At 34.7% G+C, this 126,467-nt stretch overlaps 11 protein-coding genes, 1 non-coding gene and 1 pseudogene across 20 annotated transcripts; 2 read left to right on the top strand and 11 right to left on the bottom strand.

The window, feature by feature from the left end:
• Positions 1–25,892: 25,892 nt before the first annotated feature.
• LOC129888796 (FAM10 family protein At4g22670-like) lies at positions 25,893–31,762 on the bottom strand. The gene is made up of 11 exons (XM_055963811.1): positions 31,544–31,762; positions 31,357–31,408; positions 29,114–29,275; positions 28,938–29,025; positions 28,753–28,833; positions 28,578–28,642; positions 27,886–28,026; positions 27,623–27,739; positions 27,228–27,539; positions 26,963–27,020; positions 25,893–26,226 (listed from the first exon to the last, which is right to left on the bottom strand). The coding sequence occupies exons 1-11, from the start codon at positions 31,651–31,653 to the stop codon at positions 26,129–26,131; spliced, it is 1,284 nt and encodes a 427-aa protein (XP_055819786.1). The 5' UTR covers positions 31,654–31,762; the 3' UTR covers positions 25,893–26,128.
• Positions 31,763–34,296: 2,534 nt separating this feature from the next.
• LOC129890334 (F-box protein At5g03100-like) lies at positions 34,297–38,161 on the bottom strand. Its single transcript, XM_055965899.1, is given in 4 exon segments — positions 34,297–35,106; positions 36,599–36,769; positions 37,163–37,852; positions 37,854–38,161. Coding segments are annotated over 4 exon segments (1,407 nt in total). The 5' UTR covers positions 38,094–38,161; the 3' UTR covers positions 34,297–34,800.
• A 1,950-nt stretch (positions 38,162–40,111) lies between these two features.
• On the bottom strand, positions 40,112–41,996 carry LOC129890332 (uncharacterized). The gene is made up of 2 exons (XM_055965898.1): positions 41,691–41,996; positions 40,112–40,390 (listed from the first exon to the last, which is right to left on the bottom strand). Exons 1-2 carry the CDS (start codon positions 41,957–41,959, stop codon positions 40,339–40,341), a joined length of 321 nt encoding a protein of 106 aa, XP_055821873.1. The 5' UTR covers positions 41,960–41,996; the 3' UTR covers positions 40,112–40,338.
• Positions 41,997–42,256: 260 nt separating this feature from the next.
• On the bottom strand, positions 42,257–54,921 carry LOC129888795 (uncharacterized; annotated as a pseudogene).
• A 2,872-nt stretch (positions 54,922–57,793) lies between these two features.
• Positions 57,794–60,765, bottom strand: LOC129888794 (F-box protein At5g03100-like). Its single transcript, XM_055963810.1, has 3 exons — positions 59,772–60,765; positions 58,780–58,950; positions 57,794–58,306 (listed from the first exon to the last, which is right to left on the bottom strand). Exons 1-3 carry the CDS (start codon positions 60,714–60,716, stop codon positions 58,088–58,090), a joined length of 1,335 nt encoding a protein of 444 aa, XP_055819785.1. The 5' UTR covers positions 60,717–60,765; the 3' UTR covers positions 57,794–58,087.
• A 1,626-nt stretch (positions 60,766–62,391) lies between these two features.
• Positions 62,392–65,468, bottom strand: LOC129889836 (F-box/LRR-repeat protein At3g03360-like). The gene is made up of 4 exons (XM_055965293.1): positions 65,312–65,468; positions 64,263–65,158; positions 63,656–63,826; positions 62,392–62,897 (listed from the first exon to the last, which is right to left on the bottom strand). The coding sequence occupies exons 1-4, from the start codon at positions 65,466–65,468 to the stop codon at positions 62,553–62,555; spliced, it is 1,569 nt and encodes a 522-aa protein (XP_055821268.1). The 3' UTR covers positions 62,392–62,552.
• Positions 65,469–68,339: 2,871 nt separating this feature from the next.
• LOC129888793 (extra-large guanine nucleotide-binding protein 3-like) lies at positions 68,340–76,421 on the bottom strand. Of its 3 annotated transcripts, none has more exons than XM_055963807.1 (9): positions 76,058–76,421; positions 74,218–75,293; positions 73,986–74,123; positions 73,013–73,117; positions 72,742–72,921; positions 71,714–71,864; positions 70,439–70,686; positions 69,837–70,009; positions 68,340–69,165 (listed from the first exon to the last, which is right to left on the bottom strand). In XM_055963807.1, the coding sequence occupies exons 2-9, from the start codon at positions 75,169–75,171 to the stop codon at positions 68,562–68,564; spliced, it is 2,553 nt and encodes an 850-aa protein (XP_055819782.1). In that variant the 5' UTR covers positions 75,172–75,293; positions 76,058–76,421; the 3' UTR covers positions 68,340–68,561. The 3 variants fall into 3 exon arrangements, with proteins under 3 accessions (XP_055819782.1, XP_055819783.1, XP_055819784.1); XM_055963808.1 differs by having other exon boundaries at positions 74,218–75,277; XM_055963809.1 differs by lacking the exon at positions 76,058–76,421 and adding an exon at positions 75,390–75,916.
• Positions 76,422–78,201: 1,780 nt separating this feature from the next.
• On the bottom strand, positions 78,202–83,954 carry LOC129888791 (uncharacterized). Of its 5 annotated transcripts, none has more exons than XM_055963804.1 (5): positions 81,030–83,954; positions 80,027–80,150; positions 79,825–79,858; positions 78,675–79,717; positions 78,202–78,458 (listed from the first exon to the last, which is right to left on the bottom strand). In XM_055963804.1, the coding sequence occupies exon 1, from the start codon at positions 83,839–83,841 to the stop codon at positions 81,097–81,099; it is 2,745 nt and encodes a 914-aa protein (XP_055819779.1). In that variant the 5' UTR covers positions 83,842–83,954; the 3' UTR covers positions 78,202–78,458; positions 78,675–79,717; positions 79,825–79,858; positions 80,027–80,150; positions 81,030–81,096. The 5 variants fall into 5 exon arrangements, with proteins under 5 accessions (XP_055819779.1, XP_055819780.1, XP_055819778.1 ...); XM_055963805.1 differs by having other exon boundaries at positions 78,202–78,796; positions 79,605–79,717; XM_055963803.1 differs by having other exon boundaries at positions 78,202–78,796; positions 79,647–79,717.
• A 669-nt stretch (positions 83,955–84,623) lies between these two features.
• Positions 84,624–92,054, bottom strand: LOC129888790 (protein IWS1 homolog 1-like). Of its 2 annotated transcripts, none has more exons than XM_055963800.1 (11): positions 90,703–90,735; positions 88,356–88,866; positions 88,023–88,142; positions 87,613–87,833; positions 87,369–87,498; positions 87,219–87,281; positions 87,052–87,129; positions 86,204–86,298; positions 86,049–86,114; positions 85,811–85,964; positions 84,624–85,157 (listed from the first exon to the last, which is right to left on the bottom strand). In XM_055963800.1, exons 1-11 carry the CDS (start codon positions 90,720–90,722, stop codon positions 85,059–85,061), a joined length of 1,557 nt encoding a protein of 518 aa, XP_055819775.1. In that variant the 5' UTR covers positions 90,723–90,735; the 3' UTR covers positions 84,624–85,058. The 2 variants fall into 2 exon arrangements, with proteins under 2 accessions (XP_055819775.1, XP_055819776.1); XM_055963801.1 differs by lacking the exon at positions 90,703–90,735 and adding an exon at positions 91,878–92,054 and having other exon boundaries at positions 84,625–85,157.
• A 3,443-nt stretch (positions 92,055–95,497) lies between these two features.
• On the top strand, positions 95,498–107,575 carry LOC129888789 (bZIP transcription factor 16). Its single transcript, XM_055963799.1, has 13 exons — positions 95,498–95,871; positions 96,975–97,087; positions 97,337–97,393; positions 97,489–97,563; positions 98,697–98,786; positions 98,879–98,938; positions 99,038–99,207; positions 101,977–102,031; positions 104,414–104,450; positions 104,542–104,819; positions 105,541–105,618; positions 105,690–105,815; positions 107,036–107,575. Exons 2-13 carry the CDS (start codon positions 97,013–97,015, stop codon positions 107,138–107,140), a joined length of 1,206 nt encoding a protein of 401 aa, XP_055819774.1. The 5' UTR covers positions 95,498–95,871; positions 96,975–97,012; the 3' UTR covers positions 107,141–107,575.
• A 1,595-nt stretch (positions 107,576–109,170) lies between these two features.
• On the bottom strand, positions 109,171–115,741 carry LOC129888788 (cellulose synthase-like protein D2). 2 transcript variants are annotated; one of them, XM_055963797.1, is made up of 4 exons: positions 114,443–115,741; positions 113,160–114,052; positions 111,386–112,193; positions 109,171–111,237 (listed from the first exon to the last, which is right to left on the bottom strand). In XM_055963797.1, the coding sequence occupies exons 2-4, from the start codon at positions 114,014–114,016 to the stop codon at positions 109,492–109,494; spliced, it is 3,411 nt and encodes a 1,136-aa protein (XP_055819772.1). In that variant the 5' UTR covers positions 114,017–114,052; positions 114,443–115,741; the 3' UTR covers positions 109,171–109,491. The 2 variants fall into 2 exon arrangements, with proteins under 2 accessions (XP_055819772.1, XP_055819773.1); XM_055963798.1 differs by having other exon boundaries at positions 114,678–115,741.
• Positions 115,742–118,041: 2,300 nt separating this feature from the next.
• On the top strand, positions 118,042–118,115 carry TRNAT-AGU (transfer RNA threonine (anticodon AGU)). Its single transcript has one exon. It is a non-coding gene; the product is annotated as a tRNA-Thr (tRNA).
• A 3,523-nt stretch (positions 118,116–121,638) lies between these two features.
• LOC129888786 (dolichyl-diphosphooligosaccharide--protein glycosyltransferase subunit DAD1-like) lies at positions 121,639–126,324 on the bottom strand. Its single transcript, XM_055963796.1, has 5 exons — positions 126,075–126,324; positions 125,833–125,880; positions 123,305–123,392; positions 123,180–123,223; positions 121,639–122,570 (listed from the first exon to the last, which is right to left on the bottom strand). The coding sequence occupies exons 1-5, from the start codon at positions 126,159–126,161 to the stop codon at positions 122,487–122,489; spliced, it is 351 nt and encodes a 116-aa protein (XP_055819771.1). The 5' UTR covers positions 126,162–126,324; the 3' UTR covers positions 121,639–122,486.
• Between the last annotated feature and the right edge of the window lie 143 nt (positions 126,325–126,467).

The raw sequence follows: 126,467 nt of genomic DNA, 5'->3' as shown, positions 1-126,467 counted from the left end.
GAGATTGATAACAAATTTATTTTTCTGATTAAGTTTTGGTGAAGAGATTGATAACTCGTGCGGAAAAGATTGATATCACGTGTATTATTATTATGATGATGATTATTTGTTGTTACATTCCGTATTTTTGCATTTTGGATTATTCGTAAGCTAATGATTATAAATTCAAGGACTTTTAATTTTGAATTTTAAAATGACATGATTCGTTGTAGATGCCAAGTTATATGAATAATTTATGTGTAGTAAAATACATCTCAAGAAGGACCCTTAAGCCAAATCAAAATAGAAGCCATCAAATATGTTTTTCTTAAAGTCACGTTTCGGGTAAGCTGACTTCGGGAGGCCATAACCTCTTTATAATTTGAGAATTTGGGAAAACTCTCAACATGAAAGTTGTAGATAATTAAAATATCTTTCCAACCATAGGTCGTGGGACGAAATGTGATATCGGAGTAATAAGATATAGACGTTTTAAGTCTGACAGGCCAAACTAAATAGTGAATTCGGCCCAACCCAATTCTAATTCGGGTCAGGCCCAATACCTACGAAATTAGATCTGATTTTTTGTAACTATTCCTTCAAACTTTAGACCAACATAATTCTGGAAATTTCCAGAGAGAGAGAGAAAGGGAGTTCTTGAGAGAAATCCCAAATCCGACCAAAATTCAAGTCCCGAAATCCGAAGCTCATGAAGAGAAAATTGTTGTACGTCGCGTTGGCTTCAATTTGAGCTAGAAATCAGCCAATAAGGAGAAGATTTTATGTGGTGCTGCAAATTTAAGGTAATATTAAAGTCTCCTTTTCATTGTTAACAAGTTTAGTTAGAGTTTTAACGGATTAGAACGGAGAAAATAGTGTTATAAACTAGTTTGGTGATTTGTTGAGAGTTATGGGTTAAAGGGTTGTTTTAGGTAGATTAAATAGATGGAATTATCTTAGTGATGATGTATAATAATGGTTGATATTGTTTTGATGTTGTTGATGAGTTGTTGTTCTTGAATTTGGAGGAAAAAGGTGTATGAAGATTGTGAATGTTCAAACCCGTTTTTGGAATTGAGTAGCTGGTAGTAATTCTGGAATATCTCATTGTGTAGACCTTCGATTTTAGATATTAAACATGTTTTGGAAAGCTAATACACGTACCTACAACTCTTATGTTTATGTCTTAGTCTATATCTGCTGTTATTATGTCGAAAACTGAGCATGAATCATAAGACAAATTCTGTCCAGATTCTGGATTGAAAATTCCTTCATGTATAGCTGTTCGTATTTTGATGATATCTCTTTGTAGAAAATGAATTTTGAGTTGATTTCTTTTGCATTGGAAACTTAAGACAGAGATATAAATGTTTCATGAAGGTTATAAAGTCCAGTTTTGCCGTTTTCATTTTCAAAATTTAGATACAACGTGAGGTACTTGACTTTCCGAATTTACTGCTTTGGTAACATGAATAATAAATCTTATTTTGTGTCAATATTTTGGATTGTTGATGTTGGTTGATGATTATATGGCTGGTTTGAAAGTGGGAAAAGTGAGCGGTATAGGGGAGGTGCTGTCCAATTTTTTTTAGAAATAACCTACTAACGATAGACTACATTTTATTCTTGTCCATAGCTTAATCATAGTGCTTAACGTTTTAATATAGGTTGAGACAATATTGGACAACATATACGTATAAACGCTAAAGGTATGTAAAGTTAACATCTTCTTCTTTTGGCATGATCCATATGAAACGAACGAATGACGTATGCTTAAATTCCAAAGAAACTCGTATTCGTAGATATACTCGGATGGCTACCGTTCTTGATTTTCAAAATTTATATTGTTATGTCTTGACTCATGTGTATGATTCCAGCCATCCTAGTTGGTATAACTCATATTGTGGTATAATTCATATTTTAGTATAATCCATAATTGATGTGATTCATAATGACTATTGTCTTGGTTTTCAAATGATGGACTATTTTGCTTATTCTATTAAGTCTCCGATAATGATCAAATTTCGCAAGGTTGCTAATGATACCTTATTCGTGCATATTGTTATGGTATTATTCACCGAGTCCTACGATAGGCCGGGTATGTTATCATGTATGGATTCCACTACATTATTCACCGAGTCCCTTCCTAGAGGGCCGGGTACGTGATATGATAATATGATATTATGATGATATGACGATATGATTATGGCACCGAGTCCCATAATGGGCCGGGTACGGTATCAGTGTACACTACTCTATTCACCGAGTCCCTTGCTAGAGGGCCGGGTATGGTATATATATACATATGACGATATATTGATATAATTGTGACACCGAGTCCCATAACGGGCTAGGTACGATATATGATGATATGCATGTCTTCATTTTATAAGACACAGGTACAGTGATTTATTGATTATGATACTTGACTCCTGAATCTTTATTTCAGATGTGATCTCCTTTACGGTATTTTATGCTTTATATACTCAGTACATAGTTCGTACTGACCCCCTTTTGTTCGGGGGGCTGCATTTCATGCCTGCAGGTACAAATACTCATTTTGGAGAGCCGCCAACTTAGGATTCTACTCAACGAGTTTGAAGTGCTCCATTGTCTCGGAGCCCAAACTTTGGGTACTAATCCTTATAATGTATATATTTGTGTATTTAGGGGTACGACGGGGCCCTGTCCCGTCATATGCTATTGTTAATTCTCTTAGAGGTCTGTAGACATATGAGTGGGTTGTATATAGATGTTGTCCGGTGTACTAGTATGACTTATGTTTTTGGACGTTTACATTCAGAATGGAAGCCTTGTCGGCTTACATATTATGTTATCTTATTTTTGACAATTAAGACTCCCCAAGAAATAGGTGATTTTAGTATATATATAAGTAACAGTTTGAGACAACGTGCTACCCATATAAATCCTTTATCATGCTTAATTGCCGATTGACTATAGATAATATGTGTGTATACGAGGGTCCAATTTGGACACTAGTCACGGGGCTAGGTCGTGACAAAAGTGGTATCAGAGCAGTTCATCCTCGGAGTGTCTACAGACCGTGTCTAGTAGAGTCTTGTTTATCGGTGTGTTGTGCACCACATCTATAAACAGGAGGCTACAGGACATTTAGGACGTTGCCTTTCTTTCATATCTAAGATCGTGCGATAGAGCCCAGCCGTAGGACATGAAATTCTTTTTTTCTATCTTTTGATTTCAGCTGAAGAACGACATCGATAGAAGAAAACGATTGATGATATTGGAAGCTACACAATATACGGGTAAGTAATGATGCGAAAGAGGTATGGTGGATAAGGTAAGCATATTGAAGTATGATTGAAATGTAAAGTTGAAAATTGAAAGAAAAAGTAGACATGAAAGTGTAACAGGTGCAGTTCGAGTCGGACATAAGACGTAAGTCCATCATTTTCATACTGTTGTTGATATTGGGTGCCCTGTGTGGCTGCGATATGATATGAATATATATATGTTGAACCTGTGAGGCATTGTTGGTATTTTCTGCATGCAGATTTTGAGATAGTAAGAAATACAGAGGAAACTCTGCCCATTTTTTTTTCAGAAAAAAAAAAAGAAGAGAAAGTGGGACATAAGTTCATAATATATTTTGAAGGTTGATAACCATGAGGTAAATTTATTGTGTTGTAGTAAAGAGTTAAGAAATACCCCAATGTCATCATTAAGGGACACCATTTTTATTTGGGAAATTTTATTTCGGAAAAAGCCTATTTAGAATTGATTTAAACGAACCAAGATAACTTCCAATCGCATGTTTTCCTTAAAAGAAGCTTTTGTTGAAGGAAAAAAAAATACGTCTCATAATTAAGTTTTACTTCCATTGAGAAGTACAAGGCACTCAACAATTAGTTTGTGAATTAAATAATTCATTCAAAATTTAAGAATAACCTTGGAGGTAAACCAGGTGCATCAAGCACTAAGAGGTCCGGTAGTGCTCGTTGGATTCTAGCTTACTTTTGGTGGTGGTTGAAGAATGTCTTATGATAACATTTTATTAGTCCTTAACCAATTAATTGGAGATGGAACTGGTGAATGGAAAACATAAACTTGTGGAATATTCAGGATCATGTATTTCATGTGTTGTTCATGAAATGCTAGGATGATTCGAAAGGGGTTTTGATACTAAGGGATAATTTACAAAAAGGTTAAGTACGCTTACTCCACCGAGTATAATTGACCCTTAGTAAGAATCGTGAATAAGGTTAAAAAGTGTTACACTATGGGATTGAGTAAGAACAGAATATAATGTGAGTATGATGAGAATCGTTATGAAAATAAGTAAAGTCTAGCGGAAAAGTGGCTAATGGATATGATTTTGAGTAAGATTAAAAGTTAGTATTGGGTACACGACAAGGGTGAAAGCGTATAAGGCATAAAGGAGTATTGTGTATATGTGACTTCACCTCGAAAAATAGTGAAATCCTTAAATGATAGGAAATGTAGATTTGCAAAAATAACGGATGTATTGTGAGTTTACTAGAGGAACATGTGATATCTATTGAGATAAAGATAGCGTTATAAGAAAGCTTGGAACACTGATCACTAGAATATAAGTGCTACCGAATAGAGAATTTAAAATGATTATAAACACTAGCTAATTACTGATTAGAATAAATGGAATGTGGCTTTGAATGAATTGCTACATTAATTATATCATTTGAGTACCATTTATCAGACGAGATTTTGTACTATATATCGGGAATTCTCATCACCTTGTGATTGTGTTAATGTTTCGTACATGGGTAATCTAAGTTATTGATGATATAAAGAAAGACAGAGATAATGTATTGGAAAAGAATCGCATGAATTTGAAAATTTGAAATGGGGACATAGAGTAGAATATAAATAGATAATGATATGAGTACACCCTAAAGGGGGGAAGTGGATGAGAAAAATATAACTGTAAGATGAAATTAACTGACACTGCAACACGTTAAGGTGAACACCTAAACTTCATATGAGATCCCATGCTGGAACAAGTTAGAAAAATTTGAAAGTCAGCAATAAATGGAAAAATAAAACCAAGATGATATTTGAGACGGTGCTCAGAATTATTGGTAAAGATCTTGGATAGTGTGACATCAAAAGATGGATGCTTATAAAAAGGACGAATACAACATGAGAATAGTAACAAGTAGCTCGAAGATATTATAAATGATAGCAAGGTTATACTGGATTAGAGGTTGAGATGTTGGCAACGTAATTATCGGCTAATAAGATTGGGATATACAAGTAGCAAAGGAGAGAAATCTCTCATATGGTAGAATATGAGAAAACTTAATAGTAAGTAAAGGAAGGGATGCAAGTATGACAAAATAGACAGCAAGTGAGTGTTAGTACAATAAGAAATTTATAGCAGAATAAGCCAAGAGAAGGAAAGACTATGATTAGAATTGAATACACGTTGTACAAATTCTACAAGATTGGTTATGCAGCCTATGAATATTGGTATGCTAAGGGTGATATCAAGTGATTACTTGATAAGCAGAATAAGAATTTAGTAACCACAATGCGATTGCAATATTCCGGATACATCAAAGAAAAGTATAAGATGGTTTGAGGAAAAACTATAGAGATATAATTAGTATTGGGGGCAAAAGCCATAGGTGAGTCCTGATATCAACTGAAAGAGGTAAGAGAAAATATAGGGACTGCATAAAGACTAACGTGGAGACATTTAGGTATTTTCTGGGCTGATTTAAGCACCTACACATATTCGTATAAAGATTGCAATAGTATGTGTGGTAAGAGAAGTAAGAGAAAATTAGAGTAAAGGGGCAATAGAAAAGTTTGAGTCAAAAATAGAGAAATGACTCAAGATATTATGCCTAAAATATTGCCAGTTAGGGTAAAGGAAATTATGAAATGACTTAACCGAGACAATCAGAATAGGCGGTTTACTGGTTACTGGATGACGGTAAGGTTATAAGATGAAGGAACCTTAACACTAATTGATAACCAACCCAAAAGATCAAGATCAATAGGTAAAAACAAATGATAGTTAAAGACCTTCAAGTCAAAGTCAGAAAGTTACACATGATGCCGAGGATTCCAGAATACGGATTGTCATAGTAGGGTAAAGAAAGAATATTGGAGTACCAAAATATTACCCTAGTGAAATTTCGATTTACTAGTAGAACTTGGAGTGCGTTATAATGAACTAAAGCGAGTCGACAAACGGAGGAGGTCTATGAACGACATAATTAACTAAGAGAACACTTGAGAAAATATTGGGAAGCAATTAATGTGATTTTTTTTACAGGCTTACCTAGCACTCCACAGAAGTATGATTCCATATGGGTGATTGTAGATAGGCTGACAAAATCAACCCACTTTCTTTCAGTTAGAACTACATATTCAATAGAGGACTATGCGAGGTTATTTATCAAAGAGATAGTAAGACTTCATGGGATTCCCATATCTATTATCTTAGACAGAGGGGCTTAATTTATAGCTAGCTTCTGGAGATCATTTCAGAAGGGATTGGGAACACAAATAAATCTTAGTACAACATTTCACCCTCAGACTAATGGGCAAGCTGAACGCACTATTCAGACGCTAGAAAATATGTTACGGGCCTGTATTATTGACTTTAGAGGTACTTGGGATGACCATTTGCCACTTATTGAGTTTGCCTATAATAACAGCTACCATTCTAGCATTCAGATGGCACCGTATGAGGCTTTATATGGCAGAAAGTGCAGGTCACCTATTGGTTGGTTTGATGTTGGTAAGGTTAAGTTAATCGGACCTGATATGATTCAACAAGCTGTTGATAAGGTCAAGCTTATTCGGGAAAGGTTATTAGCAGCCCAGAGTCGACAGAAATCATATGCAGATAATCGACGTCGACCCTTAGAGTTTCAGGTTAGTGATTGGGTGTTTTTGAAGGTGTCACCCATGAAGGGGGTAATGAGATTCGGTAAGAAAGGAAAGCTTAGCCCGCGCTACATTGGCCCTTATCAGGTTACTCGTAGAATAGGCAAGGTTGCATATGAGTTGGACCTACCATCTGATTTGGAAGCAGTGCACCCTTTTTTTCATGTGTCGATGCTTCGCAAATGCATTGGTGATCCTTCTAAAGTATTCCCCATGGATGATATCCAGGTGACGGAGGAGCTTTCTTATGAGGAAAACCCTATAGCTATACTTGATCGCCAAGTCAGAAGGTTACGTACTAAGGATGTGGCTTCCGTCAAAGTATTATGGCAAAATAACAATAGAGAAGAGATGACCTGGGAAGCCGAGGAAGAGATGAAGGATAAGTATCCTCACTTGTTTTCTACGCCTACAGGTAATCTAAACCTCTCGATTAATTATATTGATTGACATATGAAACTATTTGTTGTTGCAAAAAAAAAAAGAAAAAAAAAAGACTATTCCCCCAAATCTCTTATAAGACTTTATGAGGCGGGTTTAACATTCGAGGACGAATGTTCTAAAGGGGGGAAGAATGTTACATTCCGTATTTTTGCATTTTGGATTATTCGTAAGCTAATGATTATAAATTCAAGGACTTTTAATTTTGAATTTTAAAATGACATGATTCGTTGTAGATGCCAAGTTATATGAATAATTTATGTGTAGTAAAATACATCTCAAGAAGGACCCTTAAGCCAAATCAAAATAGAAGCCATCAAATATGTTTTTCTTAAAGTCACGTTTCGGGTAAGCTGACTTCGGGAGGCCATAACCTCTTTATAATTTGAGAATTTGGGAAAACTCTCAACATGAAAGTTGTAGATAATTAAAATATCTTTCCAACCATAGGTCGTGGGACGAAATGTGATATCGGAGTAATAAGATATAGACGTTTTAAGTCTGACAGGCCAAACTAAATAGTGAATTCGGCCCAACCCAATTCTAATTCGGGTCAGGCCCAATACCTACGAAATTAGATCTGATTTTTTGTAACTATTCCTTCAAACTTTAGACCAACATAATTCTGGAAATTTCCAGAGAGAGAGAGAAAGGGAGTTCTTGAGAGAAATCCCAAATCCGACCAAAATTCAAGTCCCGAAATCCGAAGCTCATGAAGAGAAAATTGTTGTACGTCGCGTTGGCTTCAATTTGAGCTAGAAATCAGCCAATAAGGAGAAGATTTTATGTGGTGCTGCAAATTTAAGGTAATATTAAAGTCTCCTTTTCATTGTTAACAAGTTTAGTTAGAGTTTTAACGGATTAGAACGGAGAAAATAGTGTTATAAACTAGTTTGGTGATTTGTTGAGAGTTATGGGTTAAAGGGTTGTTTTAGGTAGATTAAATAGATGGAATTATCTTAGTGATGATGTATAATAATGGTTGATATTGTTTTGATGTTGTTGATGAGTTGTTGTTCTTGAATTTGGAGGAAAAAGGTGTATGAAGATTGTGAATGTTCAAACCCGTTTTTGGAATTGAGTAGCTGGTAGTAATTCTGGAATATCTCATTGTGTAGACCTTCGATTTTAGATATTAAACATGTTTTGGAAAGCTAATACACGTACCTACAACTCTTATGTTTATGTCTTAGTCTATATCTGCTGTTATTATGTCGAAAACTGAGCATGAATCATAAGACAAATTCTGTCCAGATTCTGGATTGAAAATTCCTTCATGTATAGCTGTTCGTATTTTGATGATATCTCTTTGTAGAAAATGAATTTTGAGTTGATTTCTTTTGCATTGGAAACTTAAGACAGAGATATAAATGTTTCATGAAGGTTATAAAGTCCAGTTTTGCCGTTTTCATTTTCAAAATTTAGATACAACGTGAGGTACTTGACTTTCCGAATTTACTGCTTTGGTAACATGAATAATAAATCTTATTTTGTGTCAATATTTTGGATTGTTGATGTTGGTTGATGATTATATGGCTGGTTTGAAAGTGGGAAAAGTGAGCGGTATAGGGGAGGTGCTGTCCAATTTTTTTTAGAAATAACCTACTAACGATAGACTACATTTTATTCTTGTCCATAGCTTAATCATAGTGCTTAACGTTTTAATATAGGTTGAGACAATATTGGACAACATATACGTATAAACGCTAAAGGTATGTAAAGTTAACATCTTCTTCTTTTGGCATGATCCATATGAAACGAACGAATGACGTATGCTTAAATTCCAAAGAAACTCGTATTCGTAGATATACTCGGATGGCTACCGTTCTTGATTTTCAAAATTTATATTGTTATGTCTTGACTCATGTGTATGATTCCAGCCATCCTAGTTGGTATAACTCATATTGTGGTATAATTCATATTTTAGTATAATCCATAATTGATGTGATTCATAATGACTATTGTCTTGGTTTTCAAATGATGGACTATTTTGCTTATTCTATTAAGTCTCCGATAATGATCAAATTTCGCAAGGTTGCTAATGATACCTTATTCGTGCATATTGTTATGGTATTATTCACCGAGTCCTACGATAGGCCGGGTATGTTATCATGTATGGATTCCACTACATTATTCACCGAGTCCCTTCCTAGAGGGCCGGGTACGTGATATGATAATATGATATTATGATGATATGACGATATGATTATGGCACCGAGTCCCATAATGGGCCGGGTACGGTATCAGTGTACACTACTCTATTCACCGAGTCCCTTGCTAGAGGGCCGGGTATGGTATATATATACATATGACGATATATTGATATAATTGTGACACCGAGTCCCATAACGGGCTAGGTACGATATATGATGATATGCATGTCTTCATTTTATAAGACACAGGTACAGTGATTTATTGATTATGATACTTGACTCCTGAATCTTTATTTCAGATGTGATCTCCTTTACGGTATTTTATGCTTTATATACTCAGTACATAGTTCGTACTGACCCCCTTTTGTTCGGGGGGGGCTGCATTTCATGCCTGCAGGTACAAATACTCATTTTGGAGAGCCGCCAACTTAGGATTCTACTCAACGAGTTTGAAGTGCTCCATTGTCTCGGAGCCCAAACTTTGGGTACTAATCCTTATAATGTATATATTTGTGTATTTAGGGGTACGACGGGGCCCTGTCCCGTCATATGCTATTGTTAATTCTCTTAGAGGTCTGTAGACATATGAGTGGGTTGTATATAGATGTTGTCCGGTGTACTAGTATGACTTATGTTTTTGGACGTTTACATTCAGAATGGAAGCCTTGTCGGCTTACATATTATGTTATCTTATTTTTGACAATTAAGACTCCCCAAGAAATAGGTGATTTTAGTATATATATAAGTAACAGTTTGAGACAACGTGCTACCCATATAAATCCTTTATCATGCTTAATTGCCGATTGACTATAGATAATATGTGTGTATACGAGGGTCCAATTTGGACACTAGTCACGGGGCTAGGTCGTGACATTTGTGTTGTTAGTGAAGATATTGATAACACGTGTTTTTCTGATTATTTGAGTTGTTAGTGAAGATATTGATAACACGTGATTTTTATATTATTGAATTTGTTACTAAAGATATTGAAAATACGTGTATTTTTTGAATTATTCGAGTTGTTTGTGAAGAGATAGATAATACATGTATTGTCAGATTATTTAAATTATTGATGAATTGATTGATAATCCGTGTATTTTTTGATTGTTTGAGTTATTAGTGAAGAGATTCTTTTTTTCGTGACTATTTGAGTTGTTAGTGAAAATATTGATTAAACGTGTATTTTTTTATGTATTATCGGATTATTTAAATTATTGGTGAAGAGATTGATAATTCGTGTATTTTTTTTATTATTTAAGTTATTAGTAAAGAGATCCGTGTTTTTTTTTGTGACTATTTGAGTTGTTAGTGAAAAGATTAATTACACATGCATTTTTTTATTATTCAAATTGTTAGTGAAGAGATTGATAACAAGTTTATTTTTTTGATTAGTTAAGTTATAGTGATGAGATTGATAACACGTGCAGAAGGGATTGATAACACGTGCAATTTTTTATTAGTGAAGTTGTTATTCAAAAGATTGATAACACATATTTTTTTTTGATTATTTGTATAACATGTATTTTTATTATTATTTGAGTTGTTAGTGAAGATATCGATAACATGTGTATTTTTTCATTATTGAATTTGTTATTGAAGAGACTGAAATCTGATTAGTTCAGTTTTGGTGAAGAGATTGATAACACGTGCAATTTTTTATTAGGGAAGTTGTTATTGAAAAGATTTATAACACATGTATTATTATTTTTGATTATTTGTGTTGCTAGTGAAGAGATCGATAACATGTGTTTTCTGATTATTTGAGTTGTTAGTGAAGATATTAATAGTACGTGTATTTTTGTATTATTAAATTTGCTACTAAAGAGATTGATAATATGTGTATTTTTTAAATTATTTGAGTTGTTGGTGAAGAGATAGATAATACGTGTATTATTGAATTATTTGAGTTGTTAGTAAAGAGATTGATAATTCGTGTATTTTTTTATTATTAATTTGAATTGTTAATGAAGAAATTGATAACACATGTTTTTTTGTGATTATTTGAATTGTTAGTGAAAAGATTGATTACACATGCATTTTTTAATTATATGAATTGTTAGTGAAGAGATTGACAACAAATTTATTTTTCAAATTAGTTATGTTTTAGTGAAGAGATTGATAACACGTGCAATTTTTTATTAGTGAAGTTGTTACTGAAAAGATTGATAATACGTGTATTATTTGTTTTGATTATTTGTGTTGTTAGTGAAGAGATTGATAACACATGTTTTTATTATTATTTGAGTTGTTAGTGAAGATATTGATAACACGTGTATTTTTGTATTATTGAATTTGTTATTGAAGATATTGAAATCTGATTAGTTCAGTTTTAATGAAGAGATTCATAACACGTGCATTTTTTTTATTAGTGAAGTAGTTATTGAAAAAATTGATAATATGTGTATTTATTTATTTATTTTGATTATTTGTGTTGTTAGTGAAGATTGATAACACGTGTACTTTTGTATTATTGAATTTGTTATTGAATAGATTGAAAATACGTGTATTTTTTTGAATTATTCGAGTTGTTAGTGAAGAGATAGATGATACGTTATTGTTGAATTATTTGAGTTGTTAGTGAGAGATTGATAATTCGTATAATTTTAGACTGTTTGAGTTATTATTGAAGAGATTGATGATCGGTGCATTTTTGTGACTATTTGAGATGTTAGTGAAGAGATTGATTACACGTGCATTTTTTTATTATTTCAATTGTTAGTGAAGAGATTAATAACATATGTATTTTTATTTATTATTTGAGTTGTTAATGAAGAGATTAATAACATGTGTATTGTCTGATTATTTGAGTTGTTAATGAAGAGATTAATAACATGTGTATTGTCTGATTATTTGAGTTGTTAATGAAGAGATTAATAACATGTGTATTTTTTGACTACTTGAAGTGAAAGCAAGACCCGACATAATTTAATTATTATGAACAAATTTAAAATTTTTATAGATAGAGTCAACATTAATTCTCAATTGTGGGGTGAATGAAATCCGATACATAAATCAGTTAACAAAAATATGCTTTGACTAAAGAAGATCGATTCCCAAAGTAATTAAAGTGCCATGGTTGTTGGTGAAGAATTAATAACACATGTATGTTTTAATTATTTGAGAAAAGTGGAGAGATAGATAATGCGTGTATTTTTTTAATTAGTTGAGTTGTTAGTGAAGAGATTGATTACATGTGCATTTTTTTATTATTTCAATTGTTAGTGAAAAGATTGATAACATGTGTATTTTTTTTTATTATTTGAGTTGTTAATGAAGAGATTAATAACATGTGTATTGTCTGATTGTTTAAGCTGTTAGTAAGAGATTAATAACATATCTATTTTTCGACTACTTGAAGTGAAAGCAAGATCAGACATAATTTGGTCATTATAAACAAATCTAAAATCTTTATAAATAGAGTCAACATTAATTCTCAACCGTGGGTGAATGAAATCCGATACATAAATCAGTTAACAAAAAATGCTTTGACTAAAGAAGACCGATTCTCAAAGCAATTGAAGTGCTATGGTTGTTGGTGAAGAATTAATAACACATGTATGTTTTAATTATTTGAGAAAAGTGGAGAGATAGATAATGCGTGTATTTTTTTAATTAGTTGAGTTGTTAGTGAAGAGATTGATTATGCGTGCATTTTTTTATTATTTCAATTGTTAGTAAAACGATTGATAATATGTGTATTTTTTTTATTGTTTGAGTTGTTAATGAAGAAATTAATAACATGTGTATTGTCTGATTGTTTGTGCTGTAAGTAAAGAGATTAAAAACATGTCTATTTTTTTATTGTCTGATTGTTTGAGTTGTTAGTAAAGAGATTACTAACGTGTCTATTTTTTGACTACTTGAAGTGAAAGCAAGATCAGACATAATTTAATCATTATGAACAAATCCAAAATCTTTATAGATAGAGCCAACATTAATTCTCAATCGTGGGTGAATGAAATACGATACATGAATCAGTTAACAAAAAATATTTTGATTAAAGAAGACCGATTTCCAAAACAATTAAAGTGCTATGGTTGTTGGTGAAGAATTAATAACACATGTATGTTTTAATTATTTGAGAAAAGTGGAGAGATAGATAATGCGTGTATTTTTCTAATTAGTTGAGTTATTAGTGAAGAGATTAATTACACGTGCATTTTTTTATTATTTCAATTGTAGTGAAGAGATTGATAACATGTGTATTTTTATTATTATTTAAGTTGTCAGTGAAGAGATTGATAACACTTGTATTTTTTAATTGCTTGAGTCGTAAGTGAGGAGATTGATAAAAACATATTTTTATTATTATTTGAATTGTTGGTGAAGAGATTGATAAGACAATTATTTGTATTGCTAATGAAAATGATGATGACATGTGTATTTTGAGAATAAAATCCATATGTCGTTTACGAATCTCTTGCACCTGTAAAGCTAAGTGAAAGAATGCGTTGTTTAATATAAAAAATATTAATATTATTCTTAATATTATTATTAAATAAATATTTAGTAATAATTACTAATCACTCTATTTGGTACCTACGAATTTAAGCTTAATTTATATTATACTAAAAACATGAAGATTCTTTAGAAATGTTGTTTGAATTTTTTGCCACATTAAAAAATTATATTTTAGAAAAAAATCATCTTTTATCCTATTTTTTAAAATTGATTAAAATTATAATTCAGACTTAAAAATCAACTAAAATTGATAAAGACTTATATATCATATACAATTAGATCTCTAAAATTACCTTAGGTGGGTTGTCTTCTTCTTAGTCAACCAATACATATAGTCCATATAAGTCAACCAACACATATAGTCCATATAGGATTATGTTGGAGTATTTTTTTTTTCATAACATAGCTTTATTTTACTTTTTTTTCTTCTTTTCATTACATAACTTTGTTTTTGTTTTTTGAACAGATATACGTATTTTGCATGTGTGTATCATGTTAATTATTATTAGTTGTACATAAGAACAAATTATCATGTGCACGCTATATTATTATGTACAAAACTTTTTAAAAAATAAAGTACAATTTTAAGCTAAAAAGTCTATTTAAAGAGGAACACGATAGCTACACTAAACAATTAAGGAGCAAAATCAATTAGAGTGAATAAAATTTTGCATACCTATATGGAATTCTTATCATTGAGATTGATATAACATTTATTGTCAATTGCTATTTTTAATAATTTTGTTCTTCTTATATATTTTCCGACAAACTTCTTCTCCCTCGCCTCCTTCTTGTGTTTGCCGGAAGATCTGTCTCTTTGGTTTTCGGTAAGTTTTTTTTTTTTGGGCGAAACTTCTCTTTTTCTCTTTTTCATTATTTTCCGGCGAAGTTTCCTTCTTGTGTTTTCCGGTGAAATAGGTTTGTCCAGATCGTTCAAGATCTAAACTTGAGCTTTCACTGCCCGACAGCTTCAAACAGTTTACGGCAGCGTTCAAACGTTTACGGCGACGCTTCTTTGTCACATTTTTCTTCGGGCTGGGTTTTATCTCTCCTTTATTTAATGATTATTTGTGCTCCGATTTATATTTAGTATCACTTTCTTATCATTTTGCTTACGGTTCTAGTTTCTTAGTTCCTACCATTACTGTTTTATATTGTTCTTCATTTTATTTCATCGCTTAGTGATTAGTTCACACTGTTTTGCCTATTAGTTAGTGTGTATAGTCTCTAGTATACATCCTATACTGTCAATTATTATCTCGTTGCCTGTTTGTATTCTCTGGATTTATTTGTTCTCAGTTTATCACTTTTGTAGTTCATATCTTTTTAATGGCTTCGGTAATTAATGGTGGACTAGGGTCATGACCTCGATTGGGGCTGACGGCGAGGGGAAGTAGTGGTAAGAGGGGGACAAATTCTCTGAAGTTGAGAATAGGATCGTAGAACATAGGGTCGCTTACAGGGAAGTCCATAGAACTAGTGAAGAGTCTTAAGAGGAGAAAGACTAATATAGATTGTGTTCAGGAGACTAGATGGGTAGGCACCAAAGCTCGAAATGTGGACGGGTTTAAATTATGGTACTCAGGAAGCTCTAGAGATAGGAATAAAGTAAGTATTCTAGTTGACGCGGATCTTAGGAAATGTGTAGTAGAGGTAAAGAGTATCAATGATAAGATGATGTTTATTAAGCTAGTTATAGGCAGGCTTATTGTGAACGTTGTTAGTGCATATGCACCCATCATTGGTGGAGATTTCAATGATCATATCGGTACAAATTCTAGTGGCTTTGATGATGTCCACAGAGGCTTTGGTTTTGGGGAAAGGAATGATGATGGGGCATCTCTACTGGACTTTACTAAAGCTTTTGAGTTGGCTATTGCTAACTCGTATTTTCTGAAGAGGGAAAATCAATTGATCACCTTTACCAGCTCGGTAGCTAGGCTCAGATTGATTACTTACTCCTCCGAAAGGGTGATAGAGGCATTTGTAAGGATTGCAAGGTCATTCCAAGTGAAAATATTATGGTGATGGACTTGAAGATTAACAAATATAGGAGAAAGAAGACCCTTTATGACCGACCAAGGATTAGATGGGGGCCCCTAACTCCCTCCCTTTCTCAAGAGATGGGGTAGAATTTGATTGATTTGGGGGCCTAGAGTAATAGCAAGGAGGTGAACAACATATGGGACATGACTGCTGGTAATATTAGAAAAATAGTTATCGAGGTTCTAGGGTTTCGAGAGGAATTTTTAGTGGTCGTCAAGGAGATTGGTGGTGGAATGGAGAAGTTCAAGACAAAGTAAAAGTTAGGAAGGTTATGTATACTGAGTGGTTGGAGTTTTGGAGTGCGTAGATGAGGATGAGAAGTGTAGGCTTAAAGATATCTATAAGAGGGCCAAGACGAAAGCGAAATCGGCAGTCACCAGTGGAAAGACAGTAGCTTTTGAACGCCTATATAACGAGTTAGGAGATAATAGATTGTATAGGCTCGCCAAAGCGAGAGAGAGAAAATCCCGCGATTTGGATCTAGTAAAATGCATCAAGGACAAGGAAGGCGAAGTGCTAGTAGATGAGACATCTATCAAGCAAAGGTGACAAACTTACTTCCATGGACTCTTAAATGAAAAAGGAGACAAAGACATTGTATTAGGTGATTTGGCATACTCTCATAGTCTTCAGGACTTTGGGTATTACAGGTGTTTTAGGGTTGAGGAGGTTAGACGTGTCATTAGCAGAATAAAGAGGAGGAGAGCGATCGAGCCAGATGAGATTCTGATAGACTTTTGGAAGAGCACTGACAAGGCAGGTTTGGAGTGGTTGACTAGATTGTTTAATATGATTTTGAATAAGGCTAAGATTCCCGATGAATGGAGGTGGATATAACATCCCCTAAAAATATTGTATATGATGTTCCAATTCTCGATGAAAATGATACAACTTCTGTATTTTGGGCATAACTTTTCGTAGAATGGTCCAAATTAGGTGATTCAAATTTTTAAATAACCTAACATCATTACCTACAACTTTTGTGAAGACCATATGTTAAGTTTTGGAGGTTAAGTAGAGCAAATAAATTAATTGTAAGACAGGGTGTTGTGATGAAATGAAGTATTTGTAAAAGAAAAATTATATCTCATTGTAGGATTCTCCAAATCAGTTAATTCTTGAACAACATGAAAGTAGACTTCTAGAGCAACAATTCATGTGAAGACACCAAATCCTAATGAGAAAGTTATCTTATCCAAATGCTGCTCCAAAAAAGGGTATTTCGTTAAAAGAAAATTTATCTCACCAACCATGAAAAGATCTAGATACATTTGACATCATTCACGACATCAATAATCCTCCATTTGACATCACCCATGACATCACAATCTTCCATTAAATTTTTATATTTTTCTTTATAATTATTTCAATTATTGTTAGGTCCGTCTTTTACACCTATAAATACCACCTGAATTCATCATTTGTTCATCAAGCTTTCTCAAGCAACTCTTCTCTCTATACACTTCTTTACTCATTCTCAAAATATAGTTTTAGTTCTTAGTAGTGTAGAAATACTATTTTGGTGATTGATATATTTCGGATAGTACACAAAATACTCTGGCAAGGAGAAAAGGCTAGGATTCAAGTGTATTCATTAAATCCTTCGATTCTAAGTAACGCTTCGGATTCAAGGTATGTAAGGTTTCAATGAGAGTATTCCTTCCACTCTCATGCCTAAATTATTTTGATTATATGATAATTATGTTTATTTTCTTTAAGCTTTACTCTAAGTTATATGCGTGTTTATCAATGGGTTCTTCGACCCATGTAGTCCAAAAACTCTTTCAATTAAGTCTCTTGATTTCAAGTAATATTTTTTATGGATAATTCTTATTTTTAATTAATAGCATGAATCATGGTTAAACTAATGATTATTGGTCTATTTTGATGCAACATAATTTCAAATATATGAATTGATGGTTTGCAAGTAATTTCTCTATTTATGTCTTTAAACGTTCTTGAAATTCATGGTGGGTTATTTAAAGCATAATTTTTAATTAATGGATTTTAAAGTATTTATGTATATTTATTTACATACATGTTTGCAAGTTGAAGTGATTTGAACCCACCTAGTTTTACTATGTTTTCAATGAAGTTTGACTTGAAACCTTTGAATCCAAATAAATGTTTATGAAAGCAATGTCTATGATCAAAAGGGACTCTTATGAAATAAAAAAATGATGAAATGCTATTGATGATAGATTCTTTATGCTATAAGGAAAATTCTTGCATATTTGAATCACCAAAAGGTTTTAATGAGCTATTCCACCGAATGTGATGTTTTGAATTTTAAAGCTATATGCTATGACTATTTTGAAGTATTAAACTATTCTGAGGGATTAAATTAGCATCGAATGGGTAATTGAGGTGGGATTCAGTAAGAGAATCCTAGTAGCAACCCCTTGTCTCATTAACTATGTGCCAACATAGGAGCCCTTGTAGGCTTAGGCTAATGGATCCATGAAAGCCCTTAAAGTTAAAGTTAAAAAAATGAATAAAGTTGACGGAGTTCTACCTGGCAAGTAGTCTCCCCGGCCAATGTAGGGGGTTATGTTGGATTTTATGTAATAGCTCGCATGGTCTTAAATGTCGGTTATGGTCATTTTTCCACAAAATAAATATTTTAAAGGATATCTATATGATTGATTATGCATGCATTACATTTTGTTCCATATTACATAAATATTTTAATGTTTTCTCAATGTTCATGCATCCTTACATACTTAGTACATTTAAAGTACTAACGCATACTCTTTTGTCTACATGATATCACCATGTAGGGATCGGTGCTCCTCCTCGTTCTTCTCCACGTGGCTAGTTGAGATTTCATTTGAAGACTACTTTTAGTGAGTTCCCATGTTCCGGGAATAATACTCTTTTATATTTCTGGCTTATGATATATTGAGATTTTTTACTATGACATTTCTTCTATTATGATTGAGGGTGAGCTAGAGACTTTTCTTAGCCCCGTTAAATCTAAAAGTTAGAGGTATTGTTGGACATATGTTAGTTGAATATTTACTATTATGATTTTCGCTTGTTCATTTATCGTCATTACCTATGAAAGGCTAAAAGAATTCTAAGAGGCTTGTTTGAGGTACTTTTGGGTTTCTCATTCGCTATGTCACATCTAGACCCTAGGCTCGAGTGATGACAGTGGAGTACTATGGTTCTATTGTATAATAACAAGGGTGATATCTAAAATTATAATAATTACAGGGGCATCAGATTGTTAAGCCACACGATGAAGATATGAGAGAGAGTGGTGGAGATGAGGGTGAGAAGATGAGTGTCAATCTCGGAGAATCAGTTTGGTTCAGGCCGAGGAGTCAACTAATGAAGCAATTCATCTTATGCGGAGCCTGATGGAGAAATTTAGAGAAAGAAAAAGGATCTTCAATGGTATTCATTGATCTTGAAAAGACCTATGAAAAAGTTTCAAGGGATGTTCTCTAGAGGTGTCTGGAGGCTAAAGGTGTCCCGATGGTGTATATTAGGGCGATAAAGGACATGTATGCTGGAGTCAAGACTCGGGTTAGGATGGTGGGAGGTGACTCAGAGCACTTTCCTGTTGAGATGGGACTACATTAGGGATCTGTGCTGAGTTCGTTTCTTTTTGCCTTGGTGTTGGATGAGCTGATCTATTCAAGATAAGGTTTCATGGTGTATGCTATTTGCAGATGATATAGTATTGGGAGATTTGGAACATACGGGTAGGCTTCACGATTTTGGGTATTGCAGGAGTATTACGGTCAAAGAGGTTAAGGGTGTTGTGTGTATGATGCGCTAGAAAAGAGCGACTGGACCTGATGAGATTCTTGGGGAATTTTAGAAGAGTGCGAGCTCGGTAGGTTTGGAGTGGCTGAATAGGTTATTTAATGTCATCTTTAAGACAGCAACGATGCCCGAAGAATGGAGGTCGAGTGTTAATGATCCCTCTATACAAAAATAAGAGGGATATCCACAACAGCAACAACTATAGAGGTATCAAGCTTCTAAGCCATATTATGAAAGTATGGGAAAGAGTAGTGGAGATGAGGGTTAGGAGAGACATGTTTATTTCAGAGAACCAGTTCAAATTTATGTTGGGACGCTCAACTACAGAAGCCATCCATCTTATGAGAAGACTGGTGGAGCAGTATAGGGAGAGGAAGAGGGACTTGCATATGATATTCATCGATCTAGAAAAGGCTTATGATAAAGTTCCATGAGAGATACTATGAAGATGTTTGGAGGCTAAATATGTACATGTGGCGTACATTAGGGTGATCAAGGACATATATGAGGGTGCCAAAACTAGGGTAAGGACAATAGGAGGGGACTCAGAGCACTTCACAGTTGTGATGGAGTTGTATCAAGGATCAACCCTTAGTCCATTTTTATTTGCCTTGGTGATGGATGGATTGACGCGACAAATTCAAGGTGAGGTGCCATGGTATATGCTTTTCACGGATGACATAGTACTGATCGATGAGACTCGTAACAGATTTAACGCTAAGCTGGAGGATTTGAGACATACCTTGGAGTCTAAAGGGTTTAAGTTGAGTAGAACCAAGACAGAGTACTTAGAGTGCAAGTTCAGTGAGACACCTCAGGAGGTTGGCGCGGAAGTTAGGCTTGGTGACCAGGCCATCCAAAAGAAAAGTAGTTTTAAGTACCTTGGGTCTATCATGCAAGGTAGTTGAGAGATTGATGAGGATGTCACACATCATATTAGGGCAGGGTGGATGAAATAGAGGCTCGCTTCCGGTGTGCTATGTGACAAGAATGTGCCACCACAACTTAAGGGTAAGTTCTATAAAGTGGTGGTTAGACTGGCTATGTTATATGGGGCGGAGTGTTGGCCAGTTAAAGTATCTCACATTCAAAAGATGAAAGTAGTCGAGATGAGAATGTTGAGATAGATGTGTGGACATATCAGGAGTGACAGGATTAGAAATGAGGCTATTCAGGATAAGGTAGGAGTGGCCTCAGTGGAAGATAAGATGCTGGAAATGCGACTGAGATGGTTTGGGCATATGAAGAGGAGAGACACAGATGCCCTAGTGCGGAGGTGTGAGAGGTTGTCCATGGATGGTTTCAGAAGAGGTAGGGGTAGACTAAAAAAATATTGGGAAGAGGTGATTTGACAGGAAATGATACAGTTACATCTTAACGAGGACATGACGTTAGATAAGAGGGTGTGGAGGACTCATATTAGGGTAGAATGCTAGTACATAGTCTCATTATTCTTCCGTATTCTCTCGTTATTCTTCCGTATTAGTAGGCGCATCAACGCATTATAATTTTTTGTGTTCTGACTTCTGTTAGTATCTCTCTATTACTTTCTGTACTTTGATTACTCTATTTTATCTGTGTCGCTTTCGTTATTTGCATTGTTAGTTATTTGCATTCCCATATCGCTTTGAACTTCTTAGCCCTATCTAACCTCTTTTTATGCTTATTTTGAGCCGAGGGTCTCTCGGAAACAATCGTCCTACCTTGGTAGGAGTAAGGTCTGCGTACACTTTACCCTCCCTAGACCTCACATTGTGGGATTTCACTGGGTTATTGTTGTTGTATAGTGTTGATTGAAGACACTTGGGACAGAGTTAATGATAGGTTGGAGGTTTAGAGACAAGCTATGAAGTCCAAAAGATTCAAATTGAGCAGGACCAAAATAGAATATTTGGAGTGCAAATTCAGTGTTGCGATGAATGAAGAGGGCATGAAAGTGAGGTTTGCCAATCAACCTATCCCTAAGAGAGAAAACTTTAAATATCTGAGATCCATCATCCAGAGTAGTGGAGACATCGATGATAATGTCAAGCATCATATTGGGGCAGCATGGATGAAATGGAGACTTGCCTCTCGAGTCCTGTGTGATAATAAGGTACCACCTAAACTTAAAGATAAGTTCTACAGAATAGTAGTTAGACCGACATTGCTATATGGAGTGGAATGCTGACCAATCAAGAAATTACATGTTCAGAAGGTGCATGTATGGTTACACTAGGAGTGATGGGATTAGGAATGAGGTTATTCGGGAGATGGTGAGAGTGGCCCCTGTAGTAGACAAGATGAGAGAATCGAGGCTGAGATGGTTTGCGTATGTGCGAAAGAAGGGTGCCGATACCCCAGTTAGGAGGTCTAAGGGATTGGATTTGGAGGTTATGCAGAGGGGAGGGGTAGGTCGAAAAAGTATTGGGGAGAGGTGATTATATAAGATATAGCGCTACTTTATTTCACCGAGTACATGACCTTAAATAGAAAAGAGTGAAGGTTGTGGATTAGAGTAAAAGGTTAGTAGGAGTAAAAGGCTAGTGGGGATAGACTAATGTCTCGCATTGTGACAGTTTAGAATTGGTCATAGGTCTAGGCGTGTCATTGTAGCTGTGTTGTTATTGCCTTTTGAGTATCTGTCACATCCCGAAAGAGTACCCTAGGTGTGGCCAGCACTCGGAGACCATTGCTGGCCCCAAGAGAACCACTTAGTCTGATCACTTATTCAATCACTCAACAAAAGACTTAGATATCAAAATGAGACACTCAAGTGGGCTAATAGCTCAACAACTCAATAAGTGAATAGTTTTTAAGTAAAAAATTTTAAAAGTCAACTCAATCTCATAAATAATAGTATTTGCAAAAACAGACTCAAAAGGGACATCAACTCCAATCTACTCAATCTATGTCTATGAAGCCTTTATAAATTATCATTAAGGTGTCGAGACAAGCTCACGACTACCTCAAAAGAAACAACTCATGAGCAATGAATGAAATAATTATGATTCCTCTGAAAGTAAGGAGGTCTCACCACTATCAGGAAGGAAATGGATCTTCAACGGTACTTCTGTCGAGGATCTCTAATACCTGTGTTTGTATCATAAAATGATGCAGGCCAAATAGAGTCAATACATAAAATGTAGGGTATGTAAAATAGCTTAAAGGAAATTTACTCAAAGATACTCAACTCAGCTCAACTCAATAAAACTTGCAATATGTGTAAAAGAATATTTTATAAATCATAAGTAAGTGAATGCAACTCAATATATAAAAATATAATGCTTTACTTCTTGGAATTTCTCTAACCGACAACCATCACTTATGAGCTAGTGATGATACAATGAACTGCTGTCATTGCCACAACCGCCTATTACTTTGCCAGGTAAGGGACACAAACTCAATGGATTCAAAATTTACTCAAAGTCTATCATTTTGGAACTTAGAAGGCATAGCCTTCATCCTACGCTGGCTATGTAGTTTATGAGATCACCCCATATCGGTGCTCAATATTACTCCCAAAATATTGTATTGTGCTCATATACATCAAGTCAGAAAATACTCAAAATACATCATTTAGTCAAAATTTACTCAAAGTCTATCATTTTGGAACTTAGAAGGCATAGCCTTCATCCTACGCTGGCTATGTAGTTTATGAATTTAAAATAAAAATATAATTTAACTTCTCAACTCAATCTCAAAATAGATGTTTAATGTAATAATGCTCAACTCATTTATACTTAAAAATACTCGTGCTCAAGATAATAATTAAGGGATTCCTCAAACTCATGCTAAAAATAATAATTAAGAGACTTCTCATGGTTAAACTTTTTCTCAATCAAAGATGAAAATAGTGATTCTTTAAACTCAAAATAGTGCATAAAATAATTAATGCAAAGCGTTCCCAAATCATTCTAAAAAGAAACTCTATTAATGCATAAAATATAAATGAAATCTCAATTAGAGTTCATGTGAATGCAAACACGAATCCATACTCTCAACAAGACTCAACTCAAGAAACTCACCAAGAAATATTATAGTATATACAAGAACACAATGTAATTTATATGCAAAACTCAATGGGGATTATAATTGATTCAAGAACTCAAGAAACTAGGGCTAGAACTCAACTCAACTATTTAACGATAGAATTTAGATGTAGGGTGCGTGGACGAACTCAATCCAACATTATGATTAGCCTTACGTACCTTAAAAGCTCCACAAATCTTGATGAAAAATCTTAACTTGAAGAAGAACAATCAAGAGACCCTTTCTTGAAATTCTTGGATTTGTATTCTTGGAAACCCTATGATTAGGATTTAAGATTTCTCTTAGCGATTCATGAATAGATGAAGAAGTTTGGTTTGAACAGCTTGAAATCTATGAAGAAGGACTTACCTTGTTGAAAAATCTTGAAAAAGAACCCTAACTTGATGTTTTCTTGAAAATTCTTTAATTAACGTACACGCACCCTAAACTAGTGTTATTATAAATATAAATACTATATTTATGTAGTAGAAATTGATAATTTAGTTCTCTACCTATTTTTAACAGGAGCATTGAACATTGCATATTCTATTTACACAAAATAATACATAAATTCTATCATAATTTATACACATACTAATTTTATATATTACTTGTATAAGATTTAATATATGCATAGCTCACATTCAAATCAGTTATTAAACGACCCCTAAGTATATATAATAGATACGGTCCATATGGCATCAGTCACCTATGGTTGTTAACCGAGGCTACTAAGCAAGGGCGTATGCAAGGGGGTCACCGGATTCACGTGAATCCATGCTTCTCTCCCGAGATCATATATAGAAGTGCTATATTTTTTTTAAAATATTAAAACATAGATGTGTGAACCCACGCTCGGAGTATCATATAATGCGATGAAAATTGGGCGCACCTCTCTAAGTGAGGTTAGAAATTTGAAATCTTATATCTATCTTGTTTTATTTTTCTTTCTAAAATTAGGTAACACCACTCTAATTGGTAGCTTTTTTGGCATTTTAATATATATATATATATAAAAATTAATTTTGGACCTATAATTTTAAAATTTTAATGATTTTCAGTGATAAGAATCTAAATATCAAACCGATCAAATTTATATTTTAAATCCGCCTTTTTGTAATAGTGCACCCATCATCTACAAATCCTGGATACGCCTCAGTTGCTACTGAGCATACCTACATCACTAGTATTAATTTTATTTTTCAGCTAAACTAATCAAGATCAGAGTTATGTAATGCTCATTTAAAGAAAAATATTTTTTTTAATATGATTTCTTTTTTTTATTTAGGTCCTGAACTCCAAATCTTTGATGACGAATGGTGTAACGATTACTCCGCTGTCTCCGACATGGATCCGGTGAAATTGATGAGAGAATTTTATTTATCTCACCATAATTGTTATTAGTATATAATTGTATATTCGGTCTGAATATACAATTACAATTACATTTTTATCAAATGCTAAAGTTTTGAAATTCTAGACGATAAGAACACACCTTAAATTCTGCTAATTTTATTGGAAGGATAAATTCATTAAAATACATTCTTATCTAACCTTAAAAATACTAAAGGGTGAATTATTTATTCATCTTAAAATTTGTGAAAGTGATAATTTATATGATATTTTATAATTATTTAAACACTTGAACCATGTCATGTTTCAATTAAACACCACAACGCTTAGAAAAGTGTTCCAATTAGACATTTTCTGGTCAATTTCAACAAAACTTTTGTGCATATTTTCATTTGTCTATAAGATAATTAAGTTAACCACATAAAATATGTTATCTCCTTTAATTATACACATCAACCTCAAGTATTAAATGTCTGAGTTTTATGACTTATTGAGGCAAATACATATAATTTAAGGATACTTTATATTTTATGATTAGCTTAACTACCTAATAGACGAATGATAACACACAAAAAAAATTCAAATTTGAACCGAAAGTATCTAGTTAAAATACTTTATTAAAAATTGAAGTGTTATATTGAAATTCGAATGTCTAAATAAAATATCGTACAAATTTAGTGGCCATGTATTAAGCCTTACAAGATAAAGGATGAGATATATAGTTGGAAAAATGAGAACACATGAATAAAGCAATAAGAAACAGAAATTAAACCAATTTCAATTGACCAGCAATGCACAACAACTAGTTTGAACCTGAACTTGGATTAGACACAATCTTGGGGCATGACCTTGTACTCAATAAAATCAAGCTCACGATAAATTACATGTTCTCTATCAAGATTCGTCAATCCAAGCTGAAAATACATGCATAGATAGTGGTTTAATGCCAAGGCCGACGACGGTATCTAGAAATTCCCACTGACAAAAACTCACTTATTTCCAGCAAATTTGCCCATCATTTTTGCAATAATAGGAGCAACCTTAGGATTTGCTTGATGCTTGGCCAAATTAGCCGGGTTCTTCATCACTGCAAAATACAAGTCACATTCAGTAAGAGAAAACAATGAAACTAGTACATCTGAAAACACTCATAGTATGTGCAACATTGAAGTCAATTTTTCTTTGTTTGTCTGTAATTGATATGCATACTTAACCCTCTGCTGTTGCTAATTAATTAGATTTTCGTATAGGAGATACAGAACATTCAAGCAGCCTGTGGATGTTTTCCTTTTGTTTTCTCTACCTTTTGATATGGACCTTACAGATACTATCAAGTGGCATAGATGTATTAAGGTAACACAGTGAAGAATAAATTTATCGGAGGTGCTTAATTTTTTAGCTAGAAAAAAAAAAAGGCGATGTTTTGAATAGACTTCCACTGATTGAACTGGTAGTTAATAAGCTGCTGGTGAGAGCACCAATTTCCCTTACCATGTTTATACCGTGTTGATACATCACACGTGGTATTTAACCATCAGACACCAACGGACATAATAAGGAGATGTTCCAAAATAGTCAAATCTTCCAAAATATAAAGCATATATATTTGTTATTCAACTCAAAATGAAATTGATATATGTTGCAATTTGCAAAGCTATTTGAAGTTTAGAGCATATAGTAAATATGTGATAATTGATAATCATCTTCAAGTAAAACAGCTGGATGACTTATCAAGAAATGAAATGCCTTACTTATCAAAGCAAAACCATGTGAGAGACAACTCGAATAGACAGGCTAAAAGGTTAGGACAAAAAGGAAAGTACCATCTTGCAGTGCAGCCATGACATCTGGATCCTTGAATGCCGCCATTAATTCAGGGTCCTGCTCCAGCCAAAAATATAAAGGATATTTTAGTTTCCCTGCTATCGACAAACAGTGACTTAAAAGATTCATTTTCTATAAAGCAATACAAGATTTTTCTTTTTTATTTGAAATTGATCTTCACCTAAGATAATACCTTTGTTCAAACATTTGTACTAAGACCATAATTTGCTGCAAAAGCAAACATACAAAAGTAGATTTACTTACATTCAGTATTTTGCTGTAGTCCATGTTACCGGGCATACCCCCAGGAAAGCCTCCGGGCATTCCTCCGGGTGCGGACCCAGGCATACCCCCTGAAAAGCCTCCGGGCATGCCCCCAGGGAAGCCTCCGGGCATGCCCCCAGGGAAGCCTCCGGGCATGCCCCCAGGGAAGCCTCCGGGCATGCCCCCAGGGAAGCCTCCGGGCATGCCCCCAGGGAAGCCTCCGGGCATGCCACCAGGGAAGCCTCCGGGCATGCCACCAGCTCTCCTACTTGATGAGGATTCTTCTTGCTTCTTGGCCTTTTCATAAGCAGCCTGAGATATAAGGCATAACCAAATATTAACATGCAGAAAAGGTGCCACACGAGCATAAAACCAAAAAAGTAATTAAGGGTTACCTGGGCTTCAGCCTTTCTTTGTTGTCTCTCACGTTCAATCTTTCTATCTTCTCGTTCTTTGCGCAGCCTATCATACTTCCTGTGGTGTTCTTCAATTCTATGTGCATTTGGCTCAACCTGTGAGAGACAACACATAATCACTTGCAAGTAATGACCATTGCCCCTTAAACAAGATAACAGGGGGCCTGCTAGTATCATACAAAGAAAAGGCCACCTAGCACTACAACTTATCACTGTTATGAGGTTATATCACAGCAAGCAACCTTCTTAAGCACAACACTTATTTCCTCATCATAGTCCAGCTTCGAAGCCACATGAAGATCCTTAGCAGCTGCCTCCCATTGTCCCAGCATGGCTCTGGCAATACCACGTGATTTGTAACCTTTAGCAGAATCTGGGTTTATCTGCAAGAACAGCCAAGTTTCCATGATATATTGAACATGAAATTGATTTGATTTTTCTTTCCATTGTGATGCAGGACAAAGAAAACTGCTTTCTCAAAAATCATGTTATCTACTTTTTGAAATTGTTAACGATATTAATACATTGTTTGACAAAAGTATTTAACCGGGGGTTAAAACATGAATAATTTGTGTAGTCACCACATTACGACATTCAAAACAGGAAAATGAAAAACAATTTGGGAAGACTAATGTATTCAACCAGATGATAGAAAAATGGATTAACTAGGAAACATGCAAATTTGATGCCTACATGACTCCATATCTGCCTCAAGAATGGAAGAGCACGTAAAGAGGATATGTCTGCTAAATTATTCAGGGTAATTTCCATATAAATCCCGCAAGAAATATTACTCAGTCAATGGAATTTATTTTTTTGGATAAATCCATCCACTGCAATTATAGAGTGACCTTATCAAAAATTAATTGTATTATTAGAAACGTATATAGAACAGAGAGAAATTCAGGTAAGCAAATCTAATAGCAAGACCAACCTCCAATGCTGCAGTTGCATCTCTTATGGCAGCATTTGGCTTCTTCATCTTGATATAAACACTTGCTGTGTAAGACAAAAGCAAACAAACAGTAATTCGTTGAATGCAAATGAATACTCGAATTACAAAAAATCAACATCAGTAAATCCACTTTGAAAGCAGATGGTAAATGTACCTCTAGTAGCATACATAATTGCTGATTTAGGATTGAGGAGAACTGCCTTTGTAAGATGCTCAATTGCATCTTCTAGCTTACCTGATGAACACAAACAACAAAAGTGAGAGACATGATGCCACTGATTTTGTGAAAACACAGACAGGCATACCAACAGGCAACATATAGACATTGAACAGCATCACCTTCAGAAATTGCTTCCATGGCCTGAGATTTGGACTCCTGAGAAGCATCACGGCTTTCTTCAGTCACCTCAACGGAAGGATCTCCCATCTAGAAAAACAGATTTGTAATGTTAAAAATAAACATTAACCTTTGAACCCAAAACAGGAAAAAATTGTTAATCAATCGGACAGCATACCTTCTGTGGCTCATCATTGTCAGGTTCCACAGCGTCACTCTCATCAAGCTCAACATCAGATTCAATTATCTCAGGCTCCTCCTCCTCTTCAACTGTCTCTTTCGTATTAGCATCATTCTCAACATCATCTATCTCTTCATCACTCTCATCCACCACATGAGACTTATGCATAGAAAATGTTAGATCAATAGGACCATATGGAATCCAAGGAAGGCGTATAACTTTCCCATTAACCCATATTTAATGAGAAGCCATAGACCATACCAATACAGTAATTAATGAAACTGTATAAAGTGGAAACTTGCAGATATGTAAAGAAAACCATAATCAAATCAGTTAATCAATCAACTTCACCTCAATCCCATGCTAGTTGTGTTCCGCATCTATAGATATTCAGTCTATTCTATAACCCATTTCACTACAATAATAGTCAGTAATTTACCTTCCAAGGCATATCAGAAGTTTTATAAACCTCACACTTGTCTAGCTGGAGCTAAGTCAGTCTAAAACTCAGCCTTACTCCCAACTGGTTGGAAATTGGAATCCCTTGCTTCCATTATATCATTCTCAATTCCTAGAGTTTTTTTTAGACAACTTCCTTTCATATGATTTTAGGACTAAATTGTTCGGAAAATAATTGGACATAGTTTATCTATGTTCAGAAGTATCCACTCACACAAATCTAAGAGCCAAAGATTTTACTCTCTCTATTTGTGCTTGTACAGGTCACTTTACTCAACATTAACAATAATCTTAAGATTTTACAGAAAAATAATATCTTTATATTTCTTTTATAACCTCGACTAATTTCACGAGATACCTGCCACCTCCTACCAGCAACAAGTACCAAGTAAACTCTGTTCACTAAAACTAGGACAGATTAGAAGAAATCACCCAGTGTTAAGATTTGAACCTCATGGTTCTAACAACTCAGCCTTACTCCCAACTGGTTGGAAATTGGAATCCCTTGCTTTCATTATATCATTCCTAATTCCTAGAGTTTCTTTTAGACAACTTCCTTTCATGTGATTTTAGAACTAAATTGTTCGGAAAATAATTGGACATAGGTTATCTGTGTTCAGTAGTATCCACTCGCAGAAATTTAAAGGCCAAAGATTTTACTCTCTCTATTTGTGATTGTACAGGTCACTTTACTCAACATTAACAATAATCTTAAGATTTTACAGAAAAATAATATCTTTATATTTCTTTTATAACCTCGACTAATTCCACGAGATACCTGTCACCTCCTACCAGCAACAAGTACCAAGTAAACTCTGTTCACTAAAACTAGGATAGATTAGAAGAAATCACCCAGTGTTAAGATTTGAACCTCATGGTTCTAACAACTCAGCCTTACTCCCAACTGGTTGGAAATTGGAATCCCTTGCTTTCATTATATCATTCCTAATTCCTAGAGTTTCTTTTAGACAACTTCCTTTCATGTGATTTTAGAACTAAATTGTTCGGAAAATAATTGGACATAGGTTATCTGTGTTCAGTAGTATCCACTCGCAGAAATTTAAAGGCCAAAGATTTTACTCTTTCCCTATTTGTGTTTGTACAGATCACTATACTCATCAGTAACAATAATATTAAAACTTTACAGGAAAATAATATTTTTATATTTCTTTTATAACCTCGACTAATTCCACGAGATACCTGTCACCTCCTACCAGCAACAAGTACCAAGTAAACTCTGTTCACTAAAACTAGGATAGATTAGAAGAAATCACCCAGTGTTAAGATTTGAACCTCATGGTTCTAACAACTCAGCCTTACTCCCAACTGGTTGGAAATTGGAATCCCTTGCTTTCATTATATCATTCCTAATTCCTAGAGTTTCTTTTAGACAACTTCCTTTCATATGATTTTAGAACTAAATTGTTCAGAAAATAATTGGACATAGGTTATCTATGTTCAGTAATATCCACTCGCAGAAATTTAAAGGCCAAAGATTTTACTCTTTCCCTATTTGTGTTTGTACAGATCACTATACTCATCAGTAACAATAATATTAAAACTTTACAGGAAAATAATATTTTTATATCTTTGTGATAATCTCTAAGTCCACGGAATACCTGTTGCCATTTAACTCTGTCCACTAAAACTGGGACAAATTAGAAGAAATCAGCTAGCATTTTTGTCTGTATTGAGATTTGAGCCTCATGGTTCTCATCCCACATCATTGACCATTACGCAATTCTAAACAACTAAAAAGGTTTTAAAAAAATTAATCCTACCGCTTTGTAATCGCCGGTATCGTAAGCAGACGGAGGAAGTTTAGCACCGAGACTGCAAAAAAATCAAACAAATAAGTCAGCTCATCCAACAACAATACAGTAACTGAAAGCAAAGCAGCTATACATCTCCATAATAATTTAATCATTGAAAAAATTACTATTTTCAAAATGGAATTAAGAAACATACCTTTCAATGTAGTCACGGAAAAAGGAAAGAGAAGAATCGGAGAGAATAGAAGGATTGGATTTGCACTGTTCGACGAATTGCTTCAGTTGATTCAACTTCGTTGGGTCCATAGCTTTTTCCGATTACCTTCAAAAATGCGATTTCTACAGATCCAAAATTGCAGAAAACTGTAAACCCTTGCTTTCCGTGGTAAGGTTCTTCTACTAGAAGAAATTGGAGAGAAAAAGTTATAAATAATGAAATAGGTCTAAAATGGTCCATTAATTATATACTAATCGATTTTAGTCCTTTTAATTAGGGTTATTTAAAATCGAATCGAAATTGAAAAACTTAATAAAAGAAAGTTATTGATTTATCGATAATGGGTTATTGATTTAGCGGTTTCGGTAATGATTTTATTTTATTTTTTATTATCATGTTATCGATTTTTAATGATTTATGCTTTTTTCTTAGCGAGTTAACTGATAAATCGATAGTAACTGAATAATTTATATTTATTACCATTCGGTATATAAATTCCTTCACTTAAGATTTAGCTTTCATACTTTTATTTCTTGGTGTCAAACTCTTGGTTTTTATACAATGTTTTTATTTGGTTTGTCACCTTGTTTCCAAGTGATTTTTATTTATTTTTTAATCAAATCTTAACGGTTAAATCGATGATCGAACCGATAAATGATTAATAACTGATAAATTGATAATCGATAAGCCAGTATCTTAATGATTCTACAACGGTTTGGCATGTCTATAAACCAATAATCGATAAGTCAAACCGATAAATTTCAAAACCGGATCAAACCGATCGATACGTAGCCCTACTTTAAATATTCAAAAGACATGATACATAAATATATCATTTAATTGGACCGCAACTAATATCTATGTTCTTCAACTTTAAATATGCACATAGACACACGTATTCTACATGACGTAATAAACACAAAATGCCACGTAGGATGCAATTTGATCATACAGAACGCTACATAGGATGCATATGTGTACTTGTTCAACATTACACAAATTTTAGAAGTCGTTTGATGTGAGGTATAAGGTAATAATAATTTGGGAATAAAATATATGATTATTTTACCTTGTGTTTGGTTGGAGGTATTAGGTAGTTAATTAATAGATTATTTATCCCGTCATTTATATCATATTGATAGGATAACTAATTTTGCGATAACTTGTTCCCAACCAGACGACCCCTAAGTGTTTACTTATGCACACCAAAAATTGGAGGACATAGATATAAACTGAAGTTAAGTTAAATAACATATTTATGTATTATGCCTATTCAAAAACTTATCATGTTTGGTTCATTAACTATACATTTATTTTGGTTTGGTTTCTTAACTATACACGTACCAGTTTAATCCTTTAAGTATTCAAAAATTTATCAGGTTTGATCTTTGTCCATTTTCTATACAAATAGCTTAAGTTTATATTAACTAAACTCATGTCTCCGTTAAATTAAATCTTTAATCCATCTTTTGAGTTGTTTCTCTCTCTCCGCTACTTTTTCTTCAAATTACTATTATGAAAAGAACTCAAATCTCAACTAATTAAAGTAAAATTCACAAGAAAAGAAGATATAAGTCATAATATTATTCAATGGAGAATGAAGTCAAAGCATATTATTGTTTTTAATGACTTGAATATGCTATGTTCCCTTCTCTAGTGGTTCATAATCATCGTGAATTTTTTTAAATTTATTTTTTATACAAAAGAAAAATAAGAGTTTGATCCCATTACTCAAATTTTTCTATATAAAATAAAACAAACAGAAAAATAAAGTAAATCTATTTCATAATTAAAAAAATCTAAAAAAAGCTGCAAATGTATTACAAATTTAAACAAATTCCCTTTAATAAAGTCGTTTGAATACAAAATTTGAAATCAAAACATGAGTAAATAAGTTTAATTTTATGTTCATGACATAACACTCATTTCTATTAAATATAAATAAATGTCTCCTCACATCATTCATTAATTTATTTATTTTATAAAAAGAAACAACCAAATTTCTAAAACATTCGAATTTTTAAGAAAATCAGCCAAATTTCAAATAGCCAATCCCATTTTGTAGAGCACCAACATTTCGATAAATATAGATATAATATTAGAGTGGAGACTAGAGAAGATAAATAAACTAGACTATATTTTTCGATAAGTAAAGAGAATTTATTTGTTTATGAATATAACTGGTCGAGCACCAAGACCATGCTTGTGAGTAAGACTGTACAGGGCAAACCGATAAACCGCACCAAACCGACAAATCGAACCAAATCGGAAAAAAAACCCGACTAGTGGTTTGATTTGACTTGATTTGGTGTTTGAAAAAAAAACCCGACCATTATAAGATTGATTTGGTTTTAACTAAAAAAAATCAAACCGAACCCAAACCAACCCGATTATAGATATACTACTTTTAAATTATGTTATACATAAAAATATTTATTAAAATGTAATTTATAAATATTTTTTAAATTTTTTTCATAATTTTTGTTTTTTTTCTTACATTTAGATTTGGATTTGAGAAGCTCATCTAAATAATATGCAAAAAAAGCTCATCTTATAAATTATATTATAAAGTTAAAACTTCAAACAATGTTCTGCCTCCATCTTATATGTTGATATTTTGTACTAGAACTCTTTTTAAGAAGTACTGCTCTGTGTTTTTTATTAGATACTATGAAAAACCCAAGAAACCCCAAAAAATCCGAAAAAACCCGAGAAAAATTGATATCGAAAAACCCGACTTTTATTGGTTTGGTTTGGTTTATAGATTTAATAACCCGACACAAATGGTTTGGTTTGATTTGTAAAAAATCCGAACCAACCCGGTCCATGTACACCCCTACTTGTGAGTACAAAAATTATATCACAATTCACAACAATACACTTCTTAGTTTGCTTAAAAATGTGATATCTGGGCCGAACTCAATCCTAAAAACTAACTCATGAAGAAATGATTGTCCAAGTCCATATAAGGAGACCACCAATCCATTTCCCAATCAATGTGAGACATTTTACCCACTCTAACACCCCTTCACGCCCAGGCCCAACTGGAGTGTGAACAGAGAGCCCAAACGGAATGGACCTGGCTACAAAACGCTTTACCTTCAAAGCACCAACTATTTCTTTCCTTCTGTAATAACCCCAGCATACACGATGGGCCAAGGTTCCACTGCTTAGCTTCCTTCACAAAATTAGTTTGATATGTTGCAACTGGTTCAAACGATAGGGGCCAAAGGTTATCAATAAGAAAAGACAACTGAAATGTGCGGAGATGATCTTGGAAAGCTTAGGAACTCCTGTGTCATTTTAGCATGATCCGGAAACAAATCACTCCCTACGAATGATGTACCAATGACAAACTTTTCTAGTACGATCGCATGCTTGAGCAAATATTTCACCAATGGCAGCACAAATTTATTTTCACTTAGTAGTCCCCAAAGGTTATCGATCTTGATGGTTTTCAGATGTGGAAATGAGCCGTTAAAATTATGTGTCTCGAACCTCCTCGTCTGTTTATCCTCATTTGTGTAACTTGATAGGAAGTCCTGTAGGAAAGAATCCGATATGTTAACCAGTTACTCTCCTTAGATGGAAAGAGGAAGCCAAAGAGTTGATTGTCGATAATTAAAAAAGGTCAGGAATTTTAAAATTCAAGGAACATCTCAAGTGCTCAACAAATGTTACAATGTGGTACATGCAAACTACAACAAAAATGTTTCAAAGCTTCGTCAAATCTGATCATTTTACCCCCTAGCATGCAGGTGAGAACAATCCCTTGTTAAGCTTCTTTTTCCAACAACTACCAAAAGTTTACTCAGAAATCAATTTTGATAGCGACAACGTGAAGTTTCAGTCAAGGCAACTCAAGCTGAACCATTTTCTTGACAAAAATAAATTGTGAGCACGAGAGAGTTCCTCTAAACATCTTACACAAAAACAGAATAATAAGCAAAGCAGAGTTAGCAAAGAGACATCATCCACTTTCCAGACTAAAAGGCAGATTCTGAAATTCAAAGAAAGCAACATTGAAATGAAACTTTCAGAAATTGAACTAGGCCTTCCCTGGAGCAATATCTGTGAATACATTGAAAAATACACACCTCGATGGACAAGCACTGTAAAATGGTGTAAACCTCATCTAGGATGGGCAAAACTGATTAAACACAGATGGCAGTTGCGAACAAGGACGATGTCGACCAAGTGATATTATTATGGCACTTTACATAATAAGACTGCAGCATTTACTTTCCTATGGGCTTAAATGGTGTCTTGAACATTGTATTAGAAACATTTGGGTGGAAGACCACCCTAATTTATTGTGAATGTTGTCAAGTGAGTTACAAAAACTTTTTGGCACTATTAACCTATTATTGAAGATATTAAAGAGTGGATTCAAAGTGACACAATATTACAGAGAAGTATATGTGTGGCTGATTCTTTAGCTGGGATGCAATCACCTATTGAAGGTAAGGAAGAAAATTTTCGGCTTTAACTCACTACCAAGAGAAGCTAGAGGGAACTTAATAATTGACAAGTGGAACCTCCCTTATTTCAGAATTCGAAAGAAAACCCAAAGCTTATCTCCAATAATGCAACAAGATGAATTTCCTAGTTTGATCCTTCTGTCAGCTCACATGTTACTTGTCTCACTTTTTTCTCTTTTTTAGTTCTTGTGAAAACAACATACACGGGAGCAATCTCCACAAGTCAGAAGATATTGTTGTGAAACTCTTTTTTTTTTGATGAAGTAATTGGTTTAATCATAGAAGGCATCAAGAAGATGCAGAGATATACAAATAGAGAGTAAGGCTACATTGTAGCCGCAAAAAGCAAAAGTGAGCGCCTGTTAGCAACATTACTTGTGAAGCTCATTAAGCACTTAAACTAGTTATGTTTCAAATTGCAAATGGGAGTCTCCCTCCTACACAGAAACCTCTTTTTGCTTACACATTAGAGGCTTATCTTTTTTGTAAAAATAAGGAAGTCACGTCCCCCCTCTTCGTAACAAAAACAAATAAAGGTCTAAAAGAAACTTACTCTTGGTGCATCCTCAAACCAGTCAATGACCAATGTCTCAAGATCCAATGAGCTCTGTAGAAAGCTGCAAATTCCAGGGAAGTCCAATTGGTCGCCGGCTACGTTAAGTTCTAACAATTTCCGACTTGATGGTGGAGACTGCCACCCTTTTAACTCCAGAATGGACAAGCACTTATAAACCAAAAAGATAAACCAGAATATATCAAAACAAGGAAATCTGACAATTGATAAATGAGATGCAAATTGTTGAATAATTCATAAAAAATAGCTTGGACTATATGAGTGTGATTTTCCACATCAAAGTGTTCATGGTTGGTTTGAAAATCCAAAGATGGACCTCCAAGCACTTAAAAACTCATCAACGTGACTTAAAAGTAAGATCAATGTAAATCAAACTAAATTTACAAGTTGTTTTATCAATTGCAAACTCTTTACTCTTTAGTACGTAGCAACCTAGTTATCAAATTATCCTAAGTAGTGGCACTATTAGTGTTACTAAAGTGATGATTCAATAGCAAATAAAAAAAGATTCTGAATTTTGAATAGTGAAGAGTATGAATAAACCTCAATGCACCAGCTACCCAATTCAAGATTCTCGACATGGGCAACACTTTGAAGAAGTTCCTTCAAGCACCTAAACTCCTTCTCCAAGTTGCTTTCCTCATCCTCAAAATCAAAATTTAAACGAATGATTGCATAAACAAGCGAAGCCACATTTCCCTGCTCGATGCGTATCTCACTGCTCAATCCCAAAATTTCCAAATGCTTAATATGCGGGGCTATTATTTCGAGCCAAATATCTTGATTCTTATCATAGTACTCTTCTAATGTCAATTCTCTCAACTTCACAGATTTAGTTTCTAAACGATGTATGCCCGAAACTTTTTGTAGTTCCAAGCGTTCTAAGTTAGGGCAACCAGATAATACCTTTTCCATAGCATCATCAGTCAATTCCACGTACCCAATTGAAAGAGAAACGAGATTACTCCAATTAACACTACTACCACAAGGATTCAATTGGCAATGCTGTAAATCCAATTCCCTTAACGAAGAATTTTTATAACCAAACTGAGGAAACTCATATTTTTGTTGATTTACAGAAATAATTGAAAGTGTAAATACTTCAACATTAGCAACTTTCATAGCAAAATGTATCCATAAATCAACGTCTTTAGCATAAATCTCGTCGTACCTAAGGCGCCACACACGGAATCTCTTGATTTTCTCGCAAGACTTCCAATAATAAAGTTCTCCCGTTGATGCAAGCCAGGTAAGCAAGAGTGAAATTTTGATTTTCACTATCGGGGAAGGTGAAACAGAGTGATAATGGAACGGACATCCAAAGAAATCGCCATCGTGTAGAGAGTATGCTGGTTCGCACAACTTGTTTTTCGTCCCACAACTTAGAGAGGATGTGGTGTAGAATCGGCTCCGGCAGATCACTCAGCCGGTCTCCTCCTCCGGCCGCCGCCATGATTTTCTTCTGCTTTTCCATGGAGACTTGGAGTATAAACCTTCAATTGCAGATTTGGTAAAGTTGGCGGGAAATGTAAAACCAAAGAAAACAACGTAGACACGAAAGGAAATATCTCTCTAATCAATATTTTGGTCCAAAAATATAAATTTCGTTAATATTTTGGTTCAAAAATTCATCCACCTCGATCCAAGCAAATTAAGAAGGGGTTGCAACCATAAATTTAACTCAGTTTGATATTCTTAGGCCTTATTTATTCTGAATACATTAACATTGTTTGTTTTTCAACATAATATACATAATCATTTTATATGTACATAATAAATATACAAGTTAAATAAAAATTAATTAAATATTAAAAAGAATTAACTGAAAAAAATCATTGATTTAAAAAAATGAAACACTTATATCTGCTAGTGATGGTGCAAATAGTTTATAGTGGTGATGGTGATGGTAATAGTTGTTGTTAGTGGCCAGAAATGATGGTGGTGATAGTTGTGACGGTGAAGGTGGTTGGTGTTATGCTGACTATTATAATAGTGACGATTGATAATAGTGTTGATGGTTGTAATAATGAAGTTGGTTGATGTTAGTAGTTGGTGTTTACGGTGATGGTTGAGGAATGTGTGGTGATTGGTAATATGTTTGTGGTAGTTGGTGGTGGTGCTAGTTATAAACTTATAATGATGAAGGTGGTTGGTAGTAGAGATTGACCACATTGATAGTAGTGAGTGATAGTAATGGTGACGATGGCAGTGGTGGAGGTGGCGGTAGTGGTGGTGGTGATCGAAAAATGTAAGGTGATAGTTGGCGACGGTGCTAAATGTGATGGCGGAGTTTGTTGGTTGTAGAAATTGATTATGGTGGTGATAGAGGTTGATAGTGGTGGTGGAGGTGGTGGCGACTACAAACACGGTAGTGGTGGCGGCAATGGATATAATCATAACAATAGAGAAGGTAAGTATGGTAACAACTGATAGTATTAGTTAGCAATGGTGGTAGTTGTAATGTCATAAGTGGTTGGTGGTAGACGACGATAATGATGACTTATAATGGTAGTAGTTGTGGTTGTGATGACAGAGGTGGTTGACAATTGTGGATAGAGTGATAGTGAATATTATCCATACAAGAGTACCTCTTAATGATATTAAGACTATGTTCTAAATCTTAATGATTAAGACCTATTCTGACTCATAACTCCATTAAGTGCAAACAAATAAGACCGTAGTTAGAAACTGTATTTAGGTGGTCATTGATTAAAATGAAATATAATTTTTGCCAATTGTATATTCAAGTAGACTACTCATTCAATTCATATACATAATATAAACTTTTCAGTTTATTATATAGATTGTTGTACACTATACAAGACAATTTTGTGTAGGAATTTTGCATAGGTCATGAATGCATGTTGTCTCAAAAGGATAATTGAGTTGAACAATTTGGTTCCTTTCCATTCAAGTTTCATAAGAAAAATTACGTGAAAAATTAGGATACATACCAAGAAAGTCAAAACTTCCATCGAAGAGAAACAAATGAAAGGTTTTCAATGAAATTCAGGGACAAACAATTCTTTTCAACGATCAACTTCTCCAACAATGATATCTATGCTTCCCTTTTTCTTTGCCATATCTACAAATATCAAGATGTCTAAAACTAATTTACTCCTGACGGATAATAAATGGAGAAGAGCTAACATCAGTTGTACAGTCTCTTGCCCGAGCTTACCACACAAATAGCTTTCTACCGGTGAGAGAAGCATAGAGGTCTTTAAACTTCATCGCGACATAATAATATGATTGGTTTGCTAGTGACTGCTTACTATGGTGAGTCTGCACTGGACTGGAATCGCTGAACCACTCACAAGAGTCCAGTGGTACAAGAGCGACCTTCTCCTCAAACAGAACAAGATATGCTTGGTTTGCTAGTGACTGCTTACTATGGTGAGTCTGCACTGGACTGGAATCGCTGAACCACTCACAAGAGTCCAGTGGTACAAGAGCAACCTTCTCCTCAAACAGAACAAGATATGCTTGGTTTGCTAGTGACTGCTTACTATGGTGAGTCTGCACTGGACTGGAATTGCTGAACCACTCACAAGAGTCCAGTGGTACAAGAGCGACCTTCTCCACAAACAGACATACTTGTTCGAGATTAAAACAAATGGGGTCTCTTTGAAACATGGATGTCTGACCATTTTTTAGAGAGTTCTTTGACATGAATCAGGGCCACACAAAATACTACAACACGAACATCTTCAAAAATCTCATCCATTGCCATGCTTCATTCCATTGGCATTTACTCTAATTAGCTGGTGCCTGTCAGGAAATGATATTAGTCAATGTCACACAGACTCGAGTAAATTATTTGGATGAGTACATAATGTATTTTCAATTTTTAGCAAGTGTTTGAATATACACAAGGTTCTAATTCTTATGTAGGTAGCTTCCTGTATAATGGAAACAACCTCTACCACAAGTAACGAAGTTGTCAATCAAGTTTAGCAACTCTTACAAGTTGGTACATGGTTGGAGTTTCTCTATTCTTTCGGTTGGAGAGAAAGCAGCTATAAATCCTATCGAAAAAGAAGACATTGTGGAGTTTTAAAATACACTTTCAGTTTCCCCCTTTTAACTACAGAAAGTGGACCATCTAAACCTTGTGCTGAATTGTACCTTTCAAGAAGGAGAGTAAGAGGCTTCAGGTAGGAAGACATCCGGCTCTTGTTGCACACTGGATAACAGATTTTACTTTTCGGTCTGAGTATTAGTTCTTTCTCAACAATGATGTTCGACTAGACACAAAGAATGGAAGAAAATAACGAAATAATAGTTGAGAAGTTCATTCAACAGAGAAACATCATATCAAAGTTCAAATTTCGAATAGTCAAAAGAAGTGAAGTCTAGAAAGTTTTATAGATAACATTATCATCATAAGAATAGTGAACATATCTTGGGAGTTGGGATATATTCCAAGATGCAAGAGTCATATAAATAAGGTGAAGGGATAAAAGCTCCATGATTATTTCACCTGTCAATCGCTTAAATTAAAAGTAGCCAGAATATGATAGATATGATTTAATGTCTTATACTTCTCATGTTTTTGGTTAGAAGGAATATTGAGCAGATGCAAAAACAGCCAGCTTCAATATGATGTAAAAAAATGTGTCCATCAAAGCAGTTTCTATTCACTTAAACAAATAACAAGAGTTAACAGACAAATGATCTTCTTTGTGTGAGGAGTCAGAGAGCAATAATCATCTTTTTTTGCATTGTGTGAGAAGGAATCAACATCCAGCTATGGAATTTTCTCTTAAAAAATGAAAAACATTAAGCATCAAACGGGACATGCTAAGGTCTGTTGTGGAGCTATTAGTTTGCTAAGGGAACCTGTCGGGCAGAAAAGCATCAAATGGGACATGCAACAGGCATTTCCAAATGTTTGTGGATATATAGAAACACCCAATAAGTTTCCAGGAAAATTTCTTAGGGTGCCATAAATAGAAGCTTTGACTTCAGCTATAAAATTGTTAATGAAGAACAAACAAATTAACAAATGTTCTATCAGGTGACATGCAATAAATAAGTCGGACAGATCACAGATTCAAAAAGGCAATACCTGATGCTTGTTCCGGAGCTTTCAAGTCCAAGTAAAAGTAGCTTTTGAACCATTTTTTTTTTCTGAATGATTTGGAACAGTAGTATAATTGTTAGGTTCATCCCTCTGTCCATGGGGCTGACCATGAGGTATGGGCAACGATAGCAGAGAGCAGATAAACTGTCACAAGGACATTGCACATTTTGCAAGCTGAAATAAAAGATAAGAATGATCTGCTGAAGGAACAGCTGATGAAGACAAGTAGGAAGTTCCATCTTTACAAGAGCCATTTAGCTAAGAGCCTTCGCTGAATGTAACATAGACACATGCACACTTTGTCAAGTAAACCATCTCATATCAGTATTACAGTTGATGGTAATTTTTGCCTAATCTTCATATAAGTTCTCGTGCAAACCGGAGCTTTTTCTTAATGGATTTCTCATGAACATATCCGATACAATGTAGTAATCAACAGTTAGCCCATGTCTTAATTCAATAAGATCTTGCCAATGCAGGATCTCTTCAAGTGGCAGGTCCTCAATTTTTCACCAATAAAAAAACAACACATGCCGAAAGAAAAAAGCCCATTGAGTCGTAATGAATCTAGAAATACTATTTCTGCAAAATGACATTCAACCTTAGAGCAAGCTTTCTTACATGATTATCAAAGAAAAAATACATTGTTCTTTAGCCATGAAGAACTACAAACAACTACTTCGATACTGATTAGAAGAATCCAAACCTTGTCAATCAACTACAAACCAATTTCAAACCGAAAGTAAAAGGTTGTTATGTATGTTGCGATCACTACAAAAGAGAGTGGCGTAAGATTATCAACAAGGAAAGAAAACTGAAGCATGCGGAGAGGATCTTGGAAAGCTTAGGAGCTCCTGATGACATGATTCAGAGACACATCACTTCCCTCTGGTTTTGCAATCAATGACAAACTTTTTTAGTGCTGTTGCATTCTTTTGCAAGTATTTCAACAATGGGAATACAAATTTATTTTCACTTGGTTTTACATAAAAGTTAATGAACTTGATGGTCTATAGATGTGGCAATGAGCAGTTAAAACAATGTGTCTCGAATCTCCTCCGACGTTCATCCTCATTTGTGTACTTTGACAGCAGTTTCTGTAGGAAAAAATCCAATATATTAACCAGTTATTCTCCTTTAGGTAGAAAGCAAAGGAGTGTTACCTAACTGTATTGAAAAAATATTAAACAGTAACAATAACTTCTGAAAGTAATAAAAGACAGAATCTGACTGGAAATAATAACAATATATGAAAAATTATTATAAGAACAAAATCGAGCCCACTGAATACACAGTGTGTCCTTAAGGAAATTATTTCCCTCAACGTATCCGAGATTTTGGAATCTTTCCTCCCAGGATAGAATGAGTTACTCACCAAAATAGAGGTACTCCAAATTCTGGTGACTGCGAACCACTCGAAGGTTGTATATCACACGATTTTTAGGAAGTGCAGAAAGAAGAAGAAGGAGATGTTATTTCAGAAATTTCGTATTGAATATTCTGAGGATTAACATATATATATATATCCGGTTTCCAGACAAATTGAAAAGGTGATAAATTTTGCAAAAGATAAGCCATCCTCCTACCCAGAAACACCATTTCTACTTACACATTGTCTATGAAATTTTGCAAAAGATTGAGTCGCCGTCGTAGTCAATAGTGATAACACCACTAGAGAGTAGTTGTCTAACATTATTGTGTCGCCGTCGAATGTGACGCGATTTCCCGTTATACATAACGCTTCCTGCCCTCCGTATTGCCGCTTGGCTATCACAATGTATGCATATGGGTGCCAAAGGTTTGGGCCAAAATGGAATATCTTCCAAAAAATTTCGGAGCCATTCAGCTTCTTCACCGGCCTTGTCTAAAGCTATAAATTCAGACTCCATTGTAGAGCGGCAATGCATGTCTGTTTTGATGATTTCCGAGACACTGCTCCTCCACCAATGGTGAAAACATATCCACTTGTGGATTTAACTTCAGATGATCCGATGATCCAGTTTGCATCACTATATCCCTCAATTACTACGGGATATTTATTATAATGCAAAGCATAGTTTTGGGTGTGTTTCAAATACCCTAGGACTCTTTTCATTGTCATCCAATGAGTTTGATTTGGATTATTCGTGAATCGACTCAACTTGCTAATAGCACATGCTATATATGGTCGTGTACAATTCATAATATACATCAAACTTTCCAAAACTCGTGCATAGTCCAATTGAGAGTCACTTTCACCTTCATTCTTTTAAAGTGCAAAACTTACATCAATTGGAGTTTTTGCAACATTAAAATTTAAATACTTGAACTTATCAAGTATGTTTTCAATATAATGTGATTGTGACAATGCTAAACCTTGTGGAGTTTTATGGATCCTAATTCCTAAGATCAAGTTAGCAACCCCTAAGTCTTTCATGTCAAATTTGCTAGCAAGCATACGCTTCGTAGCATTTACATCGTCAATGTCTTTACTTATTATCAACATGTCATCAACATATAAAAAAACAACGACTTCATGATTTGGAGTATTTTTAATGTAAACACATTTGTCACACTTATTAATCTTAAATCCATTTGCCAACATAGTTTGGTCAAATTTTGCATGCCATTGTTTAGGTGCTTGTTTAAGTCCATAAAGTGACTTAACAAGTTTGCACACTTTCCCTTCTTTACCTGGAACTACAAACCCTCAGGTTGTTCCATGTAAATTTCTTCCTCCAATTCTCCATTTAAGAAAGCTGTCTTAACATCCATTTGATGGATTTCAAGACCATATACAGCTGCCAGTGCCATTAACAACCGAATAAATGTTATCCTTATAACTGGCGAGTATGTGTCAAAGGAATCAAGACCTTCTTTTTGTCTATAACCTTTGACCACAAGTCTTGCCTTATATTTATCAATAGTGCCATCAACTTTTATTTTCCTTTTAAAAATCCATTTTGATTCTAAAGGTTTATTTCCAGGAGAAAGATCAACCAATTCCCATGTATGGTTATTCAAAATTGATTGAATCTCACTATTGATTGCCTCTTTCCAAAATGCTGAATCAGAAGAAAACATTACAACTTTAAATGTTTGAGGCTCATTTTCAAGCAAGAATGTCACAAAATCTGGTCCAAAGGAAGTAGATATCCTTTAGCGTTTGCTATGCCTTGGATCTTCTTCGGTTGGTTTACTTTCATTTGGTTCTTCTCGTGGTCGTTTAGATCTTTCGCTTGAGGACTCACATTCAGTTTTATACGGATAAATATTTTCAAAGAATTCAACATTATTTGATTCAATTACCGTAGTAACATGAATTTCAGGATTGTCCGATTTGTGAATCAAAAATCGACAAGCTTTGCTGTTTGTAGCATAGCCAATAAAAACACAATCCACGGTCTTTGGTCCGATTTTTACCCTTTTGGGCAAAGGAACTTGGACCTTTGCTAAACAACCCCACACTTTGAAATATTTCAACTTGGGTTTTCTTCCTTTCCATAGTTCATATGGAATAGATTGTGTTTTGCTGTGGGGCACCCTGTTGAGTATTCGATTAACTGTAAGGATAGCTTCCCTCTACAAGTTCTGCGGTAAACCAAAACTTATTAATAAAGCATTCATCATTTCTTTTAATGTTCGGTTTTTCCTTTCCGCAATTCCATTTGATTGTGGTGTGTAAGGGACAGTAGTTTGATGAATAATTTCATATTCTAAACATATCTCTTCAAAAGGAGATTCGTATTCTCCACCCCTATCACTTCTAATCATTTTTATATTTTTGTTCAATTGATTTTCCACTTCGTTCTTGTATTGCTTAAATGCATCAATTGCTTCATCCTTACTATTAAGCAAATACACATAACAATATCGAGTGCAATCGTCAATAAAAGTTATAAAATATTTTTTTCCACCACGAGTTGGTGTAAACTTCATATCACAAATGTCTGTGTGAATCAATTCTAAGGGACTAGAATTCCTTTCAATAGATTTATAAGGATGCTTAGCATACTTAGATTGAACACATACTTGACATTTTGATTTATTTCAATCAAAGTTAGGTAATATATTTAAGTTAATCAGTTTTTGCAAGGTTTTATGATTGACATGTCCTAAACGTGAATGCCATAAATTATTTGACTCAAGTAAATAAGAAGAAGTTTGAACTTTATTATCATCAACAACCATTACATTTAGTTTGAAAAGACCCTCAGTGAGGTAGCCTTTTCCTAGATACATTTCATTCTTACTGACAACTACTTTGTCTGAAACTAGAACACACTTGAATTCATTCTTGATAAGAAGACCAGCAGACACCAAGTTCTTTTGCATTTCTGGAACATGATAAACTTTGTTCAGCGTCACCACCTTGTTGGATGTCATTTTCAGAAATACTCTACCATATCCTTCAATCTTAGCCGTTGCAGAATTTTTCATGTAGATAGTCGCATTAGGTGCTGCAGGGGAATAAGTAGAGAAGGCTTCGCGTACTGCACAAATATGTGACGTAGCTCCCGAATCAAGCCACCATTCTTTGAGATTTCCTACCAGGTTGCATTCTGATAGCATTGCACACAGATCATCCATACCTTCTTTATTTTCCACCATATTGGCTTGTCCCTTTCCTTTGTCCTTTTTCGGAAGACGACAATTTGGAGCTTTGTGGCCAACTTTCCCACAATTATAACAATTGCCCTTGAACTTTTTCTTGTTCTGCTCCTCATTCTTTCCAAAAGGTTTCTTCCTTTTCTTATTCTTTGGAGCAGTATCTTCAACGATGTTCACTCCCAGGATCGTTGAATTTCCGCGCAACTTCTTTTTTGTTATTTTGTTATCTTCCTCAATCTTGAGACGAATCACAAGATCTTCCAACTTCATTTCCTTGCGCTTGTGCTTTAGATAATTTTTGAAATCTCTCCACGAAGGAGACAACTTTTCTATCATTGCAGCCACTTGAAATGCAATGCTTCATTAACTACCATACCTTCAGCAATAAGGTCATGATAAATAAGTTGTAGTTCTTGAACTTGGGTTCCAACAGTTCTACTATCTATCATTTTATAGTCTAGAAACTTAGCAACCACAAAATTTTTCAAGCATGCATCTTCAGTCTTATACTTCTTCTCAAGTGCATCCCACAATTCTTTAGAAATTTTTACAGCACTGTAGATATTGTACAAGTCATCATCCAAAGCACTTAGGATGTAGCCCTTGCATAGAAAATCTGCCTCTGTCCATGCCTCAGTAATTATAAATTTTTCATTGGCCGGCATATCAGCAGCAGGCATAGGAGGGTCTTCGTTGGTGAACTTCTGCATACCAATAGTGGTAAGTCAAAAGAACACCCTTTGCTGCCATCCTTTGAAGTTGGCTCTAGAAAATTTTTCGTCGGTGCCACAAAAGTGCAGCTTATTGCAGCAACAGTCGCAGAAGTAGTAGCAGTATAACTTGTCATTTTTTTTCACTGTCAAAATAGACAAACTGTCTTAATATTTCAGAATATCAGACATTTTACAACAACAACGATGAAGTTTTTATACTCTTCAAATCGTTATACAAGTATGAACTTTAATATTTCAACGAAGTTTTTATACTCTTCAAGTCAGAATATTTATTTCATACGGAGTAGAAAACCACACAGGTTTTAGTCTCCAAAACAGAATACAGTTTAAAAATAAATAAATAAAAAACAGTAATTTCCTTAAGATTGTTACCTAATTGTATTGAAAAATATTAAACAGTAACAATAACTTCTGAAAGTAATAAAAGACAGAATCTGACTGGAAATAATAACAGTATATGAAAAATTATTATAAGAACAAAATCGAGCCCACTGAATACACAGTGTGTCTTTAAGGAAATTATTTCCCTCAACGTATCCGAGATTTTGGAATCTTTCCTCCCAGGATAGAACGAGTTACTCACCAAAATAGAGGTACTCCAAATTCTGGTGACTGCGAACCATTCGAAGGCTGTATATCACACGATTTTTAGGAAGTGCAGAAAGAAGAAGAAGAAGATATTATTTCAGAAATTCCGTATTGAATATTCTGAGGATTAACAGATATATATAGCCTGTTTGCGGACAAATTAAAAAGGTGATAAATTTTGCAAAAGATAAGCCATCCTCCTACCCAGAAACACCATTTCTGCTTACACATTGTCTATGAAATTTTGCAAAAGATTGAGCCTTCCCAATCTTCTCTTTACTTGAGGATTCAGTTCTTGCCCCTTTTTTGAAGAGGTAAGGCTGTCAACTCCCCTCTTAGTAACCTTTGATCATTCTCTATGAGACATACCAGCGAGATGGTTCAATTTAAAAGAAAAACAAAAATAAAGTTTAATGATTTTTTCCTCGAGCACTTAAGATCAGAAATATATTGACATATATCATCTTTCACTATAGTTTTTTTTATATTAATTACATTAAGTAACAAAAATAAAGATCTAAAAGAAACTTACTCTTGGTTTGCGATTGCACCAGTCAATGATCAATGTCTCAAGATTTGATAAACTCGATAGAAAGCTGCAAATTCCAGGGTAGTCCAACTGTTCTAAGGTTGCGTTAAGTTTTAAGAATTTCCAGTTTGATGGTGGAACAGGCCACCCTTTCTACTCCAATATGGACAGGCACTTATGAACCAAATAGATAAACCAAAATACGTCAAAATAAGGAAATGCAACATACTTAACCAATGACATGAAAATTGTTCAATAATCTGTAAAAACAGCTTCAACAGTATGAGTGTATTTTGCCACCAGCCACATCGAAATGTTGAAGATTGGCTTGGAAATCTACAGATTGATTTTTAAACACTTGTAGAAAACCACAACGATAGGGGTAAGATTTGCCTACACCACACCCCCTCCCTAGACCACAAGTTGTGGGATTACACTAAATATGTTATTGTTTGGAAAGAATATTCACACGACTTTTTTTTATGGTAACTGTTAGAGGTTAAGCAAGCTAGGGACTGTTTGGTCATTTGACCAAGGTCTGTTAAAATGCTAATTAGGCAGTTAGTTAGTTGAGTTGGTTATAACTAATTGGTGGATTGTTGTTTTGAGTGTTGGTCAAGTGTATAAGTATATGGATATATACACTCATAAAAAGTGTGTGTAAAATATACACAGTATCAGAAAATGTAAGAAAGATATTTTTCTTTCCTTCTTCTTCTCTCTCTTCTCTCTCTTCTCTCTCTTCTCGCTTCTGCTTCTTCTTCTTCAATCTTCTGTGTGTGCCTTCATGTTTTCTCTGATTTGTACTTCCACAAGAAGGTTCTAAGCTCACTGAAGCTCAGAACCAATTTGTACATGGTATCAGAGCAAGTATCACAGTTGTTCATTGTGGTAGCTGTTAAATTTTTCGGAGTCAAAGAATCAGTCAGATTCATAGATTCGTCAAAAATCTTTGGTCGATCTACAGATCGAAGTTAAGATCGTTCATACAACTACAACAAACAGGAAGAAAGGTTGAAAATGACGGGTGAAGAAAACCTAGGTCAACGAGTCCAGCTGAATCAGTCCATGTCTGGGCAAGGTATCGATTACAACCATCCACTGTTCTTAAGCCCTACAGATGTAAGTGGAATTAGTATTATTTCGTTTCAATTGATTGGTGTGGAGAACTACACTTTATGGAATCGGTCGGTCAAACTAGCTCTATTAGGAAGGAACAAATTAGGGCTAGTTGATGGCACATGTAGAAAGGAGATGTATGGCGAGGAATTATGGAGTCAATGGGAGAGGGTAAATGCTATAGTTTTGTCATGGCTGATGAACTCAGTGTCAAAAAGTCTACTGAGTGGAATTGCGTTTGCTTCAAGCGCAATGGATGTATGGAGTGACCTACAAGAGAGATTTGATAGAGTAGATGGTTCAAGGACTTACAGTCTACACAAAGAAATCACAACTCTGCAGCAGGGGACAACTTCAGTTTCTGCATATTATACAAAGCTAAAAGCTCTATGGGATGAATTTGAGGTGCTAGTACCTTCTCCTTGTTGTAACTGTGAAAAATCCAGAGGCTTTGTTGTTCACATGAACAGACAAAAGTTATATCAATTCTTAATGGGGCTAAATGATTCGTATCATCAGGCTAGGAGTCAGATACTCATGATAGATCCATTACCAACTGTTAATCAGGCCTATGCCATGGTAGTAGGAGATGAGAGTCAAAAGTCTGTTATTACAGGCATCAATACCTTGGGCCTAAATGCATCCACCTTAGAGTCAGCAGCAATGTATTCTAGAGGTGTGATTAACTCAGGTGCAAATCACAAGTTCAAGAAAAATACACTGCTCGTATGTGATTTTTGCAAGTGTAGAGGTCACACTAAGGAATACTGTTACAGAGTTGTTGGCTATCCACCAGACTTTAAGTCAAAGAAGAAGATGCAAAGTGCCTCCAGTTCGAGTCATGCTAATTTCTCTTATGGTTTGAACACCAATGTGCATGAAAAATCAGTTGAGGGCAGCACATCTGTCATCACTACTAGTCAAGCTGAAAAAGATGTCAAACAATTACTTCAAGGCTGCACATTCACAAAAGAGCAGTATGATCAAATTTTAAAAATGCTGAGTCAACAGTCACAAGCAAGAGTTACTACATCTGATGACAATAAGGCAAATACTGCAGGTAAAGCTCTGTTTGTCACTGAAAATAGTGATGTCTGGATTATAGACACAGGTGCAACAAACCATATGGTATCAAATTTGAATATGCTGGAAAAGAAGTCTCTGCTAAAGCTAGATATTCCTAAGGAAGTGTCCTTACCAAATGGTAGCACTACACAAGTAACACACATTGGTTCATGTAGTCTATCAACTAGAAGTCTTATCACTAATGTGTTTCACATTCCAGAGTTCAAATATAATCTGATGTCAGTCAGCAAACTAACAAAGGAATTAGGATGCTCAGTGTCCTTCTTCCCTGACTTTTGTGTTTTCCAGGAGCTTTACACTGGGAAGGTGAAGGAGGTTGGTAGAGAAGAAGGAGGCTTATATCTGTTGTGGAGACAATTATCTCAAAGCACTAGTAGAGAGTCTGCTCTTGTTGTTGATTCAAATCATCTCACAGACAAGGATTCAACTGCAGAAGTGGAGTTATGGCATCAAAGGCTTGGACATGTCTCTTCAACATTACTTGCTAAAATGTTTACTATGACTAAACACACTATGTGTCAAATTTCTCAATGTCTTGTTTGTCCAATGGCTAAGCAAACCAGGTCTATATTTCCTTCTAGTAGTATCAAAAGTAGTGGCTGTTTTGCCTTGTTACATATTGACCTTTGGGGTCCTTACAAAACAGCTACCTTTGATGGCAACAAATATTTTCTTACAGTAGTTGATGATTTCTCAAGGATGACTTGGTTATTCTTGCTTAAACAGAAATCAAATGTTTGTGTGTCTCTTCCATTGTTTCTGAAGTATGTTAAGAATCAGTTTGGGAAAACTGTCAAAGCTATAAGGACTGATAATGGTACAGAGTTTGTTAACTCAGTTTGTGTTGATCTGTTTAAAGAATTAGGTATCATACACCAGAAATCCTGTCCTTACACCCCTCAACAAAATGGTGTTGCTGAAAGGAAACATAGACATTTACTTGAAGTAACAAGAGCACTAAGATTTCAAGGTAAAATTCCCATTAAGTTCTGGGGTCACTGTGTACTGGCTGCCACTTATCTTATTAACAGGCTTCCTAGCAGTGTTCTTGGTTTCAAATCCCCTTATGAAAGACTCTATGGTGCCAAACCAGGATTGTCTCACTTAAGGACAATTGGCTGCTTGGTTTTTGCAAAAAATCTTACTGAACATGACAAACTTATGTCTAGATCAAGGTCTGCTGTCCACATGGGATACTCTGAAGTGCATAAAGGATACATCTTATTTGATTTGTCTAACAGATCATTCTTTGTGAGTAGGGATGTTCTCTTCAGAGAAGATATTTTTCCATTTGCCACAGATAACAGGTCATCTTATCAGCAGCTGTTTCTGGACACCCTGCAAGGATCAGTGCTCTCTACACTTGATCATGTGATCTCACCAGGTTCTGACCAGGCTGCACTATCACCTGATGATGACCAGACTTCTATATCTGCAGATGTTGAGCATATTGAGGCCACTCAGCCCTTCCCTGAAGTGCAGCTACAGGATGATCTGATTATTCCTGAGGGGCCTCCTGTTGCAGTGATTCCTAGACAGTCAACAAGACCTAAACATCCTCCTGCTTGGCTGAAGGATTTTGTCTCCTTCAATACACTTAAAGATGTTCCTTATCCTATCTCTAATTATGTCACCTATTCTCATCTGTCCCCCTCTTATCAGTGCTACATTGCAGCTACATCCACTGTGTCTGAACCTTCCACATATGCTGAAGCCATAAAAGATTCAAGATGGATTGAGGCCATGCAAGCAGAGATTCAGGCTCTGGAGAGTAATCATACCTGGGAGGTTACACCTCTACCTGCTGGCAAAAAGGCTATTGGCTGCAGGTGGGTATATAAAGTCAAGTATAAATCTACAGGGGAGATAGACAGATTCAAAGCCAGACTTGTTGCAATGGGGTATAGCCAGCAAGAAGGCATTGATTACACAGAAACTTTTTCTCCAGTGGTTAAAATGGTAACTGTGAGAACTATTCTGTCTATTGCTGCAGCCAAACACTGGCACATCCATCAGATGGATGTCTTTAATGCCTTCTTGCATGGAGATTTGACAGATGAAATATATATGCAGCTTCCTCCAAGTTTTGTCAGTCAAGGGGAGAATGTGTGCAGACTGACAAAGTCTTTGTATGGCCTCAAACAAGCCCCAAGACAGTGGAATCAAAAACTCACTGAAGCCCTTCTGAAAATGAAGTTTACACAGAGCCAATATGACTACTCCTTGTTTATTAACAAGTCATCAGAAGGAATTGCAATAGTACTTGTGTATGTAGATGACATGTTGATCACTGGCAGCAGCTTGAAGCTAATAGAAGAAACCAAGGAAGCTCTACAAAAGGCTTTCAAAATGAAAGACTTAGGGGAGCTCAAGTATTTTCTTGGAATTGAATTTACAAGATCTGCAGAAGGAATACTTATGCATCAGAGGAAGTATACACTTGAACTCATTTCAGGAATGGGAATGACAGCAGCCAAACCAGCAAGCACTCCAATGGATGTAAATGTCAAGTTGACATCCAAACAGTATGATGATGTGAACAAAAGTCAAGAAGAATCAGATGATCCCCTGATAAATCAATCAGCATATCAAAGGCTTATAGGTAAGCTACTATATCTCAACATGACAAGGCCAGACATAGCCTTTAGCACTCAGACATTGAGTCAATTCATGAATCAACCAAAAAAGTCCCACATGGATGCTGCACTAAGAGTAGTCAGGTATCTAAAGAGACAACCTGGACAGGGCATACTACTCTCAAGCCACTCAGACAACCAAGTTAGTGCTTATTGTGATGCAGATTGGGCTGCTTGCCCCCTAACCAGAAAATCAGTCACTGGATACATGATAAAAGTTGGAGAGTCACTGATATCATGGAAGGCCAAGAAGCAGTCCACAGTGTCAAGAAGCTCAGCTGAATCTGAATACAGAAGCATGGCCTCAACTGTGTCAGAGTTAGTCTGGTTGCTAGGTTTGTTGAAGGAAGTAGAAGCTGAAGTAGAGTTGCCAGTGCAGGTGTATAGTGATAGCAAAGCTGCAATCCAGATTGCTGCAAATCCAGTGTATCATGAAAGAACAAAGCATATAGAAATAGACTGTCACTTCATTAGAGAGAAGCTGCAACAAGGTCTACTTGAAGTACACTATCTTTCAACTAAAGAGCAACCAGCAGATATACTAACAAAAGGGTTGTCTAAAGCTCAGCATGAATATCTTCTTTCCAAACTAGGGGTGCTGAACATTTTTACCCCACCTAGCTTGAAGGGGAGTGTCAGAGGTTAAGCAAGCTAGGGACTGTTTGGTCATTTGACCAAGGTCTGTTAAAATGCTAATTAGGCAGTTAGTTAGTTGAGTTGGTTATAACTAATTGGTGGATTGTTGTTTTGAGTGTTGGTCAAGTGTATAAGTATATGGATATATACACTCATAAAAAGTGTGTGTAGAATATACACAGTATCAGAAAATGTAAGAAAGATATTTTTCTTTCCTTCTTCTTCTCTCTCTTCTCTCTCTTCTCTCTCTTCTCGCTTCTGCTTCTTCTTCTTCAATCTTCTGTGTGTGCCTTCATGTTTTCTCTGATTTGTACTTCCACAAGAAGGTTCTAAGCTCACTGAAGCTCAGAACCAATTTGTACAGTAACTATGCTGTCTAGACCAGCTTGCACGCACCTCAACTAATTTCACGGAGCTTCTGTGCACCTCAACTAATTCCACGGGATACTTGCACCTCCCACCAACAACAAGTACTAGGCAACTTTGTCAACCAAGGCTAGAACAAATGGAAAAAAATCACCTAATATTTTTGTTTCTCTTGGAAATTGATACTCATGGTGCTCAACTCACTTCATTGATCACTAGGCCAACACTCATTCACATGACTTCAAGAGTATGATCACTGTAAACCGATCCAAATTTTAAACGTTATATATCCTATTGTGTAAACTCTTTATTCTCACAATTTCTTTCCATTATAATTTTTTTTGTTCAATAGTCCTTGGTTCACTCACCTGTCACTGTCCAACAAAAATTGGCCATGAGAATGTTATTCTTTAGTACTTACAAACATAGTTATAATATTATCCTAAGTAGTGATATTGTTAATGCTACTAAACTGATGAATTCAATATATAATAAGTCGCAAAATGAAAAAACAAAATCTGAATTTGATAGCCAAGAGTAACAATAAACCTCGATGCATGGGCGACCCAATTCAAGATTCTCGACATGGGCAACGTGGTGAAGAAGTTCCTGCAAATATCTACACCCCTTCTTCGAATTCTCTTACGGTCAGAAAAATCAATATGTAAGGAAAGGACTGCAGTGACAAGTGAAGCCACATTTCTCAGCTGAAAGTGTACTTCATCGCAGCAGGATCCCCAGAGTTCCAAATGTTGAATATACGGGGCATGAATTTCGAGGCAATAGTATTCATCAGCATGACAATCTGGTTCATAAATCGTTACAATCAGTTTTCTCAGCTTCACAGAGCTGATTTCCAGACGACGAATACCAACAACTTCTTCTAATTCCAAGCACTCCAAATTAGGACAACCTGACAATACTTTTTCCATAAATGCTCTATTAATGCATTACATAGTTCAAAATAAGCTTCTTTTTTGGTGGATCTAGAAATAATCTGATGTTTGTTCAATGTTTATTATTTTTGATAATTCTAAAGTACTTTGTATTATTTATTCACCGATTTATATTTTGCATATTTAATTTTTGTCAGGATTAATTATACTTATATCCAATTCAAATTTATAGTATAATTAACATAAATTTAATTTCAAAAAAATTCAAGTAAAGGAAAATAATTTATAAAAAAAATAAAATTTTTAATTTAAAATTAATATTATAAAAATATTACATAAAACTAATAAAATATTTTAATTAAAACATACCAAATTTATATAATATTTAATTAAAAGTATGATATAATAAAATAATAATAAATGACAATTGGTAATTTGGTGCTACACTATTCACACACCAAATTTGGTGCAAAATTTGGCATGAGTTGGAGCAACTTTGTACCAAATTTTGCTTCAAATATAGCATTTGGTACAAAATTTGACATGAATTGGAGATGGCCTTGGGATTTAAAAAGGCATAATATACAATTATGTGATTTAACTTGACTTGTGACATTTATTTTCTCCACCTTTGAGTTAAATATATATAAAAATTGAATAAGTACATATATGCATCCCACGTGACATAATATACTTAGAACTTCGGACACCACATAGGATGTATGTGTCTATTTGTTCAATTTTATTCAAGTTATAAAATATCTACTTATGCACGTCCAAAATTGAAGGATATAGATGTCAGCTGAGATTAGGGGTGTTCATGGTTCGGTTTGGGTCGGTTATTGATTAAAACCATAATCAAACCAATTTAATCGGTTATTAAATGTCTAAAATCATAACCAAACCAAGTAAAATAATAACCACGGGTTTGGTTATTGTCGGTTTGGTTCGATTCGGTTATTCAGTTTATGACTAGCCGAGACAATTCAAATATTCTCTCTCTACATTCTTCAAATTCTTATGAAGCTCTTTTTTCCTCACGACCCACAGAGGTTCAAAACAGAAAATGAAACAACTTAAACATTCGGAAAAAAAAGAAAACAACTTAAAATCAATTTAAAATTTGAAAAACTCCTTACAAACCTTCTCAAAATTTGACAATCTTATACTTGGGGTTGAGGAGTTGAGGTTGCTCTTGAGCCTTCACTGTTAGTCTATGACTGTGAGTCTGTGACTTTGTGAGAAACCAACGTGAGAGGAACAAAAATGTAAAAGGAAAACAGATACTAGGGTTTTAAAGTTTTAACTTTTACTTTATGTTGGTGCCTACTGCTCAAGTGCTTAGTGCTTATTAGAAATTTAGGATTTAGAATTTAGGATTTAGAATTGGGCTTGAGAGTTGGGCTAATGAGGTTGGATTGTTGGACTTGGACCGCTGTTTAGTGTTTATTAGAATTTATAATTGGGCTTGAGAGTTGAGTTTGGATTGTTGGGCCTTAAAAATAAGTATATTAATATTAAATTAATAATTAAAACGTATAAAATATCTTTAATTATTTATGAAAAACTAATATTATACATATAAATAATTATAAATTTTAAGTATATAATTATCGGTTTGGTTCGGTTATTTATTCGGTTATTTTTTTCTATAACCATAACCAAACCAAATATTATCGGTTCTTCAAATTTAAAACCAAACCAAACCAAACCAAACTGAATGTCGGTTTTTTTATTCGGTTTGGTTAAATTTTCGGTTTGATTTTGGTTTTAACCAAAACTGTGAACAGCCCTAGCTGAGATAATATTAAAAAGCACATTTATATATTATGCCTTTAAAATGTATAAAATTAAAAAAAATGACTTAAATAAGAAGCAAAACCTCAAACATATTTCAATTGAAATCGATAGGGATAATAAAGGGAAAATGCACAAATATAACTCTCAATTTTGTGGTTTAGAGCATAAGTCCTATTACAAAAGTGGTTCATATATATAATCAGCGTCCAACAAATTATGCATATATAACAATGGCGTCTAATAAATAATATAGCTCTTGACAAGTAAGGTTTTTGGAAATTTTCGACTCGTATCTAATTTTTATTCATATATTGCTAAATTTTACCAAAAAAATAATATTATATTGTCATCTAACTTTTGTAATAACTTACAAAGTTTTAGTTCATGATCTAATTTTCGCTTGGTCAAAAAGAGTTTTTAGATCTTAGATATGTAATGAATCTTGAAATAGAATTTTCAGTCATAATTTTTCACAATATAAGAATAAAAAGGGGCAGCCCGGTGCACTTAAGCTCCCGCTATGCGCAGGGTCCGGGGAAGGGCCCGACCACAAGGGTCTATTGTACGCAGCCTTACCTTGCATTTCTGCCAGAGGCTGTTTCCAAGGCTTGAACCCGTGACCTCCTGGTCACATGGCAGCAACTTTACCAGTTACTCCAAGGCTCCCCTTCTTTCACAATATAAGAATACGATGACAATTTACAATTAAATAATACAAATAGAAATCATAAAATATTTTTTTATTCTTTTATCTTTTTTTTTTGGTTAAAAATTCTGAAAGCATTATATTGAGTCACTTTAAGAGTAGAATCAACAGCTCACCTCACGTTTGAGGAACCAAATGAGGATTCATACAAATTTCATTATATATCTTACAACTAATATCTATCCTCTTCTTTTTTTTAAAAAAGTTCCTCCACCATTCACCAACACGAACCCTAGTTAAATTTAGACATGCAACACTTTTTACTTATCGGGAGAACCCAAGTATTCTCTTTCGGATTCAACAAACAACTCTCTAAGTACAACATTAGTTGGAAATGAAAAACTATTAACAACTCCTTCGACACTGACAAGTACAATCAATAGAAATGAAATACTATTTCCGCAAAATGACATTCAACCTTAGAGCAAGCTTTTTTACATGATTATCAGAGGAAAAAAATACATTGTGCTTAGACATGAAGAACTACAAACAACTACTTGGATACTGATAAGTAGAATCCAAACCTCATCTATCAACTACAAACCAGTTTCAAACCAAAAGTAAAAGGTTATTATGTATGTCACTATCACTACAAAAGAGAGTCGCGTAAGATTATCAACAAGGAAAGACAACTGAAGTGTGCGGCCATCTTGGAAAGCTTAAGAACTCCTGACGACATAATTCTGAGACACAACATCACTTCACTCTGAATTTGCAAGCAATGACAAACTTCTCTAGCGCTGTTGCATTCTTGCGCAAACATTTAAGCAATGGCAGTACAAACTTATTTTCACTTACTTTTCCATAGAAGTTAACGAACTTGATGGTCTTTAGATGTGGCAATGAGCAGTTAAAGCTATGTGTCACGAATCTCCTCCATCGTTCATCAACATTTGTGTACTTTGACAACAGGTTCTGCAGGAAAAAATCCGATATATTAACCAGTTATTCTCCTTTAGGTAGAAAGCAAATGAGTTGATTGCAGACAAATTAAAAAGGTGATAAATTCTGCCAAAGATAAGTCCTCCTATCCAGAAACACCATTTTTGCTTACACATTAGAGGCTTATCTCCTAAAATTTTGCAAAAGATTGAACCTCCTCAATCTTCTCTTTACTTGAGGGTTCAAGTCATGCCCCTTTTCTGAAGAGGTAAGGCTGTCAAATCCCCTCTTTGTAACCTTTTATAATTGTCTACAAACCAGTAAGGTGGTTTCAATTTAGAAGAAAAACAAAAAGAAAGTTCAATGATTTTTTTCCTAAAGCACTTAAGATCAGAAATATATTGACATATATCGTCTTTCACTGATAGTTTCTTATATTACTTCACTGATAGTTTCTTATATTACTTACACTAAGCAACAAAAACAAGGATCTAAAAGAAACTTACCCTTGGTTTGCGATTGCACCAGTCAATGATCAATGTCTCAAGATTTGATGAACTCGATAGAAAGCTGCAAATTCCAGGGTAGTCCAACTGTTCTAAGGCTGCATTAAGTTTTAAGAATTTCCAGCGTGATGGTGGAACAGGCCACCCTTTCAACTCCAGTATGGACAAGCACTTATGAACCAAATAGAGAAACCAAAATAATACGTCAAAAACAAGGAAATGCAACATACTTCATAAATGACATGAAAATTGTTCAATAATTCGTAAAAACAGCTTCAACTATAGGACTGTTTTGCCACAAGCCACATCAAGTGTTCAAGGTTGGCTTGGAAATCTACGGATTGGTTTTTAAACACTTGGAAAACCCCCACAAAGGTAAGGGTAAGGTTTGCCTACACCCACCCCATATCCAGAATACAAGTAGTGGGACTACACTTACACTAAGCATGCTGTGGTTTGGAAAAACACATTCACATGACCTTTTTTTATATAACCGTGGTGTCCGGACCAGCTTGCGCGCACCTTTGACTAATTCCACGGAAACTTGCCACCTCCCACAAGCAATAGGTACTAGGTAACTTTGTCAACCAAGGCTAGAACAGGTGGAAAGAAATCATCTAATGTTTTTGTCTTGAACTGCTCAACCCACTTCATTGATCACTAGGCCAACACCCATTCACATGACTTCAAGAGTATGATCACTGTAAACCAATCCAAATTTTAAATGTTTTCTATCCTATTGTAAACTCTTTATCCTCACAATTTTCATCATATTTATTTTTTGTTCAATAGGCCTTGTTTCACTCACATGCCACTGTCCAACAAAAATTGGCCAAGAGAATGTTATTCTTTAGTACTTACAAACATAGTTATAATATTATAGTAAGCAGTGATATTGTTAATGTAACTAAACTGATGAATTCAATAACAAATAATAAGTTGCAAAATGAAAAATCAAAATCTTAATTGGATAGTCAAGGGTATGAACAAACCTCGATGCACCAGGGACCCAATTCAAGATTCTCGACATGGGCAACTTTGTGAAGAAGTTCCTGCAAATATCTACACTCCTCCAATTTATCACTTTTACGGTCAGAAAAATCAATATGTAAGGAAAGGACTGCAGTGACAAGTGAAGCCACATTTCTCAGCTGAAAGTGTATATCATCGCAGCACAATCCCCAGAGTTCCAAATGTCGAATATACGGGGCATGAATTTCGAGGCAATAGTATTCATCATCAGCATTTTCTGTTTCATAAATCGTTACAATCAATTTTCTCAGCTTCACAGAGCTGATTTCCAGACGACGAATACCAATAACTTTATCCAATTCCAAGCATTCCAAATTAGGGCAACCTGATAATACTTTTTCCATTACAGCCTCGTTCATACCCGCATCCCCAATCGAAAGAGAAACCAAATTACTCCACTTCACATTACCAGAAGGTCTCAACTGGCAACTCCCTAACACCAATTTCCTCAAAACCGTATTCCTATAAGCAAATTCAGGAAACTCATACCCAAAATCTGGAAAAGTCATAATACGAAATTTCAACGTAAACTCTTCAACCTTACCAATATTAGTAGCAAAGTGCACCCACAAATCAACATCATGATCAATAAACACCACGTATTTTTGAGGAAAAACCCTAAATGATTTAATTTTCTCGCAAGAACTCCAATAATGAAGCTCTCTATTAACAGAAGCTATGTAAGCGAAAAGAATTTTCGTTTTGTTTATTTTTCTATCATCAAAGGGGAATCCTGGGAAGTTGAAATTGAGTGATGCTGGAACAGATTTCCAAAGAAATCGCCATTGCGATGATACTACGCTGGTTTGAACAACTTGTTTACGGTTAGGTAACATAGAGAGGATGTGTAGTAGAATCGGCTCCGGCAGATCACTCAGCCGGTCTCCTCCTCCGGCCGCCGCCATGATTATCTCCTGCCTGAGTGTATTTAACCTTCAATTGCAGTTTAGAGCATATATCAGTTTAAAAACTACTTTATATATATTTCTGTAGTTATTGAAATGATATATATATATATATATATATATATATACCTTTTTCACCATTACAAATTATTTTTTATTAAATTAGAATTATTTTTTTTACTAATCTATATATAAGTTTTTTCACAAATGAATTATTTTTGAAATATATATATATATATACATACATATAACCTTTTCTTCTAATGAAAGTGAAAAAATTATTTTTAAAATTATTTTTTAAAGTTTTTTATTAAAAAAAATAATACATATAAGGATATATTTGATCTTTTTCACACATAATTTATTTTTTTGATTCAACGGCTAATTTAAATTTATTATTTAGATGGTCAAGTTTATTTTTCTCACTACTTTTAATGTAAAATTTATTATACATGCCCTCATTTTTTTATAGATACAAAAACTAAATTACAATTTAACATCAAAAAAATTAGTTTTAAATTACAATATAGCTGCAGAATAGTTTTAAATATTTATTTATTTTTTTCTCTTTTTTTCATTCACACTTTTTTTATTTCTCTTATATTTACACCAAAGAATGAAAAAATGAAAGTAAAAAAAGAATTAGAAACTCAAATAATAATAATTAAAGAAGTCAAAAAAAAAATTGTGTGAAAAAGATTATATATACCCCTAAACTTTGTTAAAAAAATTTCTTACATGTATGGGTATATAAAATTTAATTTTTTATTTTTTTACTTTCTCAAAAAAGATATATACCCATACATGAATTTTTTAAAAATTAAAAATCAAAAAATTATTTTTTTTCACTTCCTTAAGATGAAAGGGGTATATGTGAGGTATTTTTAATTTGTAACGGTGGGGTATATATGTGTCATTTCAATAACGGCAAGAGTATATATAAACTAATTTTTAAACGGAGAATATATCAACTCCATATCATAAAATTCAGGGTAAATCAGACCCTTTGCCCTAATAATAATGCATATATACCATAGATGTCTCACAAACTATGTATATATAAAAATGGCGTCTAATGAATAATATAGCCGTCGAAAAGTTAGTTTTTGGATAATTTTAGACTTGGGTCTAATTTTTGTTCACATATTGCTAAATTTGAAAAAAATAATATTATATTATCATCTAACATTTGCAATAACTTAAAAAGTTTTAGTTCGTAATCTAATCTAATGTTTTCCCCTAAATTTTCAGTTTGGCGAAAAAGAGTTTTTAGATCTTAGACATGTAATGAATCTTGAAATACTTTTGCTCGCAAGAGGATTTTCAGCCTTAATTTTTCATAATACAAGAATACGATGACAATTCACAATTAAACAATATGAATAAAAATAAAAAAAAACATTTTTTAAAATTCTTTATCTTATTTCTGATTAAAAATTTTGAAAACATTATGTTGAATCACTTCAAGAGTAGCATCAGCAACTCACCTCACGTTTTAGGAACCAAATGAGTTTCACACAAGTTTCATTAAATATCTTACAACTAAAATCCCTTTTTCTTCTAATACATTTCCTCCACCTTTTACCAACGCGAAGCCTAGTTAGATTCAGACATGCTACAGTTTTTACTTATCGGGAAAACCCAAGTACTCTCTTTCGGACTCAAGAAACAACTCTCAAGTACAATATTAGTTAGACATGAAAAACTATTAATAACTCCTTCAACACTGACAAGTACAATCAATTGTAACCTTGTTTATCAGCAACAATAGTTTTCATCAAAAATAGGAAGTTGTTAGGTCTGTTGCAAATCAATTGAAACAACAGGGACCAAAGTTTATGAAGAAGAAAATACAACGGAAGCGTTCGGAGAAGATCTTGGAAACCTCATGAACTCCTGTTTCATTTTAACATAATCCTGAGACGTATCGCTCCCTTCTAATATGGCTGCAATGGCGAATTTTTCTAGCATTGTTGCATTCTCGAGCAAACATTTTACCAATGACAGTATGGACTTATTTTCACTTAGTGCACCATAAAAGTTCATAAAGTTGATGGTCTTGAGATGTTGCAATGAGCAATTAAAATGTGTCTCAAACCTCCTGTTATGTGCATCTTCATCTGCATAACTCGACAACACCTTCTGCAGGAAAGGATCCGCTAATATGTATCCTTTATTCTCCTTAAATGGAAGTAAAATGTCAAGGAGTTGATTGTGGATAAACATAATAATAAGCAAGCTGATTCAACAAAGAGAAATCATCAACTTTCAAGATTAAAGCAGATTCTGAAATCCTTACAAAGCAGCAGCATTCAAACAAATTTCCAGAATTCAAACTATGCATTCCTGGGAGAAATTTCTGTGAACACATTAAAAAATACTCATCTTAACAGACAAGCATTATTGTAAAATGGTCCAAACCTAATCTAGGATTGGTAAAACTAAACATGGAGGACAGTTTCAAACTAGAACAATGTGGACCAGGTGGCATAGTGAGGAACTTTTCTCTGATATCATTATGGCATATGCAGTCCCGCTAGGCCATGGAACAAACATTACGGCTGATGCATTTGCACTTTCCTATAGGCTTAAATGGTGTCTTGAAACGGTATTAGAAATATTTGGGTGGAAGCTGACTATTTACTTAGTGAATGTTGTCAAGGGAGTTGCCAAACCTTCTCTTTACTTGATGATTGAACCGGTTCAAGATTTTTTTTTGAAGATGTAAGGCAGTCAAGTCCCAACTATTTGTAACCTTTTATCATTATCTTTGAAATATAGCACTAAGGTTGTTTGGCAGAAAAAAGTTTTATGATCTTTTTCTTAATTAACGTAAGATTACATATGTTGATATATATTGTCTTCTTCTTTCACTGATAGTTGTTTGATAGGGAGAACATGAAGTATAACAAAAAGAAAAGGGTATAAAGCAAACTTACTCTTGGTTCGTAATTGTACCAGTCAATCACTAGTGTCTCAAGATCCACTGAACTCTGTAAAAAGCTGTAAATTCCGGGGAAGTCCAGCGATTCTAAGCCAGCGTTAAGTTTTAACAATTTTCGGCTTGATGGTGGAGACTGCCAGCCTTCCAACTCCAGCATTGACATGCACTTGTAAACAAAATAGATAAATCAAAATACGTCGAAACAAGGAAATGTGACATACTTAAAATATGACATGAAAATTGTTGAATAATTCGTAAAACAACTTGGACTATAGGATGGGGTTTTGTCACATCAAAGTGATTAAAGTTGGTTTGGAAATCCAAAGATGGACTATTAAAGACTTAGAAAAACCCATTCCCGTAACTTAAAGAGTATGATCAATGTAAATCAATCCAAATTTTACATGCTGCTCTGTCCAAAATTTAATTCAAAAAGGTTTCTCTCACCTGCCACTGACCAACCAAATTGGCCAAGAGAATGTAATTCTTTAGTACTACTTGGTTATCAGATTATTCTAAGTAGTCAAACTATTAAGGTTAGTAAGCTAATGAAAATAGCAACAAGAAAAAAAAACTGAATTTTGGATAGAATATGAGTAAACCTGGATGCACCACGGACACAATTCAAGTTTCTCCACATGACCAACACCGTGAAGAAGTTCCTTAAAATAGCTACATTCCTCCTCCAAGTTGCGTTCTTCATCTAGCGAATCCTCATATTCTAAACATATGCTTGTACTGACAAGTGAGGCCACATTTCTCGGCTGCAAGCATATCTCATTGCAACACCCCAAAAGTTCAAAATATTTCAGATGAGGGGCTAATATTTCGAGGCGAATGTCATCATTCCCATTTTGGTAATCTTTTATGCTCAAATATGTCAGCTTCACAGAGCTAACTTCCAGACGACTAATCCCCAAAACATTTTCCAGTTCCAAATGCTCCAAATTAGGACAACCAGATAATACCTTTTCCAATACACCATCCGTCAAATTTAAAGACGCGATTGAAAGAAAATTAAGACGACTCCAGTTAATACTACCAAAAGGGTTCAATTCACATTTCGTTAAAATCAAACTCTTCAAATACTTATTCTTATATGCAAACTGAGGAAACTCATATCTCGGAATACTTCCCCAACCAAATCCAAGTGTAAAACATTCAACCTTAGCAACTTTAGTAGCAAAATGTACCCATAAATCAACATCTTTAACATAACTCTTGTCGTACCTAAAGAGAAATCCAAGAGTTAACTCGTCAACATTAGCAACTTTACACTCTGTTTGGATGGTTGTTACGTACTGTATTGTTTTAATTAATATAATGTTTGGATAGATTGTATCTTTCTTTGCCGTCACATAATACCTAAGTAGGCTAAAGGATAAAATATGATTATCATAAAAATGAGAAGAAAATATTAAGCCAATTACACAAAATCGATTTGGTACCAACCATCCAAACAAGGTGTAATTAGTAGCAAAATGTAGCCATAAATCAACTTATTTAACGTAACTTTTGTCATACCTAGGGAGAACGACTATGAACTTTACGATTTTCTCGGACGATCTCCAATAATAAAGGTCTCTATTAACGGAAGCTATGAAATCGGAAACTTCCGTTTCGGTGTTATGATTGAGGGAATGAGGGAGACTGTAGAATAGTGACAGTGGAACGGACATCCAAAGAAATCGCCATCGCGTAGACAATACGCTGGTTCTCACAACTGATTTATTTTCGTCCCAGACCTTAGAGAGAATGTGGAGAAGGATCGAGTCCGGCAAATCGCTGAGTCGATCTTCCGACGCCATGATTTTCTTCTGCATTTCCATGGAAGTACAAGTTTCACTCGCAATTTGGTGAAGTTGAAGGAGCTCAGGCTTTTGAAGAGCTCATGAAAACATCCTACCATATATACTAATTTTTATCCATGGAATGTTGTTATTAATTCAAAATTTTCTACCATATATTATATTGAAAAATATATACTTAAATATATGTATTTTTATATACTAAAAATAGAAAAAGAGGCGAGAGAGATGGAGAAGAAGGCGACCGATATAGTCATATATTCTAAATACATGTGAATCACATTGGATACACACTAAATACATGTATTTGTATGTATCTAGTGTGATTCACATATGTAGTGGTGAAATTTATCTATGTAGTCTTGAGGGTGTAAATCTGTCGGTTTGGTTTTAAATATTATTGGTTTTATTTTTTATTTTTAAATATACTAAATCGATAACTAAATCAATATGATATTTATTTCAAATTTTTTTTGATGTATAGGCTTTTGATCTTTAACGGTTCGATTTTCGATTTAACCAATAAGAAAATATTTTCAAAAATAATATACGAAGTTCTCCAACAATTTGACGCGATATAGGCATATAACGAAACAAACAAATCAGACGTTATTATTGTGAATACTCACAATTCACAACCCTAGCCATTTCCTAACTCTTGCCGTTGTCATTACAAAGCGTAGTCGTTGTTGTTCTTAATTCTTAATATTTTAACGTTGTGAACCTAAAGTAATATTAAAGCCTAAAGGGTAAATACAGTATGAACGTTGAAGTAATATGAATTGTGAATTGCGTAAGGTATTAATAGTCTGATATAGTAATTATATTAATATCTTTTATTTGATACTTTAATATTTATGTATGAGTAAAAATTAAAATAGTAAATTATTATACTTTTAATGAATTATTGACTTTGTAAATTTTGAGATATATGTATTAAATGCACCAAAATCTAATAAGATTCATAATATTGCAAACTAGAATGTCCTAACACGATTCCAAATAGAAAAACTCCAATCATTTTTATTTATTTGAAAGGAGAAAAAAAAGTATCTACGTAATTAACTTTTAAACTAATGAAATTTTTATAAATTTCCCGAAATTATCCGAACTAGTCATCTAGGTCCTCATGCGCTGTAACCTGTCTCTCCATATGCTCTAAATGTTCAAGTTCTTTGAATTTAAAAGGGTAACTGTTCCAAGTGTTCTTAATTCATTGATTAAGAATCATAAATGATCTTCAAATTTATTAATGTAACATTTTTTGTAGTATGTGGAAAGTTTTATGTTACAGTTTTGGAAAATATTACTACTAATTATTAAATTAATTTAGTTTATAAAGGTTATAATTTATTTATTGATTGATAATATTTAATTAATTATGTGTTTGATTTAATGTAGAGATAGCTTTTCACTTTTAATAATATATATATATGATATATGATATATGATATGATTTTGACTTGACAGTCGAATTGATGGAATGGGTCGGTATTTCAGAAATATGTGAAAAAAATATAGTTAATACCAATGGCCTGGGTCAATATTTCAGAAATATAGATAAAAAATATTCTACTACTCGTTCTTTGATGAATATTTCCAGCATTTTTATTTATTTATACTTTTCAATTATAATTTTGCACTCCATATACCGCTGGAGTCCCTCGATTTTCGTAAAATATAATCAAAAATTGAGGGACTGCTTTCCTTTTAAAAAATACAATATTTATAGTATTCGCGCATTTTTGCGTGAAAACAAATCGACAACGTCCATTGATTTTCTTTTAAAACAAACTTAGAAAGAGAACAAAAACTAACATAGTGGATCAATTTTATCTTTGGACCGACTGAATCATGAATTTTCAACCCTTGATTTTTGCATTATTTTTAATAGTGTAAGTTGAATATTCCGATTCCCTCCCTTTCAAGTTTCATTAGAAAAATTAGGTCAAAAATTAGGATACATACAAATAAAATTTTCTACTTTTATTGTATCAAATTGTTGTTCCGACTATCAACTTCTCCCATAATGATATCTTTGCTACCTTAAGTATGACTCGACGATCAAAACATATGTCGCTAGAACTAGAGTTAATAGATTATATGGATATTGTCTAATATTTTCATGTCGAAACAGATTCTTTATTTGTACATTGAGCCTGTTTGGATTGGCTTTAAGTTGGTCAAAACCAACTTAAAGCTCCTTTTCAGCTTTTGGACGTGTTTGCCTAATGCTAACTTTAAGCCAGAAAGTTCTTAAAGTCAGTCAAAAATGAAAAGTTAGGATTCCTAACTTTTTTTTTCTAAGTGCTTAAAGTCATTTTCTTTGACCATGGAAATTACTTTTATATCCCTTATATTTTAACTAAATTCCCAAACTACCATTTTTATTCTTTTAACCCTAAAATTCACATAATTTTCCTCATTTAAGCACTTTTATCCAAACACTCAACTGCTTATTTATAAAAATAACTTTCAGCACTTTAAAGTTCTAAAAGCACTTCGTACATAAAAGTTACTTTTTTTAAGCCCATCCAAACGAGCTCATTGACTCCTCTTGCAAATTTGACTTGACTTAAGTTTTAAGGGGTCATTTCATACCAACAATAAGAATAATAATCCCAAAATAAATTTTGAAATTAACTTTATTCCATACTTGATTTAAGGTATTAGCTAATCTCAAATCTATTTATACTGAAATGGTGGGATTATCATCCCATATAAAACGTGGAAACTCATAAAATATCACAACAAAAAATATCCTTGTTTATCACATCCCGCGTACTAAACGAACCCTAACTCTCTTTCTTATATGCATGGTAATCTTGAGAATACATTTTTGAGGCTATAAATTGGAAAATTTCAGCAAAGGAATAAAAAGCAAACAAGGTAACCACTAAGTTGCTACTTACAAGTTACAACAAAGATCATACAACAGGATGATACAAGTATTGAATTCCCCAAAACTTCCAATGCCATCAAAGAAACTTTCACTATTAATTTACACCATAGTGAAAATAGATTGATTAGAACTTATTTGACCTCACTTCCTTTTTTCGTTGTCAAATCTACAAACGTTAAGATATGTCTAAGCTAATTCATTCCCTGTTGGATAAATGGTGAAGAACTAACATCAGTTGTGCTGTAAAATGAGTCCTCAGCTCCACCATAGTAGGTGTCTTCCTTTTCCTCGTCCCACTTCACGACCTCTCTTATATACTTGAATGCCTCATCAACTGTAACTCGGTCTCTTGCCCGAGCTTGCCACACAAATAGTTTTCTACCAGTGATAGAAGTATAAAGGTCTTTAAACTTCATTGCGACATAATAATATGCTTGGTTTGCTAGTGATAGGTTATTATGGAGAGCCCACATTGGACTGAAATCGCTGAACCACTCGCAAGAGTCCAATGGTACACGAAGGATCTTCTCCTCGAACAGATCATACTTGTTCAAGATTAAAACGAATGGGATTTCTTTGAAACAGGGATGTCTGACCATTGTTTCAAAGAGTTCTTTGATATGCACCATCTTGTTCTGAACAAGTGTACCGCTACCACAGTCCTCCTGAGAAAGCCACATCTGATCATAGTCACTCAGGGCCACACAAAATACTACAACGCGAACATCTTCAAACATCTCCAACCATTTGCAACCTTCATTCATTCCGTTGGCATTTACTCTAATTAGTTGGTACCTGGCAGGAAAAGCGATTAGTCTATGTCACCTAGACTCAGATTATTTGGATGAGTACATGATATATGTTTAACATTTAGCAAGTTTTCAGCATGTTTGAACAATCCATACAAAATGCTCATGTCTCCAAACAAGTAGATTACTTGGATGAGTACTTAACAATAGTTTAATTTTTACTAAGTCTGTATAATGTGCATAGCATAGCATATCTTTAGGGATCAATAGAATTCTTTTTGATCATTTCGTTAATTAGCATAGCAATGTAAATGTATATGTACTCACAAGTTATGGAATAGAATACAAAGAAATTCCTCCATTGTCTTGTTTATTTACACTTCTCTTCGTTAAGGAAAGATTTCACTAATATAACTGGCCGAGCACCAAGACTGCTGGTGAGTACAAAATCTTTGTACAACTACTGAACCAGAAGGTAAACTATATCACACCAATAGCTTTGTCAACATCTATCATTTCACACCAAAAAGCATTTCTCAGATACGTTTTAATTATCATGAGGTGTCATGCATGCAATAAGGAAAATTATACGCTGCCCATCAGAAATATGCATCAAGCTAGAGTACATCTAGTGAATTCTCAACATCTAAAACTAAAAAGATAATTATCTCTTAACGCCACAAAATGTAATTGTCCTAGTAGGAGGAGAATAGTTACCTAGTCAGAGGCGGTGCAGGAGCATCCAGATTGTCTCCATAGGTTTCAGACATTGGACTACGATCATCCAAGGAGAACTCCATAAAAGCCAAACCATTGCCTTGGGTAACTCCTTCAGCATACAGTATATCTCGCTCTGAAGGTTCATACTCATTGCTTGATACCTCAACAGCCTACAAGACCAGGAAAAAAACAATTTAGTACCCGTTATCCATCTTCTGTGGTTGGCATTAATCAAATTAAAAATCTGTTCATTAGTAGGTATACTCCAGAAAACAAAGTAAAATGGGTCTTACGTCCACCTGTAATAACCTGTCTAAAGAAAGGATCTAGATTCTATATTACTCAATTAAATAAATAACAGTCTATAGCTGAACCATGAGGGCACTACAGATCTTTAGAGAGATATGTTACCAGGAGAGCATAGCCAAATGCATATACACGACATATGGTCGACAACTCAGATCTACTAGATAAGCGAAACAACTCATTACCACCCATGTACATTTAAGATAGTGCAAAAATGAGTTATGTAACTACATTGCTCGAGAGACTTTTGACAAATTGATTCAATAAGACTACTCCTATGCTCCAAAAAGTACCTTGCTCAAGAAGTAATCTGCTACATCTGGAAGGAAATGAAGTTCATTTCTTCTCTTGTATGTTTCCTGTAAAGCAGGATCCTTCCACACCTCTTCAACCAGAGGAGCATATTCACGTGTTGCTGCAGGGAAAAATGCATCTAAATCTCCGGTGGCAATGATGTCCAGTAGCCAATCTGAGAAATGCTTCAACCTTGGGTTCAGGGAATAGATGCACTGGTTAGTTTCGGCGGATCCCATGACACCACCTATAAAGTTGAACTTAGTTACTAAATTGCAGCCATTAGTTCCTTTGACCACGACAATGTGGATCATCATTGAAATTTGAAACTATATAATCGATACAATTCCAAATAATGAAGGTTATTAATGTACCAACTAGGATATCTCTGACCTTAGTAAAGTTGTAGTATCTTTTTAGTAAGTGGCGCGCAGCATTTAAACTCCATATAATAAGACTCTATGAGACTTCACGTCTTTGAAATCGGTCAAAGGTGAAACAAGTAAATAACTGAAAATTGACAACGAAATAACTCCATTGAAGATTTCTCTCTGTGACTTCATTTTACCACACTACATTGAAACTTTACTCTTTACTAACATCAAGAATTAAAAAGAACTGCTCTGTCTTTATATATTTTCATAGCAAAGAGACATCCTAAAGAGAAATCCGTGACAAAAGCTATCAATTCTAGACAAAATTGCCATAATGACATTGCTACTTTATGGAAACCAGTGTAACTCAATTTCACTTCTCGCAAATCTAATAGAAGAAAAATCCAATAAATTTGTTTAGAGACTTTACTATTTGAGTATGGGTGAAACTTTAAAGCAGTAAAAAAGGGCAGCCCGGTGCACTTAAGCTCCCGCTATGCGCAGGGTCCGGGGAAGGGCCCGACCACAAGGGGTCTATTGTACGCAGCCTTACCTTGCATTTCTGCCAGAGGCTGTTTCCAAGGCTTGAACCCGTGACCTCCTGGTCACATGGCAGCAACTTTATCAGTTACTCCAAGGCTCCCCTGAAACTTTAAAGCAGTAAAGTATAATATTTCTGCAGTACTTTCATTTCTTCTTCCTCCGCATTTTGTTAAGTAGGACAGGGATTTCACTACAGACAAACTATCACTAGTGGAATAAAGCAATCGTCGCAGAGGCAAAGGGGTCCAAAGCTCCAAGTCCAACGGTATGACCACTAATCTACCCGACTGGTGCAAATACTTTGTAAATTTACAGAGCACTTCTTATCACTAATTTTAGAGATTGATTTGAAAGAACCTTCAGCCTCTATTCTTGACAAAGCCTCCTCTTCAAACCACTCCCTTCCATCAAGAAGAATGCTCAGATATTTGTACATGTTGCTTTGAATCATCAGCTTGATATCTTGAACTTCTTCAGCAGTGAACTTGTTCCCATACAAAAATTTTGCCTGCTCAGAAGGTTGTAGAAAATGAGTATAACAACAGAAAGCAAGGAAGTACAACTAATCACTTAAAGACTAAGAAAAGTCAATTTCCTTTGTTGATAACTGAGGAATCCCCTAGAGTAATTGACGCACAATTCGAAACTCGGTGGATAATGGATTTGCACAGACAGAGTTAGGAAGGAGAAGAGAACTGAAATCCATACAAACAAGTACATAGCCAATTGCCATGAACTCATTTTGTCTCAAGCTTGGATCTTCAGCTTTCTTCTTTGTTCTATCCCAAAACTATACACCATAAGATTCCTGGATTTCAATTCATTTTGGGTTGCCTGTGGAAGCACTTCTTTCAAGCTTCCCAACGATAAGTTTCCATAAAACTGTTATCTCTATTAAAGCCGAAAGAAGCATAGTATTGAGAAAGAAGTGAGGAAGCTGTCAATCATGATTAGATGGACCAAACCGGCCAACACTGCTCATCACACTTTCAGACCAATCTTTCTATATGGCCGATAAAATTGCATCAATTAATGAAACAAAGGGCATACAACAACAACCCCTGATTAGTTTGATTAGAGATAGTTTAGGTAGGTAAATAGAATAATGGATAGTTGAGGTATGAAACTTGTGAAAAAGTGATAGTTTAGTTGTGTTTCTTTACCATTAACTCTTACATAAATGAAAAGAACAGACAAATGAGCAAGCTGTATACAAAAAAAATTAGAACATTTATACAAATGCAGAGACACCTGGAAGATTCCATGTATAGAAGCTCGACTTCAGATTATTTTTTTTAAAAAAAAAAACACTAACTTAAGAAAAAGCATTTCCCCTAACAAGCGGTATGCAGCATATAACTTGGACAAATCCAATACGGCAATACCTGTTTGAAAATAGTGCTTGTTCCGGAACTTTCAAGACCAAGTAAAAGTAGCTTCTGAACCCTTTTTTGCTCTATATAATTTGTCACAGTAGTATAATTGCTAGGTTCATCTCTCTGTCCATGGGGCTGACCGGAAGGTACTGGCAGCGACAACAGGGAGCAGATAAACCGCGTAAACGCCTGTATAACAAACAAATATTAGATATTTAAGAACCAACAAGTCCTACTAACAGAGTCAAAGATGCTTTGTAAATCAACTTCTTTTTGCTACCTTTTCCCATATGTTACCCCGAATATTGTTTTGACCTTCTTCCTCATAGCGACCATCATCATATACCCAAAAATGAGTGTCACGGGGACATTGCACATTTGCAAGCTGAAATAAGAGATAAGAATGATTCACTGCAGAAAAGCTGTTTAGGACATAATAACAGTTCCATTTTAATAAGATTCATTTTCCCAAGAGCCTTAATGTGACATAGACAAGTGCACAATTTGTCAAATAAACATCTCATAACAGTATCACTGGACTCTGCTTTTCCAAATATACATTTTTTACAGTTCTATTTCCCTATTGATTTTCTGTTTTCTGGTAAATTAGTTAAAATCACAAACATTATAAATCCTTAAAGAATTTCAGAACAGCAAAGACTTGGGTAATAAGAGACTTTCCGCGTCAATTAGTGCAATCTACTGTTCATGAAAAGAATAACTGCAGCCTACTAAAACGTGTATCAGATTCCTGACCAATATGCAGCCAGTGGTCTCAAAGTAAGGATAGCAAACTTACAACCAATTACGAGTGGGGACCCACTTTATAGTTTGACAATTGTAGAAGACAACAACAGATATAAACATAAGGCACACTCATTACCAAATCTCTCTTAGAACAGTAATCTCAGAGCTATAAGTGATTACTTGGATGTAAATTTTATTTAACTTCACAGTATATCAGTAAAATGATTGCAGTGGTAATAGGGTCAGAAAAAATCAATGCTGGAGGCAACATTTGGTGAAAGAAATCCCTAAAGGAAACAGCATATCAATAAGTGACAGAATTGACCAAAAAAGAGGAGATATCATTCACTACCTACAAACAGGAAAACTTCAAGTGAAAAGACATAAACTGTGGCTGGTAAATAGAAAGTAACCATTAGCTTGGCATTTTAGTGCACAGTAATTATTCTACGATAAGTTATTGCCCCCACAATATGAATAGGAACTTTGTCGTACAAACAACATACCTTCAGCACCTTGAGTTCCAGTTTAGTTATCTCTCGGCCATTAATATAGACCTGTGTGGTTCCATTGCTTGCATGTGGACTAAGTTTCCCAGTAAAATTCAGGTTTGAACTCACAATTCTGTCAGGCTTTTCTCCTTCCTGTTAAATTAAGAAGCCAAATCTGCATTAATCTTCTCACTTCCCAATAGGGATTACAATGAATGATTAGTTAAACTTCAATAAACAAAATTACCTTTCCCCAAAGTCCAGATTCCTTGTCATACCAATAACTTCCAGGCTTCAACTTCTGAGGCGGTAAAGAGCACCCAAAGAGTTCTGCCATCTCATCAGGCTTCAAAGGAAATCCATTAATAATCAACTGCTCCGGTCGGAGCTGATTAGCAGCACATTCTTTTTCTGCTTTCATTATTTGCTTGACTTCCAAGGGACTAAGCAAACGTGATAATACTCTTGAATGTTTGCCAAGCTTGAACCTCTTTGACTCATCAATTGGTTCACTGATGCAGCTTACACATTTACGCCCCTCAGGCATTGAACCCATTGCTCTGAGCACACAATTGATGCAATACTTTGCATCACAAACCAAGCATGACTCTTTGTTTTCCCACTTCCCTTTCCCACACCTACAGCAGAATCTTGATTTCTTTTTCTTCTTTCTTTCCTTGGAAACTCCAACATATTCCGGAAAGACTCGGTTCTCAATGTCCACCACTTTTCTTTCAGCTCTATTAATAGTATTGAAAGTGACCATATGGGTTCTTCTCCCTTCATTGTGCTTTGCAGCATTCTCAGAGGGATTATGCTCGGACCCAGGGGATGCCGAGGGAGAACCTGAAGAAGAATCAGGGCTCTGCAGAACAGACACCTGGGACTCTGAACTACCTGAAATCCTTGGACCTTGACTTGGTTGCTGAGACACGTGCAATGGAATTGGCTCTATAACAGGTGCAACATCCTGGCCTACGGATCTTCTTGATTCTGAAAGAAGTTCAGCTGTAGATGCTGTGGGAGTTGAACCTGATTTCACATCAACGGGTTCTACTCTAGGAAGCTCATATGATATTGGAGGACCAGTATACTCTGATGCTATTGAGTAATTCATCGCATCCTCCTCAGGGAGGGGAACTCCTGGAGGAAGCATCCTCCTCACCATCTCCCTCCAATTCTCTCCACTATTCTTTTCCATCTTTATTTAAACGCAAAAATCACCAATCCGTAAGTGTTGTTTCCCAATTGCAGACTCAATTTCTCACACATCTATCACTTCTTAATGCCGCTGATTCCACCATCATCTAGTAAACAGGACATCTAAGTCAAACACGACAAATAACAATGTTATAATTACTCTCTAAGGAACTATTGCTAAGCATTCAACTCAGGCTGATTTTACATAGTCACAATTACCCCAAAACACATTCATCTGGAGAAGTCCAATCACACCTTTTGATCAAAAGTTCAACACTTTGAAATCTTACAACCAAACAATCCAAGCACAAAGCTTGACTAGCCAAACAACTAGACAAGACCCACAAACACATTTTATTTGAACAAAAACAAAAATCAAAGCTTTTCAACTCGCAAGGATGTGGCCTAGTGGTGAATGAAGTGAGTAGAAAACCATGAGGTCTCAAGACAAAACACTATGTGATTATTTCTCATCTATCTTAACATTGGTGAACAAAGTTAGCGCTAGTGGGAAGTGGCAGGTATGTCGTGGAACTAATGGAGGTGGGCGAAAGCTGGCCTACACAACATGGTTAAAAAAAAATAAAAAAAATCAAAGCTTTTCATGAAAATTAAAACCAAAGTTCATATCTTCAAGTGGGAAACCAACAACTTTGAACATTGAAGTAATGAAAGTTTCAGAATCAAACTTAACCAGAGCTAATATACAGTTTCCAACCCTAAACTACTTTGCAACAATTTCAACCCAAAGCATACAGAAATACATACACACAAACTAATAAAAAAAGGGTATGCAAAAATGTCAAGAAAAGAGGTGAAATGAATAAAGTTTTTACCTTTAAAGTTAAAAAGAAGAAGAAAAATGAAAAGGGATTGAGTAACTTTACCTGTGAAAGTGACTAGCAAGCTGAAAATATGAATCTTGATTAGAGATGATTAAAAATTGCTTTCACTTTTTAATTGAGCTCCAAAAGGACTGAAAAAATCATAAGGGGTTAATTCTTAAAGCCTAATTTTTGGGGGAATCAACCCTTTTGAACAAGAAGAAAGAAACTTGCAAAAAGAAAGATATAGAAAGAGTGAAAAAGACTGGTGAATATGCTGAATACAACCAAGATAGAGAGTTGGGGTGGGTGGGATGGAAGGGGGTGTTGGGTTGAGTAGTGGGGTCCATATGGAGAGTGCACGGTTTGGACTGTGTTAAAGAAGGTGATGATGATGAAGATGGACAAAGGGGCAGGTGAGATAGTGTCAGTGCAGGGAGCGTGAATACACGCTCTTCTAGTAGAGAGTGGGATTTCGTTCTTTTCGTTTGTTGCACTTGTTTTATGTACTTGATTTTTGTATTATTTTACTCGATTCGAGAGTCTATTAAAAATTGTCACTCTACTTTTATAAAATTATGTAAATATTATATTTTATAGATTTTGCTTATGAAGTTATAATAAATATATTGTTATTATTGTATTATGTGATTTTGCTTATAAAGTTATACTGAATATGTTGTTATTATTGTATTATGCGATTTATAAATATTATTATCAACTTTCAAAAATATTTTTTATCACCTTAAACTCTCGTTACATATATAAACTAGCAATGAAAGAGATTTTATACTCATGTAGTTAAATTTTTTTTATAACCATATCGTATCTGATTATCAAACTACATCAAATTCACATTACGAAAATTATATTAAAGAAGATTTGTTTCTTATCAAAAAATTATTTATTCAACGAATTCAACTCTATAAATAGAGAAATTATTAATGTCTAATTACAATATTTATATTCAAAAAATAAATAATTTATTATTTTTTAAAAAGAATAAACAAAAAAAAAACTAATTCAGTTCATCAAAACAACTAATATTTGTGACTATTAAATATTAGGGGTACTAATAAAGAAATCATTTATGTTTTTGTCTAAACTTAAATATTGTATTAATTTCCAAATTGATCTCATAACTAATATAGACAAAATATCAATGGATTAACAATCTTTTCCCCATTAGATCGGACAAAGCCTACTATTTGGGCAGTTACAAGATCTCGATGATCATTTATAATACATGTGCTCTGTGTACTTTATTATTGTGTGGGTTAAAAAGAAATACTTTCTCCATTTTAAAATTTTTGAATTTTTAAATCTAATTTAGATTTAACTAAAATTTAAATATACAAAAGGTACTATAAATTATAATATTTTTTATATCAATACGATAAAAAAAATATATCTTAAAAAAGTGGTATCAAAGTTCATATGATTTGACTCTAAAAAAAAAGTAACAAGTATTTTATTACCATTGTTATTTTCTTATTTGGATTATTTTCAATATTTTGATCGTAACTTTTATTATTGTATTTATTTCAAATTATTTTATGAGAAACAAATTTCTCATAAATCAAGAATCTTTCGAAAACAATCTCTCCATCCTATAATGATATAGGTAAGATCTACGTACACTCCAGCCCACTTCACTCTGCCCCTACTTGCTACTATGTTGCAATTGTTTCATTGTCATGGAATTTCAAATTCCATATATGAAATTTCACCAGTAAAATTTGAAATTTTATGAAATCATGACCGTGATTAACTTTCATTTACTAAAGGCTGAAAAATTAGCTATTAATATAATTTTCACATATGACGATTTACAATTTTTGAATGGAAAGAAGGATAATCCTAGTATCTTATAACACATCTTATGAGTTATTATTATTTTTTATCTCTCTTGTGGAAAGTCATATAGCTAAAATAAATATTTGTAACGGATTACAAAATCAAATCTAACAGAGAAAGTAAAGGGGTGGACTCATTATTCACCGAGTTTCAAACTCTGAGTCACTGACCCTCGGGAATTTCTCAGTTAAGAAAAAACTCATTCAGAAGGTTCTTTCATGACTGCTTACTTCCAGTTTTCTCAACCAGAGCTCAATATGAAAAAGGTGGAGAATTTGCAGCCCATGAAGATCCAACTGACAAATTGAGCATTCAACATATACTTAACGGGATCAACAGAACTCGATACCTTAAAGATACAAACATAGCAATATATGTGTGTTAACTTGTAACATTTCAACAAACATTCATTTTTGAACACATAATTTCAAATGTACAATGCGTTATGTGCTAAGAACCAGAAATGTTGAACTGGTCAAGTCTAAACCTTGAATCCGCCTCTGGTTGTGTAACATTTCCATCTAAGGAAGAGAAACTCTACCTTGCTTTTGCAACATAGGATACTAGTATTATATTCAGTCCTATTCTGCTAAGAGAATACCAAAATCTGCAGACATGTACAATTGCAAGTACTTAAATGTCACAAATGCTCCTATATAAGAATCAACTTTTAACAATCAAAAAAATAAAGATGCAACTGTATAGCAGGTTATATGCTCTTTGATGTTATCTTATGTTAAATTGTTACTCTAATGTTATATTAAGTGCTGTTTGTCTATTCTTAGCAAATTATTAGTGTTTTGATGATAATTATTAGTTCAACCTGTAGTAATTGGAGAATAGTTTCCAATGTAGAATGTACATAACATCAGTATGGCTGGTAAGACGCCTTCTTGTTGAATTCAACTTCTCAATATCTATCGCTGATTGCCTCGGAGGAGGTCTCTGCAAATACCCAGTAAAACATAAATCATATGTGTTGGGTTTTCCCCAGAACATAGATCATCTCTAAATAAAGAAAACTTCACTCCCATCAGACTGTCTGGTGGGTAACATATAATTTATATGTTGTAGTGCACCTCACCAGCAATAACTAAATTGTATTTCTATATGAGGCAAGTTGCCGAAGCTAATAATTAGCACATCCAGACACAACTAAAAATCGCCTATGCACAAAGACCAAGTTAGTTATATTCCGATCACACAAGTGGATGATCGAGGAATAGATACTGCAGCAATTACAAATCAAACACCATATTTAATATGGAAAAAGATGCATGTGAGCATGAATGATGCAACAGTAGTCAACTATAGACAAATTGGACCTGCTACCATTATTATTTGGTAAGTAGTTGAGCTAAACTTCACCAACTTAAATTTAGTCAAATATTGAAAGAGCTTCAAGGTTAGAGAACATGCGCTATACTACCATAGGAGCGGAAAGTACTCATTCATCTCATTATTAATCAACATACTATAACTAGCAGTAAATTAGCAAAATCTAGCAAGAGACAATGTCGTGTTGCTGGTAACTGGTAAAGTTGCTGTCATGTGACCAGGAGGTCACGGATTCAAGCCTTGAAAACAGCCTCTGACAGAAATGCAAGGTAAGGCTGCGTACAACAGACTCTTGTGGTCGGGCCCTTCCTCGGACCCTGCGCATAGCGGGAGCTTAAGTGCACCGAGCTGCCCTTTTTAGCAAGAGACAATGTCGTATTAAACCATGCAAGTATACAAGAGTTAAGCATTATACACTAGGAGGAGGAGCAGACTGCAGCGGTCTAGTAGGGATTACATTTCATTGGGGAACTGGTTTAGGTTTGTACTCTGATTCTGAATAATTCCTGTCTGAGCTAGAACTCCCATCTAAAAGGAAAAGGATTCATCAAAGACGATCAAATGCATACCAAAGTAAGTATTACGCAAAAGGACCAAATTGACAAATTAGAATCAGATTCCAGTCTGATACTCACTTTGAGGATTTGGTGAGTATGCGAAGTCAGGAACCTATAAAATTCAAAAAGAAAAAAAAAAAAGTTAATACAGAATGTCAAACTTAACATCCACAACAAATGGTCCTCCGACCATACACTCTTTCTTTCAATCTGCCCTCCGCACGCTTTCCTTGTACACCCAAGAAAACAGACCAGACACTAGTGAATTCCTTAGATTTACCTGATGATTACCATTCTCTTGATTCTTTGGTACATTCTGTTGGGGTGAGTCTGCATCTTACCTGATGCTGCATCTTACGCTTCCCAGACTACCTTGACACACTTAACTCGGACATCTTTGCCAACTACAATTAACATCAACAGGGAGTTAAACATGAAGGTGGAGAGTGTCTTGAATATCAAGAAAACTCATTATTTTTTTACAAGGAATACACTAAAATGTTCTACTGAAAATAGAACCTTCCTTGTATAATTTCATGTGCTTGGTTTGGAGAGAAAGAGAGATGTGTGGCCCCCTTCCCCGAAAGAAAATATAATTATGATTGTTCAGGGATAACAACCTCGAGCTAATTATCTTCTGGGGGTTGATAGCCTCATTGTGTTTCAGACATCTATCCATAGTGCTCTAAACAAAAGAGCTACTCAAAGAAGGAAACGACTCCAATTCAATTATTAAGCATAGAGTAATAATCTATAACTAGAAAAGGCGTGAAATCAAGAACAATGATAATCATATAAAGCAATAGAGCTCCATATCTTCCTCAATAGTTTAATGATATCAATGTTGCTATTAAATCTCTTCTTTTTTTTATGAATTAAGTGAGATTTCATTAAAGCATCCAGTAGATGCAAAGATACAAAAGGGGGGGATCTGTCAGCTCAGTAAGAACAAAAAACTTATAGAGCTAACGAGCTGACAAAATCCAGGTAGTGGTCTATGTTATTTACAGGGGAATATTACTACTAAATCTCTTTCTTTCTTCTCCTTTTTTGGGGGTGGGGGTTAACTAAGAGGAATTGTATCAACTGCTAGGTAAGGTGGTGCAACTGTGGAAGTGTAATAAAGACCAAAAAAGGCCATGTTGATCTGATGTTTTGGCCATCATTGGTTATTCTAATACAAGGAAGCAAAGAAACCAGATTCAATTTGACAAGTGGGCAAAGTACTTTCTAATAACAGATTAATTTAAACAAGCATCATGCTCAATGCAAACCATAGTTACCTAAATGAGTAATCAATAGGTAATAGCTCAGTGCAAGAAGTCCATTTCCATCTGATTCACATACTCTTTAACTCCCCCTGTTAATAGCTAGCAACTCACGAGGCAATGAAGTGTGATCCAGTTCCCAACAGTTCTTGGAGATGTTTGAGGCTTCTTCATCAGATAGCTTTCTTGCAGGAATCCGATGTGAAAACAACCTAAGCTCATCCTTTCCTAACAACTTAACAGCATGAGCCCCTACCTGTTTCCTCTTGAAAATAGTCATGAACCCATCAACTTTTTCAAGATATGCGATACTCACACCATGTAAATCGGTGTAACTACTCAAAGATATAACAATATCATAACATGGCTTATCCTCCATTAGAGAACTGCTGCCAGCAACTAAAGCATGCTCTTTATATAATGCCCATATCGAACCTTTTGAGGGGTAAATTCTATACAACTCTCTTGCTGCTCTTTCACTATCAACAACATGTGAAAACTTCTTCAATGATTTAAGCAAAGCCTGCCTAGAAACCTTAAACTTCCCACAAGAAATATGAAAACCTCTTTCCCCCCAATGCAGTAGTGCTTCATTACTATTACTTTGAAGTTCCAACCAATTCAATCTCACCTCAAAGGGATGCGCAGAAATAATATCATCAATCAAAGCATAATCCCTTGGCATTCCATCATCATCATAAACAGCCCATACTTGTCCTTTCTTGAAACTTCTCTCTACTCTATCCTTGTCAAAATTATAAAGATCAAAACTTTCCACTGCCTTCTCCAAATCATCTTGCCTAGGCCCTTTACCCTTCTTGCTACTTTTTGACAAAGTAACCTTCTTGACCCTTAAACCCCTTCTTCTTTCTCCATCCTCTAAACCATCTGCATTTAGCGCCTCGCGCCTTATCTTCTTCTCTCTCACCCTCGCGATCGGTGACTCCATCTCCACTTCGTCTTCCTCTTCTATCAAACGCAAATTTGTCTCCTTTCTTTCCTCACTTTCTTTTTCCATTAAATTTAACCTCATTGTATTCTCATTCTCCTCCATCATCTCCGAATCATCCTGCCTTGACCCTTTACCACACCTCTTGCTACTTAAATCCCTTCTTCTTCCTCCATCATGCAAACCACCTAACGCCTCACGCCTCATCCTTTTCTCTCTCACCCTTGCAATCAGTGTCTCCATCTCCACTTCATCTTCATCTTCATCTTCTGTCAAACTCGAATTCATTTCCTTTCTTTTTTCTCTATTCTTTTCCGTTAAATTAAGCGTTGTCGTCTTCTCATCTTCCTTCCCATTCTCCACCATTCTCTCTGAATCATCCTGTCTTAACCCTTTACCACCCCTGTTGCTACTTAAATCCCTTCTTCTTCCTCCATTCTCCGAACTATCCCCCTTTAATGCCTCACGCCTCATCCTTTTGTCTCTCACCCTTGCAATCAGTGTCTCCATCTCCACTTCATCTTCCTCTTCAATCAAACTCAAACTCAAACTCGTTTCCTTTCTTTTTTCACTTTCCTTTTCCATTAAATTAAACGCCATCACCTTCTCATTCTCCTCCTTCCCATTCTCTGCCATTATTTCGGAATCATCCTGCCTTAGCTCCTTACCACCCCTGTTGCTACTTGAATCCCTTCTTCTTCCTCCATCCTCTAAAACATCCCTCTTTAGCACCTCTCGCCTCATCCTTTTCTCCCTCACCTTTGCAATAAGCGTCTCCATCTCCACATCATCTTCCTTTTCTATCAAACTCAAATCCATCTCCTTTCTTTTCTCACTTTCTTCCCCCTTATCTTTTACCGGAATCTTTTCCTTATTAACCTTCTTCTTCGCTAACAACTGCATCTCAGCTAATGTCATTGTATCTTCCACTTCACCTACATTTCTCACCTTACCATTAGTCTTTGATTTCAACCCCTTAATCAAACCATCATCGCTCTCAACATCTCCTTCCATATCCACCCTCTTTGCCCTTACAACCTCAGTTCCAACACCAATTGCATCAACACTTCTTGTCATTTCTCCACTTGGCCTCTTCAAAACCTCCCCAACACTCGCCACTTTCCTCTTCCCCCCTAACTCCCTATTTCTTGAAGAACCAAAGCTCACACTTTTCCTAGCCTTAATCCTAGCACTCACCCTTTTCTCCACCAAACCTTCAGAAACCCCTTCATTGTCACCATTTTCTGAAACTTCAACAGCCTCAAAAGTTTTCTTACAACTTGGACACATCAAATTATGCCCTAAATACTTCTTTTCAAACTGATGCAACAATCGGCAAGTCGAACACGCCGTCCAAAACGTCGTCGTTTCACTCTCCTCAGCCATAACAGCTGACTGCATAGCAACTCTAAGCTTCACATCATACTCCTTCCTCCTAATCTTGTCCGACAAAACCCTAAACGCTTCGCCGACAAGCTTAAAAGCCTCTTCGGATGCCGCAAAAGGATTCTTATCAGGGTGAAGGGTTAACGCCAGTTTCCTGTACTGCTTTTTGATAGTGTTGATGTGTGAAAATCGTTCTATTTGTAGGATATTGTAGTAATCGGGCAGAATTGAAGTCGTGGTAGTAGCTCCATCGCCGCTAACGGCAGTGGCTGGGGTTACCGCCGGAACGGTACCCGTATGGAGGATTTGAAAAGAAGTGAGCATTTCAGAAACTCCGTCGACGTCTGGGTGGAGATTATGGGCTTGCTTGGCGTACTTAAGAGCTGATTTGAGGTTGCCGGAGTTGTATTTCTGCTCGGCTAGGGCTTTGAGTCGTAAAGCTTCCGGTTGGTCTCCGGCTTCGTCTTGTAGATTTTCTTCATCGCCGGCCATTTTTTCGTCGTCGGAGCAATTGTGTGGTGATCGGAGACGGGAGAGGCAAGAAAATGAGAAGAGGAAAGAAAGATTAACTATTATATTTACACCCCCCAAAATATGATTAAATGAAATTTACTCCCAAAAGTTTTGAAATATACCTATTAAATACCGTCAAAAAATTTCATGTCATTTTTCTGTGCATGTTTTTTCTCCTATAGTCCAAGCTCAATTAAATAAGCTACTCGTTAGACTTGGTAATAGGCCGGTCGATTTGCTCTAGGTGTGTATTAGTCATCTCGTTTTTTCTGCCTCGCACTTAAATAAAAGTTTATTGCTTCTCGTTGTATAATAGACTAGCTAAGAGGGTAGAATTTCATTGAATTTTTAATACAACATAAATTTTTCTAATCTCTTAATATTTTTTTTAAATAGAAGTTTATCGTTTCTCGTCATACAATAGACTCACTAAGAGGTTAAAATTTCATTGAATTTTTAATACTACGAGCATGATTTTTTATAATTTCTTGACAATTTTATAAATAAAGATTCATTCGAGGAAATATGTACATTTTCCCTATTGAAACCTTACATTGGGAGCTATACAAAGAAAGCAATATAATTTCTTGTTCTGAACAGTAACTACTCGTATTTATACCACACCATATAACTTTTGTCATGATTATGTGATAAATTAAGATAAAGAATACATGATAATAACCTTGGTTAAGTGACTAAACTGTATGAAGAAGACATGTCAAGTTTTTATTGGTCCAAAACTTATTTACACCATGTTTATACCAAATCATACTTTTACTATGTGATAAACTAAGATAAGAATACATGATAATTAACCTTGGTTAAGTGACTAAACTGTACATAGAAGACAAATGTCAAAAGTATTCATTGGTTTGATGTGAACATCGGAAGTATTGCATGAAGCAAAAGACTGATTACATCAATGACTTGAAAGTTAGAAACCTAACAAATGGGAAATGAAAAGTAAAACGATATCAACTACCTTTCCAATCTTTTGTTTTTTGGTTCTCACAGGCCTGCAAAATAGCATGGAAGATACGAAGTTTGCACAGACACTGAACAGTAGTGAGGCACTATTAGTAGCCATTTCACAGATACTGTGAGCACAGAAGCAGTCATCCTAACAATGCACGACAACTGTGTGAAATTGAGTCATCGTGCTACTATACCTTGATAAACACGCGAGCTATATGCCACTACAGGTACTTCACCATGCCACGACCCTCCACGCTGAGTTTGGTAGCTTGGAGTCCCTTCTTTTTTGGAGCTTTTAGTTGCTGCAGTTTCTTATTCATCTATCAACAATGGATCAGTAGGTCATTGTTAGATCAGAAGCAATACTATGTAGCAAAGGAAATAATTTCCTAAAAAGTCGAGTTGAAAACTTATCCAGATCCCAGAGATAAAAATAATTACACTAAGAAGGAGATAACTTTGAACTGAGGATCTATCGGAAACAGCATCCTCCACCTCCCAAGACCCCATATTGTGGGACTACGTTGGGTATGTTGTTGTCGTAATGAGATAACTATCAGCTAATATTATGTGATAAAAAGAGATTCCTAAACTAAGAGTGTGCAGTACAAACTTGAAATCTAACCACACAGAAATTCCAGCACTACGTCGGTTCTGTAAGCCAAAGGGTCCTACAAGATTTTATAGAAACTAGTTTTCCTAAATGAACACAATCTAATTTTTATACCACCAGAGAGACTCCACCATTACATCCTTTCTGTGAAATCAAACGGTCATGTAGGAATTTACTGATTAAAAGGAATAGCTTTTCAAAGATGTTCACACTAATTCAACATCAAAATTCAGCAACTTCACTACCCCGACAACTTAATTTGTTAAAAGAAGGTACTGACAGATGATTTTCTTATTTCTCATTTCTTGTGCTCAATGGAGTTAATAATAAATGTAATTTGAATAAGAAGAGGGACAACACCTTCTGTCGGTGCTGGTCCAGAACCATTGCGTTAGCCCTTGCCCTAACTTCATCAGGATCAATCTTGGATTGTGGCCGCACCACAAAATCCATTGACATTGCTTCAGGCCTTGTTGTAACCTGCCTGGAAGATGACTGACCAGACTTTTGGCTCCTGCAGATTTTATACAAGTTAAATTCTGAGAAAATTCAGAATCTAGTGAGGACTTTGCTAATCAAATAAAACATAGCATCTTACTGTGAAAATCTAGCCAAGTCAAGGTCATCATCTCCAGACTCCATTCTTGAAGCTTTGTTGATTGGCCTATAACAAGATAGCAAGAGAATATATTTAAATGGTAAAAGCCAAAACTGAATATGTAGAAGAATCGAAGAACTGAAGATATTAGATACCTTTTCATGGATGGCCGTCTGTAATGGGCAGCTGTTTCATCTTTATAGTTTCTCCTGTCCTCATACCTTGTACTCTTGTTGAATATTGGTCGACTCTGGATCAAAACACAACCAAGTGTCAATATTTATACACGCAGATAAGTGCCTCTTCTATACATACTTAAAATGGACTCTAGATACGAGACATCATCCGAACCAAAATAAACTTATAAGAGAAGACAATGAGATGCTAATGCCATGATAATATGAAAGGTGATGACTAAAAGAGCTAAAGATTTCTTCAAAAGCATAACATAACCAGCAATATTATGTCATTTAAATCTGAAAAAACAGCAATATATGTGCAGATCAAAAGAAAAGCGGCAGTATATTGTTTTGTTCTTAGGAGGAAAGGAACCAACTATATCAGTGTAATTCCTGTATAATATCTCCCGAAAAAGTCAACAAAGAAGGAATATCCTATCTACTCATCATAACCTATCCAAGAAAAACAAAAGAAAAAGATTTCACTTAACAGCTTTTGAATCATGGAATTAGGTCGGACTACCAAAGCTATTACTTTCTACAGGACAGAAGTCGCAACCTTTCTTCACCCGCTAAAAAAAAAGACGTGAAAGTTGAAGAGAATCACTGCTTTACAGAAGCCGGAAATTGGAATATGTTGCATGTCTACATCATATTATTCAGACACAGATAATTCAAAAACAAATCCAGCAATTTAGCAGCCAACTAGGCCATTTGCGTTCCAAAACACACAGAATAGGTAAAATCCCGACACACAATTCATTTCATATTTCCATTACATAAGAGGAGAAAAAGAAAGTATGACATAGTTAACTCCAAATTACCCATTTGTCAACCAAATCCTTAGCAAGTTTCCGGTTTGCTGTAGTCTCCTCATCCGACTTCGACAGAAACATAATGACCTGGAGTAAAAGCAGTAGTTGATAAATCTCCCCCCTTGTGGCATAAGGATAATAGTCACATTATCATTTCTATGTCCAATGGAACTTGCCTTTCCAAGACCACTCTTTTTCAGCAGCTCTCTTCTATCATACTGTTCTAGACCAATTGGATACTGCAGGATCAATAGCAAGTGTTGTCAAAATAATCCCACTAATGCAAGCTGAAATAGCCGACATGAACCTGGTAACCATGTTCATACATCAGTAAGGATCTTTAGGACTGCAGCACGGATATTTATATTGGGTAAGCTTCCATCTGGAAGGGGTTCAAGCCAAATCTTTAAAAGAGTCAACACTCCATGATCTAAAAATTCTTGCTGAAGCTGTTTCCTGCAATTGGAAAAATAAAAGGAGTGTACAAATGGCTCACAGTTCAGACTTCAGGGACACCAATAAGGTAAATTAAGTGATTGCCACAGAAAACAAAATGAAAAAGTTGCTCACTTTGACAAAACTTCTATAAGTTGAGGAAGCTTTTTAAGTTTATTTATAGCAGGTTTTGACTGACTACTCAGTACTACATCTTCTTCCGCAGCAACTTCAAGCTCAGCCATAACATTCTCTACTAGCAATGCAATTTCTGCTGCGCTTTTTTCATTCTTCTTTGTCTTCTTGCCACCCCTAAAGAGATGCTTGATTTCCTCATCATCTTCTCCTTCTTCAGCCTAATAAGTGGGAAAACATCAAATTAGAACATTAGGCTTCAAAACGTTCCAACTAAAAGCAAGAGTGGTCTGAAAGCAGCAGAGATGATGAAAAAATTTTGCAAGCCTCAAATACAATAACACTAATATGGGAAGTGGAAATTAAAAATAAAGCATTAGTTTAACCAACTATAAGGATAGCACTTTCACCTGTGGAGCACTGCTTGGTGATCGTGGTTCATTGTCGCTTACATACCTGTCAGCTGGATCTAAACCACTATCATCAATGAAGTTATCATCATCCACTGTCTTTCCACTTTCACGGTCATCCTACAGAATTTCAGAAGTAACACACATAAATAAAATGTCAATAGTCTTCACATTCAACTATGTAAGTTCGTTAAACAGAACAACAATCTGATATATATCTGTGTTTATGTTAAAATCTACAAACCCAAAATATAATTTTTTTTTTCCTTTTAATAAGTTAAGAGTTGCAAATCTATTGAGAAAATGATACAACTGAGTTAAGGGACAAATAACCTCAGAGTCATCACCAGCAACGGTGTCCCACATCTCCTTCATCTCCTGCACGCCATCCTGATCTTTCAACCTGCTTCCCCCAGAGTAACCCCCATTCTTCCTTAACATAAACTTCATTTCACCTTTCTCTTTTCTCTTCTCTCCACTTATCTCCTTCCCAAACATCTTTCTCTTTCCACCGTTTTTGGGCGATAGTGAAGGACCACCACCATCTGACTCATCCCTCATAATCCTGGCCATGTCATCATCAGTGGAACCACCAGAAGCATCATTGTCCACAATCTCAAAGCCGGGTGTACTCTCTCTCGCTGACGACTTCTTGATCAACCCCTTCCTCGGCTTCGATTTGTGATAAGATTCGTTATAAACAGGAGTTGGTGAGCGTTCTTGCTGCCTCTGATTCCACACATCATTGTCATCGAGATTGTCAAGGAAGTTGTCATGTTGCTCTTGATCGGATTGGACATCCTCATTGAAGTCCACCAGTGGCTCCCCTTCCTCGTCTCTGTACCTAAGGATGAAACCCAATCGATTCATCATCACAGATTCTAATTCTTCCCACCCCCAGAAAGGGCGACATAATTCATTATGACAAAATCCGAATTCAACTCATCAACAAGACAGCAACTCAATTCAGCAAACACAAACCTAATCCAACACATCACCAAAATGGGTCACCAATTCATCAAAAAAAAAATCTCTAATTCAAATCATCACCACAAAGGGTCACAAACCCCAAATCAGTTAATCATCAAAAGGGTAACACAATTCATCAGCACGTATCAACTCATCACGAAAATGGCTCATTAAACACACACCATAATTCAACTCTCCTCCAAAAATGTTCAGATAATTCATTGTCACAGACCCTACTCATTTCCAAAAAAGGTCAATTTGTCATCATGAATCCTAATTCAACTTGTCGTCAGAAAGACATAACAAATTTTTCTATGAAGCAAGTTGTTCATTGCTGGCATCAAGAAGATGCAAAGTTACAAAACAATCAGATGTTAGCTCCATTACTTTGTTGCAAAGTTCAGGCCCGGGAGATAACCATGAAAATATAAAATAAAATAAACAAGAAGTTGAGGGATTAAGCTAGAGTGAGCGTCTAGGAGGGAAATAGCAGTATTTACAGGGAAGATAGTGTTCCAGCTAAAGAGATACAAAAGGCATTCAAATTTCAGAATGTGGTTTGGAGTTGAAATGTCATCAAGAAGAGGTCACAATATCTGTCTAACAAAAACCTAATTCAACTCAACACCAAAAAATGGTTACACAATCCACAAAGGGTTAATGCAATTCTTCACAAACTCTGGATCAATTAATCATCAAAAGGGCCCCACAAAAGGGCCCCAGCATGTAGGGTGTAAAATCTGAAAGGATTACAATCGTGAAATGTGATATCGGGCATTGTTTAAAGTTACATATGGCTGAAGTTCAAACATTTTTGCTTGAACTTCTGGCACATAAGGCTGAAGTTCAACACACAATTCATCAAAACATAAACCCTAATCCAACTCATCACCAAAATGGCCACACAGCTCATCAAACACAAGCCACAATTCAATTCCCCACCAAAAATGTTCAAATAATTCATCATCACAGACCTAATTCAACTCATAACCCAAAAGAAAGGATCAAATTGTCATGATAAACCCAAATTCAACTCGCCGTCACCAGAAAAGAGGTCAAATATTCGTCTAACACAAACTAAATCAACACAACACCAAAACGGTCACATTATTCATCTAACAAAAAATCATAATTCAACTCATTACCAAAAAACGGATCAATTTGTCCTAATGAACCCAAGTCATCTTGTTGTAGCTAGAAAGAGGTCATCATATTCGTCTAGCACAAACATAATTCAACTCAACACCAAAGAGGGTCACACTATTCATCAAACACAAATCATAATTCAACTCAACATCAAAATGGTCACACAGCTCATCAAACACCAAAGAGGGTCACACTATTCATCAAACACAAATCATAATTCAACTCAACATCAAAATGGTCACACAGCTCATCAAACACAAGCCATAATTCAACTCCCCACCAAAAATGTTCAGATAACTCGTCATCACAATTCACAGACTCTATTCCAACTCGTTACCGAAAAAAAGGATCAAATTGTCATGATGAACCCTAATTCAACTCATTGTCAGGAAGAGCTCATAAAAAGGGTTACACTATTCATCAAACACAAATCATAATTCAACTCATCAATCTAAGAGGGTCATGCGAATGCAGTAAACACACACACAAGAAGGAAACATATGAACCCACAAGAAGAAAAAAAGGTAAACATTGAAACCTAATCCATCAAAGAAGAGAAACTTACATATCTCTATCATAACTCATTGTGAACACTGCTTGCACCTAAACAATGAATGTAGAAGGAGAAGATATGTGGATTGGTAAGTGCAAAAGGGGTCACACTATGTATCAAACACAAATCATAATTCAACTCATTACCCCCGAAAAACAAAGGATCAATTTGTCATAATGAACCCTAATTCAACCTCTCGTCGCCAAAAAGAGGACACAATATTGGTCTAACACAAACCTAATTCAACTCAACACCAAAAGGGGTCACACTATTCATCAAACACAACTCATAATTCAACTCAACACCAAAAGGGGTCACACTATTCGTCAGACACAGATCCTAATTCAACTAAACACCAAAAGGGATCACACTATTCATCAGACACAGATCCTAATTCAGCTAAACACCAAAAGTGTCGCACTATTCATCAGGCACAACTCAACACCAGAAAGAGGCACATTATTCATCAGATACAGATCCTAATTCAACTGTCATAAGACACAAATCATAATTCAACTCAACACTGAAAGGGGTCATACTATTCATTAGACACAAATCCTAATTCTACTTAACACCAAAAGGGGGTCACACTATTCAGCAGACACAAATGCTAATTCAACTAAACAGCAAAAGGGGTCAGACTATTCATCAAACACAAATCATTATTCAATTCATCACCTAAAAGGGTCACACGATGCATCAGACACAAATCCTAATTCAACTAAACACCAAACAAGGTCACACTATTTATCATACATGAGTCCTAATTCAGATCAACACCAAAAACAATCACACTATTCATTAGACACAAATCATAATTCAACTCAACACCAAAAGGGGTCACACAATTCATCAAACACAATTCATAATTCAACTCATCACCTAAAAGGGTCACACTGTTCATCAAACACAATTCATAATTCAACTCATTACCCAAAAAAATAGTTCAATTTGTCATAATGAGCCCCAACTACCCGTTGCCAGATAGAAAGAGGACACAATATTAGTCTAACAAAAACCTATCTCAACTCAACACCAAAAAGGGTCACACTATTCATCATACACAAATCATAATTAAACTTATCACCTAAAAGGGTCATACAAATTCGCACAAAAAAAAAGGGGGGACACACATAAACCCAAAAGAAAAAAGACCGAAACCTAACCCATAAAATAGAGAAACTTACATATCGTTATCGTAACTCGTTGTGACCGATACTTCTTCTTAATGGAAGCAAATGGAGAAGATATGCAGATATTTTTTTCCAATGAAGATTGGCGCTGCGAGATGAAAAACGCAGCAAAACAAGTGATAATTGTGCGGGAAATAATGGTCGATTTGAAATCCTCCAAAATTGTCTTTTATTAATGGTTAAAAAAAGGTCTAAATTATCACATTTTCGTGATTTTCATACTTTAAATTATCTAACTTAGGATAGTAAAATCAAGTCCAATTCGTTTAATTAGTTTAAGTTTGAACAAATTATTAGCTTTACTCATTTTAGTCCAAATCATTTCAATTCATTAAAAATCAGATTGATATGTAACCGAATAGACTCATGCAAAATCTTATTAAAAAATAAAATAAATTTTAATATGTTATTTATAGTCATAATAAATAAATAAAAATTATTAGGTACTAAAATATCTTAAAAGAACAACTAAAACTTAGTAACCAACATGGGTTGTAGTGCAGTAGTGGACTGCTTCACCCTTAACTAGAGGTCTCGAATTCGAGTTGTGGGTGTAGAAAAAATCTTGTTGGGAGCATCCCCCGAATGGATCCTACAGTGCGCGATATATATATATATATATATATATATATATATATATATATATATATATATATATATATATATATATATATATATATATATATATTCAGAACTCCGGACACCGAATAAAAAAAAAAAAAAAAACTTAGTAAAAAATTTGGGTTAAATCTTAATCCCGTTTGTTGTCTTAATCCATTGTGATCCGGCTAAATCTATTTTGCATACAAGATAGCTAGCCACAATATGAACCTATGCTTAGGTTGAGCAAATCTAGTCCAAATTAAGTCAGACACTCTAAGTCTAGCATGTTGCCCCAATAGTATATTGTAACTCAGTGTGAGTGATTACTTGAATTCAATGGTGTAGTATGTATCCATATGTTATCATTAGTTTTCATATATACTCCAAAAGTTATGTATTGAGAAAAGGAGAACATTAATTATTTTAAGTCTCTTTGCATAGAATAATTATTTTCAATAAATACGAGTGATTTTGATCACTATCTTATCTATTAATTATTGACACTCCGTCTTACTTTAATTCTTTAGAAGACAACGGTAAGGCTGAATATCTTATAAAAGGAGTACCTTAAGATAAACCTTGTCTTCATCACCGATTGATCCTTGGTCTAGTCATCTACTCCTTGAACGACTTGAACTTCTCTATGTTTGGCTTGCAAATCCGTGACATCACTAAAATGTGTTAGTGCCTCCATTACTTAAGAAACATAATTGATGTTGCCTTTATAAAAGATCATAAGATCATTCACAAAGATCAGGTGTATGAGTTTGAACTTCTTGCACTTTGCTTATACTAAAAATGTACTTTAATATTAAGTTGACCAAATATTCATTCACAGTCTACAACATTCAAATAACATAATTTGAAAGAGTACTAATGGTTTTTAAAAAAAAAAAATCATAATTGGTAGCAATATCAGATAGTTTTGTCAAAAAAGTGCATCAATATTTAAATTTATTAATGATTGTATGATGTCTGTGTTTGAATAAATATAACTATTACTTAATCTCAATTAATATATATATATATATATATTTATTTATTTTAATTAAATTACTTGATCATAATAAATTAAATTAACTAGACATAAACCGTCGATATAAATAAATTCACTTAATACTAAAATCACCTTATAAACATATAATTTGATGTTTAGATTAATTCATGATAACTAATTTTTTTTCTCTTTTGGGGGGTCCTAATATGCTTACATGCTCACAACAAACACTGTGTAAAATTATTAAATTCCATAACATTATATATTCTGATTGAGACATGTTCACAAATGATTTGTAATAAAAAAGTGTTTTAATATTTTTTAAAAATAAATTATTAAAAGATCTATATTCCTGCAAAAATTGGAAAATATAATTATTTAGCCTAAAAATTATTTATTGAATCAATCAATCAAATTATTAAGAATGAATCGCAAGCACATAATTAATCAAAAATTTGTTAATCTTTAATGATGTAAAAGTAATTCGAAATAACACAATGAAAATAACTAAATGCCAATAATTAAAATAGCTTCAGTAGAAGGCAAATATAAAAACACATGTACTCATATATATATTTAGATGATTATGATATTGGAGAAGTATGACATTTATAAGATTGACTAATTGTAAGCGGAGAGAAGTGAGTAGAAAGTGTCATTTAAGTTTTTAATTAAAATTAATGATATTGACTTGATCAAATGGGATTTTAAAAAAGTGAATTTGATTAGAATAATTAAAAAAATTGTGTTGTATATTAATATTTCGAAACTTTTTAAAAAAATTTCTCTCTTTTTTTATTTTTTCAATTTTTCTTTCTCTTTTCATATTTCTTTCTCCCTCTTCTTCTTTCTTTCTCTCTTTCTCCATTTTCTTCTTCTTTTTTATTGTATTTGTTGTTGTTATTGTTGCAGCCGACGCTCATCATTTTTTAGCACACTCATTTTTTTTTCTCTTTTTGATCCTTTTTTCTATAAACTATTTTGCATTGATTTTAAAAAATTTGAAGATCTTTTTTAAGTCATTAAAAAAAATTGTTGAAAATCAAGCAATTGTTGGAATTGTTGCAGCAACTATCAAAGTTGTTCCAACAATAACTGAAATTGCTCCATCACCTGCTGAAATTGCTAGAGCAATTGTGATAATTGTTGCAGCAAATGAGGTGGAGGAGGGGAAGGTTATGGTGGCAAAGGAGGTGCTGGTGATAAAAACGAAGACAAAAATGGTTGTTGTAATCTTCATTGGTTTAAGTTGTTACATGATTGAGATTATGAAGCATTAAATGAGATCAAATAGTATTTGTTTAGATGATATATAAATGTTTTTATGATAATATATTGTTGCTTACATACGAATCACAATAAAATAACTAAGAAATTCACTTTTTTTTAAAAAAAAAAATCAAAAATATTTTTCTCCATATTGAACACACCATATGTACAACAATAATAGAATACCTAGTGAAATTCCACAAAGTAAATTTTTAAGGAGGGTAGAGTGCAGTTAGACTTTACCTCTATCTCTTGAAGTAAATATGGTGTTTTCGAAACACACTCAACTCAAGTGAAGCACATCACAATAGTAATTAAAAAAACACAATAAAAAAAAGATAACCAATAGAAAATTAGAATGGAACAAATATGCTAGTAACCCTATGTATCAACGAAAAATAATAGGCATAATACATAAATATGCTCTTTAACTTGACCTCAGCTGGCATTATTGACCTCAACTGGCATTTATTAGCTCAAACTTTGAGCGTGCATATTTAATACATCTAAAAGTTAACTAAGTAGACATACATGTCCAATTGGCATAATACATGTAGTATGCCATGTAAGATGAAGAATTGTCAGGACGTCACATAAAACATGGGTGTTTACTTATTCATCTTTTGAATAATTTAAATGACTATTTGTGCACGTATGCATGTATTTAATTATTTATTAATAGCCATCCCAACAAGCTGCTAAATTGTGTTGTTAAAAAATTAGTCCACCTGTTCTTTTAATATAACACAAATCTGAACCGTTGAAATTAGTCTACTAAACAATCAGCAAAAACACAATCATCAAACCAATCGAACAAGACAACCAAATCGAAACTTCAAAAATTTTCTTCTCTTTCTGCAAATCATCGGAACAGCGAGAATTTCATAAACAAATCCCTATTTTTCTTTAGTTTTTACCATTTTTGGGGGGATTTTTGCCCTTTCTATCCCTAATTTATCTTGAAAATTTCACTCTTTGATTGTTTTTTTGCTAATTTTGAGGTATACCCAGATAGTTGGGTAATCAATTTTAAACTGGGGTTGACTGTAATTGGAGTTTCATAGAAGTTGAAGCTGACCCACTTCTTCAGATTCACCAGTTTTTGTATATTTTTTCATGGTAAGCCAAATTTCGTTATTCTTTTAATTTCTGTTGAGTTTAGCTTATTTTTGTTGTTTAATTTGTTAATGGGTGTTTTGGGTTGATTCTTTTTATTCTGTTTGGGGATTCATTTTCAAAAGGACTATATTTACACTGACTTTTGTATATTTTCATGGTAGCTAAATTCATCATTTTTTTTTCTAGTTGAATTATCGCCAACTATTTATCAAAACACATTTTTCGTACCTGAAATATCACCATAGTTCAGGTAGGAAATGAGAACAATTGATAGTTGAAGTTTGTTTTGATAAATAGTTGGTGATAATTCAGGTAGTAAACTAGCTGATAGTTCACATATGAAACTCGAAAAACCAGGATATTATAGGTATGTTTTTGACCCTACACTCATTATTTTAGATTCTGTGCGTTTTGGCTTATTTTTTCATGTTGCATTTGTTAAGGGGTGTTTTGGGTTGCTTTTCATTCTTGTTCACGTAATTCTGTATGTGGATTCATTATCAGGAGGACTATATTTACACTGGTTTTGTATATTTTCATGGTAATTAAATTCACCAATTATTTTAGCTTCTGTGCGTTTTAGCTTATTTTTGTTGTTAAATTTGTTGCTGGGTGCTTTGGGTTGCTTTGTCTTGTTCATATTAACTCTGTATGTGGATTCATCAGAAGCATTATATTTACATCAGTTGTGGACTCACTGCAACCTTCTTGCTCTGCCTATGTGAAATCAAATTAACATTGATGGAGCACCTTTCGGTATTCGAAATGGATACCAATGGGGCAGAGGATTGGGATTGAGGTGTCATCGTGATTAATTGATCGTAAATTCTGTATGTGGGATGTGGAATTGAACTTATGCTTTTTTTGAGTCAGTTTTCATATGAAAGTTAGGAGCTAGTAGTTAGTTAATAGGCAATTTGTTTGCATGGACTATTTGTGGTTGGTGAACACTGCTGATTAATTCCAATTATCTGGCGATGTTTGACAACTTTATAGAGCCGTTGATATTTGGTTACTTTTGGCAATTTCATATGTAGATATTTTGTGAGTTGAAAAGTGATTAAAACTGATTCTTGATTCATATGGGTGTATGTGCATGACAGAATGGTTTGAGGAACTTTTGAGGTAGTACTGTTGAGCCATGGGTAGCAGTGAGATGGATAAATCCTCAAAAGAGGCGAAGGAAGCAAAAGAGTCAAAGCCTCCCAATTCACAGGTAACGGTTGTTGGTGCTAAGAGAGAATATTGTTGTTGAATAGTTAGCTCGTAAATTTGATAGATGCCTGTGGATGACTCGGGTTGAGACATATAAACAATTGCCACATACTTTTGGCATTGGCTTGGTGTTCAGTAATGGAGACTTTGTATCAAAAACAAAACCGGTTCTCCCCTGAACAAGTATTTTTGTGTGAGTAGATTGAGTCATACCACCAACTAATGTTTTTTGCTTCTTGATACTATCTAGGAGCAGACTTCTACTACTACCGCTGGCCCAGTTAATCCAGATTGGTCTGGCTTTCAGGTTTGGTTTCTCTGTAGCATAGTTTCTCAGCCTTTTGTCTCGTTTATTGAAATTTCCTTGTTGGTAATCAAAGGACGTTGATGATCATTATGCAGGCATATTCTCCTATGCCTCCTCACGGGTTTATGGCATCAAATCCTCAAGCACACCCTTATATGTGGGGAGTTCAGGTTTGCAAGTTTCACTATGATGTGGCTCTGATTCATGTGATGTTTTGTATTTCCATCAATAATCAGATCTGTTAGCTTAATGTAAGGCTAATTTGATCATGGCTTCTTATTGAAAAAGTGTGTAACTAAAGATATCAGTCACTTACTTGGTGCACATAGAGCTATGTAAGATCTAATTTTTGATACTTATGAGCTTGAGCTATAGCGAGTTCAATATGTTTGTCTTTTAACAAGTTTCATACTTGAGCATCTCTATTTATTGGCTCAAGCACTTAGGTCTATTTGATAACCCTGCTTTTCTACTACTGAAATTCATACCTTGCGGTGAAGTTGTAAGGTAGGTTCTTTTGATAAGGTGCTTCTTGATTCAATTATATACCCCCTGATCCACCAGAGTTAAATAAGAAAGAGATGATTTAAGTTCATTATATTTCGGTCTTTCAGTGATTAGTTTATAATGACTGTGGCTCTATGATGATATGGTAATTTATTCTTGGGGTTTCATCTTGCCTGTTAGTGATACAACAACAACAACATACCCAGTGAAATCCCACAAGTGGGTATAGATTAATTTGATTTTAGTACGGTTCTTATTTATGGGCCTGGATACCATTCTTTTGTAGTAGCATGCTTTAAATGAACTTTTTCCTGTTCAAGGTTCTCCTTGACCCTCAAATGGTTCTTTGTGTAGTCTCCACTGTTTCTGAAATGTTAATATGGTTAACTAACAGAAGAACGCAAACTTGTTCCAGACTACAATATTGCGTATTGCATTGCTAAGAACAAAAGCAATTGAGGCTTTCATTTCAAGTCCTCGTTGAAGTTTTTCAATTTTACTTCTGAAATCTAGATGAATAAGTTTATCATATCTGTACAATGATTATGCTGATTTATTTTTAACTTCATCTCCATGGTTTGTTAAAGTGTATAGATAGTTCTGATGAATCTTCAAACATATGGATAATAGTACCAAAATATAGTATTTCTGTTTTAGGAATTATTTTCTAATCAGCAATTTTTTTGTGGTTTATATTTCCTTGGTTTAGTTTTTGGTTCTATTTTACTTGCGATTATTCGGCTCTGACAAGTTGCTGTCATCTTTCCTTAACGATTTCTGCTGGCTGTTTTTTCAGCAATTTATGCCACCCTATGGTACTCCACCACATCCATACGTTGCAATGTATCCCCATGGTGGTATATATGCTCATCCATCTATCCCTCCGGTATAATCTTGTTGCCTGAATCCTCTGTCTTACTCTATGCATCTCATTTTTAGTTTTGCTAACTGGAAATGGATATTTTCCTAATTGATCAGGGATCTTACCCCTTCAGTCCTTTTGCAATGCCTTCTCCAAATGGCGTCGCTGAAGCTTCAGTGAGTACCTATACTGAATGTGCTAAACAACGTTGTCCATGTAATCTATGCTTTAAGTTTCCTGTTCTTATACTGCTTCTTTCATTTTTTCTTGTGCAGGTTAGCAACCCTGGTAATGTCGAAGTGGATGGTAAGTCATCTGAGGGAAAGGAAAAATTGCCGATTAAGAGATCCAGGGGAAGCTTGGGTAGTTTGAATATGATCACCAGGAAGAATAACGGACCTGGTAAGACATCTGGAGCATCTGCAAATGGAGTCTATTCTAAAAGGTATGATGCTATCTCAATCTCAACTGAATGTTTCACGTGATCATAAAGAAAGACGTGGGTGTGACTGGTTTGTAGTTAGAGGATCCAAAACGTGAAGCTAAGTTGCTTGGACTCGGGTGCGGGTCACCGATATGGGTGCGGATCTAGAGGTTGGATCCTTCATGATCTAAATTTTAAGATTTGGGGATTCGATCCAGGCATTGAGAGTGCGGGGATTCAGCTAAAAATAATTCAAATATCTACAAATAGAGTTTTAAAACCTAAATTATATGATATTATGTGGAAAACTTGAGGAGCAAATATTGATAGGAGGAGAATCCCGAAAGGAGATTAAGGGTCTATTTGGAAAGCCACTTGGTAATTGGAATTGTTGTAATTACCAGGTAGTAATTACACAACCTGGTAATTACACTATCCAATAATTACAATGACCTGTTTGTTTGTCAGTTAAATTTTTAAAAAATAATATTATTACTTAAATTAATTAATGAATACAAACTTTTCTCCTGGCCAAATGACAAACAAAATAAATGAAACTTATTGTGCCAAGAATATTATTGAAATTAAAGAAAATTTTTAATTCTCATATTTATTTTAATCTCAGGAACTAACACGAGAAAATACAAAGATCAAATACATAAATAATTTACCAAGACATCAAAATATGAAAATAAAAAAAATGAATCAAGAAAGAAATCTTACTTGAAAGAAGAAGTATAGGTTTTGTTGTTGTGTCGTTGTTAGAAGTGAAAATGTCCAGACAAAAAAAAAGAATGTCTTTTGGTATTCCAAATAAAAATATATTAAAAAATGTCATGTAATTACATGGTGTAATTACACCAACTCCTTACCCTTCCCAAGGAATTGAGGAGTGTAATTACTCTCCCTCAATTACATCCATTTCCTCTCATGCCAAGTAATTACTTGGCCAACCAAACATGTCAAAAGAGTGTAATTACACCAATTACACCAAATTCCAACTCCATTGTGGCTTTCCAAACAAGCCCAAAAGGAAAAGGAGTGACGGTAATTTCTATATACAAGGTATTCAGTTGTTTTTCACCTTAGCTTTTGTTTTAATTACAAAATCATTGAATCTGTCTAGAATTTCTCTGTCGATTTTGGTCAAAGTACCCAGATTCGGTTGACCAGATCGGGTACGGATCCCATACCCACAACCATGTCGTGTCAACACGGGTGCAACATCAAAAGTGAAGAGTCCGAAGCAACTTAGCCATGAAGATAGGCAGAATGATATGCTTCATGGAACAGAAGATAATCACCATTCTTCTCGCCTTCAGTGACACTCCAAAAGTGTCTTGAACTTTCTAGACATGGTAGTCCTGCATAGTTGTGGGAAGAAAGAGGATAGAATTAGAAGGACCATTATCTAGGATCTCCATTACCCTTGCTCAATAACTGACCAGTGGCTTTGATGTTAACCAACAACAGTGCATAATATGGAAGTCTCGGAATATTGAAATATAAGTATAAGCAAAAGATTGGTTATTAAATGGGCACTTACAACCCCAATTGCCTTATTATTTTTTCTGCTTGATCAACATCAGCTCATCTTCTTGCTGTGACAATGAGACTTCTTCGTGTTGTGTGGCCAGCTCAGTATGCATTTCCCATTGAGTGTATTCTAGTCCTTCTATGACTGCTACTTTGCAAGTCATGCTCCTTTTTTCCTAGTTTAGCTTACTGTTGGCGCTTCGTGAGTGCCTTAAGATTTGTCTGGGATAATCAGTGTTGTAAACAAGTTTTTAGTTAAGAGTATGGTTCTGATTGGGTTGGAGAGATCTTCTCCTCATGCACTGTTTTCTGATACATACTACATACCGTTTTGATACAACGACAACATACCCAGTGTAGTCTCACAAAGTGAGGTCTAGGGAAGGTAAAGTGTACGCAAGCCTTACCCCCACCTTAGAGGTAAAGAGGTTGTTTCCTAATTCCTACGGACCCTCGGCTCAAGGAAAGCAGTCCAAAGCAGTCTAGAAAAAGAAGTAACGGAAGTACAAGAACAACAGATAATAACAAGAACTACAAAACAGTACAAAACAATACGATTTGAGGTACAAGGAACAACAGAGACTAACAGATATTGAAGGACAAGAAACTACCGAAGCAATACTATGACCACTAGTATGAACGGACCTCAAGACAATACACTGCTACCTAATAACCTTCTACCTTAATCCATGTCCTTCCACGCCCTCCTAATAATGGTCAAGACAACAAATACTGTTTTGATAAGTCCTTTATTCTTGGAGATGATTTTATATGTCAGTGCACAAATGGCTGTGCAAAAACCATTTATACAGAAAAGGAAAATGACAAAATGCTGTCCTATACAACATACAAAGATTCTAAAATCTCTAGGATAGATTCAGTATTCAATGGGAATTCTTCTTTACACCAAGAATGAAATAACAAAAGTGGAGTTCATCTTAATATTCTCAATTGGACTACAACTCTCCTTGTCTTCAAAGCATGTCACTCTTTTCCTTCCGAATGGTTCACCAATATGTTTTAAGCTTTTTCTGGGCAAGATACTTGCTGTCCAGGAATATATACTTATTGGTTGGGTTTAGTACAAAAATATTTCACGATATTAGATAGGTTATTTATGTTTGTTGCTAATAATTATTATTTTCTATTCACATGAGAATGCGTTTCTGCTTAAATTGTTTAAAGTTGTCAAGCTTAAATACCATCTGTATCAGTTCATGAGGCTTAAGACCTTTGCTAATGTTGGACTTGCAGTGCCGAGAGTGGAAGTGAAGGGTCAAGTGAAGGAAGTGATGCTCATTCTCAAAATGTGGGTATTGTATGATGTAATTTGGTTTATTTCAATAATTATATGATAGAAGGTAGTTCTTATTTCCTGTTTATGGAAAGTATAGTATTTATAAATATATTTCCATCTTAAAGAATTGGCTTCAGGCTTGTATGTGCTTTATACAATTTTCAACGAAGTCATAATTATGTACATGTGTGTATAGGTATATATATAGTCTCTATGTCACGTCCCTCGCATGTGTAGCCATAGAATTATTATAAATTTAGATCTAAATAGAATAAGCTTTTAACATAATGCATAATTTAAAAATATTTATTTATTTAACTTACAAATAACTATCAAAATCACACCCAAGGGTGTGGCCTAGTGGTAAAATGATGTGGTTAAGAATCATGAGGTCTCAGGTTCAAATCCCAGCAGAGACAGAAAAAGACTAAGTGATTTCTTTCATTTGTCCTAGCCTTGATGGACAGAGTTACTTGATACCTGTTGCTGGTGGGAGGTGACAGGTATCTTGTGGAATTAGTCGAGTTGCACGCAAGCTGGCATGGACACCACAGTTATAAAAATAAAATCAAAATCACAGAAAGCACAAAATTCGATAGTTGTATTTGTTTTGGTTAGATATATTTTCAAGTTACTATATTAAAATTGGTAATAACTTGATAACAATATACTTTGCCTTAGCACTTACGAAGTAGACTAACCAGTAGTATCCAATTTTCTAAATATATTCCTCTTACCAGAGCCAAAACACAATTCCAAAGCATTAAGTTATTGTTCAGCTAGAGGAGAAAAAAGATTAAAATAAACGCATCACCACGTTTTATAGGATAATTGTGGAAGGAATCTAATTTCATTAGGAAATTGAAATTTAATGAAATACATAATAGATGCCGAATGGAAAAAAAAGATGCAAATAAACACACATGTCATATGACGGATGTAAATAATGACCTGTTTTGGTTGAAAAACAACAAAGGCTTCCCCATGCATAGATAGCTAAATTGGAGCTAAGATCCTATACAAGAAGTATTAGAAGACGAACAGACTGATAGAGATATCATTAAGTTTATGATAAGATATGGTATAAGCACGGCTCAAATAAATGTCCAAGTGGATAATTCTAATCGATATCAACACAAAAAAATAGAAAATAATATAATGTTCTCAATGTTTCAACTGCTCCTATTAATTAAAATGCACTAAATATTCAAGGACCAAGGTAAGAAGTCCAAAACCTTTGTAATGGTGCAAATTCATTTTCCCTCTTGATTTTCCAGGTGAAGGGCATAGTCGGTTGAGATAATATATCTAAAGTTGAATATTTTACACTATGGAAGGGAGTGAAAAATAAGTAAGGGAAATAACTTAGAATGTTAAGTTAATTGAAACTCAAAGTTGATTGAGACATATAATTGAACTCATCAAAATATGTGAGCACGAGAAGGATGCAATCTGATAATAAGCACCAAAATCTTCACGGAAAGAAATGGAAGAAGCTAAATTTTAAGCTATAAACTAATTAACTATGCCTACATTCTCGAAGATGGAACCATAATAGATTTAGCAAAACGAAGATCGAAGTACCAGCCTAATTATTAGAGCGACAAATATCTCTTAAATAGGTAGTAATTATGTTGATTTTTTCTAATAGAATTAAAACTTTTGAGAGAGGAAAAATTCTAATGTCACTGTAATTTATTATGATATGAATCTTTCTTTGATTATATTTGTATTTTAGTTCTTATATCAGCCTGTTATTTGTTTTGTTAGAAAATTTTGAAAAATAAAAAAGAACTAAAATGAACTTTAAACACTCCAGAAGACCCCAACTCACAGCCAACCCCTATCACTTTCCCCCAAATCCCAACCACAGTCCGAGAATGCCTAAGCTTAGTTGTAGTAGTAGTTGTACTTTAGTTTCAGAGGGTATAAAATACGATATGAGTGGACAAGGAAGAGAATGTAGGAGAGAGGAATTTAATTAATGCTGTAATCTGTGCCTGATTGCAATTAATTTCAATGAAGATAAAATACCAGGGTATTAGCCGAGCTATTCTATTTTTCAGGGAGAGAATGTATCTGCAGTCAATTTAATTAGCGTTGTGGTTAATGACTGATTGTAGTTCCAACGGAAAGAAAATAGGAGTGGACGATATAATTTAAAATGTAAATGATCTTGTATTTATTATGAAGTACGCTTACAGTTTGAATACTCTTTTTTTCTTAAAAAAAATAAAATAATAATAATAATAATAAAAAAAATATATATACACACACACACATACTCATTGTTACTTTTCAGTATGTCCATTGGTCGGTCAAGCCATTATTTGTGTGAACAATACCTTTTTATTTGATTCTACATCTGATCATTTGTCGTCTTGATTTTGTTAGGAGTCACCAATGAATTCAGGTGGCAGGCAAGATTCAGGTCTGGTGATATGAATTTGCTTTGAGTATCTGGTTACTATTTTGGTGATGAATATAGTTGACGGAAAAGTAATATGATGTCTTTGCTACAGCTGACACATCTCAAAATGGCAATGCTGCACATGGTTCCCAGAATGGAGGGACTGGTGCTCCTCATTCGATGATTAACCAAACTATGGCTATTGTGCCAACTGCTGGGGCTGGAGGTATTCCTGGCCCCACAACCAACTTGAATATTGGTATGGATTACTGGGGTGTTGCCACTTCATCATCTATTCCTGCAATGCATGGAAAGGTACCTGTTTCAGTTGCTGGAGGGTTGGTTACTGCTGGATCACGAGATAGCGTCCAATCACAGATGTGGATTCAGGTATCCTTTTTGTGTCTCCATTAGTTAAGAAATTTTTGTTCATTATTGTGATTTAGCACTTGGTGAATCAGATCATGTATATTGAATTGTAAAAACAGTATTTTGTAGCTGAATTGACGCATGGAAATATTCCGTGATGTACATCCAAATAAAACACACGTAAAGAGCATGCGTTCTGGTTACATGAGAGAAGTATGGACTTAATGTTCAATATAAGCATCAAAACATACTTCTGCGATCATTTTATTTGCACTGTATATACTTTGTTATCATTAATGGCTTAATGTTAATGCATATATATATTTTCCTGGGATTGTTTGACCTGAGTTAGGATGAATTCTATTATGTATTTTTCTTCCGTCATTATATGTTGAACAAAAGCAAAAGTCCTAGTACTAAATTATTACCTGTTTCTACCAAAAATCCCAGCATCAAAATTCCTTTTTTTTTCTTTTCTAAATTGTGGAGTAAATAGGCTTCTAATGAGGTGTAACCCTTTCTGTTCACACGGTGCTGAGCACCTACCAGTCTTGTATGTTTTGAAAGGGACTGCACATATTAGCAGATCATCTCATTTTGTTGAAGTCATTTCTGTCAAACTAATGTTCAGCTTTTCTCTCTTTTCAAATGAGGATGAATCTCTTTTAACCTAGTGTTTCTTCTCTTTCTGGATGTTTTAATGCATTGTCATTGATGATCTTTTCTTTTCAATTGAGTTCAGGATGAAAGGGAGCTTAAGAGGCAGAAAAGAAAGCAGTCGAATAGGGAATCTGCTCGTCGATCTAGGTTAAGAAAGCAGGTATAAATCCTTCAGTGGATTCCTTTGTTAATGTTGATCAACCCTGATTCTACTTTGTCTTTGGGAACCAGGCAGAATGTGATGAACTTGCACAGCGTGCTGAAGTTTTGAAGGAAGAAAATGCCTCTCTTAGAGCTGAAGTGAATCGTATCAGGAGTGAGTACGAGCATCTTCTTGCTCAGAATACATCTCTTAAGGTATTTCTCTCTTCCCATAAAAAGGATAATTTTAGAGACCTCCCTCCAGGTTTGACTGCATAACACTAACCATTTTTTTGTAATTTATAATATTATGTTTACCTCACAATTCTTTTATCCTACTTATCATTAACGTAAAAAACAATTGTGAGTCGACTAACCCTTTTCAATATACTTTTTTGTTTAATCAATTTTGTAAACATGCTTTTTCTTAAATTCCTTTAGAATAAGGTAGAAAATTGATTGAACGATCCTCAACTGACCATCTTCTCTGCTACTAAACAAAAATTACAAAGGATGTTTGTTCCTGGTGCTTTTGCTTTTGTGTTTGTTCTTGAAGTCAATGAGATATTTGTGTGGATGTTGATGATTCCTTGACTGACTAGATGACATTATATGTTGTGTTTATCCATTGTTAAGGCCTTAAGGGTTATGATCAAACTATCTTCCAGTTCAATTAATCCTGTATGAATGTGTTGTTGCTGCCGGCTGTCCCTTTCCTTATACATCTCTACATCTCTTGCATAAACAACTTCAGGCAAATCACATAAATAAAAATATAAAAAATGATTCAAATCCATTCGTGCATAAAACTTCCGTCATGGATTTGGTTCTGAGGGATATTAGTTTTGGTACTTCTATGATAGCTGCCCATCACGATTTTGATCAATTTTCTACTCATACCCATATCCAGTCCTGCTCTGTTAAGAATACCACAATAATTGCCTTTATGTTTTTTATTCTAAACGAATTTAAGAAAAACAGATGTTTAAAAAATTAATTAAACAAAAGGCTATATTAACAAAGGCAAACTGGTCAAAAGCAATATTTTAAACATTTATTGTGAACAGGTTAAAAAAATTGTTACAGAGAAATTAAAACAAGGAAGCTAAACGTAGTATTGTAAACTAAAGAGGAGCTTAGTATTATGAAACCAAACCTTGGGGATTCTGAAATTCTTTAAGAAGTTGTGTCTCATATCACCCTTTAATTGTTGAAATTAGTTTTTCTTTTTTCCCAACTTCTCTTCTTTCTGTCATGTTTTTATAAAATAACATTACGAATTTAATAGAAAAGAATGAGAACGTATAAAATATCAGACGGAGATGAGCTTAAATGGAGTGACTTGGTCAGTGAAGATTCATTTAGCCGACCCCCACTTGTTTGAAATTGAGGCATTTCTTTTTTATGCTATTGAGTCGTTGGATTTGATATTGCAGGAGAGGCTTGGGGAAGTTCCGGGGGAAGATGATCCAAGAACTGGTCGAGATGACCATCTTCCGGGCAAAAAGGCCCAACATTCTTCACAAACCGAATCCCAGTAGGGTGGTCAATGAAGTTGTAGCTGCATTAATGTGGATTGATGATTAGGAGTTTAACCTAACAAACTTTGTAAAAGAAAAGGTTTAATTTGCATATTGAGGTAGTTTATAATTCGCGAAAAGCTCACCTTTTTTTAGTATAAGGATCTGTAATATGCCCAACGTTGTCCATCGTTTCTCTGTCTGGCCAATCTTTTATGGTCGAGAAACTTGGATGATATGTAGAGAATGTGATCGTCATATTAGCTTGTTTCCAGCAGGGAGGAGGTGTTCCCAATTTTTCTCAAATTTGTATTTACTAATATCAAGGTGACTGGAGTGGAGAAAGTTTCTTTGCTATGCTCCTCCATTAGATGTTTGTACAATTATTGTGGATTTTGATTGTATTTGAATTCATCCTCTCATTAGGTACAACAATATTAACAAGTATTGATACAATGTATTTAGCATGATGATGACGATATGAAATGAGCTTAAATGAAGAAATGCGGACTCATATAGCCGATTCCAATGTTTGTATTTCAACCCTTAGTATCTCATATTTGTTTTCCTTGTTTGAGGATTGTTTCTTTTCTTTTGTATATTTGTTTCCTTGTTTGTATTTCGTTTTCAAACCTTCTTGGTTATGTTTTACCTGAGTCGATGGTTTATTAGAAATAGGTAGGGGTAATGTTTGGGTACAAATCAGTCTTTTCAGATTCCACTAGTGGAATACTGGAATATGATTTACCTGAGTCGATGGTTTATCGTAAACAATCTTTCTATTTTAAGGTTTGTGTACACACTACTCTCTTCAGATTTCACTAGTGGAATTATACCGAGTATGTTGTTTGCATAAAACATATGGTATCGGAAACAATTTTTTTATTTTCATAAAATAGGTGTAATTTTTTTGTACACACCAGTCTTTTTAGGTTCCACTAGTGGAATCATACTTTGTATGTTGTTTGCATAAAACATATGGTAGAACTTAGAGAATGTAGCTTTTTGTTTTTCTTATAGGTGAGGAAGTTGTTCATTGATAATGACTAGACAATGACATTTCAATGATCCCAAATAATTATCTGAAACTTCAAATCTTACCTAAGGTAGAATTTTTGGGCAAATCAAAGTAGAATTTAGATTGCACCATACATTCTCTTGATGCATTTGAAATGAGTTATAGCTCAAAGAGTTAATACCTCAAAATCTCTCTAAATTATTCACGTTTTATTAGTTTAATACTTAAACTATGAAGTGGTGTTATTATTCCCTAAATTGTAACATTTTCTATCTAAAATTACTTGCAGTGCCAAGTGGCATGGCGTGTGATCTCACCCTTTTTATTCTAGGTAGAAGTCTCGGATTCGAGCCCTGGATATAGAGAAAATTATGATGAGAGCGTTATTCCTAAATGGACCCTACAGTGTGCGATCCGAATTTAGTCGGGGCTTCAATACGAACTCCGAATATTGATGGAAAACCAAAAAAAACATTTATTCAAGCTTGTTGAATCATTGAGGATACACTTTAATTGGAGAAATATCCTTAGGGGTGGATAGTGACATGGGCACGCCTCAAGCTACCAAAATTTCCATGATTTTTCAAAAATCAGAATTGCACCTCAAAGAGATGTTTTAGGCTCCAAAAATAGATCGTGGGACCTAACCATTTTGAACCTACCTCCAAATATAAAGGACCATTTTCGTCATTTTCTCGAGTTTCTAGTGAGGTCCCTTTGGTAAAATTGTAAGAATGAGCAAAAATCAAGCCTTAGGCGACATTTATAATATTATCTCCGGTCCATATTATTTATCTTTTTAAGATTTTCACACATCGCTTGAGAAAAACATTTAATAACCTTAATCAAAAAGATATTTGTCTTAAATGTTTTTCCCACATTAATAAAATTATTTACCTTGTCAAAGTGAAAAAAAAATGATAAAATTCTAAACATGTCAAAGTTCTTCATAAAACAAAAGAAGGGACAACTTGATTCACAACACATTTCACGTTCACGTACGATTCGAAAAACTTCAAATAAACCAAAAAAAAATTATACAAAGGATAATTAAAAAGAATCAATTTCACTACTGTATTTTGAGGTTCTGATTACAAAGAATGTATCATAATATGTGTTATTCTTCCCTATGAACATTGAGTCAAAACAATAAAAAAAAAAACTCCACATAATAATCAAGAAAAGATAACTAAAAGAATGATTTTGAATTGATTGTGGAATAGTCTAATTAAGTAAACAGAATTCCATACTCGATCTCATAGATACATATAAAATTCTGCAGAAAACCGTATTGGATGAAAAGCCGTATGTACGGCTTGGAGAGAGATGTTACTATGCCAGTATAGAAAAGTTCTCAAGGGAACTGAAATGAACCTCCAATTTCAGTGTTACCTGCAGGGGGGTTGATTGCAACCCAAAGTAGGGAAATGGTAATGGCAATGAGCCCGGACCACACGAACACGATGGTTGGTGTTCTTCCTCGTCGTCCCATCAGTCCTTTCGCGAAAGGATAGAGATGAGCCAACACCCAAAAGCTGAAGAAAACGCCTCCTAACAAACGGCTCCATTGAGGTATTGTGCTGTATATAGTCCTGCTGAAGCCAACGGCTATCGCGACTAAGTTAACCATCATGATTGTAATAGGTGGAATCATCAATGATGTCCATTTGATGACGTAGAGATCAGCAAACTCATCGTCGTTTTCATCACCGGATGATTTTGATGTCAGAGTGAATGAAATCTCAATGCCAGCAACTACTTTTAGTAGACCTTGAAGCACAGCAGCAAGATGTGCACTCGTGCCTCCGATTAACCAAAACTGTTCATTGCGCCACCATTCTTCTAAAGTAATGCCAGACCATTTGATCTCGAGCACAGCAAGCATGCAGAGAGTTAATGAGATGACAAGGAGGTACACGAGAAATGTGACATTAAGGCTCTGAACGATGAATTGACCGGAGAAAAGTGAGAGTGCTGGGAGGAAGCAGTAGACAATCAGGAATATTGAAGTGAATGGGTAGATGCCAACGTTGAGGTAAGCAATCCGTTGTAAGATTTTCATCTTCGGACTAGCAAGAAAGGCGTTATTGCGCGAGAAGAAGATCTCAACGGAGCCAGTAGCCCATCGTAGGACTTGGTGAAGCCTATCAGTAAGATTGATTGGTGCAGTTCCACGGAATGCATCTCTTTTTGTCACACAGTATATCGATTTCCAACCCCTATTATGCATCCTGTATCCTGTTACCACATCTTCAGTAACAGATCCGTAAATCCATCCAACTCGATTGCCCCATTCAGTTTTGTCTTCATACCAACACGATATGACGCTCACTGCTTCAGCAACAGTGGAAGCATCAAGAAGTTCTCTTGGAATAGTTAGTGCACCGGGAGGTCGTCCATTCTTTACAGCAGGGTGATCAGCGAGCGGTCTACCTTGGAATTCAGCCACTGGGATTGAATCAATGAGGACACTAGAATTTCCAAATCTTTTGGGAAACAAAGCAAGATCCATATCCTCATCATCAATGTCTCCCATTCTAAGTCCCCTCTCGTCAGCAACAATGGCCTTACTCTTACCCCTCCCAAAGCAACAACTGCAGCAACCAGGGTGGCGGTCCTTTGCTCGTGGGGGGTCAAAACCATATAGAGCAGTCCGTCGGAAGAGACAACCGGTGCCCACATAAACAGGACCTTGAAGTCCGTCCAGTGCACGCATATTCACATCAAAGAAAACAGTATTGTGATTTGCATAGCGATCAGAGGGATCAATCCCCTCAAACCTCTGAGGGAACTGGACATAACAAAGACGATCTCCACCCCGGTCCATCATAAAACACATGCCCTCCCTTATTGCCTCTGAGTTGTAGATGTAGTGATCACAGTCAAGGTTTAGAATAAAAGGGCCATTGGACATGACAGCTGACGCTCGGACCAATGCATTCATAGCTCCAGCCTTCTTGTTGTGATCATAGCCAGGACGCTTCTCACGAGAAACATACACCAGCATGGGGAGCCGAATATCAACTTCCGTAAAATCAATCATACTGCCATCAGCTGTCGCACCATGCAAGGCTTCGTCACTTGGAGGTTTTAGCATCACCTACAGTTCATAAGGAAACCAAAATGTAAAAGCAATCTAATAATTGAAATGGAGGGAGTATATAAAATATATATCCATAAACTAAAAATCCTAGTTCCGCCTTTGGATGCAGCAATTATTAGATGCTACGAACAAGCATGATCGATACCTGTATGATTCCTGCATGATCACCCCGAGAGTGCTCAGGAGAAGCTACCATCCAAGTTCCAGGCCAGTGTGTTCCATCTGCCATCCAAGTGGCCTTAGTTATCTTGATAGGTTCCAAAGGTTCATCTCCAGCTCTCTCTCTCTGAAGCTTCAAAGCCTTGATTTCCTCTCGAGCATTGTAGGCATCAGAACGCCGACGAATAGAATCAGGAAGGCCATTGGTTCGAACTTTAAATTCATCATATTCACGCTTCACACGTCTACGATCCTTGACGAAATCTTGACGTACTTTGTTCTTGTAAGGATCTTTCTTCAAGCTGAAGTAACTCTCCGGGTTCCTTGGTTCAATATTATGTTTACGACAAAACGGGACCCAAATGTTGGCAAAACTTGCAGCTTCTGCCATTGCTTCAAACGTCAAAAGAGCACCTCCATCATCAGATACATAGCAAGAAAGTTTTTCGACAGGGTAATCAGCAGCAAGAATAGATAGTATTGTGTTTGCTGTAACGAGTGGCGGCTCTTTCTCTGGATCTGCTGTAGAAACAAATATATCCATTCCTGGAAGATCAGATTTTCCGGTGGGATTGGTGGGGGTCGGAGTTTCAAACTTTTCTTTTAAGACAGTAAGATCAGTAGCACGATTGACTGGACATAACTTAGGAAGCTGATCAAGCAGCCATGAAATTGCAAACCAAATCTCACAGATTATCGACATATACCACAGCCATATAGCATCATTGTTGGGATGGTTGATCCTCCATTGAAGAAATAATCCGAGTACAACGACACGAATTAAGATCAAAAGCCTGTAAAATGAAAGATATGTCATGACAGTTTCTCAAACATCTTGAAAATAATAACAAAAGAAAAGCTAAACATATCCCACCATATAAATATGTATATTTCGAGATATAAGCACCATGAACAGATTGGACATTGAAGTTAGTTCAATCCTATTATTAGGTAAACAATCGTAGACCTAATAAAAGACCATTAAGCATTGGACAATCAACCTAGAGCATAGGAGTATGCAAATGTAATCGGAAAAAGGCAGAATAATTAGATCTTGTCTGTCAAACAGACTAATAGGGGCAGAGCTAGGGGGAGCAAAGGGGTTCACCCAAGCCCAATTTGCCAGAAAATTACATTGTATGTACAAAGTCAAAATTATTTTCCATGTATATATACTAGTTGTTGAATGTATTTGCTTTCTTCATGTGTTTACTTCTTCATATTTTGAATTCTCTTAGTGAAATTTCTGACTCCGCTCTGCACGGTTGCACGCTAAGCCTTAAGATACTAAATTTACAGCACACTAAAGATGGCATTGATGGGTAATGTCATCAGATGGTGATATCAAATTTGCATTACAAAAAACCACATTAACCAGAAATTGCCAAGGTAAACGATATGTCCCCTATAAGTTATTCCAGTAAGGAAATATTATATGATTGTTTCTGTATTTGTTTTTCTTTAAAGGAAATATTGGTACACAAAACTGATTTAGCTTCACTCATTGAGTGAATGGGCAATTTTGAAACACTAGAGGAATAGCCAAATAAGTTAGAAGATTAAGACACTATGCCAATAGATTTAAAGTTATTCATCTAATATAGTTAAACCTCTCTTTTCGCATAAAAATTGGCTTTGATAGTGAAATGATCTTATATAGGGTGATTGTTATAGAGAGGTCTGATTGTACTCGTGCTTAAACTAAATGTACCAGAGAAGACAAAAAATAGTCGTTGATACTACTTGGAACAAGAAATTACCGGTATGGGCTGAGTACTGCAGCAGGTATCTTCAGCTTACGAGTAAGTGGCCTCCAAGGTTTGTTGAGAAGTTCAGAATGTTCACCGATGTTATCATCTTCGTCGTTTCCAAATACTTCATCCTTTGGCCAAATAGCATTCCCATATCCATATGTTCCTTTAGTCTCAAATAACCATCTATTATGATCAAAATCTCCTGTTTGACTCCTCATCAACCCTGACTCGCTCCTTATTAAGGCCGACTTATTAGCTGATCGCATCACGGACAACCTCCTTTCATTTTTAGACATCCCAACGTTTGAAGGTAATGACAAAGGTTGTCTAGAGGGATCCACATCATTCTCAGCTAAATCAGTGTTCTTGTAAGGCTCTTTACAACCCGGACAAATCCCATCTCCAATTTTGACAGCATCAATATAACAATCCCGACAAATTTTGAAATCACATTCGCAAGGAAGGATATCATCACCCCTCCCATCACTCATGACCTTTCCATCACAACCTTGTATAGCACAAGAAGACCCTTTAGTACCAGCCATCTGAGGATGATTGGCTTCCGAATCAATCACCTTATCCATCAAATGTGCACGAGTAGCACTGTTATATCCACCACTAAACAAGGAATTTGACACATACTGCTCTTCAACCCTCTGTGAAATGGAAGGATCAAAAGGTTGATAATCAGGTGTCGGAGGCATATGCACCGTGTAGTTCGCAAACTCTATACCACTGATCTCACTATCCAGGGAGTCCCTAGACAAGTTCACATAGCGACCAGAGGAAGTCCTCCTTGCAAAGGTCACGCCCGGAGGCTTACCTTGTTGCAAATCTGAAGGTTTGAAGGATCTTCCAGCCATTTAGCTAAAAATTGAGCAACAAGATTTCACCAGAACCTGAAAATGCAAAAGGCCAATGAAGTAAACAGAAAATTTTAGCTAGGTGAAAGCATACACAATTAACAGAAAATCTGAAAGACTCATGCCTCAAGATTTCAGCTAGCTGTAAGTATGCACAACTAACACTTCCATTTGAGACAACAAAAAATAAGAGTTGGAAAGAACCAAAATACTTAAATATCATTTGCAGCTCATTTGAACAGTGAAAAGCAAAATTGAAGGGGAGCCTTGGCGTAACTAGTAAAGTTGTTGCCATGTGACCAGGAGGTCATGGGTTCGAGCAGGGTAAGGCCGCGTACAATAGACCATTGTGGTCCGACCCTTGCTCATAGCGGGAGCTTAGTACATTGGCCTGCCCATAGTGAAAAGTAAAATTATGACACAAACCTCTTCCACTTCCTCAATTCTTTTCAATTTGTTAAAGATTGCACCTTTTATCCATTTACATTGCTCAGACTCGCAAAAAATGGTGCCACACACGTGTCGGATCCTCCAAAAAATGCACTACTTTTGGAGGCTAAGACACCCATTCGTCTGTATTTTTGAAGAGCCCAAGCAACATACATCCAAAACACAAAAAGAAAAGTATTAAGTACGACCATAATCACACAGGGAAAAGTACCTATTAGCCTTGATGAGGAACCCAGCAAGAACAAAGGATCAAGAGTTTCCTACACCATATCCAAGAAAGGACAGAAGTTTTTCAAAAACCAAAGGAGTATAGCAGTTCAAATAGACATTCAAATAGTTCTTCCAATACAAATCAATTGATAATACATCTCAACTATATTTTGACATGCATAAGTGGAGAGATATGGACCTCCACTCCTTGTCCAAAAACTATATAAACAATTCCACCAAAATCTTATAATACATATAATACTAAATAATCTACCTACCAAAAGGCCTGTAAGAGACATTCAAAGCAAATACTAATAAAAAAAATCCAAGATTCTCAACAACATATAGCAGCACAAAAGATACATGTATACAAACATCACAAATTACAACAACAACAAATCCAGTGTACCACCATGTTTCTGATAGAAACTCGGCTCAAGAAAAAAAAGTCTCTATCTAAAAAAAAAAAAAGCAAACAAGTACAAAAAACAACAAATAGTAACAAAAACAAAACAATACAATTTTAACAAAAAGTTTTCATGGGGTCCCATCAAAATGTTACAACCAGACTGAGTCTTTAATTATCCTATAGAATTAACAACAAACACCCTTAAACCATTTTCCTCTCTCTTTCTCTTTCAATAACTCCTCAAGTCTCAAATATTGACAAAAAATGAGTCTTTTTTAGACTTGGTATTATCAGTAGATAAAAAAAGTTCTTTATTTAACAGTTACTAACCTCAAAGTTGAAAAAAAGAACAACCCCAAATGAGAAAGATTCAAACTTTACAAAGAAAAGATATAAAGACTCAATTTTTGACATGGTATTATCAGTAGGAACAAAAATAGTGCTTTATTTAGCAGTCACCAACCTCAAAATTGAAAAAAGAAGAACCCCAGATGAGAAAGATTCAAACTTTATCAAGAAAAATATATAAAGACTCAATTTTTGACACCTTTCAATATACTACCAAATAGCAACTCGGCTATATGACACCCAAAAAAAAAAGAACACAATATCTAAAATAATCAAAGGTTTCAAGAATGTGTGTATATGTTTATATGGAAAGTAACAGAGTGAATAAATGAGTTCCCTTTTTTTAGGACATGAAAAAAACATTTTCCTTTTTTGGTTGCTTGAGAATTTCAAGAAAATAGGAAATGGAATATTTTTAAACCTTATGTGTACTATGTAGTTATTATTATAAGAATTTATTAGGCAATTTATGAAGAGATTACCGCCCCGCCCTTTATAGTCGCGACTGTTGTCATGGAAAAAGAGTTTGTTTTCTGTGAATGTAAACTTTAATGGCTATTAAAGATGTTCATATGAAAGCTTTTACTTTCTTGCTGAATGGAGGGAGGAAGAAAGAACACTTTTTTAGGGGGTAAAGAGAGAGAAAAGAGGAAGTTTTGGGGATCTAAAAGTAATTAATGGGAATTTAGGGGGGCAGTCTGAACACGATTAAAAGGAGGTTGAATTTTCCGTTAATGGGATATTTCACAATCTTTACAACTGGAACCAGTAAGGAGAACAATTAGTAAATTGCAAAAATAAAAATAAATAAAAAATAAGATTTAAAATATTTAAATGAAACTAATAGGGTTGTTCAATAAAACGAAAATTAATAACCCGAACGGAAAAAAAGTTATTGATTTATCGATAATGAATTATTGATTTTTTGATAACGGTTTTGATTATCCTTTTTTTTTTTATATTGGATTATCAGTTCTTAATGGTTTGAGGGTTTTTCTTAACTAGTTAATCGATAACTAGATAGTAAATTAATAAATTATATTTATACTTTTGAGTATATAAAGTTTTTGACTTTGGATTTACTTTGATACTTTCATTTTTAACTATATTAAATTCTCGGTTATTCTACGAGGTGTCGGATTTGCTTTTCAGCAAGATGCAATTTGTCAACTCCGGTGCATGGTTCTTTTGGTTTGTCACCTTGTTTCTAAGTGTTTTTCAATGATTTTTTTGAGTAAAATCTTAATGATTAAACTGATAACGATCAATATTGATAATCGATAAATCGATATCTTAATAATTCTACAACGATTTAGCATGTCTACAAATCAATAACCGATAAGACAAATCGATAAACTTCAAAATTGAACAGAACCGACCAATATGTAGGCCTACTCAACAATAACAACAACAACATTCGCAGACCTCACTTATAAAATTACAACGAGTATGTTGTAATCATCTTTAATTTTATATAATTTTACATTTATTTTAACTTTCGTATTCCTACGTTACTTGTCTTTGTGTATATAACTTAACTAAATTCAATTTTAAAGTATTTGAAAGCGTAAAGAAAAATATTGTTAGTGCATAAAATAAACTAAATTAGTAATGTGTATGTCTTAGAGGATGATGCATCATGACAAATCGACATCAAATTTATCTGAATTCAATATTTTTAATCTAAAACATAATTTTTATATATAAAATTCTACTAAAATTTCATTAAATATTAAATTTTCGATTCAAACAAGTTCAATGCTACGAACCTAATTAACATGTCGAATTCATCAATTTTTTAAAATTTCGAATCCACATTTGTCCATGAACATATGTATAGTGTATATATTTATAGTTATTGCATAGTCCCAAAACTCATGCATAATTCATGAATTCAACAATTGAAGTAATTTTAGGGGACAATATGTATACATTTACACTTCATAAATGCTAGTACCAAAAAATGATGAATTTAGTTCTACTTCAACAAAGTAATATCAAAGTCCCACACGTAAAATCAACCATTCCCTTTACTTAGTTCCATTAATTTAGTCATGAAAGCTACATGTATGGCAAGTTATACCCCCACCCCACCCTATTACAAATCTATTGAAGTTTACGCTACTTATAGATTATTAAAAAGCCCCTTCCCCGCCCTCTTCATCTAGAGCTATCCCGCTACGTACCTTAAGATAAGATAGTTCATATTCTTAGATTGAGGAATAATATAGCGAACTACATCGGATATAAATGGGTAATTACTAATTTGAATCTTGGACCTGATTAGTGAAAGTTCTCCAAAAAAATCTAATTCGGATAGATCCCTACCCCATACTATCCTTCTAGCCTATGGACATGAATATCAACGGAAAAATTTTGAAAACAAAAGTTTGAGTTTTTAGGTCCATTAAATACGATTTTAACCGTTATTTTCAAGTATGACTAAGTGATCTAAATCACATTGAGCTTAGTATTTCATGCATGTCATACTAGGTTAATTACACTAATAATATATTTTTTTTAAAAAAGTACACTACTGAAGTATACAACTAGATAGAAATTTTTCTATAGTTTTCGTATTTATAAAACTTAAAATTAAGAAGCAAAAGCTCTTGTAGCTCAGTTGGTTAGAGCACCCGTTTAGTAAGCGGGAGGTCTTGAGTTCGACTCTCAACAAGAGCACATTGATATACTTCTATTTTCTAAAAATAGGACACTTCTTTTGAAAAATAATAAGCAATTGACCTCATAAAAAATTGACCAAACAAATTATTATGTCTTTTTATAAGAATTCGAGTAATTTTGTCTTAAACAAAAGTAATTAATTTAGAAATTGAGAAAATAACGGTTTAGTCTCTGTGTTATTGCATTATTTCAGTTTTAGTTTCTGTGTTATTTGACTATACATATTTAACTTTCAATTATTTGAAATGTGCGTTTTGATCTTTGGAGTTAATAAAAGTTAATTATCTAACAAAATAATTATTTTGAAATATATAAAATAAATTAAATTGAAGGGTTGGTGATTCTAAATGCTTGAAGAATTTAGAATCACCAACCCTTCAATTTATTTTATTTTATTTTATATATTTCAAAATAATTATTTTGTTAAATAATTAACTTTTATTAACTCCAAAGAGCAAAATCACACACTTCAAATAATTGAAGGTTAAATGCGTATAGTCAAATATATAGGGACTAAAACTGGAATTATGCAATAATATAGGGACTAAAATCGCTATTTCCCCTTAGAAATTTGTGTTTCAATTCTCACTATTTCTATCTTATGAATATCGTGTATATACAATTATATGAGCATTTTTTTTATTGAATGAATCAAAAATTGAATCATTAAGAACAAAAAATCGATTATCCATAAACTGATAATAAATATCTTATTTATTTGATTATCAATTTAATGCGTTTCACAAATTAAAATCGATAAACTAAATTGATAATATTTTAAATCGAACTCAACCGATTGATGTACACCCCTAATAGATAGGGTCGAAGCTAAAGGAAGGCAGGGGCTTCAATTCAATCTCCTTTGACAACAAATATTACCATATAAATAGGAAAAAAATAAGAGTAAAAAAAATCAAAATCACTAAGTTTTAATGTCATTACAATTAGCAATCGACAAGCTCAACCTTAAATTTTGAGTCGATTCCCCTTTGTACAATCGAAAAATGTGATTTTTATCGAATTCGAATTTGTCGCTCAAATTATTATCAAACGAATACCTAATGTATAATGTTTAACACTTTACCTGCTTAATTGCTTATGTTGAGTATAATGTTAGTTTCGTAACGAATCAATTCCAAAGAGCATTTCAAATTAATAATATTATTTAGTAATTGACGTTGTAGCGTTCGTTTTTTGAAGTCATTGTCCCGTGGCAGTGAACCACGTGTCTAACTCTGATTCTCTTTCCATTCCTGCGTTGCATGTCTTAAAAAGATTAATTCTTAATGGGCCAACATCATGTGGCCCTTCCATCCAATTCATGTGTTTGTTTTTTCATGCTTAATCAGAGGTTTCGAATTTGAATTTTTTAAAATAAAATAAAAACTGTTGTGATGTTTGTAATTTTCAAAAATCATTCCAACTAAGGGTAAAATGGTAAAAAAAAAGGTCTGACTTTATATAAAACTTGTAAAATAACGACAAATAATTTGAGACGATGAGTATATTTAAGTCAAAATTAACCAAAAAATGATAAGTTAGCCATCCTAAAATCATAACTTTTTCGCTTATCAAAGACTTTGGATTTGAACAAACTTCTTATTATACTATCTCTTAAATTTTGGGGTGATGACACATAAATAAATGGGAAATTTATATAGATATACTATATTAAGAAAATATTTATTATTTATAATAAGGTCAAATGTATCGGTGGCTCCTCAAAGTTGGTATCAACTTTCATTTAGACACCTCAATCAGAACTTGTTCATTTTAGACGTCTCATGTCAAGCCTCGCTATGTCATTTTGATACTTTTCGATGACTCAACTTAGTACTGTGCTACACGAATTTTGAGCGCGTGAGAGATTTTTTTTTATAAATATTTTCTTTCTCCTTCTTCTTCATCACTCTTTCTCCCTTCCATCTTCCCCACCTTCCACCACCCTCCATCAACACACAACTTTTTAAAAAATTCTACAAATTTTACTAGGTTACATTCTTTGATTTTTTCTTCTTTAAAAATCAAATTTGCATCTTAATTCATATTAAGAAACAAAACTAATTTCAAGGAAACAAAAAAAATCAACTTCTTTCAAATGAAAAAGATTGATTTACATTCTTATCTTCTCCATTGAAATTAAACAAAATTGATTTCAAGGGAACAAAAAAAGAAATAAAGAACCTCCGATTGAAAAAAATAAAAGAAATCTCTTTTACATATTCGTCATCGTAAATCCCAATCAAAGCAACATAATAAATCAACTTCTTTCAAATGTCATACAAAAACTTCTCGATTTGATAGAATTTAACTTACTCTTTTAATTTATTTTATTTTGTGAACTAACCCATGTTCTTGCCTTCTTGGTAGAGAAGAAGTGGGGGCATGGGGTTTGGTGTTGATCTAAAGGAGAAAAAATAAAGTAAAAAGTGATTTTTAAAAAATAAAAATAAAAAATCCACATGTCACATATTGATTCGTTTATTTTTCCACATAGGAGACGTTTGAATGTATGGGCTTAAGCTGATTTTGAAAATATAACAAAAAAGTGTCAAAATGACACAATGAGATCCGACATGGGGTGTCTAGAATGAACAAAACCTAGTTAAAATGTTTAAGTGAAAGTTGGTGTCAATTTTAGAGAGCCACCGATGGATTTGATCTTATAATAATGATATTTTTTTTCACTGAACATTTATAATATAATTTTAATAAATATTAGCGAAATAATTTATAAAACACATATAATACAAGTTTTATATACTTTAATACATTTATAATACATTGTGTCAATTTCTTACTAAACAAATATAATATATTTTAAAACACTTATAATACATTTATATTGTATGCATGATTCACTTTTAATACGTATCAGATTTATCATAGTATTGCTATATAGATGATAATAAATAAATAAAAAGTATCACTAAAATTAACAATTATTTATTAAAAAATGTTCACCCAAATAATTTTTCCTAAATAAATCCTATAATGTGTGAATTAAAATATAATCAGGTCTCAATACGAATATGGAAAGAAACAAACAAACAAAATAAACTAATCAAAGGTCAATGGATGGAAGCATCAAAAATATAGGTTGAAACCATGGTGTCCACAACCACAACATGTGCATTTTTATTTTATTGTTAATGATTACTATAATTCCTACAATCTCTACGTACCAACAAATTTTGTATGTTTGTTATTAGATTTACTAGATTCCTATTTGTTGGTGCCCATTTAGCATGGACTATACAATTGATATATATATCAACTGTTAGAAAACAAAATATTTGTAGATTAATAGATTATATTTGATAATCTAATCATTATTCTTAAAAAAATTAAGTTTCCTTCTAACGTTGTTGCAGGGACGATGAAAAAATTCCTTTATGATTTTGCATAAATTAACACGAATTTTGCAACTATGTTGTTAAAATGGTCATGGCACCAAGAGAACTCCCTTGGAAGAGGGGCGTCGAAACAATGGCGGAGCTACATTGTTGCAAGGATGGTCAGATGAATATTCACTGTCGAAAAATTATATTATATAGATATATCTTAAGGAATGAGCACTCTCGCAATAACTGACTACATGAATCATTCCTAGAGTTTGAACTCCATGAAACGTTCATGAATCTTGAAACTCCAACAAATAGATCCACCTATCAAAGCTTTGAACTCCAGGGCAAGGGTCGTGTTTGGATCTGCATCAATACGAGTACCAAGTAATTCTATCCACCAAGGCTCAGATAAATAGGATGAAATTTTCTCTATAGAAATTTAAACTCTATTTTTTCATGAAATTTTCAATATAGATATTTTATGTAAATCTTAAAGTTTGGTCCTTAGTGACATGGTATAATCTGGGTGATGCCTTGCTTTGCAATACATGGACGAATGTTTTGCAACTGAATATAAACAAAAATTTCTATATACGAACCGACTTCAGACTTCAGTAGTATGAATATCTTCTTCTAAGTTTGAAATAAAAACGACTTTTCATTCACGAATAACTAAGCTAGAGGAGGACAGTGGTAAAAGAATGTCCGTCTGTTAACGAATACTATACTCAAAAGGAGAAATCATTAAAAATGAGCTGCAAAAAAAAAAGAAATTATATTTGAGAAGGGTTCGTATATGTCAAGAAGGAAAGTTCGTAGCAAAGACCAGCTACCCAAAGTACGTATTTCTGAGTTCTGACTAACAAATTATCAGATTCATGAATGAAAGATCGAAAAAGGTCAGACAAAAAACTTTCAAATTGCTAAAGTGCTACTAAATCCTCATTCATTGCCTCAGTATCCTTACAAGACAAGAAAAATTTGGAAAAAGCAACATACTCTCGAGATTAGGAACGTCAATCTATCCAAGGAAATTCATGATCACCAAATGGAGCACTAAATTGCAGAGAACAAAGTCTGCATAAGCACGTTCTGGTGGTAAATCCTGCAATAGTGATGAAATATAAGGCAACAACAACAACATACACATTGTAATTCCACCAGGTGGGGTTTGTGGAGGGGAGGGTGTATGCAGACCTTATCCAGAGGCGGAGACACCTTACAATGAGGGGGGTTCATCCGAACCCCCTTCGGCCAAAATTTATACTATTTATATGGTTAAAATAATTTTTTTTGTATATATAGTAGATGTTGAACCCCCTTCGGCTAGTTCACATGTCTACTTTTTCAGATTTTGAACCCCTTACTAAAAATTCTGGTTCCGCCACTGACCTTACCCCTACCTCGTGGAGGTAGAAAGGTTATTTCCAAGCTGATGAAAAATAAGGCGTCGAGAATAAATGACATATTTTGCCATAAGTAACAATCTAAAAAGAACAAAGCGATATAGCCCCTAGCTCCTCTTTTCGCTTCAAAATTATCCACTTATATGAGGAAAAAATGCGAGCATTGTTATTAGAAACTCAAGGAAAGAACGCCATACACTCATTTGCTAATGTGAAACTAAAGTTTCTCCTTGTATTTCAAGTAAAGTAGAAGGAATAATGAACTGTAAAATTATATGAGAGAAGATCGAGAAACTGAGAAAGCATACCTTGAATTCCTTGTTTTCTTTGTTTACTTGAATTCGGAGACAAACTGCGACAAAAGATACCAATCAATCAATTGAACTCGACGTTTTCCTACGATTAAGTGTATGACAGAGAACAATTATCTCACCAGCAAGGACTGCAGTGCCTATACAAGAGAGTATCCCAGAGAGAAAAGAGTTGAATGGGAAGGACCCAACAATTGCCATGTAAACCACCTGATAAAGTGAAAAACAGTTGTCAACAATCTCCATTTTGGATAAACCAAGCAAGTTGATATCTTAGAGACTGTTTGGATGGTCTTATAACTTATGGCTCATAAGCATAAACCATAAATTAGGAATCCTATGCATGTCCCATCAGATGTCTTAATAAAAATTTTTGGCTGTTTCAATTGAAACAACATTCTACCAGAGACATCAGGCCATGCGTGTCCCATCAGATGTAGCATCCTTGTAATGGGAGTAAGGGCTTGTAATCTAAGTTGCACGGACTCTTCACTTTCGATGCCGCACCCGTATCGGATTCTCCAAAAATACACTACTTTTGGAGAATTCGACACGCACCCATTGACGTTTTTGAAGAGTGCGAGCAACATAGCTTGTAATGAACAGCGTAAAGAGCTAGCCCAAGTGCATGAGGTTTCGGCTGACCAGTAGGAGCATGAGATATATGATCCGTGCAATCAAGAAGTTCTCAAGGAATGAGTGGTGGAGGTGGCGCACATGACCCGTTCGACAGCAACTCATCTAGTGGTGGTGCTGGTATTAGCAGAAGATAAAGATTAAAAAAGATAGGATGACACCCACCTCCTCTTGAGGTTCCCTGGAGAAGCTCTCACTCTCACGCTATTTGGTCTGCCCATATTGCAAGGGCAGAGGATCTAAATCAAGTGCTTTAACAAATTGTTCTCGCTGTCTCAATTGAAGTATTCTACCAGAGACATCGGTCTATCCATGATCCATCACATGCAGCACCATTGTAACGAGTGCAATGGCTTGTGATGAATGTAAGGGTACAAGTGAGACCATCCCAAGTGTAAGGGTGAAAGGTTGTGCAAGAGTAAAGGTAGCGGAGTTCATTCTGGAGAAGGGTGTATCGAATAGACAAAAGATGACATTCCCAAGCGAGACTAATAAAGCGCTACGAAATCACTGGAGACATCGTTTTGTCTTACAACAGGAAGGCACGTCTGCACTCTCAAGTGGGAGCACAAGGTAGATGATTTCTTTATACATCACAGCCTGACCTTGACTGATGCCCAAGTGCTTTTGTAGTTTATATTAACTCGCCCAGACAATAGATGGGCTGCTCATTAAGTACCAACCAGGAGAAGTTGTGAATTCCGATGAATTTAAGGCCATAAGTCATGAAGGAACACCATATTGTACAGAGACCATTCATGAGGAAAAAGGCGTACATTTATTTTAGCATAGACTTCTCAGGACACATAAACACTAGATTGCTGCAATAACCTTACAGCAGCTTTGCTGCCAAGATCCAGCACTGAATTTCAAAAATGGAACTGGATAAGGGCGAGTGACAACATTGTGTGATGTGAGCACAGAAGGGGAGTTGCTCTGGAAGCAATAACAGGCCCCAGTGGTGTACACCTAAGATGGAGATATTAATGGTGGCGTGTGGAGAGTCCATATCAGACATCGATAATCAGGGTCCTGTTTCGGTTAAGGAGTTTCATCGAAGAAGCAACAGTTTAGAATCTTTCCCTTGGTTCAACAATAGCTTTGCTAAGACAATGACATTAGCAAGAATGCTGCGTCTTCAGTAGAAGAAAGCTACTGACTAATGATTTGGCAACTTTGTTTATGCAAACTTATACTTTGAGCAAAATGTATTATTAACAATTACAAGAATGCTCGACGATGCAGAAAACTTAGGACATGATTAAAAAATTACTAATTCCTAAGACAGATCAACAACAAGCAGTCTAGACATCCTAGTGCACCATCATCACAATTAGGGTATAAACTCATCATTGGGAATTAAATGCACATCATTAGCAATCTCAGGCATGATTCAACACTTTCAAATGCCGATTAAACTAAATCTAGTTAAGCCTTGCAATGCCTGCCTGAACTCATTAATCCTCACATTGGAAACACATAAAAATGGTCACTGCTCCCTCAGATTATGTACACACTAAACTAAAGAACCAAATAACTCCAACGCTACCCACACATGAGAGCGTGGGTCATCCAAACTAACCAAAACAAATAGGCATAATAAATAAATAGACACTCAATGCAAGTAAGTACTCCAACTTTAAGAGTGTACATCTAGACACCTCAACTGGATCTCAATGGGCAACTAACCACTCCAACTCATCTCCACTTTATCTCGTGGACATCCGGCGCTAACCTGACATATAAACTTTGGAGACGTCTATATGATCACTCTATAAGTCGGAGTGTTCAACTGACACAACTGTAGACAAGTTGAGCTGTTTAGATGTGTGTGTTTACCTACTAGTTGAGGTCAAGTTTAAGTGTCTGTTTATATATTATGCCAAAAAAATAACATAGCAACAACGTAAATTGACCAATGCATAGATCTATAGCAGTAGGATCAATAACACTGACAACAAGCATACATAATCGAACGAATGAATTTAAAACAAAATAAATACATCTATATTACCTGAATTACGGCAGTGAAGAGGGCAAACAGTACATATACATCAATAATCTGTTGTTGAGATGAAAAAAAAAACAAAACAAAAAACAAAAAATCAGGAATTCTCAATAGCATAACTATAAGCAATCCTTGACATAAAACTAATCATACAGCGGATTTCCCACTAATTTAGGATTTGAGTTGCATATACATAGATCTAAAAGTACGGTAGACAAAATCGATGAGCAAATAGATAAAATTTATACCTTGAGGTTGGTGGGAGTTGCATTGTAAGCAGAACAGAGAGAATGAAGAAGAGCTTCTGCATCTTTCGTCGCTGAGGATTCCGCCATTTTTTTCTTCTCCTCCTTGCGAACTCTACTGAGTGAGATGGACGTCTGTTAACTATTCTGTTGTATTGTTAGTTTTTTTTGTTTTTTGCTTTTTTCATCCGCTCTCCCATATGGCCATATCCATATTGAAGGTAGACTGCGGATTCACGAATTACAGTTCGGTGCACTAAAATTTTCGCTATATATATGCATAAGAAAATTGCCGATTGATCTAAAATAATTTTTGGGAAAAAGTTAAAAAAAAATTGGGAACAGTATTTAGATATACTAGTTCAGTTCATCTTAATTAATTAATTAATATATGTA

Source organism: Solanum dulcamara, chromosome 5 (genome assembly GCF_947179165.1).
Source record: "Solanum dulcamara chromosome 5, daSolDulc1.2, whole genome shotgun sequence".
Lineage (NCBI taxonomy): Eukaryota > Viridiplantae > Streptophyta > Magnoliopsida > Solanales > Solanaceae > Solanum > Solanum dulcamara.
The sequence above is the reverse complement of the archived record's forward strand: the minus strand, read 5'-3'. Positions and strand labels throughout refer to the sequence as shown.

What these genes read in the sequence shown, in the direction of transcription:
- LOC129888796 (XM_055963811.1), bottom strand. Translation starts at nt 31,653, where the DNA reads ATGGACCCAACGAAGTTGAATCAACTGAAGCAATTCGTCGAACAGTGC. An exon ending in ACAATGATGAGCCACAGAAG is followed by an intron (nt 29,026 to 29,113) that starts GTATGCTGTCCG and finishes CTGTTTTTCTAG; the next exon opens with ATGGGAGATCCTTCCGTTGA. An exon ending in ATGCAACTGCAGCATTGGAG is followed by an intron (nt 28,027 to 28,577) that starts GTTGGTCTTGCT and finishes CTGTTCTTGCAG; the next exon opens with ATAAACCCAGATTCTGCTAA.
- LOC129890332 (XM_055965898.1), bottom strand. Translation starts at nt 41,959, where the DNA reads ATGGCTCTTGTAAAGATGGAACTTCCTACTTGTCTTCATCAGCTGTTC. An exon ending in AGCTCCGGAACAAGCATCAG is followed by an intron (nt 40,391 to 41,690) that starts GTATTGCCTTTT and finishes ATTTCCTGACAG; the next exon opens with GCACCAGCTAATTAGAGTAA.
- LOC129888794 (XM_055963810.1), bottom strand. Translation starts at nt 60,716, where the DNA reads ATGGCGGCGGCCGGAGGAGGAGACCGGCTGAGTGATCTGCCGGAGCCG. An exon ending in TGGGTCCCTGGTGCATCGAG is followed by an intron (nt 58,951 to 59,771) that starts GTTTGTTCATAC and finishes TTGGTTCATAAG; the next exon opens with TGCTTGTCCATACTGGAGTT. An exon ending in GGTGCAATCGCAAACCAAGG is followed by an intron (nt 58,307 to 58,779) that starts GTAAGTTTCTTT and finishes TTTTTCCTGCAG; the next exon opens with AACCTGTTGTCAAAGTACAC.
- LOC129889836 (XM_055965293.1), bottom strand. Translation starts at nt 65,468, where the DNA reads ATGGCGTCGGAAGATCGACTCAGCGATTTGCCGGACTCGATCCTTCTC. An exon ending in TCCACTGTCACTATTCTACA is followed by an intron (nt 65,159 to 65,311) that starts GTCTCCCTCATT and finishes ACGTTAAATAAG; the next exon opens with TTGATTTATGGCTACATTTT. An exon ending in TGTGTCCGTGGTGCATCCAG is followed by an intron (nt 63,827 to 64,262) that starts GTTTACTCATAT and finishes TTTGTTTACAAG; the next exon opens with TGCATGTCAATGCTGGAGTT.
- LOC129888793 (XM_055963807.1), bottom strand. Translation starts at nt 75,171, where the DNA reads ATGGAAAAGAATAGTGGAGAGAATTGGAGGGAGATGGTGAGGAGGATG. An exon ending in AATCTGGACTTTGGGGAAAG is followed by an intron (nt 74,124 to 74,217) that starts GTAATTTTGTTT and finishes TTAATTTAACAG; the next exon opens with GAAGGAGAAAAGCCTGACAG. An exon ending in CCTGCACCGCCTCTGACTAG is followed by an intron (nt 69,166 to 69,836) that starts GTAACTATTCTC and finishes TTTTCCTGCCAG; the next exon opens with GTACCAACTAATTAGAGTAA.
- LOC129888791 (XM_055963802.1), bottom strand. Translation starts at nt 83,841, where the DNA reads ATGGCCGGCGATGAAGAAAATCTACAAGACGAAGCCGGAGACCAACCG.
- LOC129888790 (XM_055963800.1), bottom strand. Translation starts at nt 90,722, where the DNA reads ATGAGTTATGATAGAGATAT. An exon ending in AGGATTTGGTTGACAAATGG is followed by an intron (nt 86,299 to 87,051) that starts GTAATTTGGAGT and finishes GTTTTGATCCAG; the next exon opens with AGTCGACCAATATTCAACAA. An exon ending in GACTTGGCTAGATTTTCACA is followed by an intron (nt 85,965 to 86,048) that starts GTAAGATGCTAT and finishes TAAAATCTGCAG; the next exon opens with GAGCCAAAAGTCTGGTCAGT.
- LOC129888789 (XM_055963799.1), top strand. Translation starts at nt 97,013, where the DNA reads ATGGGTAGCAGTGAGATGGATAAATCCTCAAAAGAGGCGAAGGAAGCA. An exon ending in CTCATCCATCTATCCCTCCG is followed by an intron (nt 98,787 to 98,878) that starts GTATAATCTTGT and finishes CTAATTGATCAG; the next exon opens with GGATCTTACCCCTTCAGTCC. An exon ending in AATCACAGATGTGGATTCAG is followed by an intron (nt 104,820 to 105,540) that starts GTATCCTTTTTG and finishes AATTGAGTTCAG; the next exon opens with GATGAAAGGGAGCTTAAGAG.
- LOC129888788 (XM_055963797.1), bottom strand. Translation starts at nt 114,016, where the DNA reads ATGGCTGGAAGATCCTTCAAACCTTCAGATTTGCAACAAGGTAAGCCT. An exon ending in GCAGTACTCAGCCCATACCG is followed by an intron (nt 112,194 to 113,159) that starts GTAATTTCTTGT and finishes TTCATTTTACAG; the next exon opens with GCTTTTGATCTTAATTCGTG. An exon ending in ATCATGCAGGAATCATACAG is followed by an intron (nt 111,238 to 111,385) that starts GTATCGATCATG and finishes TATGAACTGTAG; the next exon opens with GTGATGCTAAAACCTCCAAG.
- LOC129888786 (XM_055963796.1), bottom strand. Translation starts at nt 126,161, where the DNA reads ATGGCGGAATCCTCAGCGACGAAAGATGCAGAAGCTCTTCTTCATTCT. An exon ending in AGGCACTGCAGTCCTTGCTG is followed by an intron (nt 123,224 to 123,304) that starts GTGAGATAATTG and finishes CTTTTGTCGCAG; the next exon opens with TTTGTCTCCGAATTCAAGTA. An exon ending in AAGAAAACAAGGAATTCAAG is followed by an intron (nt 122,571 to 123,179) that starts GTATGCTTTCTC and finishes TCACTATTGCAG; the next exon opens with GATTTACCACCAGAACGTGC.